The sequence below is a fragment of the Manis javanica genome, chromosome 6 (assembly GCF_040802235.1).
Source record: "Manis javanica isolate MJ-LG chromosome 6, MJ_LKY, whole genome shotgun sequence".
NCBI lineage: Eukaryota > Metazoa > Chordata > Mammalia > Pholidota > Manidae > Manis > Manis javanica.
The window spans coordinates 10,623,294-10,767,472 of NC_133161.1; the positions used below are offsets into that span (position 1 = coordinate 10,623,294).

The 144,179-nt window shown below is 42.2% G+C and overlaps 2 protein-coding genes across 14 annotated transcripts; both read left to right on the forward strand.

Annotated features, from left to right (window-relative positions):
• The first annotated feature begins 849 nt into the window (after positions 1 to 849).
• On the forward strand, positions 850 to 48,099 carry TCAF1 (TRPM8 channel associated factor 1). 3 transcript variants are annotated; one of them, XM_073238290.1, is made up of 9 exons: positions 850 to 990; positions 27,145 to 27,778; positions 36,793 to 37,787; positions 38,046 to 38,143; positions 39,257 to 39,470; positions 39,768 to 40,007; positions 41,035 to 41,372; positions 42,755 to 43,005; positions 45,612 to 48,099. In XM_073238290.1, the coding sequence occupies exons 2-9, from the start codon at positions 27,159 to 27,161 to the stop codon at positions 45,619 to 45,621; spliced, it is 2,766 nt and encodes a 921-aa protein (XP_073094391.1). In that variant the 5' UTR covers positions 850 to 990; positions 27,145 to 27,158; the 3' UTR covers positions 45,622 to 48,099. The 3 variants fall into 3 exon arrangements, with proteins under 3 accessions (XP_073094391.1, XP_073094392.1, XP_073094390.1); XM_073238291.1 differs by lacking the exon at positions 850 to 990 and adding an exon at positions 21,412 to 21,664 and having other exon boundaries at positions 42,755 to 43,031; XM_073238289.1 differs by lacking the exon at positions 850 to 990 and adding an exon at positions 21,426 to 21,664.
• Positions 48,100 to 62,684: 14,585 nt separating this feature from the next.
• TCAF2 (TRPM8 channel associated factor 2) lies at positions 62,685 to 119,583 on the forward strand. Of its 11 annotated transcripts, XM_036994564.2 has the most exons (10): positions 63,097 to 63,477; positions 65,709 to 66,345; positions 84,050 to 85,041; positions 85,314 to 85,411; positions 86,443 to 86,656; positions 86,955 to 87,194; positions 88,073 to 88,410; positions 90,651 to 90,773; positions 113,311 to 113,364; positions 115,401 to 119,583. In XM_036994564.2, the coding sequence occupies exons 2-9, from the start codon at positions 65,723 to 65,725 to the stop codon at positions 113,329 to 113,331; spliced, it is 2,649 nt and encodes an 882-aa protein (XP_036850459.2). In that variant the 5' UTR covers positions 63,097 to 63,477; positions 65,709 to 65,722; the 3' UTR covers positions 113,332 to 113,364; positions 115,401 to 119,583. The 11 variants fall into 11 exon arrangements, with proteins under 11 accessions (XP_073094397.1, XP_073094394.1, XP_073094398.1 ...); XM_073238296.1 differs by lacking the exons at positions 113,311 to 113,364; positions 115,401 to 119,583 and adding an exon at positions 62,685 to 63,054 and having other exon boundaries at positions 63,398 to 63,477; positions 65,712 to 66,345; positions 90,651 to 92,696; XM_036994565.2 differs by lacking the exon at positions 113,311 to 113,364.
• Positions 119,584 to 144,179: the final 24,596 nt, after the last annotated feature.

A 144,179-nucleotide genomic window follows, 5' to 3' on the forward strand; every position in this document is an offset into this window, starting at 1 on the left:
GACAGAAGAAGAGGTCCAAGTGATGCGCCCGCTGGCCTTGATGATGGAGCAAGGGGCCCCAAGCCAGAGAATCTGGCAGCCTCTAGAAGCTGGGAACCGCAAGGATATAGTGTCTCCCCCAGAACCCCAACGGCAGAACTACACCTTGATGTTATCAGGGAGATGCTCGCTGGCCTTCCACCCTCCAGAACGGTAAAAGAGGAAATGTGTTTTTAAGCCACGAAGTTTGTGGCAATCTGTTACTGCAGCCCTGGGAAATGAATGCTCTCCCCAGCTGGTTAAGTAGAGGATATGGCAGTGTCTTCAGAGCCCAGGCTTTTAACAGCCACACCTTTCCTGCTCTCCCCAGGGCCCCATGTCTGTCACCTATTTACTGGGTAAGGAAAACTTTTAACACCTTCCTGTTTTATTTAACTTGTACAATTACATAGGATATTTTAAACAATTCAGTTGTTAGGAAGATAAGTATCAATAGCCAACTTCACTCTTGGCCCTGCGCCTACATAAGCAATGCTAGATTGTTTTTCTCCTGCGACTGTAATCATACGCTCCACTTTAATGCAATTTGATTCTTTTAATTAAAATGTGTATCTAGGATTCATAGCTTTAACTCGTCCTTGGAAATAGTGTATTATCGTCTGTAAAAATGTATTTTCACGTATGAACCGCTCTCACGGACTTATCTTTCAACGAACTGCCCTGCCGCATCAGTGAGACACAAAGCGAGGCCTCTGCGGTCTGGGGGCTGTCGGCCAGGCTCCGCCCCCCGCGCTGAGGCCGCCAATCAGCTCCCGAGACGGCTCCCTTCTCGCCTCCCTCCTCCTCCCGCCCCCAGTCCCCCCTCTGCCTGCGAATTTCCACGTCCCCGGCCGCGTCATTCCAGGTCCCTTCTCACCCGAGAAGCCCCTTCCTCTTGAAAACGGCCGCCGCGTCCTCCTAGGCAGCGCTCTCTGCCCCCGACCGGCACTGCAGGGCGCATCGGGGCGAACGGTGAGTGGGGGGCAGCGACGGATTCTGTACAGGAGAGGCCTGGCGGTGACAAGGCCTCAGCCCGGACCGCGGTGGCCTGGACAGGGACAGGGGGCGACGTGGGCGGGGTTGGGAGGTGTGAGGACTGGTGTGGGGGGCCTCCGCGAATACCCAGGGAGGGCGGCAGACGTGTTCCAGAGGATTCCTTGCTGTTTACCTCCTGGATCTTTCTTTGGCTTCTCCCTGCAACTGAGTCTCTGCTGCCTTCCTGCCGCAGTTTTTCACCGTTGCTTCTCAGGGGGCAGATGACCCTCTATTACTGTGTGCGTGCGCGCATGCGCACGCGCGCGCTCCACAAGAAAACAGATTTTAGCTAAAAGGAACCGTGGAGACTATGCCATCTCACCTCCTGGTGTCTTGCTCTTGGATTATTTGGGTGTAGCTTGTCTCTGCAGAGAGCCATCCACCCTCAAACCCCACCCCTGCACGATGAAAGTTCTCACCTACCCAAGTGCTCTACGTGCCCAGGGCTCCGAGTATGGCTGTGGTGGGGAGGGAGGTGCGGGGCGCGGAAGGGGTGACAGTGGGTTCAGGGAATCAGGTGGACCATTTAGTCTGGAATGCATTTGGCCTGAAGCAGTATATGCAGGATTATACGGTTCCCAGGTAGACAAGGCCCAAGCTGGCCACTGAGTTGGCTCAACCTTCCATGAAGGGGGAAGGCATTAGGTACAGAAGAAACAGATCTACGAATTGGATAATCATGGAAACTTACTGGAAGAAGTGTAAGTCTAACTAGACATAAAGGACTAAATAAATGGTCTGTCAAGCCGATCACTGATCCATCCATCCATCTGACCATCCATCCTTTCATATGCCACACTGTTCCTCAGTTGACTTTAATACTTTGCTTTGGTTTGACGTTTTTTCTAATTTATTAATGAGGTATATAAAACATCTAAGCATCTAAAGAATAATGAATGCCTGACTGCCTCCTAGGGCAAGAAATAGGACATTGCCAGACTTTAGAAGCTCCCTCTGTATCCCACTCAAGCCTCTCCTTCTGCCTTCCAAGAGGTGACATCTCTCCTGATTTTTGTATTAATCATTTCCTTGCTTTTCTTTATACTTTTGCCATTTATGTGTGTATTCCAAACACACATATGCGTGCTGGTTTTCCCTATTTTTTACTTTCATATGAAGGCATTATAGTGTACATATTCTTAAATTTTCAAGATTCACCCTTGATGAGTCCTTCATTTTCTTTGTTTATGGTATGAATATACTATATTGATCTATTCTACCTTTGGGGTTTTGTTAGTTTGGGATATATATTAGTTATCTATTGCTGTGTAAGAAATTACCCCCAATTTGTTAATGCTTAAAAACACTTAGCAGCCTAAAAAAAAAAACCCCAAAACTTATTATCTCACAGTTTCTGTGGGTCAGGAATCCCTGAGGAGCTTAGCTGGGAGACTCTCACTCAGTCTTTCCCCACCCCCCACACCCCCCACAGACTGTACTGACTGTAGCTACAGCAAGGTATTGGCTGGGGCTACAGTCATCTCAAGGCTTGGGTTTGAGGGACCCCCTTCCAAGCTTATTCACATGACTGTGCACAGGCTTCCTGGCCTCACTGGCTTTGGTTGGACACCTCAGTCTGTTCTGTGCCACATGGGACTCTGTATAGGAGCTAGTCACCACATGGCAGCTGGCTTCCCCCAGAAGAAAGGCTCCTAGACACAAAGAGAAAGACAAAACCCAGACTCTTTTTGTAATCTAGTCTCTAAAGTGACTTCCCATCATTCTTGCCATCTTCTGTTTATTAGAAGTGAGTCACTAGTTCCAGCCCACATGGGAGAGAAGGAGGTTACACAAGACCATGAATATCTGGGGACAGAGATTATTGGGGCCCATTTTAAAGGCTGCCTGCTACAGGGGATATTAATAAATAATTCTGTTTTCTAACATTCTTGTCTATGCCTTCTGGTTCACATGCACAGGTTCCCTGGAGTATCCACCCAGGTGTAAAATTACTGGGTGATAAGATATGTGTTTGTTCAACTTTATTAGATTATTAGGTTATTTCCAAGCTTCTTCCAAAGTGTTGAGCCAGTTTGCCCTTCCTGCAGCAACAGATGAGAATTCTTGTTGTTCCACATACTATCATAACTTGAAATTATTAAATTTCATTTTCGGCCAGTCTGGTGGGCATGAAATAACATTCCATTGTGATTTTAATTAGCATTTCTCTGATAATTCATGAAGTTGACCATCTTTTCAAATATTGATGAGCTCTTGTGCTTTCTCTCTGTGTAATGTGATTCCTTCTTTTTACTTATTTCATATTGAGTTATTTGTCTTTCTTATTTACTCATTGGGAAGCTTTCTTTATATAACCTGGACTCTAACCAACCCTTTCTTAGCTATGGATGTTGCAGAAATCTGCTTTCAGTTTGGTGCTTAGCTTTTCTTTCTCTGTATGACTATCTCCATTAACTATGTTTTGAAATTTAATTTCAAGTTACCAGTATTTTCTTTCATACTTTGTCTTGTTTGAGAAAATTGTTTCCTCAAGGTAATAAATTAATTTTACTATATTTTCTTCCAAAAACTTTCATAGTTCTGCACTTGGCAATTTATCTTAATCCATCTGGAAATTAATTTTAATAGTTTATTCCATGTGGATAACCAATTGTCCCAGACCTAGTGATCTGCATGTATCAAGTTTTTCATGTATGAACTTGTTTTAAGCTCCCTACTATGTTTCATAATCTGTCTAGCTCTGCATCAATACTAAATTGTTTTTAACTAGTGTAGTTTTATAATAAGTCTTGAAATCTGGTAGGAAACATCATCCCACCTCTTTATTCTTCTTCAAGATTGTTTTAGCAATTCTTGGACCTTTCATTTCCATATAAATATTTTTAAATAAATGTCAAATTTTCCAAAATAAGAAACAAACAAGCAAACAAACGACCTCCTGGAATTTTGATTGATACTGCATTAATTATACATGTCAATTTGGGGAGAGATGGCCTCCTTGAGATTTTGAGTCTTTCTATGTATGAACTTGGTATTTATGTAAATAATGTATTGACTTTAAATACTGATATTTATTTAGCTTTTAATATTTTAAATGTTTTATATTTTGTTTTCTTTTTGCTCATTTTTGTTAATTTATTTCTAAGTACACCATATTTTTACTATTATAAGTGTTCATTAAAATTTTATTTTGTAGCTAATTGTTGCTGGTGTATAGAAATCCAGTTGCCTTTTATATGTCATTATATATCAAATTTAATAAACTCCATTAATAATTCTATATTTACATATACAGTATTTCACATTTGCTACACAGCCATATCATCTGGAACTAAACAGTTTTTTCTTACTTTCCAATACTTATACTTTTAATTTATTTTTTCCTGTCTAACTGCATTGGCTAGGACCTCCAATATAATATTGAATAAAAGTAGGGAAGGGCATCTCGTTTTATCCTTAAGATAATAAAGAGAAAGATTTCACTATAACAACATTAAATACTGCACTCATGATGGTTTTTCTTTAAATGCGTTGTCCCAAAATAAGGAAGTTATATTCTTTTGGTAAATACTTTTATTATGAGTAGATGTTTTATTGAGTGCTTCTTCTGTGGCTATTGATTCTCTTATATAATTTTTTTTCCTATAAATATATTAATATAGTGAAGTATAGTGTTCAATCTATCACATTAAATCAACTTTACATCCCTGGAATAAACCCTCTATGATAAATATGCAGTAACTTTTATATACAGATATAATAATAAGCATCAGATATTTGCATCAATATATGTGAATTGCGATGGGACTATAATTATCCATTTTGATACTGATCTTACCTGTTGATATCATCTCATTAAATAAGATGGGTAGTATTCCTCCTACTGCTATCTCCTACAATTTGTGCAAGAACAGAATTGTCTGGCCCTTGAATATTTCCTCATATCATCAGTAAAACCCTCAGGGTTTAGAATTTACTTTGTCAGAAGATAATTAACTTGTTAAGTCAATTATTTTAAGTATGATAGGACTATTAGGTTTTCTTATGGAGTCAATTTTCATAAATGGAATTTTCCAATTTTAACCATTTCATATATATATTTAAAATCAAATAAAATGATCCATAATATCCTCCCATTATCTGTTTAAATATTTCTATTGTTTCTATGACTCCCTTTCATTACTAATGTGTGTGTATTTTCTTTCTGTTTTAATTTTGCCAGAACTACGACTACTTTATTAGCTCTTTCACATAAACATACACACACAAACCTTTGTTTTTTTCATTGTCACTTATTTTATTACTTCTTCCTGCTTTATTTGATTTTTTCTGTTACTTATTTTCTAAGCTCTTAAGGTATATGCTTAGCTCATTAATTATGACCTTTACTTCTTATGTAAGCTCTTAAGCCTATAAATTTGTATCACTCCTTTTTAGATATATCTCAAGTTTTGACATGAATATTTTGCTGTTGTGTACATGTATTTATAATTTCCATTATGGTTTCTTGTTTGAACCATGAAATTTTTTTTTTAATTCTGTATAGGGGGACTCAATGCACAATCATTAATCAACCCCAAGCCTAATTCTCAACAGTCTCCAATCTTCTGAAGCATAACAAACAAGTTTTTACATGGTGAACAAGTTCCTACATAGTGAATAAGTTCTTACATGGTGAACAGTGCAAGGGCAGTCATCACAGAAACTTTTGGTTTTGATCACGCACCATGAACTATAAACAATCAGGTCAATTATGATTATTCATTTGATTTTTATACTTGATTTATATGTGAATCCCACATTTCTCTCTTATTATTATTTTTTATTTTTAATAAAATGCTGAAGTGGTAGGTAGATGCGAGATAAAGGTAGAAAACATAGTTTAGTGCTGTAAGAGGGCAAATGTAGATGATCAGGTGTGTGCCTGTAGACTAAGTATTAATCCAAGCTAGACAAGGGCAACAAAACATCCACAGATGCAGAAGATTTCTCTCAAAACAGGGGGGGTGAGGTTCTAAGCCTCCCCTCTGTTGATCCCCAATTTCTCACCTGATGGCCCCCCTGCAATTGTGCCTGTCTTAGGTTGTTCCTCCCTTGAGGAATCTTACCCATCTCTGGCTAACCAGTCATCTTCCGGGGCCATACAGGGAAATGTAAAGTTGGTAAGTGAGAGAGAAGCAATATTCTTTGAAAAGGCTAGCTTTTTACTTCTTTGCAGATTTATGCCCTGTGGCTTCTATGTCCAGCATTTGTCTTGAGGTATCTTTACCACTTGGAAGAATTAAGATACTTGGTAATTTTCGATATGAGGCACGAATTCTACTAAAGGGTTGTAATTAGGAAGGAAGAAGAAAAGCTGTAGAAGTAACAGACGGAAGAAAACATGGGAAGATTGACTATTTCTTTGACATATATTCTTGTAGAGTAACATAAGCATGTATAGGTTTTAACAAACTACTAATTAAATTGCATACACACATTAACATACTAGGAATATAGCTACATAACAAAAGCAGATCTACAATTACCAGCCATCTCCAGTGAAACCAAGAAAAACCAGTTAGGCACCCTAGGCATTTGAGAAAACTTATCAATGATATGATGGATATTATCTAACTGAATTTGAATATTTTGAGAAAAATCAGACAAAACAACACATTCCTGGGAACTGTTCACATCCCATATATTCCTTCAACAGTAGATAGTCTATAGTCGCAAGATTTTGGAGCGCTGCAACTTGCACTTCTCCTAATTTTTGGTTGAGTTCCAACAGTATAGGTCTAGTCAAATTACTTGTTTTACTGCATGCACAGGCCAGCTTAGATATCTTCTTCTTCATTCCAATGGCAAGTCCAGGAACCGGTGGGATGAATGCAGCTACAACTGCAACAGCACCAGGATCTTTGTTGAAGTTTTTTGATGATCATCTTCTGGAATGACTCTTCCAGAGTATGTAGAGTTGGAAGTTCTTCTTCATATTGTATCTTAATTCATTTTCTGGGTAGCCAAATTAGGCGTTGATTCTCTGTATAAACACAAACAAACCCTTTGCCCACACTTTGATATGCCCTTTATACCATTGTGAAGAACTTACTGGAGATCACCACATAGGAACTGCTTTTTTTTTTTTATAAGAGAAAGGAATATTATCAGAAAAATGTACTTCCATAGCTGATCATCTGACACTCTTTAAATGATCAAAATTAAGGATATTTAAAGCATGCATTAATCAGTGATTTGCAGTTAGTTTTATCCTATCAGGGAGTAATCTCCCTTTTTTTTTTTTGTTATCATTAATCTACAATTACAGGAAGAACATGATGTTTACTAGGCTCTCCCCTATACCAGGTCCCCCCGACAAACCCCCTTACAGTCACTGTCCATCAGCATAGCAAAATGTTGTAGAATCACTACTTGTCTTCTCTGTGTTGTACAGCCCTCCCCTTTCTCCCACCTCCCTCCATTATGCATGCTAATCATAATACCCCCTTTCTTCTTCCCCCTCCTTACCCCTCGTACCCACCCATCCTCCCCAGTCCCTTTACCTTTGGTACCTGTTAGTCCATTCTTGGGTTCTGTGATTCTGCTGCTGTTTTGTTCCTTCAGTTATTCCTTTGTTCTTATACTCCACAGATGAGTGAAATCATTTGGTATTTCTCTTTCTCCGCTTGGCTTATTTCACTGAGCATAATACCCTCTAGCTCCATCCATGTTGTTGCAAATGGTAGGATTTGTTTTCTTCTTATGGCTGAATAATATTCCATTGCGTATATGTACCACATCTTCTTTATACATTCATCTACTGAATAGACACTTAGGTTGCTTCCAATTCTTGGCTATTATACATAGTGCTGAGATAAACATAGGGGTGCATCTGTCTTTTACAAACTTGAGTGCTGCATTCTTAGAGTAAATTCCTAGGAGTGGAATTCCTGGGTCAAATGGTAACTCTATTTTGAGCATTTTGAGGAGCCTCCATACTACTTTCCACAATGGTTGAACTAATTTACATTCCCACCAGCAATGTAGGAGGGTTCCCATTTCTCCAACAACATTTGTTGTTGTTTGTCTTTTGGATGGCAGCCATCCTTACTGGTGTGAGGTGATACCTCATTGTGGTTTTAATTTGCATTTCTCTGATAATCAGCAATGTGGAGCATCTTTTCATGTGTCTGTTGGCCATCTGTATTTCTTTTTGGAGAACTGTCTGTTCAGTTCCTCTGCCCATGTTTTAATTGGATTATTTGTTTTTTGTTTGTTGATGTGGGTGAGCTGTTTATATATTTTGGGCATCAAGCCTCTATCAGATCTGTCATTTACAAATATATTCTCCCATAATGAAGGGTACCTTTTGTTCTACTGATGGAGTCTTTTGCTGTACAGAAGCTTTTCAGCTTAATATAGTCCCACTTGTTCATTTTTGCTGTTGTTTTCCTTGCCCGGGGAGATATGTTCAAGAAGAGGTCCCTCATGCTTATGTCTAAAAGGTTTTTGCCTATGTTTTTTTCTAAGAGTTTTATGGTTTCATGACTTACATTCAGGTCTTTGATGCATTTTAAATTTACTTTTGTGTATGGAGTTAGACAATGGTCCAGTTTCATTGTCCTACATGTAGCTGTCCAGTTTTGCCAGCACCATCTGTTGAAGAGACTGTCATTTCACCATTGTATGTCCATGGCTCCTTTGTTGAATATTAATTGACCATATATGTTTGGGTTAATGTCTGCAGTCTCTAATCTGTTCCACTGGTCTGTGGTTCTGTTCTTGTGCCAGTACCAAATTGTCTTGATTACTATGGCTTTGCAGTAGAGCTTGAAGTTGGGGAGTGAGATCCCCCTACTTTATTCTTCTTTTTCAGGATTGCTTTGGCTATTTGGGGTCTTTGGTGTTTCCATATGAATTTTTGAATTATTTGCTCCAGTTTATTGAAGAATGTTGCTGGTAATTTGATAGGGATTGCATCAAATGTGCATATTGCTTTGGGCAGGATGGCCATTTTGACGATATTAATTCTTCCTAGCCATGAGCATGGGATGAGTTTCCACTTGTTAGTGTCCCCTTTAATTTCTCTTAAGAGTGACTTGTAGTTTTCAGGGTATAGGTCTTTCACTTCCTTGGTTAGGTTTATTCCTAGATATTTGATTCTTTTTGATGCAGTTGTGAATGGAATTGTTTTCCTGATTTCTCTTTCTATTGGTTCATTGTTAGTGTATAGGAAAGCCACAGATTTCTGTGTGTTAATTTTGTATCCTGCAACTTTGCTGTATTCTGATATCAGTTCCAGTAGTTTTGGAGTGGAGTCTTTAGGGTTTTTTATGTACAGTATCATGTCATCTGCAAATATTGACAGTTTAACTTCTTCTTTACCAATCTGGATTCCTTGTATTTCTTTGTTTTCTCTGATTGCCGTGGCTAGGACCTCCAGTACTATGTTAAATAACAGTGGGGAGAGTGGGCATCCCTGTCTTGTTCCCAATCTCAGAGGAAAAGCTTTCAGCTCCTCACTGTTCAGTATAATGTTGGCTGTGGGTTTATCATATATGGCCTTTATTATGTTGTGGTACTTGCCCTCTATACACATTTTGTTGAGAGTTTTTATCATGAATGGATGTTGAAATTTGTCAAATGCTTTTTCAACATCTATGGAGATGATCATGTGGTTTTTGTCTTTCCTTTTGTTGATGTGGTGGATGATGTTGATGAATTTTCGAATGTTGTATCATCCTTGCATCCCTGGGATGAATCCCACTTGGTGATGGTATATGATCCTTTTGATATACTTTTGAATTCTGTTTGCTAATATTTTATTGAGTATTTTTGCATCTGCATTCATCAGGGATATTGGTCTGTAATTTTCTTTTTTGGTGGGGTCTTTGTCTGGTTTTGGTATTAGGGTGATGTTGGCTTCATAGAATGAGTTTGGGAGTATTCCCTCCTCTTCTATTTTTTGGAACACTTTAAGGAGAATGGGTATGTCTGATAAGATTCTGAGGTAAATCCATCCAGTCCGGGGGTTTTGTTCTTGGGTAGTTTTTTTATTACCATTTCAATTTCTTTGCTCATAATTGGTTTGTTTAACTTTTGTGTTTCTTCCTTGGTCAGTCTTGGGAAGTTGTATTTTTCTAGGAAGTTGTCCATTTCTTCTAGGATTTCCAGCTTGTTGGCATATAGGTTTTCATAGTAGTCTTTAATAATTCTTTGTATTTCTGTGGAGTCTGTTGTGATTTTTCCATTCTCATTTCTGATTCTGTTGATTTGTGTTGATTCTCTTTTTCTCTTAAAAAGTTTGGCTTATCTATTTTGTTTATTTTCTCAAAGAACCAGCTCTTGGTTTCGTTGATTTTTGCTATTGTTTTATTCTTCTCAATTTTGTTTATTTCTTCTCTGATCTTTATTATGTCCCTCCTTCTGCTGACTTTAGGCCTCATTTGTTCTTCTTTTTCCAGTTTCGATAATTGTGATGTTAGACTATTCATTTGAGATTGTTCTTCCTTCTTCAAGTGTGCCTGGATCGCTATATACTTTCCTCTTAAGACTGCTTTTGCTGTGTCCTACAGAATTTGGGGCTTTGTGTTGTTGTTGTCATTTGTTTCCATATATTCCTTGATCTCTATTTTAATTTGTTCATTGATCCATTGATTATTTAGGAGCATGTTGTTAAGCCTCCATGTGTTTGTGAGCCTTTTTGTTTTCTTTGTAGAATTTCTTTCTAGTTTTATACCTTTGTGGTCTGAAAAATTGGTTGGTAGAATTTCAATATATTGGAATTTACTGAGGCTCTTTTTGTGAGCTAGTATGTGGTCTATTCTGGAGAATGTTCCATGTGCACTTGAGAAGAATGTATATCCTGTTGCTTTTGGATGTAGAGTTCTATAGATGTCTATTAGGTCTATCTGTTCTAGTGTGTTGTTCAGTGCCTGTGTGTCCTTACTTATTTTCTGCCCGGTGGATCTATCCTTTGGGGTGAATGGTGTGTTGAAGTCTCCTAAAATGAATGCATTGCAGTCTATTTCCCTCTTTAGTTCTGTTAGTATTTGCTTCACATATGCTGGTGCTCCTGTATTGGGTGCATATATATTTAGAATGGTTATATCCTCTTGTTGGACTGAGCCCTTTATCATTATGTAGTATCCTTCTTTATCTCTTGTTACTTTCTTTGTTTTGACGTCTATTTTGTCTGATATTAGTACTGCAACCCCTGCTTTCTTCTCTCTGTTGTTTGCCTGAAATATCTTTTTCCATCCCTTGACTTTTAGTCTGTGCATGTCTTTGGTTTTGAGGTGAGTTTCTTGTAAGCAGCATATAGATGGGTCTTGCTTTTTTATCAGTTCTATTACTCTGTGTCTTTTGATTGGTGCATTCAGTCCATTTACATTTAGGGTGGCTATTGAAAGATATGTATTTACTGCCATTGCCAGCTTTAGATTCGTCTTTACCAAAGGTTCAAGGTTAGCCTCTTTAGTATCTCACTGCCTAACTTAGCTTGCTTATTGAGCTGTTATATACACTGTCTGGAGATTATTTTCTTCTCTCCCTTCTTATTCCTCCTCCTCCATTCTTTATATGTTGGTTGTTTTATTCTGTGCTCTTTCGTGTTTCCTTTAACTGCTTTTAGTGGGTAGTTGATTTTAATTTTTTGCCTTTAGTTAGTATTTGGTTGGTCTGCTTTCTTTGCTGTGATTTTATTTTCTCTGGTGACATCTGTTTAGTTTTAGGAGTGCTCCTGTCTAGAACAGTCCCTCTAAAATACCCTGTAGAGGTGGTTTGTGGGAGGCAAATTCCCTCAACTTCTGCTTGTCTGGGAATTGTTTAATCCCTTCTTCATATTTAAATGATAATCATGCTGGATACAGTATCCTTGGTTCAAGGCCCTTCTGTTTCATTGCATTAAATATATCATGCCATTCTCTTCTGGCCTGTAAGGTTTCTGTCGAGAAGTCTGATGATAGCCTGATGGGTTTTCCCTTATAGGTGACCTTTTTCTCTCTAGCTGTCTTTAAAACTGTTTCCTTGTCCTTGATCTTTGCCATTTTAATTATTATGTGTCTTGGTGTTGTCCTCCTTGGATCCTTTCTGTTGGGAGTTCTGTGTATTTCCGTGGTCTTTTCGATTATTTCCTCCCCCGTTTGAGGAAGTTTTCAGCAATTGTTTCTTCAAAGACACTTTCTATCCCTTTTCCTCTCTCTTCTTCTTGTGGTACCCCTATAATATGGATATTGTTCCTTTTGGATTGGTCACACAGTTCTCTTAATATTGTTTCATTCCTGGAGATCCTTTTATCTCTCTCTATGTCAGCTTCTTTGCATTCCTGTTCTCTGGTTTCTTTTCCATCAATGGCCTCTTGCATCTTATCCATTCAGCTCATAAATCCTTCCAGAGTTTGTTTCATTTCTGAAATCTGTTTCCGGGTATCTATAATCTCCCTCCAGACTTCATCCCTTAGCTCTTGTATATCTCTCTGCATCTCTGTCAGCATGTTTATGATTTTTATTTTGAATTCTTTTTCAGGAAGACTGGTTAGGTCTGTCTCCTTCTCTGGTGTTGTCTCTGTGATCTTTGTCTGCCTGTAATTTTGCCTTTTCATGGTGATAGAGATAGTTTGCAGAGCTGGCACGAGTGACGGCTGGAAGAAATTCCCTTCTTGTGGTTTTGTGGCCTTCCTTTCCTGGGAGAACAGTGACCTCTAGTGGCTTGTGCTGGGCAGCTGCGTGCAGAAAGGACTTCTGATTCTTGCCTGGATGCTATGGAGCTTATCTCTGCTATTGCTGTGGGTATGGCCTGCCTCGGTCTGCTGCTCTGATATAGTGGAGCCATGTTGGAGGGGGAATGGCTGGGAGGCTATTTATCTTCGTGAGGGGCCTCCGTGCTCCCTGATGCCCAGGGGGTTAGAGTGCCCAGAGATCCCCAGATTCCCTGCTGCTGTACTAAGTGTCCTGGGACGTTTCCGTCCAGTTTGGGGGGTCCCTGTCCCTTTAAGTAGTCCAAAAAGCATTTGCAAAATAAATAAATAAATAAATAATTTTTTTTCAAAAGCCGCTCACTTTTCTTTGTCCCCAGGCCCCGGCCTCAGGGACCCGCTCACAGGTCTTACTGTCCTGTTTCCCTAGTATCCAGGACCCCACGCATGCACTATGTCTGCACTCTGGTCCGGATGGCTGGTCCTGGGCTCCCTCTGCCTCCCCACTCTGACTCCTCTCCTCCCGCCAGGAGCTGGCGGGAGGGTCACTCGGCACCTGCTGGGCCGGGGTTTGTATCTTACCCCCTTTGCGAGGAGCTGGGATCTCGCAGGTGTGGATGTGGTCTGGATGTTTTCCTGTGTCCTCTGGTCTCTATTCTAGGAAGAGTTGTCTTTGTTATATTTTCATAAATATATGTGGTTTTGGAAGGAGATTTCTGCTGCTCTACTCACACTGCCATCTTGGCTCCACCCTCTGAACCATGAAATTTTTAGAAGTATATACTTTACAGCACTTACATAGAGATTCTTTTATTATCTTGTAGTAAATGTTGCCTAATTTATAATGTAGTCAGAGAATGCATGATGTCAATACCTTTGGATTTCTTGAAGCTAGCCCTATAACCTAATTCAGTTTTCTTTGTGTGCTCAAAAGTAATGTGAAGTATCTAATTATAAGATGTTCTATATAAAGCATGTGTGATAATTGTGCAATGAGGATTGGCCATATCCTCACAAATTTTTTATCTGCTCTAATAATCAATTACAAAAAAAAGGTGTGGTAAAATCTCTATGATGGTGGATTTTGAAGTTTGCCATTGCAGATCTATATATTTTCACTTTATATATTTTTAGGCTATATTATTAGTGAATTGAGGTAACCTGACATTTTTATCATAATGCAGGAATATAATATTATAGCTACCTATTAATGTTTTTTGTTTTAAATTCTTAATTTGTTCAGATATCAAATTGAGGTTTCCTTGATTGCATTTGGCAATTGGTCTTAATCTATCTGGAAATTGATTGTATTACTGTTTATTCCATATGGGCATTCAATTGTCCCAGCACTAGTGATATGCATGAATCAAGTTTTTCATATATGCATGAACTTGTTTACCTTATTTTTCTTTTATTCTTTGACTTTTAATTATTTCTGTGTTTTAAGTATATATGTCATAAACTTACCTATATTTTTTAATTCTGATTTTTAATTATTGTTTGACAATTTATAACTTGTCATTGAATAATTTAGTTGATATATTTATTGTGATTAGTAATATAATTTACCTCTGCCATCTTATTATTTGCTTTTTATCTGCTTTATTGATCACTTTCATTCCTCTCCCCTCTTTTACTTTTTTTTTTTTTTTTGAGAGGGCATCTCTCATATTTATTGATCGAATGGTTGTTAACAACAATAAAATTCTGTATAGGGGATTCAATGCTCAATGCACAATCATTAATCCATCTCAAGCCTAATTCTCATCAGTCTCCAATCTTCTGAAGCATAACGAACAAGTTCTTACATGGTGAACAAGTTCTTACATAGTGAATAAGTTCTTACATGGTGAACAGTACAAGGGCAGTCATCACAGAAACTTTCGGTTTTGATCACGCATTATGAACTATAAACAATCAGGTCAAATATGAATATTTGTTTGATTTTTATACTTGATTTATATGTGGATCTCACATTTCTCCCTTTATTATTATTATTTTTTTTATTTTTAATAAAATGCTGAAGTGGTAGGTAGATGCAAGATAAAGGCAGAAAACATAGTTTAGTGTTGTAAGAGAGCAATTGTAGATGATCATGTGTGTGCCTGTAGACTATGTGTTAATCCAAGCTGGACAAGGGCATTAAAACATCCACGGATGCAGAAGATTTCTCTCAAAACAGGGGGGGTGAGGTTCTAAGCCTGACCACTGTTGATTCCCAATTTCTCACCTGATGGCCCGCCTGCGACTGTGCCTGTCTTAGGTTGTTCCTTCCTTGAGGAATCTTACCAGTCTCTGGCTAACCAGTCATCTTCAGGGGCCATACAGGGAGATGTAAAGTTGGTAAGTGAGAGAGAAGCCATATTGTTTGAAAAGGTTAGCTTTTTTACTTCTTTGCAGATTTATGCCCTGTGGCTTCTATGCCCAGCATTTGTCTTGAGTCTTTTACTTTTTTGTGTCCCCATTTTACTCCTCTTATTTGGAAGTTGCTTTTTTTAAGGTTTATGTCAAATGTTTTATTTTCTTGTATAATATCCTTGTCTGGCTTTGGTATCAGGGCAAGGGTAAGGCTCAAACAATGCCATAACTTTAAAATAGTTTATCTTCATTTCCATCCTGCAGCTGTGCTACTGTTATTGTACATTTTATTTTTTGTATGTTTTTATATCCTCAAGAAATTATATTTAGTTAATCAGTCAATATTAACTTACATTTGCCCATGTATTTGTCTTTCCAGTATTCTCTATTCTTTCCTGTAGTTATACTCCTATTTGGGACAGTTTTCTTTAATTCCAAAGAACTCCTTTCTGTAGTTCTTATACTTTATTGCCAACAAATTCTCTCAGCTTTTGTTGATCTAAAATTGTTTTTATTTTGCCTTCATTTTTGAAGGATATTTTTGCTGTGCATAGAGGTTTAAGCCGGCAGATTTTATCTTTCTTTTTTTTCTTTTATTTGAGCAATTCTATTGTGCTTTGGTTTCCATCGTTTCTTTTGGAAAGCCAGCTGTACTATTGTTCTCTGAGTAGAAACTACCTTTTATCTCTTGCTGATTTTGAGATTTCCTCTCTGAATCTAGTTTTTAGCAATTTGACTATGATGTGCTTAGCTGTTTTATTTTACTATTCTGCATAAGGAATTTAGAGTTTTTTAAACCTGAGTTTTGATGTTTTCCATGTCTTTGTGGGAATTTTCAGTCATTAGTTAACATGCTGCTTCTTTTTCATTCCCTTTTTCCTCTTCTCCTGGGACTCTAATTACACATATACCATAACTTTTTACAATGTTTTATGCTTTCTATTTCCTTTATAGGATCTCTTTATATCATTTCTTTATAGATCTCTTTATATCATTTGTTCCTTCTTTGTGTTATGTTATTTTTCGATACTTTCCACTGACCTTCCTTACAGGTCAAATGTTTTATTTTCTTGTGTAATGTCCTTGTCTAGCTTTGGTATCAGGTAAGGGTAAGGCTCAAACAATGCCATAACCAATTCTCGGGTCATTTTTATCTCATATGCTATTAAACCCAAGTATTGAATTACTGAATTCACTGTTCTTTTTTTCTGAAATTCACATTTTACCCTTTTATGAATTTTAATACTATCCTGAAATTCTCCAGCTTTGTTTCTGTTATCTTTCAACATGTTAAAGTCAGCCCAAAGAACTCAATTGTCTGAACCACCTGTGAGTCTGTTTCTATTATTGATTGTTTCTCCTGAGTTCTTGGCAATTCTAGCCTCCCTCTAAGTTTTTTATTGGATGCAGGACATCATGAATGAAAAATTATAAAGTTCTGACTGGTGTTATTGTTTCCCAAAGAGGATTTTTATGGAGGGGTCGGGGATAGATAAAGTACCAGCAGGTCACTTTCATACTATCAAAGGTTAGTTTTAAGCTTTCTTAGACCTGGTCCATTTCAGGCTTTTCCTTTATCCAAGAGCATGACTTACTCCTAAGGCATCATTCTCATTCACATGCCATAGATTTTCTCATATCTCAACTGAAAGCAGAGTGCTTTGATAAGAATCACTTACTTTAGTAGGATTTGACCTCTCCTGCCTTATTCCCGAAACTGCGCAGCTACTGAAATGACTGCTCAATTGTTTAGCATTTTAGCAACTATTTTCTGCAAGTTTTTTTTTTTTTGGTGGGGGGAAGCTCTCTCTCCTGTGCATGTATAGCTTAGGAGGCAACCAATGACTGCAGGGGAATTTGTACACAGATTTTTAGATTCACTTCTCTGAGATTTCTTCATGTCTGAAATTTTGCCCTTTGAGCTCCAGTTGGTTTGATTATTTTGAACTAGTAAGGTTAACACTTTCGACTTGGCCTCAGTTGCCCTGCATTGTGAAACTGGAAAATGCCCTAAAGGAAAAAGCCACATGAATGTGGAGCTCATGTACTGTGTTTTTCTTCCCTTAGGATTATAGCTTTTCAAGTCCTGCTTGTGTTGTTTGCTCTTCAAAGTGTTCTATTGTTTCCTATATTTTGTCCAACTTTATTGTTGTAAATTTTCAGTGGGAAGGTTGTCCCAAACAAGGTTTTCTCTCAATGCCAGAACTGGAAATTTCTCATCATTTTGTTTTATATCTCCGACTATTTATCTAAGATTTTATTTCTTCTTGAGATACATCCTTTAGGATTTCCTTTAAAGCAGATCTTTTGGTAATAGATTTTCAGTTTTTGTTGGTATGAAAATAACACTTTAAAGACTCTTATCTAGAGGATAGAGCCAGGGCATGACTCGGAATGAGAAAGGAGGGAGGGCAGCATTTGAACAGCTTCCAGTTTTAGACTATTATGAATAGTGCTGCTTCGCACATTCTACGTGTCCTTTGATGACATGTGTATGCATTTCTATTGGGTATATACCTAAGTGTGCTATTACTGAAGAGTCCTTTTTTTATTTCAAAATGATTTCTATAACATTACAAAATACAAAGTGTCTAAAGAAAAGAATTATTGGGATTCACCCTCACCACTTCCTGAGGTTGCCAAATATCTCCTTAGTTTTGCCTTTTAGATAAACATAAGCATACAAAAGTGGGATCGCCAATTTTCCTCTGAAAATATTCATTGTGAGCAGTCTTCAAAGTATGACTTAAGCTCATCCTTTTAAGAACTATTATATTATGCACTATGAATTTTTAATAAATTGTTCATTCCTGAGTTGCTGAGTATTTATAGAACTCAGTATCTCAAAAGTTATTTCAGTGTTCTCATGGCAGTCTCTATTCCTCAAAGCAGAAGGTGGAAGGAAAAATAGAAACTCTAGGGGTAGTAGAAATAAGGAAAGATACAGGATTTAAAATTTAGCTAGTTATGTGGAGTCTAAAACAGAGAAAGAAAGGATAGAACCAGTTGAAATTTGGGGAAATAGAGAAAAAAAAAGGCTTAAGAGGACAATGTAAAAGAAAAGAGCATGAAGAAGAAAAAACAACAGGAAATGTATAATTTAACTGGTTTTCGACATCAAGCTGCTACTTATTTTGTTGAGGAATGATCCTAGGATTGCCTTCCTTACCTTATATTCATCGATCTTGTCCGTCCATTCATCACGTGGACATTATGAAGCTCCTGTTTATGGCCACATTAAGTAGAGAATCTAAAGAAGAATAAATAAAACAGTTCTTGACTTATGCTCACTGTAGTTTGGTGAGTTGTAATGAAACCCTGAAGTTATACAGGTGTGGTAGTCCATACCCTTTACCACTGAATTCACACTCCCATGGAAGGTCCAGCCTGGACACTGTTTTGTGGTAGGGGAGAAAGCTTTTTAATGGTCTCCTCCTAAGGATAGTTTGGTCTGGGGGCACCTTCTCCCTAGGTACCCAGAGAATAGGGGTCAGGGTGGTGATGGGTGAGGGTAAGAAAACAGGAGAATGTAGAATCCACATCTCTCAGGCCTTGGGAACCAACCATAAAAAGGAAATTTTTTCTCCAGGTTCTAAAGTTGAGCTCACGAAGCTAGATGAGTAGTCACAGGTTAAAGGCAGGATCTCAAAGCCAGGTCAGGCATAAAGCCAGGTCCTTGCTTAGAAGTCAAGTGCTGGAGCCCACTCTTACATGACTAAGTGAGTCAGAACTAGAAATAAAGTTCAAGAAACCCCCCCAAATAAGGAGAAAACATATTTACAAAGAGCCATTACCAGCTGTATGAGCAATGATAGTTTATCCATTTTTTAGTTGATTAAATGTATCACAAAAAATACATGTGACTATTGAAACATTGAGGTACCTGAATAAAAAATATTTAAAAGTAATCTACTCTTTCCTGAAGTAACTGATTCTAAGAGTTTGATGTTTGTTTTCCATATAATTTTTGTGTTACATAAGTATACTAAAATATTTTTAAAGTTTCTATACAAAAACGAGAATTCCAGATTCTGCTACCATGTTAAATGTTTGTTAAAAATACGAATATAAATACAGCCTAACTCCTGGCAAATATATAGATTTAGCTCATCCTTGTAAATGTTTGTGGTTTTTTTTTTTGTATAAAGATCTATCCTTTTTTATCAACCCACCCCCTTGTTGGTAAATAATCTAACGGATTTATTTTTTAACCAATTGCCCTGCCGCAGGCCCATTGCTGGTACCGGGGTCTCCATCCCGGGTCTGGGGCCGCATCTTCGCTCAGAAACGGACACAGAGCAGGGCCTCTGAGGTCCGGGGTCCGCCGGCCAGGCCCCGCCCGCCGCGCCGCGGCCGCCCACCACCTCCCGGGACTGCGCCCTCCTCCGCCCGCTCTGCGGAACAGCCCACCTCCCTACTGCCCCCACCCATCTTTAAATCACCGAGCAGTCTGTCACAGCCCCCCCGCCCCCCGCCCTTGTCCCGTCTCTGCAGAGGAGCCCCGTCCCCCTCCGAAGTAGCCTGGTGCGAAAATTGCTGGACAACGAGTCAATCTTGTCCAAAGACGGTTTCTGGAACCGGAGCGGCCCGGCGCGCCGACCAAGTTCGCGGCAGCCTGGAGGGAGAGGGCGGGACCGGGCCGGGGCTCCGGGAGAGGGCGCGGAACCAGGCACCTCCCGAGCTGCCCAAGTGATCTGTTTGGGGTCTGAGACCGGTAGGCCTAGGGAGGAAAATGTCTTTGAGAAAGGACTGCCTGCGGTTTCTCCAAGTCTGTTTCTGATTCTGCATTTTTCCACCATCCTGGCTCGTGCAGCAATTTTTTTTTTCCTCCAGGAATTCTTGCCCTTTTAAAACATATTTTTTCATAATAAAATATTTCAAGGCTACAGATATATACAGAGAGTAATATAACAGGCTTATATGGTGACATTTTATCACCTTTGCTTACTGCTCTTTCACCGTTTCTCTCGCCCCCTTTCCAAGAAAACCTGACAGTTAAAACCTTTTCCCCCACCAGCCTCATGTCAGAACCCGGAGAGGAGGGGCAATGCGGCAGGAGTGGCGTTCTTGGGTTGTATCCTTCCCGTGTATATTTCTATCATTTCACTATTTATATGTAAGCAATACCTGTGCTTTTGTTTTGAATGTTAAAATTTTTCATGAAACTCAGTATTTGGGGGCTTTACTTTGCAATGTTATTAGTCTTGGCATTTCAGATGGGAAAGGAACTTTGCAAGCAAGTCACCAGCCCTCTTTGTTCACCTGAGAACCCTGAACCCTGGAGAATATTAAAGACCTGCTCACTGTCACTCGGGTGGTCCTTGACTGAATTCAGATTCTCTTGATTTCTGTTCCTAGTGTTTCCTCTATGTAAATCCAGCCACTGAACTCACCTACCTGTACCCCCTATTAATGATTGTTTATATTATTCGATTTGGACCAAAACGCTAGTCAAGATTAAAAGGTCTGCCATTTTCCTAAAACATGAAGTACTGAATCATAAAACAACCTGAATATTTCATTTAACAAGTACTCATAGTCTTACTGTGCAGCAGACATTGATCAAACAACTTTGCAAATATTCACTCATCTAATTTATGCCTTACCATAAATCTGTAATACAGGTACTAATTTTATCATCCCCATTTTACAGGTAATAAATCTGAAGTGCAGAGAAATTAAGTTGCCCGTAGCCACTCAGCCAATAAAGTGTATCACTGAGATCTGCATCCAGGACACCTAGTAACACTCTGGGTTCCCTACCACGATACCACCCTCCATTTCACATGCTAGCACTGGCACCTGAGCGGGTGAAGTCACCCCAGAGTAGAATACCAGCAATTCATAGAAGAGAGGAGCAGCTGCACATGGCTATCAGAAAGGACTTCAGTAAAGAAAGAGGATTTGAAATGAGCACAAAAGAATTAATTTTAGCTACCGAATGTTTGTTTGAAATATAATACGTTTTATTTATTTACAAAAGTAACACACGTAACAATGCAAACAATGGCTGACGATATGAAAGTTGCTCTCCACTATTCTTCAGTTAAACAGTATTAACAGGTGGAGAAGCATTCTTCTCCCTGCCCACCACATAGGGCTGGTTTTTATTATAAAAACGAACGGGTATTAAACAATTTCGACAGTTTTTATTTTCCCCTTGTTAGTATGTCTAGAACATCCCCCCCCCCCCCCCCCCCAGCTAAATGGAGATCTAAGCTCTTCCTAAGAATTGAATGACATTCTGTAGAATGTGTCCTATAGTTTGTTCAACCTTTTCCTTTCAAACGAATAGTCAGGGAAGTTTATGTGTCTCATAAAACGGCAGTCCACACTGCCAGGACGGGGGCCGCCGCAATGCCGAGCCGACAGCGCCGGCGACACAAAGAAGCGCTGTCCCCGGCCAAGCGCCGCCCCTCTGGCTGGCGCTGGGCCCGGAAGGAAGTGGGGCGGAGACTCCTCGCGGAGCCCTCGTCTCCCCCGCGCGTTCCCCCCGCCGCCCGCTCGGTCGCTGCGGCGCTGCGTGCAAGGAAGCCCCTTCCCCGCCGGCCCGGCGTGCCCTCTCCAGCCCGCCCTGTCCCCTCCAGCTACCCCGGCGCAGCTGCAGGCGACCTGGTGAGTGGCCCTCTCGGGAGGCCCGCCGCCGCCGAAGGGGTCGTCCGCGATGGGACCGGCCTGGGTCTGCGGGCGGTGCGGGAGGCGGAGGGAGCTCCGGGGACGCAGGGCGGCGCGCCACGGGGCCGGGGTGCGCAATCTGGGCAGAATCCCTGGCAGTCTGTGTCCGTGTCCCTGGGGGTGACTGTTATCTGCTCCGGCTGTGCGCCACTCCTGCCGCATTGCCCCTCCCCACCGGGTTCTGACATTTGATGTTTGTTTGCGGGGTGTCATCGAGTCACGCACAGGCCTGACAAGGAGAAACATCATCTAATCCGCAGCTTTGTCGGATGAGAATGCCGTAGTCCAGGGAGGAGGCAGGACTTGCTCAGGGTCACTCAGGTAGCTGGTGACAAGAGCATCGCTTCTGGCCTACTGCCCTTTGATCTTTGCAAACACTGTCCCTGGGTCTGAGCTCCCTTGCCCCTCTCACTGGCGCCCTGGAGGTTGGGTGTGTGTGTGTGATTTGCCTGTGTGTGCGTAATGTAAGTGCAAGATGGGCCAGTGGGCTGAGTACCTCCACTCCACCCGGCCCTCCTTGCCAGCAGGCCTGGAGAATTCCCTGCCCACCGAGTTTTTCCTCTCCGCTCGCTTCCTCCCCCTCATAGACTTCCCCCACCCCAGTCCCCCTCTCCATTCCTCCTCTGACGTCACCCACTTGCTCTTTGTGGACTGGCCCTGGGCCTGGGGAGGCAAGGAGGGCCAAGTAGGGGGGAGGGAGGTGGAGGGAGGGGGACCCCACACCAGAGCTTAGTGCTGACAGCCACTCGAGTTAAGGACGTCCTGTCTTCCATATTGTCCATATGATAGGATCACCCTGAGGTAGGCTGATCAACAGCTAGTAAGAGGCATAACCTGGATTTTTATTTTTTTAACCCAGTTTCCAGTCCCGGTCAAGGCCCCTCCATTACACTGTTCTCCTTGGAGTTATGTTGTGAGAGAAGTTAGCAAATATGAGGAAGAGAAAGAGGGCCCCAGAGGACGCAGGAATCTAGAAAGGAATGTAGTATGATCAGAAGAGGGAAATGGAAAAAGCAAAGTTTAAAATCCTGCTCATTTTTAGGATTGGGAAGGGCCACAAGAGGACCTTCAAAGATATTGGGAGTGGTCTACTTTTTAAGCTGGGTGGCAGGTATATGGGAGTTGAATTTTTAAAATTGTTTTATTTTATTTTTTTGTCTGTATCCTTCCACATGTATTACATACTCTTTTAATGTATGAATTAAACCATTTTTAAGTGAAAATCAAATAAATAAGATTGAGCCAGAAATATGTAGGACAGAATGCAAAAGATGATGAACCTGCCCTAATTCTAGCTTAGAAGTCAAGGGACATTGGGAAAGATGTTGGATGTATAAGGAAAAAGAAGCTAGGAGTCTGTGGAAGGGAACAGCATGAAGAAGAAAGCCTGTCAAGTGGATGTCTGTGATGAGTCGTTTGCCAAGGCCGGGGTAGCTGTTTGCTGGAGAAGTGATCGTGGGTTGCCCTTACCCCCACACCTATCACTTGCTCAGCCATCCGTGGAGTACCTATTTATTCTCTGGAGAGTCCAGAGACTAAAACATATCCCCTGACCTCACACACTTACCTACTTGGGGGATTTGAAATCAAATCATAATTCAGGGCATGGTGCCATAGCCAAGACAGGCCCACTACACTCCTTCCCTTCCAAATGCGCCTCTTAAAGGGACACCCCAGGTAGGTGGCATGAGCCACTGTGGTAGGGGTAGGGTATATGTGCTTGGGGTGCCTTCTGCTTTAGAGGTGCGACAAGCTGAAAGAGGCCCCGAGGAGAGAGAGCAGGAGCCACGGAAGGAGAGGCAAGGATGAAGAACTTTAGGAGAGAAGTAAAGGGCATTCCCCCAGCTGTGTCCGTCTGAGCTCACCCTGCTAGGAGAACAAACAGATTCAGGCGTAAAGGGGAAGAGTTGGGTTCAGAAGGCCAGAGCTGGAGTCACTGATAGCTGGTGAAGGTAGAAACAGAGCCAGCTGCAAAGTTCAAGGAGCCCCGAAGAGGTGGAACCCCAATTTAATGGTGGGTAAATGTACAACCTCCTGGGAGATGAAGGAAGACAGTTTAGGATAGGGGAGATAGGACCAGCTGAGCAATCTGGTCTTTCGTGTGTTTACTTTATTTGTGTTACCTGAGTTACTTGTCACTGTAGTAGTACATACAACAATTCAAAGGATGCAGACTTTAAAGAGAAAGAATACTGTTCACCTCTTCCATTCCTAATGCGATCAGTGTTAATAAGGTGAAATGTGGCCTCCATAGAGTTTTAATGTATAAAAATTCTGGTATTTCACAGGCTTATATAGTTCCAGCTCTTGGGAGTGTGGGCTCTGGGTTTGAGTCCTGGATCCACCACTTATCACCTGTGTGACTTTAACAAGCAACAAATTCTCTGACTTTTTTTGCCCATCTACAAAATGGGGATAGTGATAGTACATACCTCATAGGATTACTATCAGGATTTAATCATGTAAAAGCACTTATAATAATGCTTGCAACCTGGTAGGCACTGTATTGTCTACTACTAAAATTACTAGTACTATCACTAATATTATTACTATGATCTTGTTCACACAAAAATAGGTTTGTGTCCTACATACACAAATTTGACTTGACATTTTTACTTAAAATACATCTAGGCCATTTTTCTATGTAGATGCACAATAGATTTAACTCATCATTTATAATAGCTATGAGCAACATACATTATATTTCCAGTTGTCTGACTACTGAGATTGAGCATACTCTCATAGACTGATCGGCCATTTAAATTTCCTCTTCTGTGGGTATCTTCTCCTAGGTTAGGATTTCCATAGATTAAAAAGATATGGGAGAGAGGTCAGGATGGAAAGTGAATCAAAAGAGAATCTGAAATGAAAGCAGGGCCTGTCTAGGCATGCCAAGTGTTTGGAAGCTGCAAAGAGGTTAGGTGGCAGGAGATATGGCTAGAAAAGGTAAGCAGCAACCAGCCCTGGAGGCCTTACACCCCAGGGTGGAGGCGGCAGATTTACCCCTGCGGACAAAGGCAAAGGTTGGGATGGGACTTCTCTCTGGAAAATAACACCTTCAGTGGCTTTAGAAGAATAAAGGTGATATGATACTGGTGACTTAGAAACTGGATCAGTTTAGTTGAGGAATGAGTTATTAAGGACCTGAACTAGGTTAATGGCAGTGTGACAGGACACAGAATGAGGGCACTGACAGGACATGACCAGCTGGGAGGGGAGGGAGAAGGGGCACAAGTGTGACTGTGTGCAGTTTCATGTTCTGGTTATCTGTGGACATCTGGAAGAGCAGGGAAGAGACGAGCTCTTATTAATGATTGTTTGCTGATCGATACCTCCTCCATAGTTCTCTGAGGTAGACCTAGTCTCTTACAGCTAGGGACATCGAGCTGACAGAATTTACGTAATAGGAGCTAGAAAGGAGGGAAAGAATGTAAGACTTCTTTAGTTTTAGAAACTGTTACAAGTGGTAGAGTGCTTGTTGAGTAGGAGTCTTGACTTGATCCGTGGCATCAGGACCAGGGCCTTTCCATCCCTGCCTGGGGAAGGCACGAGGCCCATGCCGAGGACTTGTTTGAAGGGCCCATAGAAATACTTGAAAACTAAACATAATAATGAATGTTAGTATTTGTACTGGCTCTGAAATACAGAAACTGCAATATCAGGATCTTTAAATGCTCAATCCAATAATTTTAAAATCTAACTTAGGTTAGGTTTTTGTTCACTTTATAAGAATTCTCTATTGTGCACATATTTAGTGCATTTAACCAAATATGCATTTATATGTGCATCTACGTGTGTATATATTTATATAAATAATTGAAAGGCATTTAATCTATGTACTTCCTTTAATCCTCAGGACAACCATATGGTAGATAACTGTCATCCATTCTTAATGGTTAAGGAAACTAAGTCAGATGAGTTGCCTCATCTCACAGTTAGTAACAAGCAGCAGAGCTGAGATTCAGACCCCGACAGCCCAACTCCAGACCTGAGCCTGTAACGGCCTTGCCCTATTTCCTTGAGAATGAGCATATTCTCTGACAAGGAAAACAAAGAAAAGAGGTAAAGTCCAAAGATAAAGATGTAAGGAATATATGCATTTTCAGAGGGGAAGGGAAGGGAAGGGAAGGGAAGGATAGAAAGTAGGTGGGTCAAGAGGTTGTAGATGGGGAGGCTGGGGGAGGCCATAACATTATTGGTGTGAGATCCTTGGGGATGAAGACAGCAGCGTTGTCCAGTGAGGCCGAATAGTCAGTGAGGATGACAAGCCCTGGCCATCCTGATTATGGAAACACGTCTGCCCTTGGAGGCACTGCTTCAGTAAAGTGCCTGTGGTGGGGGTGAGGCTAAAGAGCACCCTTAAGCTGGGAGTTCAGGTGGAAAGACAGAGGATTTTTCTAAGTATATATCCACAGGCATACGCACATTTTCCCTCTGTGTCCAGACCCAAGTAAGAATCTGCCCTCATTTCATAATGTGTACTTTCTGCTTCTGCTTGTGTGGGACCTGGATTCAAGTCACACAAGACTTCTGCTTTCCTCTTACCCAGCTGTGACTGTGACTAAAGAACCTTCACTGAGGACTGAGGCTTTCAGACTGAAATTCAGGGTTCTCAGAGAGCTGCGATTAGTGAGGTCAATGTTGGAGCCGAGTCGGGGTGGAGTCAGGGTCGGACTGCACCACTGTATTCATTTGCATTGGCTGCTGTTACAAATTACCACAAACTGCGTGGCTTAAAACAACAGCAGTTTATTATCTCACAGCTCCAGGGAGGTTTAGAAGTTTGAAATCCAGGTGTTGGCAACGCTGGTTCTTTCTGGAAGTTGTGAAAGAGAATCTGTTCCATGCCTCTCTCTTAGCTTCTGGTGTTTGCCAGCAATCTTTGACATACCTTGATTTGTGAACTCGTCATTCCAATCTCTGCATCCATCTTCTCATAACATTCCCCGCTCTGTATCTGTATCTGTGTCCAAGTGTCCTTGTCTAAAAAGGACACCGGTCATTGGATTAGGGTCCACTCAAATCCAGTGTGACCTCACCTTGACTTGATCACGTCTACAAAGACCCTGTTTCCAAATAAGGTCACACTCACAGGTGCTGGGGGTTAGGACCTCAACATACCTCTCTGGACACAATTCCTCCCTCATTCCCTTCTGTTTGTTTCCTTCTGTGATAGAAAAGTGTCGAGCTCTCTTACTTTGACCATGAGCTAAACGTTTAAGAGGACAGGACAGGGTACAATGGGGTCTCCTAAGCCGAAGACACTGGCACCCTGTGAATGCTTGGGTCATTCTGGTGTCAGTCCCATCTTCAGAATCGGAAGAATTGCCTCGGCTCCTGGAGGAATGAACTGCTTGGCTTGTCTGTGGATTTGTTTGTCCATTCTTCACCAAACTGAGTCTTTGCTTTCCTCCTTGCAGAAGTCAATCCAGCCATGGCGACTCCCTCTGCTGCCTTTGAGGCCCTTATGAATGGAGTGACAAGCTGGGATGTCCCTGAAGATGCCATCCCATGTGAACTGCTTCTTATTGGAGAGGCCTCCTTCCCGGTGATGGTGAACGACATGGGCCAGGTCCTCATTGCTGCCTCCTCCTACGGCCGAGGCCGCCTGGTGGTGGTGTCCCATGAGGACTACTTGGTGGAAGCCCAGCTCGGTCCCTTTCTCCTCAACGCAGTGGGCTGGCTTTGTTCTTCCCCTGGGGCTCCCATTGGTGTACACCCGTCTCTGGCACCCCTAGTCAAGATCCTTGAGGGCTCTGGCATGGAGGTGAAGATTGAGCCAGAAGTGAAAGACTCCCTGGGGGTTTACTGTATTGACGCCTACAATGAAACCATGAGTGAAAAGTTGGTCAAGTTTATGAAACGTGGAGGGGGCTTGCTCATCGGAGGCCAGGCCTGGGACTGGGCCAACCAGGGCGATGAGGAGAGGGTTCTGTTCACTTTCCCAGGCAACCTCGTGACCAGTGTGGCCGGAGTGTACTTCACCGACAACAAAGGGGACACAAGTTTCTTTAAAGTCTCTAAGAAGATGCCCAAGATCCCAGTCTTAGTTAGGTGAGTGCACTGACCCCGTGGGGATTTGGTCCTAGGTTAAAGAGCAGACAGGATTCTTGTCTCTAGGCTGCCCCCAGGCTAATAAAAAAGATCTTGGTATTCAGGCATGGATTCTCCATCAACCAGATTTTTTAAATACCCTGAGGCACAGGAGGTGCAAGGCGCCTGCTGCTGTGGCCTCCTCAGACCAGTCCACTTAGCTTTCTGAGGGGAGAGACTTCTTAGTGACCATTATATCCCCTAGCATCTAGCTTAGCGACATATATTGCCAAATCCCAGAGTTGGTATTGCTGATCCAGGAAGGTTCATCCAGAAGTTTGCTTTCAACTGAAATGTGAGGAAAAGGAAAATGGACACAGGGGACCCCATAAGACAAAGTCTAGAGAGCTGTGGGAAAAATTCTGATGTCCAGCCAGGGATTAGGATAGAAGTATGAACTAGAGGATTCAGAAGAAGAGATAGAAGATGCCACAAGTTGTGTGTACTAAATCCAGGTGTTGGGAGAGGATTTTATCTCTGGGGGCCAAACACCTGATGTTGGAGAATGAAGGAGGCAGGTGATGGGTGCAGAGACAAGCTACAGAAAGTAAAGGTCCTTGAGAGTACCGCCCAGCCTGTTCTGGTCACGTTGTGCTCCTTCCCCTCATACACTGCTAGACATACAGCAGGTTAGGAGGCACTCAGTAATCATTTGTTGGACGGTGACTGATTGGACGGAGGAAGGAGGGAGACTGGAAGCTGGAGTAGTCCCAGGAGTACAAAAGGTGCACCAGGGCACACCCTATATTGTATACTGAAACTCAGCATCCTTGGAGCAAAGTGCACTGGTATTTCTCACCAGTGAGAACAAAGTAATGTAGGATTGGGTGGGGCAGGCACACCAGGGTTAGTTTAGGGACACAGGGAATGAGCTGGGGCCTCTTGCTGGCAGGGGTTCCCTGGAGCAACCCACAGCTGCATTCTCACATGTGCAATGACAAAAGACAGTTACTCAGACACACAGTGATTGATCAGATTGATCAAACATCAGCTTACCAATGACCACCTGCCTAAGGAACAGGAAGGTAAGCCTTAGACATAATTCCGTTTAACAGCCTAATCCCCTTAGTTGTCTCCAAAGATGTTTTTCTCTACCAAAACAATACTGCTTTATTCTTCAGCTATACCTAACTCCTCTCTCATCGTCAATGATTCTGAATTTTGGGCCAGTTGGATTATGTGTGTGTATATATGATGCATACGTGTGTGTGCACACATGAAACAACTAGAAGGCTAATGCTTAAAGGAAATTTTGACTAAATAAGAGAAGTATATGGAATCTTTTGTGGAGATTATGGTTTATTAGTATTGGTTATTTACTAGGTAAGACTGCATCACATCTCCTAACTCTTTGCTTAAACAGATAGATGTATCAGCAATACGCATGTATTAGGTGGGTCATTTTTTGACCTATGGGTGGATTGACAATGGCAATAGTGATTTTCCTGAGCTAACTGACTGAGATGTAGTAAAGAGAGGAAAGTGAAAGGTGTAAAAGGGTATGTGTGATATATGAAATACTGATTAAATGAATATGTTAAGATTAGTAGGGAAAAAGAGAAAACAACCCTCTCCTCACCCTACAGTTTTTTTAATATTAGCTCTTATTTATTTAATCATTTTCCTACTGTTAAGCATTTAGATCTTTCTCCGTTCTTGTTGTAATAGGTAATATTATATAGAATATATTTCAAAGCATTTTAGAAATATTAGACAATACAAGACACCAAAATGTTTGTATTAGAATCCAAGAAGGAAGATCACCTGCACCGTAGGCTGAGGGGGGTTCAGAGTGAGAACCCCTTTGGATTTAGTTCCTCTGTCAAAATGTCTTGTTATTTACTTTTAAACCCTCATTTGAACATGAGAATGTGAATTAAGATAGCTTTAATCTCATTACTTGCACATTTCTTACTAAATTAAATACTAAATAAATCTTAGGAGTCTCTTGACTTTCTAAAAGAGTAAACTGCCTGCAGGTCTTATCAAGATCAATCAGATTTTTATCAGAAGAGGTCCACTTTTATGATCAGGAAAATCAAACCCTAAGTAATAAAACCAGATGATCTACTTTTCGAATCTCCCATATATCTGGACATGAGCCTCATAGTCACTGACTTCACTTCCCACCTCGAAAGCATCATGATCTGCATTTAGAACATCAACCTCTACATGGTCTGTATGAGCCAACTGCCTGTAGTCACTTCGCTGAGCAATTGCTGGCCCCCCTCAGCTTTATTCTTAGGGGCTCTACTGTACCTCCAGCTGTCAGGGCAGTGGCTATTGCCCTTTGTGTGCAAAACTAGTCACACCTTCTTTCTACTAAGTATTTCACTTGAACAAACCCTGGGTCCATTTTCATGAACTCCTTGCATCCTTGGTGCAGGACTCGGGGTTCTAGTAAGAGATTTCCTAAAACCTGGGAAAAGCACAGACTTCCGAAAAGGCAGATGTGAGTGAGTTCCCAGGCTGTCTGCTGCTTCCTCTGTGACCTTGTGCAGCAGGTAACTTCTCTAAGCCTCATCTCTAAAGCGGGGCTAATGATGACAACCTTTCAGAGTAGCTGTAAGGATTCAGTGAATTAAGAAACCTGCCCAAAATACCTAAAATACTTTATTTTGACATCCAGCCTCCACAAAACGGTATGTAAGTGTATGATATCATGAGTATCATTCCCAACCATTGAAAATTCACACCCATCACTATGCTGCCTTGCCCCAAATTGCATATGTTGTTTCAGTTGTATAAGGTATTGACATCTTAACTCATATTTTTTCCTACCTCCTCTACCAAACTGACATGATACCATCATGATTGATTTTACCTTCTTTATACATTTAACAAAACAGGTACTAGCGACTGAACTGGATTTACCAATAAAGGATTTGATGCAGATTAAACATATCATTAGATAACCAATTTGAGGTAGGTTTCAGGAGAATCAACCAGAAGTGTGTCTACTCTGTCTTTTGGATAAGAGGGCCCTTGTCTCCTTTTCACTCAAATCTCAGGTTTCTATTGAAGAGTTCTAACCGTTTTGGTCATTCATCCATTCATTCAGTCAGCATTTACTATATTCCATATCCCAGGCATTATTTTTTATTTCGTAAAAATGACTTCCAAAGATCTGAGAATTAGAAGTACAGAAACGTCTTCAATAACCAGACCCAGAAGAAATAGCAAAACCCAAGTAACTGTTGTAGGAAGGGGGCTGCCACACTGTGGTTCAGTAGAACCTTGAAATCCAGAATCTCCTGCCAGTAACTGTAGTGTGACCTTACCATGTCCTTGGAAGTCTTTTTTTCCCTGTATAAAGAAAGTGTTGGAATAGAAGGTCCTTCTCCCCAATTAGCTGTCACTCCATTGAGACTGTGGATTTCAGTCTACAGCGATCCTCACAACATCATCAGAGATGCGTAGAAAGAATGTTGCACAAACGGACATGCTCTTTAAAACGTCCACATGCTCCAAATTCCTTGGCTTGAAAACACCCCTTTGAAACCTGAATTGACAAACATTACAAGTTGATTTCATATGTCCCCTTTAATTTGAAAGATAGTGCAGGGATATTATATACAAATATTCTTGTGAATTCAAGATTATTACAAAATATTAACAGATAAATTTAATAAAATATGTTAGAAGACCTGTGTGCTAAAAACTACAAAACATCACTGGGAGAAATTAAATAAAAGAAATGGAGAAATACACCATGTTGACTGATCATAACACTGAATATTTTTATTATGTGAGGAATAGAGAATCTTTTCAACATATGGTCCTGAACAACATTGTACCCTTATAGGAAAAAAGTGCATCTTGACATTTATCTAACTCCAAACAAAACAAATAATTAAAAATAGATCTGCAAAAAAAAAGCTAAAACTCAATAACTTCTTAAAGAGTACATAAGAGAAAACATCTGTGATCTTGCAATAGGCAAAGATTCCCTGAAGAGGACACAAAAAGTACATGAAACATAAGAGGAAAAGATTGATAAACAGAGCTTCATAAAAAAAAAAAGTTTAAGTAATTTATACAGTTCAACAGACAGCATTAAGAAAACAAAAAGGCAAGCCACAGCTTGGGAAAAGTATTTGCCATACTTATATCTGACAATGGACATGCTTTCAGAATACAGAGAGGACTCTTAAAATCCCAAGAAAAAGACATCTCAGTAAAAAAAAAAACAGATAAAAGGGTAAAATATTTTAACACACTTCATAGAAGATGACATAAGAAAGGTCAATCAGCCCATGAAAAGATTTTCAACATTAGTAGTCATCAGAGAAATTAAAATTAAAATCACAATTAGACACCCCAACTCGAATGGCTAAAATTAAAAAGACTCACAAACCAAGTGTTGGCAAGAATGTGAAGCAACTGGAACTCTCATACATTGCTCTTGGGAATGTAAAATTGCATAAACCATTTTGGAAAACAGTTTGGCTATTTCTTGTAATGCCATTTGCACTTACATACCACTCAGCCACTTCATCTCTAAGTGTCTAAAAGAAATGAAAACATCCACACAAAAACCTGTAGATGAATGTTCATTGCAGCAAACTCCAAAATGGAAGCTACTGAAATACCCATCAGCAGATGAATGTATAAACAAAATGCTGGTATACCCACCCAGGAGCATACCACTCAGCAATAAAAGGGATGAATGGGCTCAACAATATGAGTGACTCGAAAAAAAAAACTATTCTAAGTGAAAGAAGCCAAACACACAAGTACATACATTACAAGCACATTTATCTGAAACTTTAGAAAAGGAAAATCTAATCTGTACTGAAATCAAGCACATCCATGGTTCCCTGAGAGCTGGATTGACTGGAATGGGGGAAAAGGCGGCTTTCTGTGGTGACAGAAATGTTGTGTTTTTTATTGTGATTGCACAAGGATTTAATATAGCAAAAACTCATCAAGATGTATGCTTAAATGGCTGAATTTTATCATGTCAATGAATTTGATCTTTTGAAATTGGCATGTTCGACACAATATTGTAGGAGAGCACAACTAACTGGAAGACTGACACTACCCAGCTTCAAGACTTACTGTACAACCACAGCAATCACAGGGGTAGAACTGGTGAAAGACAAACAGACCAACTGAGCAGAATGGAGACCAGAAACAGGCCCATTTAAATACAGTCAACCAATCTTTGACAAAGGAGCAAAAGGCAATACAATAGAGCAAAAAGTCTTTTCAAAAATGGCGCTAGAACTGCACATCCACATACAAGGAAATGAATCTAAGCACAGACCTCAGCCTTCACAAAAACCAACTCAACATGGATCACAGACTTAAATGTAAAACACAAAACTATAAAGCTCCTAGAAAAGAACAGGAGAAAACCTAGATGACCTTGAACATAGCTATGACTTTTTAGATAAAACACCAAGGTTCCATGAATGAAATAACCAATAGGCTGGACTTCACGGAAATTAAAAACTGCTCTGCAAAAGACAGGATCAAGAGAATGAGAAGGCAGGCCACAGGCTAGGAGAAAATATTTGCAAAACACATCCAATAGAGGGTTATTACCCATTCAAAAATGTTAGCATAGCTGACTTCATTAATCTTTTCTATTTTTGTATCTGATTTTGAGTCATAGTTAGAAAGCCTTTCCTCACATCCCGATCATGAAATATTTCACTCTTGGTTTCTTTTAGTATTTGTGTGGTTTCGTTTTTTAAATGTATATCTCTGATGCATTTGGAATCTCTTTTGTATGCATTGTGTGAGGTAGAGGACCAGTTTATCTCTTCCCAAATGACTATCCAGTTATGCCAACAGCATTTATGAAAATATCTTTTCCCAGTAATATAAGATGCCTCCTTTATTATATACTAATAACCATGTTCATCATTACCTTTATTTTTCAATTAACTGATATTTTTATGTTTGAGTTGAGAATTAATAGTTTTCGTAATCTACCTCTACATTCAAAGCAAGAACTCCATTTATCTCATTCTCATGCTGTCCATGCTCACCCCATACCACCCATGTTTTGTTGAAATCATATGATATTTTGGTTCCAATTTGGTTTTGCCTGAGTTTTATTTTTTTCCTTACTTTCTCTTTAACTCCATGGCTCTACTAGTTTGGAAATACTTCTTATCAATTGCATTACGTGTCTCAGGGCCTTTATCAGGTCTTCAGCATCAGTTATAAATCATACTGGCCCACTACTGTTTAATGTAATCAATTTGTTCCCCTATTGTGTTTATTTTTGCTCCTGTAGATATACAGCATAACCTCAAGTAACTTTTTTGGGAAAATTTTCATGAGTGGTAAATTTTATAAGCCCTTTTGACACTGTTTCAGAATTCCCATGTCCCAGTGATAAGTCTTACGCAGCTGTGTATCATAGACAGTATTTTCACTACTGTAAAATACTACTTTTAGGGTACTTGTTTCACTTATTTCTTCAGAAGTAATTTGTCTGTTTTTTTTCTTCTTGTCAGCCTTTAAGGATTTTTCTTCTCTTTCATTTCTTTTTTGAAGGTCATTACCAGTCATCGACTAGATACTGTACTTCATTTCATTTACGCCGCTTTGCATTCAGATAACCATTTCATTCTAAGAAAACTCAAATCTGGTTTTTCTGTACAAGTAAATTGTCATATAATTTTATGTGTCTTTCTACTTTGTTCTCTGCTTTTGGAACACCTGCTTGCTAGATGTTAAATCTTCTGATCTTTTCTTCATTATTTCTTAACTTATTTCTGCTAATGTTTATCTTTTTTTCCTTCACCACTGCTCTGGGAGAATCACTTGACTCCATTTTCTTGTTGACTTATTGACAGTCTCCATCTTCATCAAGACTTATGTTTTGCTCATGTATTTAAAATTGAGATTATATGTGTGGTGATTATATTCTCATTTTAATTAGTAACTTTTGGTAGCAACCTGTCCCATTTTGCTTTTGAGAGAGAATATATCATCTTAAAACTCTCAAATGATGTACAGTATTTATTTAGGACTTTCTTCTCCATTATCACTGTTATTTCCTTGGGAGTTGGTTTTCTCATTGTTTGGTGCTTCTCTTTCATGCTGTTAATTTACATCAAATATTTGGTGATTCTTGTTTATTTAAATGTTAAATGGCACTGAAATTATATAGATTGATCATTACTGATTCCTGGTATTTCTCAGAGAAGTCATTTTCTCAAGGCAGATGGTAATGCCTGTTACTTTTGTTTTCTTGGTCTTCTCCACATATATGCAGTTACAGATTCTTCTGTTTTCATGGAGTTTCTGATCAATCTGATTCCATCTGATTTATATTTCCTATGAATACCTCACTGTCCCAGTTTGTTGACTGCACCCTTCTCAAAATCCAGTGCTATCATGGATTTATTCTTATTTTAATGACTTGTTTCCTTTAAAGAGAATAAGAAACAGAAGTAAAAAACCCAATTCAGATTTTTTCAAGTTATGAAACAATTATTTGCATGTAAGCCATGATTATTGGAAACAGCAGGCATATGTCTCTGAGGATGCCCCCCTGGGTCAGCGTGAGCCGGGCCTCCCCCAGGCTCATCGTCCAGGTGAAGTTCTGGTGATTCAGTGTCTGCGTCTCAACTTTGCACATTCAGTATTGCTCATCCTGTCACAATAGGCTAGTGTGTAAACTTTAATGCTGGTGTATTAATTTAAAACACAGAAATTCACCTCTTCACTGACTTCATTTTCAAAACAATTAATTGCATAAAATTTAGAAACTCCTTAAAGGAATTTAAACACATTTTCCATTTAATTTTATACATAAAGAACTAAAAATTTTCAAAATGAAAGTTTTAGCTTTAGAATCACCAAATTAAAGATAGATTTGTCCAAGATGTTGCCTGAGAAAGTATAAATGTCACAAAACTAGAATATTCTGATTGGCTTGGCCAATGACTTCTTTCCTTAGGCAGATGATCATGGAAACAAGATTATAATCACAAGGTAGTTTGGCAAACTTGGAATCTGAGCAAGAAGAGCTAGCTGAATGACCTTAATGGTCAGTGCTTCAGGGAGCAGAGAGTCATCTAGTAGGGTGGTGCTGTTATCTTCAGGAGAGGACTGCACCTGCTCAGAGGACTACAGTTTCCTCTTTGGTTAATTAGCGTTCTCCCAACCACAGAGAATGCAACACAAATGCTGCAAATATGCTTTCTACCTGACCCCTGGCTTCCAGCGCTTCTGTGCCGTTACCTTCTGACCATACAATTGCCACAGCTGTATAACAAAAGTGGCATAACAAGCTCTGGGAATCTCAAGGTAGAGGTCCCTCCAACTCTTACTCCCTAATGGTCCCACTAGGTATCCAGGGCTACATCTCTCACTTGGGGGTTATGGATGTCTGAGATCTTACAGGGGTTGTTACCCATAGACAGGAACAGATGGTGCATAAAAAAACCCTATAGCATGAATATGCATCACTCCTGTGGGTGGAAGCTGGGTGTAGATAGTCCTGCTGGGTTCAAGTAACCTCAACTCAAAGTCGAGGCCACTCAGCTCCAGTGCCCCACTTTTTTTTTTACTGGCACCACAAGCTCAACTCTCCCTTGACTTTATTTGCAGAAAATGAGATGCATGAACTTTATAAACAAGACTCCCTCCTCATACGTATGAAAGCATGACTTCCCATTCAGCTATTTATATAATGTTTAAAAGGCTGAAATAAACACTTAAATCCAGAATATTTAAGATACATTATTAGGTAAGCACAGCAGAGCTTCCTTCGAGGCTTCCTTTGGAGAATCTGTGCTCTGAGAATAAGCAGAGAGAATTAATGTCCCTGCATCTTCCCTCAAACAGACTCGACACCAGTGAGGTCAGATCTGCCCAGTTTGTTCTCCAAGTTCTCCTGTAAGGCTGAAAGTGATCACAGTAGTAAAGCTGACGTTGCTATTTGGGGGGTACTGTTGGAAGAGCATTATGCAGGCCCCGTCCTGTTATAGGAAACATGTCTTTTGCAGTTGTGAAGATGATCTCTCCGAGGACAGAGAGGAGCTCCTGCATGGCGTATCAGAGCTGGACATCAGCAACTCGGATTGTTTCCCATCCCAGCTGCTGGTGCACGGGGCTTTGGCCTTTCCCCTGGGGTTAGATTCCTACCACGGCTGTGTTATAGCGGCTGCCCGCTATGGCAAGGGCCGCGTGGTTGTGACTGGCCACAAGGTACTATTCACTGTTGGTAAACTGGGCCCCTTTCTGCTCAATGCCGTTCGCTGGCTGGATGGGGGCCGCAGGGGCAAGATCGTGGTGCAGACAGAACTGAGGACGCTGAGCGGCCTGCTTGCAGTAGGGGGCATAGACGCCAGCATTGAGCCCAATCTGACCAGTGATGCAAGTGTCTACTGCTTTGAACCTGTGAGTGATGTGGGGGTCAAAGAGCTGCAGGAGTTTGTAGCAGAGGGTGGGGGTCTGTTTGTGGGAGCCCAAGCCTGGTGGTGGGCCTTCAAGAACCCCGGAGTGTCCCCTTTGGCTCGGTTCCCAGGGAACCTCCTCCTCAACCCCTTTGGCATCAGCATCACAAGCCAAAGCCTCAATCCAGGGCCCTTTCGTACTCCCAAAGCAGGGATAAGGACCTATCACTTCCGCTCCACCCTGGCTGAGTTCCAGGTCATCATGGGCAGGAAGAGAGGCAACGTGGAGAAGGGCTGGCTGGCCAAGCTGGGGCCGGATGGCGCGGCCTTCCTGCAGATACCCGCAGAAGAGATCCCTGCGTACATGTCTGTGCACCGGCTCCTGAGGAAGCTGCTAAGTCGCTACCGGCTCCCCGTAGCCACCCGGGAGAACCCAGTGATCAACGACTGCTGCAGGGGTGCTATGCTCTCCCTGGCCACTGGTCTGGCCCACTCTGGAAGTGACCTGTCTCTGCTAGTCCCAGAAATTGATGACATGTACAGCAGCCCCTACCTGCGCCCCTCGGAATCTCCTATCACTGTTGAGGTCAACTGCAACAATCCAGGTATGGAATGAGGGGTAAGAGCCTGGCATAGGACCTGGGGAATGGGGCCTGAGGGCTTTGGCAGCTCGTTGCAGGGATCTGGCACCTGCAGAAGGCCAGCTCCGTCCTTTGCTATGTGTGCTTTCAGGGAGCTAGGGGTTGGGGCTTAGGTAATGTTTGCAAGAGTTGAGTCAGGGCAGCATGCTGGGGCTGTGGGGATGCTGGGTGGAGATTGGGCCATGGAAGAAGGGTACAGTCTGCCCTCTGTGCTTATGGCAGGCACCAGATACTGCTGGATGAGCACTGGGCTCTACATACCTGGAAGGCAAATTATAGAGGTGTCACTGCCTGAAGCTGCAGCCTCTGCTGACCTGAAGGTATGGTCATACCCCATCTCACTGCGGACCCTGGAGCCCAGGTGTTCCTGCTTCATGACTGACATTTTACTGATCCTCTTAAAACCCTGCTGGCAATATGGGGCATGTACTTTTACCCATCTTCAGGATGAGGCAACTGAAATGCAGAACAGCTAACTGGTTGATTTAAATGTATAAATCTGATACATTTCAGAGCCAAGGACTAAAACCTAGGCAGCTTCCGGCTCTTAACTTTTGTGCTTTTAACCTATGTCATAGGAAAGGAATCAGCAAGGTTCCACATGGAGGAATCCACAGTAGGATTCAGGAAATCTCAGTTCACCTTCCATCCCCATGGGTGTCTCCCAGGGTAGCACAAGGGCCAGTTCTAGGCTCTGCCTTCTTCCCTGAAACACCAGAGTCTGTCTTGCTGCCCCAGACCACCTTCGGCTCTGGCACGCCACATGCACACACTGCTTTCACAAATGAGGTCACCATCTTGCTCCATGAGGCAGTGTGCTGGGTAGGGTCTATTCTGTGCCTGTGTCTCTCCTGGAACTTGTTCAGCAAAAGCCCAGTAAGCAATCCCAGGGCTCCACTGAGGGCAAGGTCCCTCTATCAGCCCAAGAAGGGGGCTGCGGGGGAAAGACAGGAAGAACAGAATCAACCCTCTACCATGTGAGCCAGTCACACTGCTCCCAGTGGGCCTCGTCAGTCAGCAAAATCCTGCCCCCCCCAGTTCCCATTACAGAATCACCACTGTGAAATAGGCAGCCTAGGATTCTGTCAGACAGAGGCCCCCAGGGTCCCTCAGTGGGAGTCAGCCCTCCCCAGAATCAGCCTGTGGGTTACACTGGGTGCCCTTCACATCAGCATCTCAGCACCACCCTTCGTGGAGCTGTTTGCCTCCCCTGGGAGGGTGTTTACACACATTCGGTGCACATAGCACAATTTCATACAGTTTTCCTGATATAATTTCATGGACTTAGCACACACTGTTCATTAACAGTGGGAAGGTGGGACTTGCACGGCATCCTGGCCCAGCGACCCTTCCTTCCCAACACCTCCTGGGTGCTCTCCCCTGCCACCCGCACACACCCAGAGGTGACTCTGTGGGGGCATCTCTCTGCTCAGGTACAGATTGGCTGCCACACTGATGACCTGACCAGGGCCAGCAAGCTATTCCGAGGCCCACTCGTGATTAACCGGTGCTGCTTGGACAAGCCCACAAAATCCATCACCTGCCTGTGGGGCGGCCTCCTCTACATCATTGTGCCTCAGAGCAGCAAACTGGGTTCCGTGCCTGTCACTGTGAAAGGGGCCGTGCACGCTCCATACTACAAGCTGGGTGAGTGGGGACCCTGGAGGGAGCCCCGAGGGGACAGGGCTGGGGGTGAGGAGCCCTGCGGGGTAGGGAGAGAGAAATTAATTAGGTCTGGTGGAGGGGAAGATGGTAAGCGGCCTTAGGTTCAGCTCTGGGGCCAAGGAGATAAAGTCCGAACCACGTCCACGGGGACCTCATAGAAGAACAGAGGGGGTGTGTGGCTGTTCGTGACCTTGAAGTTCTCCTCCTGGGGCTCAGGTGGTATGACTTACCAGGAGGGACTTGGGAAAGTGAGTATGAAGCCCACGGCCTGTCTTCCAGGAGAGACATCCCAGGAGGAGTGGAAGAGGCGGGTCCAGGAGAATCCGGGTCCCTGGGGAGAGCTGGCCACAGACAACATCATCCTGACGGTGCCAACTGCAAACCTGCGGGCCCTGGAGGAGCCCGAGCCGCTGCTCCGCCTCTGGGACGACGTGATGCGGGCTGTGGCCCGGCTGGGGGCCGAGCCCTTCCCCCTGCGCCTGCCTCAGAGGATCGTCGCCGACGTGCAGATCTCAGTGGGTGGGTACGCGGTGCACACGTGCTGTCCCCAAGGGCCTGCCTGCCTGCCTCTGCACAGCCATGCACTGGGCAGCCAACTGAGTGAAGTGTTTTTCCAGCAAGACGTAAGAGATATAATTCTTGCTATTTAAATAAAACAAGAAAAAAATTTAAGGAAAATAGACTGAGCCATCTTCCCCCAAAAAACTGAAATCTGCCTAAATGTCTCAACCATTATGGGATGGTTAAGTAACATTGTTTGTATCTTCTATAAATATGGAGGAGACAGAAGTGACAGCTTGATGATAGGAAGTAGGACAAGATTATGTGGCACAAAAAAGGCTGTGGAGCTCTTTGAACACAGTATGTTAGAATATGTAACAATTCAAGTCAAAACGTCAAGAGATGCCGTCACACGGGGGGGATAGTGCGAAGTGGTGAGCTTTCACGGATGTCTGCCGGGGGCTCCACAGAGCGGGTAAAAATGGTGGAGGGCCTCCACGAGGTCACAGTCGTTGGGAGCAGAATTTAACAACTTTAAGACACTGCGTAAAGAGGTCTTTGCCAGTGTGTCAAGAAACCTGAAAAATCAGGGTGTATAGAAATTAAAGGACAATGGAAGTTTCTTTAGACCGAGTGTTTTGGGCTCACATAGATGATCATGATAAAGTGGCGTTGATGTGGGCAACTCCAGGTCTAAATGATGAAAGGGGAGCCACCCGCAAAGAGTCTTTAATTTTGAAAAAAGGATGTAATGACACAAGTTCACACAGACAGGGCAATCTCAAAAAAATAGAAAAATCGAATAGTAACACAAATGGCTGTTTGCAACCTGCTCCTCTCCCGCCCTCCGGAAGCCACACTCACTCAGGTCAGAGGGAAGATGCAGATGTTATTTAGGAGGAGAGCCCAGAAGGGTTGGTTTGGATTGCCCTTCTGGGTGTTTGGAGGTTTTGGAACTCATCGGGGGTACTTGGGAGATGAGAAGAGGATTTTGTAAGGTGGGTGGGAGCACTCTAATCCTGTTTCTCCCTCCGGTGTTTTCCAGGCTGGATGCATGCAGGGTATCCTATCATGTGCCATCTGGAATCTGTGCAGGAGCTCATCAATGAGAAACTCATCAGAACCAAGGGGCTGTGGGGCCCTGTCCATGAGCTTGGCCGCAACCAGCAGAGGCAGGAGTGGGAATTCCCACCGCACACCACCGAGGCCACCTGCAACCTGTGGTGTGTTTACGTGCATGAAACCGTCCTGGGCATTCCTCGAGGCCGTGCCAATATTGCTCTGTGGCCCCCGGTTCGGGAGAAAAGAGTCAGAATCTACCTGGGCAAGGGTCCCAACGTGAAAAACTGGAATGCGTGGACTGCACTGGAAACGTATTTACAGGTACTGTGCGGGCCCCCGAGCAGCACTGTTGGGCCTAAAATACTCAAGTGCCCTGGGAGACTGCCTGCCACACATATGCCTCATGCTAGGCCTTGGGAGACCCTCACCAAGCCCACCTGTGACAGACCCAGTGTATGTGCCCATCAGTGCACCACTTTGCAGGACCTTGAAGTAGACTTAACTGCCTCAGCCCTACCCATGATTTTGAAGAGATTCACAAGAGTAGATAAAAAGCACTGAGAAAGGTGGACACCCAGCAGAGGCACATGTAGAATGATAAATATAGTTCCTACAGCTGGCTTTGACCGACATGCCTGAGAGTGAAGCCAACCTATACTATTTAATAGCTATCCAAAATCAAACACCCCTCCCCACCCACGCACACCCAATATATGGGATATTGTTTTCCTTAGATGAACACCATCTTCTCAGTATGACTTGGCCATGCCTCAGTTTCTGCCTTATGAGCAACCCAGGAATGCTCACTGGCCTGGGCCTGGAGGTGGCCTTTGAATTACCACTCAGCTCCCCAGTCCTCTCCCCCAGCCCCTGGGCCAGCTCCCAGCTCACTGCGGAGACCTTCATCACTTTGGATTCTGGGGCTCCACCTCAGGCCAGGCACCCTCTATTCTGGTTCTCCCACCTGCTCAGATCCCTCTCTTTGTTCCCACTGCCCCGAGAATGATCGCAAAACCGTCAAGTGACTCCACTTTGTCTCTGGGACCACTTCAGCCCAGGGACAGAAGTTCCCCGAGGTTGTTCTGGGGAACTGGTTAAATGCCTCTTATCCCCCAGCCCCTGTAACCCTGCAGGATGGCTGCCCTTTTCTGAAATTATGCCTCACTGGTAATTCTGGCTACCTGGACTACACGTACTCTTCTGCTTCTACCAGACTCTTTTTTTCCTAAAGTCCATTTTAGTACCCTTGCAAATTGACATAGACCTCTAATTAATGAGAAGTTTGTCAGGATAGGGAGGAGGAGTTCCTCTATTATTGGGGTTTAACTTTGCAACTATGAAAGGAGGATTTTTTTCACTTCAGCCCATTTTAAATCCTTGCGTAGTATCTATCGCCCCTTCCATGATCTAGTGAGATACATGAATGACCGGTGGTAAACACTGGTAATCACCACCACAGCCGTCAGTTACTGAGGGCTACGTTATGCTGGACGCTGTGCTCACTCAGAGGCCCCTCCTAAGGGTGGTATGCTGCGAGCAACACTGTTCCCAACATAACGCAGGCCAAACAGGAGAGAGGGGCTGTGACAGATGTGGAACTAGCATTGTAAGGGGCTTGAATACATTGAGTTGATCTATTATAGTGTTTGTCGGGGCTTTTCATAGACTGGATGTCTCATCCTGCCGCTGCTTTCTCTTTCCAGCTACAAGAGGCTTTTGGTTGGGAGCCGTTCATCCGTCTCTTCACTGAGTACAGGAACCAGACCAACCTGCCCACAGACAATGTTGACAAAATGAATCTGTGGGTGAAGATGTTCTCCCACCAAGTACAGAAGAATCTGGCTCCTTTCTTTGAGGCCTGGGCCTGGCCTGTCCAGAAGGAAGTGGCTACCAGCCTGGCCTATCTGCCTGAATGGAAGGAAAATATTATGAAATTATACCTCCTCACACAGATGTAAGGAGTGCCCAGCGAGGTGGCAGGTAGAGAGGTTTGGGGAGGTAGGCAGAGATGGGGATTCACTCCTCGACCTCTGCCTCTTAGGGTTCTAGCCTTGCCTTCTTGGCTTACTGCCCCTGTACCTTACTACCGACTTCTGCCTTTAGAAAGTGGGTTAAGCACACAGCAGGAAGGAGGGTCAGGACTGCTCAGGAGCAGCCCTTCTATTTATGAGTCTTGTTCCTCTGGTCTCAGCTATCAGATTCCCTCCTGAGCCTATGTTAGCACAGTTCTGAGAGCTTTGGCATCTGCTTCTAGGCCAGAAGTTCAGCAGCAGCAGCCATTGCCCATAGAGAGTAGTTCTCATGCTGACACTCTGAGAACTCTCTAGGCTTTTAATTTTGATAAGTTTTTCCAAAAATCTGACCATAGAACCCAACTGAAATACAAATTTACCAGGAGAGCCAGACAGCTCCTTGATGACTCCTGTATTTTGGGTCTTAGGTAGTTTTTAAAAAGCTTGCAAAGCAATCTGGTGCACCAGAAAGAGCCTGTAGCTAGGGTTAGCTCTTTGGAAAGTCATTTTATCTCTGTACTCCCATTTCTTTACGCATGAGATGAGAATAAAAATCCCCGGCTCACAGGGCTGTCATGAACCTCAGACTGATCATACTGAAGAGGTCTGGGAATGCCGCGGTGCACAGCGCGCACCTAAGGGACACGCATTTCGTGCTGGTCCACAGCGCAGTGAGCTTACTACTTCCCATTCCCTTCCCAGAGCCTAGAGGCTACTAGCATCATCTCTCTCAGGAGAACTCCTGGGTCAAAGCCTGGTTCTTTCCCCTTCAGTTGTATAACTCCAGGCAAATTCCTGAACTTCCCTCTGTCTCAATTTCCTCTTCTATAAAATAAGATCTATTTCATGGGATTATTGTGAGGATTAAATTTTAGTACTTCTAAATGTATTTAGAACAGAACTTGGCAGTTAGGTGTTGACAAAATGGCAGCGGCCATTACTATTATCTCACTAACTCGGTATCATTCTAGAGCTGGCCCTCACTTTCAGATGGCATTGACAGATGCAGTGTGATGTACCCCCTCCCATCCTACACTGTATACACCAGCCTCTGAAAGCACTCTGGCACTTTGCTTTAAATTCGCAATAGAGTTTTAAAAGCAACTTGGGGTTTGATCTCTTTATTCAATTCCACCTTTCGGGTGAGACTCCTTCTTTAATTAAATCAAGAGTGGGCATTACTTGAAAAACCAGAACAATGCCACAAGGGTGTTTGTCCTTAGTAGACAGTGAGCATCAGGCTTGGGGGTGGTGTTTACATTTCCACAGCGACAGATTCCTATCACTGTCAAGAGTTACTTACCAGTTTGGCAGATAAACTACACACACACACATAGAAATCTTTACTTTGGAACAAGATACCTGGCTATAACTGACCCAAATTTCATTTAATTGCAACACATTCAAAGTTGTTCTTAAATTTTTTCTAATCTTATTCAGAACCTCCCATTTCTTTGTAGTTTTGACTAGAGTTGGGGCTCTAAGAGACATCCAGCCAGTTCTCTGTTAGGTTACTGCTTTTCATGTAGTTTTAATACACTATTTTATTTGCTTTGTTGGGAAGTGAGTGGATACACAGACAATGAGATTTGACCTAGATAATGTTTTTCTTTGGATTCTTTTATCATGTCATTTCTCAGTCCTAGAATTATTTCCCTTCATTTATGAGTATCTGTCATCTAGGTGCTTTAAATAAACATGTTGAATATTCATTCAACATTTAAAATAATTGCTATCAAGTAGTGGGTTGTTGAATGTGCTAAGTATTGTACTGGTTCCTTTATATAGATTATTCCATTTAATCTTCACAATAATCTTATGAGATGGAGATTCATTGCTCCCATTTTAGGAATGAGTGAACTGAATTTTATGTAGCTCAAGTAAGTTGACTAAGGCTACATTACTAGTAAGTGGTAGAGGTGGGATTCGAACCCAGGTGTTCTGATCACAGAATGGGTGTTAGTAACTAAAGTGCTTCAAATAAGCAAATATATGAGTAAATGAAGATACCACCCAGCCAACAGAAGGATCTTTATGTCCCTGCTTGCCAGTACCTTGGCTGCTTGTACTTAATCTTCATCTAATTTTATCAGAAACAAAAAGTCCCTTTGTTTATTCCAAATGCCAGCTGCAGGGAAGAATTTGAGGTAGGCTCCTGAAGTGCTTCTTAAAAGACAGTGGTGCCTTTAGTGCGATCCAAGTCTTTTAGGTTCCAGGTTATTCCAGTTTCGGTCATTCTCTCTAGGGCCCCAAGAAAGCGTTCTACTAGCTTACTGGATTTTGAGTGACAGGTTATTTTGGTCAAGTGCCTGACTCCCAGAAGTCCCAGACATTGCATGTTCTCACAACGGACACTAGAACCTCAGGTGTTCAGAACAATATTTGCATGCATTCTGGCCCTCTTTAATCTACTTTAGCAGTATAGCCCTGGGGACCTTTTAAAAACATAAAGCTATCCGTGTCACCCCCCTGTCTAAAAGCTTGCAGTGGGACTTTGAATTTAAGATGATGAACTGAACATATAAGTTTACTTCCCCTCCCTTCCCAGGCCCCACTGAAACTGAAGTCAAGAAATACAAAAGAGAATTGACACATCTGAGCAAAGACAACTGAATGGATTTGGCTATAACCGAAGATCTCAGCACATTTCTGGAGGAGAGAAACTGGATGAAGCATGATAGTGGATGGAACAGTGAAGGTGTCTTTCAGGCAGAATATAAGCTGATCCAAACAGCACAACCCCAAAGAGACTTGGGCATATGAAAAGTCTATCTACATAGAGAATTATTCTAGCTATAAAATTAACCCCATCGCATTCTACCCCAATCCTTGTGCACAGAACATAGGCAGTCTACTATTGGTACCAGTTTAAAATCTGTTGTCATTGTTGCTGTTTGTATAAAGGAGTTAAGTAAACTGCCCGTGGAGAGGTAGGAGTTGGTGCTTCAGAACAGCATTTCTCTTTTTGTGGAAATAAGTGACTCCCCACCCCCAGCCTATCAGCTAATTCTCCGACAGTTGAAACCCCTCCTCCAAGTACTCATGTGCTTCCAGCCACAGAAGAGGCTTATTAGAGAAAAAGACTGAACCCTACAATGGCAGAAGAAACCCACACCAACTCCTATAAAAGTCAACAGTTATATATTGATTCTTAAAAGCAAATGGTCAGCTAGGAATCCCCTAGACACTGGGCATCAGGGTGAGGAGGGAGAGAACCAGGGAAGAAGCATGTAAGGAAAGTAACCAGTTAGAATTAGGAGATTTGAAAACATACAAAAACTCCAGAGGAAAACAAAGTTAACATGGAAAAAATCTTACTATATCTTCAGAGAGATTTGCAGTATATTTGTAAGATGAACACAAAGAAGGGGAAAACTCTGAGAATAAAAAGCCCACTGAAAGTGAAATAAGACTGCCAAAAATATTCAGTAGACAGGCTAGGAAATAAAGGCGAGAGAAACCCCCCAGATACAAAGCAAGGAGAAACAGTAGAAAATACGAAGAAAGAGACGAAGACGATCAACATCTACCCATTAGGAGCTTCTGAGAGAGAACATATGAAATATAGGTAAAGAACTAAAAGAAAAAGGATTGAAGACCAGAAAGAACTAATTCTTGAGATTGGGGGCCCCTGATGTAACCTGTATCTAGACACAATCTTGTGAAATTTTGGAGTATTTAAGGATAGAGGGAAGACATTAAAAGTGCCCAGAGAGAAAATAAAATGAGGTCATCATAAAGGGCTCAACTAAAAAGGGTGAGAAATTGACTTCAAGCAGATTTTTCATCAATGACACTGAATACTAGGAGCCTATGGGGCCATGTCTTCATGTATGGCAAATGCTTGTACCCAGGATTCCATAGCAAGCTAAACTGTCAAGAGCAAAGTCAAAATGAAGACCTTCTCTGACAAGCAAGATCCCAGAAAGTCTACCTCCTTTGCACCCTTACTGAGGAAGTACCTTGAGGTTCTCCAGCGAAATGGCAAGAAAATCAGAAAGAGGAAGAAATGCAATCCAGCAAACAATGGCGCTCACCCAGGATGTCTCACTCTAGAGTGACAGTTACCTGGCAACCCCTTTCCCCCCTCCCAGAGTGCAGTCCCGGGCTCTCTGGGAAGAATATGCATTCTGTGCCATAGGTAGTATCATGGAGAAGCTGGAACATATGAGGACATGGAGGACATATGTTCTTTAGTCAACAGAAAGGAAAAGAAAACAAAAATATGTCAAGAAATTCAGGTCCAATTACAAAACAACAAAAATTACTTGCGGGATGTAAGAAGAGACCCAATTTGACATTGGTGGTGGGTATAGTTTCCTTCAAGCAGCACAGGCATCATGACATTGGATATGCATGAAAGGAAATATCCTAACTTCTATTTGGCTCTCAGTAATATTTACATAGCCAAAATAATATAAAAGCTATTTATCGGCATTCGATGTTCTGATGAGCCTACAGACAAAACATGAAAGGCTTAATTTTTTATTCAGAACTGCAATGGAAAGTAATCAATCCTGACAAATTAAGGAAAAGGAGAGCAGAAAGAAGCTGGAGATTAGTTGAAGGAAAGAAGAATAGGGCTATTTACATAGTGAAAATGGGGATGAAAAGTTATATAAAGTCTACAGGTAATGAAGAAACTAGAGGATGTGTATCCTGTTCAAAGCTGTAAATTAAACCCGTAAGAGTGTGAAAAATGACATACCTATCAAAAAATTGGGGAGAGGATAGGCAAAGGAAAGGTGGGGACAGTGTAAGTTAAATCCTTATCTTTTGTAATGGGGAATTATTAAAGATGTCTAAAGTTGATAAGTCAAGAAATTATTGCTTAAACATATTATTTAATGTTAGGAAGTTAGTTAAGAGAAGATCTAAAAATAGAAATTGTTAAATGCATCGCCACTAGGGAATGGGACCGGGGCTTAAAAGGGTGTGGTGGGAAATCGTGTTTCATTTTGAGTCCTGTGCTATTTAATTTTTTACCTTGTGCATGTATTACTTTGAAAAATTTTTAATAAACTCAAATAAAAATCCTTCAATGGCTTCATACTAAGATACGGTCTCAGGAAAACTCCTTGAAATGGCTTATAAGGCCCTCATGCATGTGGGTCCACTTGAGGTGTGCAGGCTCAGCACTCTAGTTCTAGCCACACTGAATATCTTCCAGCTGTTCAAACACACTTCCCCTTCCCTTGTTTCTATAGGTGTTCCTCAAAAGGCAAAGGCTGCCTCTCATCTCACCATATGTCTGCAGAAGCTTACTGTCCAGCAGGTTTTCAATATTTGTTGAGCAAATGAACACCAACAGGGCACTGCATGAAGATCGCCAACTAGTGTTCCTTCCCAAGAAGGTCTATATTCGTCCCTATTCTGGAAAACATTTCAAGACCATAACGGGGATGTAAGCTTTCCTGCACGCCTATTCATCTGATAATTTTAGTAAGTTTTAGTCTTAGACCAGGTGGTGTCAGGAGTTCTGTCAGTCTCCATGGCATGTTCTTTGCCACATTACCTAAACATCATTTATAATCTGGTTTCAGCTATTTTTCCCCTATATATTGGAGAAAGAGTCAACTATTTAGTGGAAATCTCCATGCTCCCAGGTTTCTTGTGTCCTGCTATTCCTAGTCTCTCAGGGACTCTTCCTTCTCATTAGTTTACTTTCTTTTGTTGTCCAACTCTAAGGCCAACCAGAGCTCCCTAATGGTATTGGCTTCACAGCGAATCTTCAACAGCTGCATTTATTGGAAATCCTTCCTACCTCCTCTAAATAAAATCAATCTCTGATATACTTAGTCCCTAAACCAGTGTCCCTACCTGATACCACAACCTCCCCTAATATATGTGTTTAGCATCTATCTTAGGTGATACATCCTTAGAAGTTACCTATTTGTGCTGACAAAAGTAACACAGCCTAGCATTGTTTCCAAGACGACTTTCCTCCTATGTTCTTTATTCTTTTAAGGCCTTTGGACCCCGGTTGAAAAGGACTTCTTTCTTTGACCCACATCATTGGAGTCAATCTTCCTAGTGTATTAGGGAAGGGGTGTGGGGCAGGGCAGTCCTCACCACACAGACACAAACTGCACGTCTAATAAAAAGAAAGCTAAAGAAATGCTACTTACGCATTTAGATTCTCATACAGTTGCATGTTATAAAGAAGCGGCACTTCTTTGATAGGAAAGCTTGGGTAATTTAAATCATGTCAATGTTCTATCCTCATGTTGGGTGTTTGGTTTCATAGATTTGTTTTCTTAGAGAGAAACAGAATAAAGGAGTGGGTAAATTAAAAACAAGCCATATATTGACCAGTAATCACAGTATCAGAGGCCAACGATTGTGTCAATACAGACAAGTGTCCCTGTGGCCATTAAAACGTTACTTGTGTTCATCTGAACTATAAAGGAGCTCAAATATAATTATTAATGAAATATGTACATGTAGGTATTATATTTTCTTTCCATAGGCTGCCTAAATTTTGACATAAAATTCACTTTCAGAATGCCGAAATTATTTAGCCTAATTTAAGATCTGGGGTAGTGCCAAGAGGGTGGAAGGGGGAGGGCAGAATGATCGGGTACAATAGAAAGCAAGCAAGCAATCCAGAAGTGGTCCCTCGGGCAGAGAGAAGACTCCCTCGACCTTACCGCAGCCTACAGTCCAGGGCCCAAGACCTACGCTTAGTCCCATTATCGTGAAGGGACTGTGTCTTAAACCAGGGCCAAGAATCCGAAAAAGGCCATAAATTCTTCCCTCACCCCTGTTATCAGTGAAGGGTTTGTGCTTTAAACAAGTGCCAGTCATCTGAAACGAGGTCATAAATTCTTCCCTCACCCTCCATCAAGGTAAACACAGGTGGGAGAGGCATTTTTTTTTTAAAAACAATTTCTCCTAACCTTGCCTACAGTGCAGTGTTGGAGCCAAACTGTTACAAAGGAAACAGTGTGCTTTAATTAAGGCTTTTAAGATATTTAATCACAAGACAACTGGCACTATGAACTTGTGTACTGGCAACAGGAGCAAACTGGATCTCAGGTCCTCATAGGAAACATAAAGCGTAAAAGTCCACCCGCTGTGTCAGTAGTGTTGGAGCGACCCTTAGATAAAGCCCAGAGGCTCTCCGGTACTGCGTAAGGAAGGGCTTTAATGGGACGGGGAAGAGGACGTCCTCAGGGATAATAAATGATATGACTAATGCCCTGCAGTCAAAAATCACCAGGAACACACATATAGTTGGTCAAGCTGGATTTATTTACTCACTACGGCTAGGAAAAAACACACACCACAGGGAACTGCGGGCATCTCTGCAAAAAGGTGTTAGAAAACCTTTTATAGGAGATGGGCTTTGGGTGGATAATTTGGGGAGGGTCTGGGGAAGAAAGGCTTTGTTCTGGGTTAGATGCTGTCAAGAAGCAGGGGGCAATTCTACGATGATCTCAGTAAATCTCATCTGTAAGGCAGGCTGACTAAAGCAATCATAAAGCTGTAATTTTTTAAATAAACAGCATTTAAGACAAGAAAGATAGATTGTAGATGAGAGAGACGGCTGTTTGGTATTTTATGGCTGCCCAGAGATTCTGTCATTGTCTCACTTTATCATTTTCTCAGACTGACTCTGTCTGATGTTTATGCTCTGAGAAACTGTTTACATGTAACAGGAGAACAACACGGCCTAGTGGTGAGTGTCAGACAAGTCCCTGGGTCACGGGCTGCTGCTTTTTCCCTTTCTCAATGCAAAAGAACAGAGGGAGAGCATTTTCTCATCTTAGAGAAGATTCAAATCTGGATTTCTCTTGACTAAGCATAGGGGACAAATTAGGAAAAAAAATTAATGCTATAAAGTACACAGGAGGTACTCTGGAAACAGATGGTCCCCTAATGATCCCATCTGCTTGGTGGAGATCTTGGCTGTAACTCAAAATGAAGTTGGGACCATAAGTCAATACATATGGGTCACTTACTTACTGTTCTGAAACACGCCCACTCCTCAAACGTACAGATTCCCTGAGCTACTCCTGGGAGAAACAGGAATAGTCAGTAGAATAGCAGTTTGCTTTTTCCTAGGAGGAATAACAATACACCTCTACAATCTGTGCAAATGACTTTCTGTATATAATTGGGCTGTACAGAAGGAAGTGAAATTTAAAACAGAAGGATGCCCTGCCATTAGATACATAATGCTTTGATGAAAGAAGTCCAGAAATCATTTTCTCCAGCGCTCACACTTGCCCCACGGAATGCATGGTTTCTGTGAGATAGGAGATTAAGGTAGTCAGGGTCTGTGGCTTCATCCAGATTAAAATTTTTCTTTTATCACAAAACTATATGAAGCCACTAAAGAAATACTTTCCCAAGTTAAATTAAAATCCTTCTTGTTTTCTCTGCCATCCTTTAAGAAATGTTCATAGAAATGTTTCTTAAACATTGATGACATCATTATGATATGTTGGCTTCTGTAAGAGGTACACCCACATTTGGACATCCTCTTTCAATCTAGCCATCATTTGAACACCTTTTACAATGCTAGGTACTGTGACAGGGTCTGAAAATACACAAAAAGCAATGAAGCACCTGTCCTCAGTGCTTATGTTCCAGTTTGAACATAAAAATGAACAAATAAACATATATTAGGTCTGACACATACTATGAAGGAAATATGAAACAAAGTAAGAATGGAGAAGAGAGTGCTCTGGGGAAGGAACTGGACAATGGGTAAGTTTGCTATTATATAATAAGGTCCTGGAGAGTCTCCCTGATAAGGTGATATTTGAGTAGATTCTTGAAGGAAATGATGGAGCAAACCACGCAGATAATTGAAGGCAGAGGTAAAATTACACATGGCATCCTGAGAGGAGTGAGACAGACTTGAGTTTCATCCCTGTCAGTCAACAGCTACTTTCTCAAATGTTAAGTCTTGACCACAGATTCTGACCTGTGGAAGCAACCTAATGGAAACTTAGCCATGGATCTAATGGAAACTCACAAGTTTGGAATATCTCTCCTCAAACTTCGAAGGCACATTTCACAGTGAATCTGGCAGCTTCCCCGCTTCGAAGTGTCTCTATGACCATGGAGTAGGGGACATCCCAGTCGTTGTATGGCCTCCAACAAAGTTACTGAATGGAGACATGACTCTGTACTTTCATATCCTAGCTTCTGACACCCTGTCTGTGGCCTAAAAGATCCTGTAACAGATGGAATTTGAAACCAAGTTCATATGGAGAAAATTGATTTAGAAACAGTTGGCTAAATTTGCACAGTGATAGTTTTGGTCTTATATATATTGACATCCATCAGGACAGATGTATAGAGAGCAGTGGGAAACTTAGACTATTACTCTTGGATTCTGACTCTATGTCCCTTCTTCCCCCCACTAAGCTGCATGATTGCCATTCAACCTCACTAAAAATTGAAAAGAACACTTTGGATCCAAGTCTGGATATAAAACGGAAAGCCTTGCGAAGGAAGACCTTGATGGCACAGTAACTCTGGAATAAATCAATTTGAAAAGAATTCTTTTTGCATTTACAGGAAAAAAATATTGTTGCTGGTCTCACTGAACCAGAAACTTCGACACTGTAGGGATTTCGCCTTCCATGACTCCCATTGCCCATACACTAGCCTCTTTTGATACTGCAACTCTTATGGATTTGTGCATGAAGATATAAAAACCATACTGGTGTGGGGGCAATGATAGGAAATTTGATCTGTTGTGTGCCTACTCAATGGGTCTGATATTTCAGAGCCAGAGGAAAAACATCTCAGCCTTGGGCTAAATCAGCCCCACTAGACAACTGACATCTTCAGTATAAAACCAAACTTTATGTCTGACCTGGAGAGAGGGGCAATTTAGAAATATAAGAAGACTCTCTCTTATTCCTCACTGGAGGAAAAATGTTTCAGCATGAATATCTCTGAAGTGGTAGTGGTATGTTCCAAGAAATCTCTGTAATTGGAGTATTACTGGCTCCTACCACATATGTTCCACACAGTTATGATCCAAAAAGAAAATACAGGCCCAGGTTAATTGCACAAACATGGCAAAGGAGGATACAAAAGCTTTTCTGAATCTGAATTAGGACTGGTTACCTTTCAAGAGAAACAGCAAATCTAGCTTCATTGCCTTAAATAAATAGGCATGCAGAAACCTGCCCTTAGAAACAGACCTTTCTATAATTTGAATAAAGGTTATCATAAATGTACTAAAGAATGAAAAATGCAGTGGATGAGGCTTTCATAAATACTCTTAAGTTAATGGCTTGGCTCTTCACTCCCACAAAAACAGTTTGAATAAATACACTTGAATGTCTAATGTTATAAGATACAACTGTAACAGAACTTATGTTAGCCTAGGTCCTCCAAGAGGCAGAAGCCAAAATGGGATCAGATGTGCAAGTGATTTATTAAGATAACACCTGGGAAAGAAAATGGAGAGGAACCCAAAGAAGGCTGGAGGGGCCTCAGGCGGCAAGGTAGGCTTAACCCTTGTGAAGGAGGGAACGAAAGAAGGAAAGGCTTATACTGCAGGGCATTCTCAGAAAGTTCTGTCAAGGTCACTGGGGAGCCCTTGAGCCAAAGCCATCCACAGAAGAGTGCCTGTCTCCCAGGACCGGGCCTGACTCAGTAGCTGTGCTGTACTTAACCAGTGGCCAGGAGAGGCCCCCAGGCAGCACGGCCTTGGCACCAAGAACGCCAGAGCATACCAGCTGAGGCTGGCTGCCAGTTACATACCTGCTCCCTGCCACTGGAGATCTGAGCAGAGCATTTTCATGGCCACCACAGTACTTATTCCTAAAACAGCTGTAGGCACCTGTTCTGGATCATCTTAAATAGTGACTTAGTAAATGTCCTCAGTGATTCATACCACTAAATGCACATAGGTGGATTCATCTGTCTCTATTCTTAGAGTGTGGCTAATCCTTTCCAGATTGTTGAGACCCTTCAGGGAAAGAATATATGGGACCCCGTTTTTAACTCATAACTAAAAATAACTGAAGAAGGAAGCCAGTGACTATTAATGCTAGCCCATAATTGAAAAGTGCATGTATGACCCCTGCATTTGACTTAATGAGAAACCGGAATTACTGTAGACATTTTCCTCTATGTGACAAAAATGGAGTTATGTACCACTGGTGACAACATTTCTGCTTTGTGTATGCCTCTTGCATATGCTGGAAAATTAATTATGATATTGTTTATGTGTATTTGTCACATATAGCCCAGAAAGAGTCAGCTATTGCAGTGCAAAGGGTATACAGATCAGCATGCTTGGCTTAAGCTAACTGTATCTACCTTTGGAACTGGAAATGGCTTCATTTTCCCCTGAATCTCGTGAGACATGGATTCTTTTAATAAAATTGGGATCTGGTTACAAAAGGCAGTAGAGATGGGGTAGGGAATAAATATTGAGGGGTTAGTATCAGTGTTTACTACATGGCATTTTTTATTAAACCTTTCTTCCAGACCACATAGTACAACCCAAACTCTTCGGGTGGCAGCCATATTCCCTCAAAACCTGGCCTAAACATGTATTTAGAGCTAGCACTATGCATGTCCTCCTAACGAGTTTCAGTTACTATGAACATCTTGTCTTTCCCAAATCAAGCTTTTCACTTTCACATCTCCATGCTGTGGACTGTCATAGAGCTTCCCATTGCAGAGCCCTCCATGCTTCTTTGCCCACAAAGATCATATATATTTTTCCAAAAGCTAAATTTTAGCATTATCTCTATAAGTTCATCTCTGATACCTTGATTGGAAATAATTGCTCCTTCTTTCTGTTCTCTTGCACTTAATTTGCAGCCAACTTTGACACCTATATAAATCCAACTTGATGCTATAGTTGAGTCTCGCACTGGGCTTCCACCCTGAGGTATCTTGAAATTCCAATGGGTCTTATCCAAATTGTCTTCCCTAAGTAGGTTCCTCATGCTCTTTCTCTCTGAAACCTGGCAGCAATTGGTCCTCAGCCAAACAGGTTTCCACTAGTACTCCAAAGACTCAATTGATACTCATTAGTTCAACAGATATTTCTTAAACATTCACTATATATTTATTCATTTTTTCAACATAGTTTTTAATGTATTTTAAAGAAATGAAAGAGAAGGATTAAAGATGGTGGTGTGAGAGGTGAGAAAGATGCTGCCTCCTAAAACCACATATAATACAAAAATATCATTAATACAACTAATCCTGAAAGAGCAACAGGAAAAAGGGCTGCACCAGACTGTATACACCTGGAGAAAAGAGCAGACCTCATAGAACAGGGTAATGTACCAAAGCTGTGGCCCAGCGGGACCCAAGCCCTTCCCCAAACCCAGCTCACCAGCAGGAGGTAGAGAAATGGAGTGGGTTAGGAGTGGAGGCCTAGGACTCCTGAATACCTAACTCTGGAGATCTGCTCTGGGAGCACAAACCTACATTTCATCGTGCTTTCATGACACTCTCATGATTAGGGGATTGGAAAGCTAACACAGGCAGAATTCCTGGAGAGACTGAGATTCCAGCCACTTGTGGAAAGCAGGGATATCTGGATGGTCTGAGACAAAAGAAAGGCAGGCAGTCTGAGAGACTTCCTAACAAGGAAACCCTTAGCAAGAGGTCTACTAAAGATGCAAGGATTGCACAGAGCTTACTGCTCAGGAAAAAGGACAGGTAGACAAAATAGTCAGGTGCACTCTGCCCAGCAGGTTGGGAGCTTTCACAATTTTGAGGTGCTCCAGCTCCCTAGCTGGCTACAGAGGTGCAAGGACCCCCTCCATGACAGGCAGCCTACTGCGCCTTTCTCCTGCGCAAAACCTACCCTGACATTAGGCCAGCCAGAGGGAAGATCTGTCTACAGCAACTACAAATGTAAAGCATAGAGGCTTATATCTGTGTGCCCGGCCCACTGGTTCAGGCAGTGGAAACAGGCATAGCAGCCAGGAAGCAGGAAACAGCTGTTTCCTCCTCCCAGACACCAATATGACTCCCCTGCGACCCCCAACATTGCTTCAGGGACTGAGCAGCTCCAGAGAGTAGAGCTTTTGGACAATAGAGGGCGCCATATACAAATATGAAACAACAAAGGTGAAAGTCACCAAAAGATCATCCATCATGATCAAGTAGGATTTATTCCAGGGATGCAAAGACAGTTCAGAGTAAAATTAATATAACTCCTGAGAAAGATGACGTGGACCTCATGAATCTTCTGGAAAGGGAGTTCAAAATAAAAATCATTAACATGCTCATGGAGGTACAGAAAGATATTCAAGAACTCAGGAATGAATTCCGGTTGGGGATCCAATCGTTGAAGAGCATAATGGAGGGTATTAAAAGCACATTAGATATGGTGGAGGAGACAATAAATGAAATAGAAACTAGAGAAGAGGAATACAAAGAAGCTGAGGCACAGACAGAAAAAAGGATCTCTAAGAATGAAAGAATATTGAGAAAACTGTGTGACCAATCCAAATGGAACAATATTCACATTATAGGGGTGCCAGAAGAAGAAGAGAGAGAAAAAGGGATACAAAGTGTCTTTGAGGGCATAATTGCTGAAAACTTCTCCAATCTGGGGAAGGAGATAGTCTCTCAGGCCATGGAGATCCATAGATCTCCCAACACAAGGGACCCATGGAAGACAACACGAAGACATATAGTGATTAAAATGGCAAAGATCAAGGATAAGGACAGACTACTAAAAAGCAGCCAGAGAGAGAAATAAGATCACATACAATGGAAAGCCCATCAGGCTATCATCAGATTTCTCAGCAGAAACCTTACAGGCCAGAAGGGAGTGGCATGATGTATTTAATGCCATGAAGCTGAAGGGACTCGAACCAAGATTACTTTATCTGGCAAGATTATCATTTCAATTTGAAGGAGGGATTAAACAATTTCCAGATAAGCAAAAGCTGAGAGAATTTACCTCCCACAAACCATCTCTACAGTGTATTTTTGAGGGACTGCTATAGATGGAAGTGTTCCTAAGGTTTAATAGCTGTCACCAGAGGTAATAAAATCACAGTACAGAAACTAGAACAGCTAATTACTAAGCAAATGCAAAATTAAATAACTATCCCCAAAGTCAATCAAGGGAAAGAGAAAGAGTACAGAATATGATACCTAATATATTAAGAATGGAGGAGGAAGAAAAAGGAGGAGAAAAAGAAAAGAACCTTTAGATTGTGTTTGTAATAGAATATTAAGTGAGTTAAGTTAGACTCTTAGATAGTAAGGAAGGTAACCCTGAACCTTTGGTAACCATGAATCTAATACCTGCAATGTCAATAAGTACATACATATCAATAATCACCCTAAATGTAAAAGGACTGAATGCACCAATCAAAAGACATAGAGTCACTGAATGGATAAAAAAAACAAGATACATCTATATGCTGCCTAGAAGAGACTCACTTTAAACCCAAAGATATACACAGACTAAAAGTGAAGGGATGGAAAAAGATATTTCATGCAACAATAGAAAAAAGCAGGAGTTGCCGTACTTGTATCAGACAAAATAGACTTTAAAACAAAGAAAGTCACAAGAGACAAAGAAGGACATTAAATGATGATAAAGGGGTCAATCCAACAAGAAGATATAACCATTATAAATATCTATATGCCCAACACAGGAGCACCTACATATGTGAAACAAATACTAACAAATTAAAAGGGGAAATAGAAAGCAATGCATTCATTCTAGGAGACTTCAACACTCCACTCACTCTGAATGACAGATCAACCAGACAGAAAATAAGTAAGGACACAGAGGCACTGAACAACACATTCGAACAGATGGACCTAACAGACATCTACAGAACTCTACACCCAAAAGCAGCAGCATATACATTCTTCTCAAGTGCACATGGAACATTTTCAAGAATAGATCATATACTAGGCCACAAAAAGAGTCTCATTAAATTCAAAAAGATTGAAATTGCACCAACCAGCTTCTCAGACCACAAAGGTATGAAACTAGAAATAAATTACACAAAGATAATGAAAAATCCTACAAACACATGCAGGCTTCACAACATGCTCCTAAATAACCAATGGATCAATGACCAAATAAAAAAAGAGGTCAAGCAATATTTGGAGACAAATGACAACAATAATTCAACATCACAAAATCTGTGGGACACAGCCATGGCAGTGTTTAGAGGAAAGTATACTGCAATACAGGCCTACCTCAGGAAACAAGAACAATCCCATATGAGCAGCTAAACTCATAATTGATGAAACTAGAAAAAGAAGAACAAATGAGGCCCAAAATCAGTAGAAGGAGGGACATAATGAAGATTAGAGAAGAAATAAATGAAATTGAGAAGAATAAAACAATAGAACCAATGAAAGCAAGAGATGGTTCTTCAAGAAAATAAACAAAAAAGATAAATGCCTAGCCAGACTTATCAAGAATAAAGGAGAGTCTACACACATAAACAGAATCAGAAATGAGAAAGGAAAAATCACTACAGATACCACAGAAATACAAAGAATTATTAGAAAATACTATGAAAAATTATATGCTAACAAACTGGATAACCTAGAAGAAATGGACAACTTTCTAGAAAAATACAACCTTCCAAGGCTGACCAAGGAAGAAACAGAAAATCTGAAAAGACCAATTTCCAGCAACAAAATTGAAATGGTAATCAAAAAACTACCTAAGAATAAAATTCCTGTACCAGATGGCTTCACCACTGAATTTTATCAAACATTTAGTGAAGAACTAATACCCATCCTCCTCAAAGTTTTCCAAAAAGTAGAAGAAGAGGGAATACTTCCAAACTCATTCTATGAGGCCAGCATCACTCTAATACCAAAACCAGGCAAAGACACCACAAAAAAGAAAATTACAGACCAATATCCCTGATGAACATAGAAGCAAAAATATCCAACAAAAAAATAGTAAACTGAATACAAAAATACATCAAAAAGATCATCCATCATGATCAAGTAGGATTTATTCCAGGGATGCAAAGATAGTACAACAATCAAAAATCCATCAACATCATCCACCACATCAACAAAAAGGACAAAAACCGTATGAGCATCTCCATAGATGCTGAAAAATCATTTGACAAAATTCAACATCCATTCATGGTAAAAACTCTCAACAAAATGGGTACAGTGGGCAATTATCTCAACATAATAAAGGCCATATATGAAAAATCCACAGCCAACATTATACTTAACAGCAAGAAGCTGAAAGCTTTTCCTTTAAGATCGGAAACAAGAGAAGGATGCCCACTCTCCCCACTTCTATTCAACATAGTACTGGAGGTCCTAGCCACAGCAATCAGACAACACAAAGAAATAAAAGGCATCCAGATTGGCAAGGAAGAAGTCAAACTGTCCCTGTTTGCAGATGACATGATATTGTACATAAAAAACCCTAAACAGTTCACTCCAAAACTACTAGATATAATATCTGAATTCAGCAAATTTGCAGGATACAAAATTGATACACAGAAATCTGTGGCATTCCTATACACTAACAATGAACTAGCAGAGAGAGAAATCAGGAAAACAATTCCATTCACAGTTGCAACAAAAAGAATTAAATACCTAGGAATAAACCTAACCAAGGAAGTGAAAGACCTATACTCTGAACACTGCAAGACACTCATGAGAGAAATTAAGGAAGATACAAATAAATGGAAACACATCCTGTACTCATGGATAAGAAGAATTAATATTGTCAAAATGGCCATCCTGCCTAAAGCAATCTACAGATTCAATGCAATTCCTATCAAAATACCAAGAGCATTCTTCAACCAACTAGAGAAAATAATTCTAAAATTCATATGGAACCACAAAAGACCTCAAATAGCCAAAGCAATTCTAAGAAGGAAAAATGAAGCTGGGGGAATTATGCTCGCCAACTTCAAGCTCTATGACAAAGCCTCAGTAATCAAGACAATTTGGTACTGGCACAAGAACAGACCCATAGACCAATGAACAGACTAGAGAGCCCTGATATAAACCCAACCACATATGGTCAATTAATATATGATAAAGGAGCCATGGACATACAATGGGGAAATGACAGCCTCTTCAACAGCTGGTGTTGGCAAAACTGGACAGCTACATGCAAGAGAATGAAACTGGATTATTGTTTAACCCCATACACAAAAGTAAGCTCAAAATGAATCAAAGACTTGAATGTAAGTCATGAAACCGTAAAACTCTTAGAAGACAACATAGGCAAAAATCTCCTGAATATAAGCATGAGCAACTTCTTCCTGAACGCATCTCAAGTAAGGGAAACAAAAGCAAAAATGAACTCATGGGACTACATAAAACTAAAAAGTTTCTGTATGGCAAAGGACACCATCAACAGAACAAAAAGGCATCCTACAGTATGGGAGAATATATTTGGAAATGACATATCCAACAAGGGGTTAACATCTAAAATGTGTAAAGAACTCACATGCCTCAACAAACAGAAAGCAAATAACCCGATTAACAAATGGACAAAGGATATGAAGAGACAGTTAAAATTCAGATGGCCAACAGACACATGAAAAGATGCTCCACATCACTAATCATCAGGGAAATGCAAATTAAAACCACAATGAGATACCACCTCACACCAGTAAGGATGGCCAGCATCGAAAAGACTAAGAACTACAAATGCTGGCAAGGATGCGGAGAAAGGGGAACCCTCCTACACTAATGGTGGGAATGTAAGCTAGTTCAACCATTGTGGAAAGCAATATGGAGGTTCCTCAAAAAACTCAAAATAGAAATACCATTTTACCCAGGAATCCCACTCCTTGGAATTTACCCAAAGAATACAATCTCAGATTCAAAAAGACATATGCACCCATATGTTTATTGCAGCATTTTTCACAATAGCCAAAATATGGAAGCAACCTAAGTGTCCATCAGTAGGTGAATGGATAAAGAAGATGTGGTACATATACACAATGGAATACTATTCAGCCATAAGAAAGCAACAATTCCTACCATTTGCAACAACATGGATGGAGCTGGAGGACATTATGCTCAGTGAAGTAAGCAAGGTGGAGAAAGACAAATGCCAAATGATTTTCCTCATTTGTGGAGTATAACAATGAAACAAACTTGAAGGAACAAAATAGCAGCAGACCCAGAGACTCCAATAATAAACTAGTGGTTACCAAAAGGGAGGGGTGTGGGAAGGCCGGTGGGGAGGGAGGGAGAAGGGGATTGAGGGGTATTATGTTTAGTACACATGGTGTGGGGGATCACAGGGAAAACAGTGTATCACCGAGAAGGGACATAGTGGATCTCTGCCATTTTGCTGCACTGATGGACAGTGACTGCAATGGGGTATGGGTGGGGACTTGATAATATGGGTAAATGTAGTAACCACATTGTTTTTTCATGTGAAACCTTCATAAGAGTGTATATCAATCATAACTTAATAAAAAATTTAAAAAAAAAGAAATTAAAGTCTACTACATATGAGGAATGAAACTAGGTCAATAAGAACCCAATGGTGGGCAAAAAGGAAACAGACTCTATACTCAGAGCGTGAGACCCTATGAGGGAATCCCATGTTAATCAAAGGATCATACAAATAAGTGTAAAATTACAACCTGGGTAAGAACTAAGAAGCAGAGGTGCTTGGTGTAGTCAGGAGGAGTATCTGGTACAGTCTGGAGGTTAGAAATGCCTTTTCTAGGAAAGTGATGACTAAAAGTCATTTTAAGTCATTTTCTAGAAGAGGGAAACTTTACTTTGGTAGGAGGGATTGTTGCACTTTGACCAAACTTAAAGAAAATCCAAGAAGCCAGAGTATTGGGAGAAAAGAAGAACCACCGTGTTAAAGAAGCTAGAGAGCCCAGCAGGGCCATACCACACGGAGGCTGTATCGCTAGACATTATGTACCAACACTTCATTCCTAGCTGCCCCCATTCTCAAAGAAAAAAAAGCTAACTTAAAATGCTGAAAGTATATTTTGGTAAAGCTCCAAAGAGAATTACAATAATAATATAGCATTATGTTAATTCAGAAGAGTGAAAATGAAAGATCAGTCTAATGCCTAGTAAGCACGGAAGGCCAGCAGGTAAGGATGGAGTCTGAAGTTGAGGAGGAAACCACAGTGACCTTGGGAAGGAAAGGAAATGGCAGAAGCAGGAGCTGGATTGCCGAGGTTTGAACCTCATTCTTGGCAAAGGACCAGGTAAACTGCACGGAAGAAATGGCATGTTTCATACAGAGAGTCGAGAAAGGGAGTTTAACCAACGTATATTTTCAGTCCAGGAAAGAAATCAGGAGGAGATAAAAAATGAAAATACGAGGAGAGGGATCTGGACAGCAAGGTCCAGGAGAGACCTCTTTATAAAGAGAATGGCCTTGACCATCCCCTCCCCGAGACAGAAGAGAGAATGACTGAAGAGTGTTCCAAATTTAAAATTAAATCAGACTATGAGAATAACTGCTGCTTTGAAATAATGCTTATAAAGAGATGGTCAAAAACCTTTTCTTTTTTTAAGGGACACATCTGATAATTTTATAACAGTGCGATGATTTACATGCATAGCCAGTGGTAGCCCCCTTCTCCGTAATCACCCCAAGTCATGACACTCACCGCCCCACCCCTTCCTGTATTCACTCTCCCCCCGAAAACAAAATTCCATCGAGGTGAACCCAGCGCATCCGCGGGGCGAGGCTCTGCAATCTCGGGCACATCTCCCAGCACTCTTCCACCACGGTTTACACCTTTCCACCCTGAGGTAGAAATGCAAGCAGCAGCCGCGCTGAAACAGGCTCGTTTCCGTCCCAGCAGGCGTTTCCCTGGTCTGACTCCTATACCCTCCCCCAAACCGGTTTTAGCGACTGGGTCCCCAGGACCAGCGCCAGTCTCCCCGGGCCCGGGGTGCACCGCCGCGGCTGGCCACCGGGAGGAAGCCCCGCAGCGCAGCAGCCGCTGGACGGCGACCACTCGGCAGCCACGTTTCTCGGGCGCTTCATTCCACGGCCCGAGCGGAGGGGTCGCCGCGGACCCTCTGCTGTGAGTAACGTTGTTGCCGAGGGATTGCTGCCCCGAACCTGGTTTACTGGAGACGGCGTTTGCACTCCTCTCCAAGCGTTAACAGCTGATTTGCAGAGAAGCCTCCCGCACCCAAGAACCCCCGGGGGGCCTGGGCGAGCAGATTTCCGCCCTAACCCCCGCAGGTCGGTGAACCGCGGGGGCACGGGCCGCGCACCCCGCAAACGCCCCCGGCCCCGCCCCAATGCGGCAGTCCCAGGACGGGTAGAGGAGGGGTGCATCCAAGATCCCCTAGCCCCGCCCCACTCAATACCCCGCGGCGCCACGCCCATGAGCCACGCCCGTCTTCCCCTCCCCACTGAAGCCCCGCCCCGGGCCGCCCGCCGCACCTCCGCCGGAGCCCCAGCGCCCAGAGCCGGCGCCGCAGACCCCCGCGAGCACAGCGTGAGTTTGCCCGCCAGAGCGCGTCGCGGGGTGGAGACGGGAGCCGGGCGCCGCAGCGTGACCGAGAACGTGCCCTCGGTCGGGTCTCTTTCTCAGGTCCAGGCTTTTGTTTCGTTTTACCAGTCTGGTGCTATTTGCTAAATGTCTAAATTTGCGTGAGGTCCCAAAACACGTTTCTCTGGGCTCTTTGAACTGGTGAATCAAGCATTTGACAAAAATGTGTGCGTGCCTGCTCGCGTAGACGCACTTAAGAATTAGGGTCAGCCTTCTAATAACCTACTACTTGTCCCCGGGGTTTTTTGCTTTTCCTGTAAAACCAGGAAGGCCCGGATGAGTGAAAGACTTCCCTTGTCTCCTCAGAGGTAAGTAAGCATGATCTTGACCCCAGGCTTCCTGACCTCTCGCTGCCTTTCCCCACTCCTAAACCTGAAAGCTGAGACTGCTCACCCACATTCTCCTGGGTATTGGTTCTCCTGTGAATTCTCTTCCCTAGGCGCATTACTGAGAGAGGTAGCAGGTGCGAAGGGAAGTTAAAATAAAGTAAGGTAAAATAAATAGGAGCCGGAATTGTACAGGAAATACAGGGCTTGCTCAGGACGAGCCTAGCAGAGATTTAGTGGAGAATGTAGCCCGAAAAAAGTCTAGAAAACAGTGGAAAGCCCAGACCCTGGAGGCCTTAAAATCCAGGGGAGCACTCAGCTTTTACCTGATGGGGAGCGGACACAATTGGCAGGGTTTTAATAAGAAGACATGGGAGTTGGATGGCTTGAGAAAGACTGTAGATGAGAATGCATCCTGGGGACTAAAACCAGATTGGATTAGTCTAGATCCGGATGTAAACTAAACGGCCTGGTGTTTGAGAGAGACAGTAACGATGAAAAGGAGGTGGGTTGGCTGCCTGCATAAGGAAACAGGAGACAGGAAGGAAGGAGGCAAACGTGGCACAGGCTGTGGCATCTTAGTTGAGTCTTCCCAAAGCAAAGCCTGGTGGGACGACTTAAGCGAAGGTAGTTTCGCTGGGAAGTGAGCCCGGAACATCAGCCTGAGGAAGTGGGGCCCAAGACAAGGAAGGAGGGAAAGGCAGTGAAGGGCCTGTCACTGGGCCATCACACTGTGGGCAACACGAGCTCAGTTCCCCAGGGGCCCTCTAGGAACTCGGCCACATCTCGGGCCATCCTGATGCCCTCCACGGGCAAAGAGCCCTGGGTGTCAGCTCACTGCCGCTTCGGAGCTGCCCTGTGCACCTGCGGAGATGAGACTTCCCAGTGCCCAGGAAGTCCCTCGGGGGCGGCTGGTGAGTCGGAGGTGGGCCAAGGGCACGCAGAGCTCTGCTACACAGCCCTTGTCACCAGAGAAGCTGGAAAGGGCAGCAGAGGGACAGACACTTGCGTTTTCTCAGTGCTCACTGTGCACCCGGCCCAGGAGAAGAAGTTTTTATATATGCATCCTCTTAATCTTCAAAAACAGTCTTCAGGGGATATAGTATTCTCTTTTTATAAGTGGGGAAATTGAGGCCTGATTTATCCAAGAGGCGCTGCTTTGAAGGGAATGATGCACCTGGTTTTAGGCTCACCGAATTTTAAAAGACCTCTGGAAACCACAGAATGCTACCCACGTAGAGGTGGGAAACTCTCCATTTAGGTATACTTGATAAATTAGGAGCTATTTCCAACTTATTTAGTCAAAGCTGTCTGAACAAATGCAGTCTGAAAGGTCATCTGACCTTTTTATCCAAAGAAATAGAAAGTACTAAGTCAACGTGTGCATTTCATCTCTGACCTTGATCTGCCAGGTCCTGCCAGATCTAGCTGCCCCCCATCCACTCGGGTCCTGCCTGCCCCTGGCCCAGCTCTCTCCGTCCTCCCTGGTGCACCTCTATATTGGTATACACAGCACTGCAGGTTTCAGTGTCAATGTCACATTCTCATATAGGCCTTTCCTGTTTCTCAATCTAAAGTTTTCCAGTCACTTGCTATCCTATCACTATGTTTTATTTTATCGTAACTAATTGCTGCATTTTATTTATTTACCTTATTTATAGTTCTTCCTCTTCTAAAATACTAGATTCATTAAAGTGGGGACCTTGTTTGTGTGTTCCTTGCTGTATCCCCAGTGCTCAGCACACAAGTGGGGAACCCAATAAATGGTTTTTGTGTGAAAGCATTTAGTCATTTTTTTCACTCATTCTCTCATCTGTTCTGACCCAGCTGTGTCTTTGCTTTCTTCTGCAGCAGCTGACTGAACCATGGCGACAACTCCTGCTGCTGCTTTTGAGGCCCTCATGGATGGGGTGACAAGCTGGAATGTCCCCAGAGGCCCCATCCCCAGTGAACTCCTTCTTACTGGAGAGGCTTCCTTCCCGGTGATGGTGAATGACAAGGGCCAGGTCCTCATTGCTGCCTCCTCCTACGGCCGAGGCCGCCTGGTGGTGGTGTCCCACGAGGGCTACCTGCTGGATGCCAAGTTGGCCCCGTTTCTTCTCAATGCAGTGCACTGGCTCTGTCCCTCGCCTGGGGCTCCTGTGGGAGTGCACCCATCCCTGACACCACTTGTAAACATCCTGCAGGGCTCTGGGGTTGAGGCTCAAACTCAGCCAGAACCCGGAGATTCCCTGGGGGTTTACTGCATCAATGCCTACAATGACACCCTGACTGCAGAGCTGATCCAGTTTGTGAAACGAGGAGGGGGCTTGCTCATTGGGGGCCAGGCCTGGTATTGGGCCAGTCAGCATGGTTGTGACAAAGTGCTGTCCAACTTCCCCGGGAACCAGGTGACCAGTGTGGCTGGAGTGTACTTCACCGACACCTATGGGGACAGAGGCCAGTTCAAGGTCTCCAAGAAGGTCCCCATGATCCCTCTCCTTGTCAGGTGAGTGGTTTCCCACAGCAGGTCTGATGCATGTTAGCAACAGATTTGATCCCTCTCTTTGATGAGCTTCCATTTAATATACGTAACTTTCCACTATTATGGAACTACCACAAACCAAAACCAGGAAAATTAAAATGCACCAAAGCCCGAGGGGCTGGGTTCTCACTGCTACCCTATGCAAATGGCCAGAGCAACAATCAGCCGAATAGCAAAGCTTGTCTTACCCACCACTCTGTTCTGTGTCTAGTGCCTGGGACATGGAGAGTACGTGTCAGTATCCCAAGCTAATGAAAGAACGTTGCTTATTTGTGTGAGCATGTACCTGTGCCGGCCCCATCCGGCAGACAAAGCCCTGCTGCTTGTCACATATCTTCCAATAGAGAATTAGACAATCAAAGAAACAGATATAAACTCCAGCAGATGCTGATAAGAGTTACAGGGAAAGCAAAGTGGATGGAGTGACAGGGATGGGAGTGGAAAAGATTTATTTAGGGTTATTATGGGAGGCTTTTCTATGAGGCCTATTGAGGACGAGTTGCTGTTTCAAACAGAAGGAATTTAATATGGGGAACTGACTAAGCAGGTGATTCAAGCTGCAAACCCACACGGAACAGCACAGTGCCCAAGGGATAGGTGGCAGCATGACTGAAAGGGAGGCAGTGGTGTCCCCGGAGCCCAGGGGCTGCAGCCCCCCGCTGAAGCTGGCACCATGTTAGGCCTGTCCAGCAGGAGCCAGCACCCCAACTGGAGGGGCTGCCTAGTGGGGCCTGGACTCTCAGAGAAGACACAGTGTTTGCCAGAGACACAGCCTGAAGGGAGACACTTACTTTGGCCTCTTCTTCCTACCTGCTCAGTCTTCTAACACTGCCTCCTGTGAGCTGAGCCCACCAGAAGCCAGCGGGCAGGGAACCTGGGAAACAGAGTTCCCTGAAACACAGAACATGAGAGAGCAGGGTGGGGAACAGATGTGAGTGCACATAAGCCATTGCCTGCCTGGAAGGCTTCTCTGGTCAGGTGCCCTTTAAGGGACCTGATGGAATTTAGGGAATGAGCCACATGGGAACCTGGGAAAAGAGGACTCCAGGCAGGGCGAGGAGCAAGAGTTAAAGTCTGGAGCAGAAGCCTGCTTGGAATGTTCCAGGAACATCAAAGCAGCTGGTGTGAGTGGAGCTGAGTGAATGAGGGCTAGTGGGGCAGGAGGTGAGGGGGTCCACGGTAGGGCTGTAGCTCTTATTCCCAGTGAGAGGAGAGGGCATTTTTGATTCTGTACAGAGCATACGAGGTACTTACATTTCAAAGGAGCCCCTTGACTGATGGCGGAGAACAGACTGTAGGAAGCAGGGCTGAAGGAGGAGAGGCCATGGAAACAGACCACAGGAGAGCGAGCGGCCCCTCAGGCGGGACAGCAGTGGAGCTGCAGGCTGCACCCTGGCCTGGCAGGCGTGGCTGCCCCACTGAACAGGCAGCAGGGAAGGCAAAGGAGCGAGGAGTTCTGGTCTGACGGCCATACAGATGGTGCTGCCCTCTGTGGGGCTGAGCAAGACGAGGGGAAGGTGGTCTGACGGCCGTACAGACAGTGCTGCCCTCTGTGGGGCTGAGAGAGATGAGGGGAAGATGGTCTGACGGCCATACAGACGGTGCTGCCCTCTGGGGCTGAGAGAGACGAGGGGAAGATGGTCTGACGGCCATACAGACGGTGCTGCCCTCTGTGGGGCTGAGAGAGATGAGGAGAAGATGGTCTGACGGCCGTACAGACGGTGCTGCCCTCTGTGGGGCTGAGAGAGACGAGGGGAAGATGGTCTGACGGCCGTACAGACGGTGCTGCCCTCTGTGGGGCTGAGAGAGACGAGGGGAAGATGGTCTGACGGCCGTACAGACGGTGCTGCCCTCTGTGGGGCTGAGAGAGACGAGGGGAAGATGGTCTGACGGCCGTACAGACGGTGCTGCCCTCTGTGGGGCTGAGAGAGATGAGGGGAAGATGGCAGGGTCAGTAGTTTCATTCTGGATGTCTGGGTTTGGAGATGACCTGTGAAATGAGTGACTGATCGTGACTGGCCACACATAACAGAAGGCCTCTTGCCGTGGGCTGACCATGTAGGAGTGTATTTTTCTCATGTAACAGGAAGTCCAGGTAGATAGGCCTGTGGCAGGACATTCCACGATGTCCCAATTCACTCCTGTCTCTGTCTCTCTGCCCCTCACCCCGCCACTCCCATCATGGCATGTCCCTTTTGTCTTTGAGGTGATGGGATTGTCACTACTATTTCAGGCACTGTAATTACACCTAGGCAAGAATAAGCTAGAATGGATATACCGGCTGAATATGCTCCTTTTCATTCAGAAAATAATTTAACATCCAGAAGCCCTGACTGTTTGACCTACTGTTACATTTCAGCAGCCTAAACTAGCTCACTGGGCCACCTCTAGCTGCCCAGAGGGGCAAAGGGGTTGAATATCTTTAAGTGGGCACTGGCATCTCGGAAGGAACTGGGCTTCTGCTACTAGGAAGGGCGTGCGCACCGAGCAAGTAGTGCTCTGGGCCCTCGGCCCCAAGCCCTGGCGCTTTGGACTTCCTTCCCTCTAAGAGGGTGGGGTGACCATGGGTTACTCAGGATGCTAGGGTGCATCTGATTCACTCCAGCCTGTCTGAGCCTAAGGGACAAACAGGTTAAATCCCACCAGCCTAATTCTCTTAATTATTCCAAAGGATCCTGTCCAGCAAGCTAAATGGGTTTTTTTCATCTACACTTACATTTTTCATCTCTGCTACTGAATCTGAAGATTATTTTGTGTTTGTTTTAGCTTTTAATTATGGAAAACTTCAAAAAGATGCAATGGAGAGAGAACAGTACAATGACCCCCCCGCAGCTTTACCCCACCTCAGTAGCCAACTCACAGTCAATTTCATCTACAGCCCCACCCCCATCCCAGATTATTCTGAAGCAAATGGCAGACATCGTATCATTCCACCTGTAAGAATTTCAATGTGTATCTCTAAAGATACAAACTCTTTTGCAAATGTAACCACAAGGCACCAATATCACACCTAAAGGAATTAATAATTCCTTAATGTCATCATTAATTCCCATGATTGATGTATTTTATGGGGTATATAAATTCAAATTACCATCCTTTTAAAGTCACTTAGAAAAGTTCTTCCCTTTGTGGTTACAGCACTAATTACACACACGTAGATTCATTTATTTATTTTAGTTCTGCCTTTCGGAGTTGCTTTTGTAAAATAATCTTATTTTATAATTATGTAAAATAGGTATGTGGATCCAAAGTAAAATTTTAAGATGCCTATTATACTCTATCCCTGTCCCATCCCCTTCATACAGTTTCCTTCCTCTCTTTTTAAAAAAAATGTTTTTACTCCATTGTTTGTTTATACACACACACACACACACACACACACATGTATGTCCTTCCCCATCTTGGAAAAGGCAATAGTAAACTATTAATATTTTTTTCCACCTTAATTTTTCTGCTTAACATCATTTCATGGATATGGCTCCATAACAGTATATAGATATGCACTTTAGGTTCTATTATACTACAGTGTATTGATGCAGTATAATTCTTCAGTTAGTTCTTTACTGACAGACATTTGAGTTTCTAGCACTTTTTTCCAGTATTCTTACTATTACATATATATTGCAGTGAATACCTTTGTGTATGTCTTCATATTCTTGCCATATTACTGGAAATGAGATTGCTGAGTCAAAGGATAAATGCAAATAGAATTTTGCTAAAAATTGCCAAATTCCCCAGAATTAGGTTCCCCAGGCAGGAAGCTAACTCTGAGACAGAGATTAGTATGCAGGAAGTTCATTAGGAAGTGTCTCCAGACCAATCCTATGGGGAAGGGAAAGAAGAGGATTGGACATAAGGAGGCATTGGGCTGTGAGGGAGATACTTAGATTTTTTTTTATTAAAGTATTAATGATGATCTTATGTTTCAAATGTACATTATAGTGGTTCAACAATCCCTGTGATCAACTTAGATTGTGATTGCTAATTATTGTGCCCATTTATCCCACTCCCTGCCACAACCATCCCAACCTCGCCCCCTTGGTAACCACTAGTTATTTCTCAGTGTCCATGAGTCTACTGCTATTTTGTTCCTTCTGTTTTGCTTTGTTTTTATATTCCACAAATAAGTGAAATCATATGGTATTTGTCTTTCTCTGCCTGGCTTGTTTCACTGAGCAATACCCTCTAGATCCATCCATGTTGTTGCAAATGGGAGGATTTCTTTTTTTATGGCTAAATAATATTCCATCGTGCATATATACCACATCTTTTTTATGCATTCACCTATTGGTGGACACTTAGGTTGCGTCCACATCTTGGCTACTGCAAATAGTGCAGCAATAAACACAGGGGTGACTATATCTGTTCGAATCAGGAATCTTGGTTTACTTTGGGTAAATTCCTAGGAGTGGAATTTGGATCAAATGGTTTTTCTACTTTTAGTTTTTTGAAAAACCTCCATACTGCTTTCCACAGTGGTTGCACCAATTTACATTCCCACCAACAGTGTAGGAGGGTTCCTATTTCTCCACGCCCTCACCAGCATTTGTTGTTCTTGTCTTTTGGACAGTGGCCATTCTAGCTGTTATGAGGTGATATCTCATTGTGGTTTTAATTTGCATTTGTCTAATGATTAGTGATGTGGATCATCTTTTTATGTGCCCGTTGGCCATCTGTATTTCTTATTATCAGATTATTTTTAATAGTCTTTTCACTATTAACTAAAACACTGGGAGAACTCTTAAGTATTTATAAATGGAACATTGCTTAAATTATTGTGGTATATACTACATTTATAGAGTCAACGATTATGCAGCCATTAAAAATCATGTGTTCAAAGACTACTTAAAGGAATAAGAATATATTTGTGAGATAATAGAATATATAAAAATATTTAAATGATGCCAAATTTGTTAAAACATGTATAGTTACAATATAAAACACCAGAAGAAAATAAAACAAAATATTAATAGTGTATCTTTAGTGATAGGCTGCTGGTGATTATTATTTTCATCTTTCAACATATCTGTAATCCCCAAATTGTAATTATAACCTGAAAACAATTTTTCATATAACTTTCCTACCTTTTTATAAACCTTTAAACAAACAGAAAAATCCTCCTAATGTCACATTAAAATGTCTTTCTTCAACCTCACATCATTTACATTGTTTTATTAATTCAGCAACAAAATGGAAAAAGAAAGGAATTTCCTTAACATACCAGTTTTCTTTCTCTCTTTTTAGTACTTGTCTATATATCCATTCTTTCATTCACTTACAATTTATTGAGTGCCTGTTAAATTCTAGATACTGTTTTGGGAACTGGGATTACAGTAGTGTTTAAGTCTAATCTTGTTTGGCTAAAGTGTGAATGCTCAAGTAATGTATGAAAGTAATTTTTCCATATTACCAGTTTTCCTTATTTGTAAAGCTTTTACTGAAATAACAATATGACATTAAGGTATTTGAATATTTTTGATTTCTCATAATGTCCCCAACAAAATCTTTACCTTTATATATCATCATCATACAAAATTTTTGCTTGTTGTGATTACATACTGCTATTTTCTATTTCTTAAAATAATCTTTTTAATGAGTACTTCTAATGACAATACATGTTCCATCATTTGTTTAACTTTTTCCTTTTGTTGAGGACTTAGGTATTTCCTAGTTTTAGTATTTTGAGGAGCTATAACTGATACATCAGCCACAGTATCTTTAAAGTATTTTAGAAATCTCCCTTGATGTGAAGGCCACAAGGTGTAACATTAGGTAGAATATCAAGATACTGGGAAATCTGGTTACTCAAAAAAATAACACTGGCAGTTCAATGATTAAGTTAGGTTTAAGACTTGGTTTTCAAATTTCTCTTCCTATTCTGGATCTTTGCTGAGCTCTTGAAAAGCCAGTTTATTCTCCTTAACCAGTTTCAGCTCAAACACCCTCCTCAGAGGAATCCTCCCCTATGACCCTACTGAAATAAGACTGACCTTCCAGTTTTATGTGTTCCCATTCCTTACCTCAACATCAGTGATCACAGCCTGTGGCCACCCCACCTGGGGACTTGCTGGTGCCTGTCTAGCCAACCAGAACGTAAAGCTGCGTGAATGCATTGGTCTTGCCTGCTGTGGCTGCTGCTCTGTTCTCAGTACTAGGTGTGTGAAACATAGCAGAGATGGGTTTCTCTATTACCTAAATTAATGACCAAATGTATGAATGAATATACACCAGACAGCCTAGTGGGCCAGTGTTGACCGCAGTCAACTTCATGGTGTGGAATGTGCTGCCAGGGGGCTGAGCCCCAGAGGCTTCCTGCCTCAGCTAGAAAGGGAGCTAGGACTGACCCACCCTGTAAAGAAGGCCCTTGTACTGAGCCCTGGCCCTCAGCTCAGAGTCCTGCCTCCCTCACAGTGTCATCTTTGAGATTTTCAGTTAATTTTTCTACTAACAAAACTTGATCAAAGGCTCCCAGACTGACCTAGCAGGTTTGCTGACTTCAAACCCCTGCTGAAGGCTCTGGGGCTCCCATGGGAACTGCTCCTCTGCCAAGGGGAGGGGCAGTCTCTAAAAATCAACAGGAGATCCTTACATGTCCTGGCGCCAAGGGCAAGAGTTGTCTGCATACCTGTGTTTACAAACCTGAGGCGGGCATTACTGTGCACAATCATACCCAAAGGCACTCGCTGCTTTTACACTAAGACTGCAGAGTCTGGGGAACAGGTTAGTCTCAGATCAACAGCTCATTACATTTACACACGGTGTGACCTACAAGGTCTAGAACATGTTAGGAACCACTTCTATGAAAGTAAATACATACTGGTAGCTTATGCATCTCTTGAAGTTACATAGTACCTCATTGGATCCTCACCATGGTCCCGCTGACTGCAAGACCTCCTCAGCACTCCCTGCTTGTTTTTCCTTTTCAATATTTAAGATCCATAAATGTAAAGAGTTTTCAGGTAAAGATACTGTGAAATGAGACCAGAATCCAGAATTACCTCTCCATCAGTGTGACCAAATGAATGAGAAAAAAAAGGGAACAGCTGAACGTGGATTTGATGCTGATGCCCTGTACGGCTGAGCACTGGCTGGTGGCTGATGTGTGATGTGGTGCATGCACTTCCTGAGACCATGCCCACCCCAGATGCACAACGGGAAGAAAAAAGTTGAAACCACAAATCCGGGAACTACCATTAATGCCTTCTCATGTTGTAAAAGAATGAACAAATTGGGTGAGTAGACACTTAAGAAAAAAAAACCTCAAGTATAAAAGCAACAAAGCAACTTCAGGGTTTGGTGGAAGAAAGAAACGGATGCCAAGTTCCCCAATCTTCCATGCACAGTGGTGGGCTGAACCCCTCAAATGTGTCCATGTCTAGTTGAGTCAGCCTAGATCCCCAAAGAGAGTAACCAGCCCCCAGCCAGGACAGCAGTAGCCCCAGCTGATCTTTGCCCTTCAGTTAGTGCTATGAACCTCAGGTGTTAAGAAAGTGGAAAGAAGCAATATACAGCTCTCAGTATAATCTGAGAAGGTGGATGGATGTGGTGTGTGGGCAAACTGGTCCTGCATTAACTCAGAGTGTCAGGGAGAATTCACCCACACTATTTCAGTGCATACAAAGGATCTATCAACGTTAACCATGACCAAAATCCATTTAATATATAAAAATGCTATTATAGGCAGGCGGAGCCAAGATGGCAGCATGAGTAGAGCAGCAGAAATCTCCTCCCAAAAACACATACATCTATGAAAATATAACAAAGACAACTCTTCCTAAAATAGAGACCAGAGGACACAGGACAACATCCAGACCACATCCACACCTGCGAGAACCCAGAGCCTCATGAAGTGGGTAAGATACAAACCCCGGCCCGGCGGGACCCGAGCGCCCCTCCCTGCAGCTCCCGGCGGGAGGAGAGAGGTCTGAGCGGGAGGGAGAAGGAGCCCAGGACTGCTGAACACCCAGCCCCAGCCATCCGGACCAGAGCGCAGACACAGTGCATGCGTGGGGGCCTGGATACTAGGGAAACAGGGCAGCAAGAATGGTGAGTGGGTGCCTGAGGCCGACACCGGAGAACAAAGAAACGGGAGCGGACATTTTTTTTTCTTTCTTCGTTTTTTTTTTTTGACAAGTGCTTTTAGGAAGTCTTAAAGGGACAGGGACCTCAATACTAGGGAAACAGGGAAGCAAGACAGGTGAGGGGGTGCCTGAGACTGGCGCCTGAGGACAAAGAAAATCGTGTGTTTTTCCTTTTTTTTGTTTTGTTTTTATTTATTTAATTTTTTTTTCTTTTCTTCTTGCTGTTGTTGTTTTGGTTTGGAGAGTGCTTTTTGGAAGTCTTAAAAGGGGCAGGGCAGAACACTTAGTCCAGAGGCAGGGAATCAGGGGATCTCTGGGCACTCTAACCCCCTGGGCAGCAGGGAGCACAGAGGCCCCTTACGGAGATAAATAGCCTCCCAGCCGCTCACCCTCCAAAGGGGCTCCACCATTTTAGAGCAGCAGCCCAAGCCAGGTCACGCCCACAGCAACAGTGGAGATAAACTCCATAGCAGCCGGGCAGGAAGCAGAAGCCCTGTCTACACACAGCTGCCCAGCACAAGCCACTAGAGTTCGCTACTCTCCAAGGAGAGGAAGGCCACAAACCAACAAGAAGGAAAGCTCTTCCAGCTGTCACTCGTACCAGCTCTGCAAACTATCTCTATCACCATGAAAAGACAAAACTACAGGCAAACAAAGATCACAGAGTCAACACCTGAGGAGACAGACCTAACCAGTCTTCCTGAAAAAGAATTCAAAATAAAAATCATAAACATGCTGACAGAGATGCAGAGAAATATGCAAGAGCTAAGGGATGAAGTCCGGAGGGAGATCACAGATGCCAGGAAGGAGATTACAGAAGGGAAACAAACTCTGGAAGGATATATAAGCAGAATGGATAAGATGCAAGAGGCCATTGATGGAATAGAAACCAGACCACAGGGACGTATAGAAGCTGACATAGAGAGAGATAAAAGGATCTCCAGGAATGAAACAATACTAAGAGAACTGTGTGACCAAGCCAAAAGGAACAACATCCGTATTATAGGGGTACCAGAAGAAGAAGAGAGAGGAAAAGGGATAGAAAGTCTCTTTGAAGAAATAATTGCTGAAAACTTCCCTAAACTGGGGGAGGAAATAATCGAAAAGACCATGGAAATACACAGAACCCCCAACAGAAAGGATCCAAGGAGGACAACACCAAGACACATAATAATTAAAATGGCAAGGATCAAGGACAAGGAAAGAGTTTTAAAGTTAGCTAGAGAGAAAAAGGTCACCTATAAAGGAAAACCCATCAGGCTAACAACAGACTTCTCAACAGAAACCCTACAGGCCAGAAGAGAATGGCATGATATATTTAATGCAATGAAACAGAAGGGCCTTGAACCAAGGATACTGTATCCAGCACGACTATCATTTAAATATGATGGCGGGATTAAACAATTCCCAGACAAACAAAAGCTGAGGGAATTTGCTTCCCACAAACCACCTCTGCAGGGCATCTTACAGGGACTGCTCTAGATGGGAGCACTCCTAAAAAGAGCACAGAACAAAACACACAACATATAAGAATGGAGGAGGAGGAATAAGAAGGGAGAGAAGAAAAGAATCTCCAGACAGTGTATATAACAGCTCAATAAGTGAGCCAAGTTAGGCAGTAAGATACTAAAGAAGCTAACCGTGAACCTTTGGTAACCACAAATTTAAAGCCTGCAATGGCAATAAGTACATATCTTTCGATACTCACCCTAAATGTAAATGGACTTAATGCACCAATCAAAAGACACAGAGTAACAGAATGGATAAAAAACCAAGACCCATCTATATGCTGCTTACAAGAAACTCACCTCAAACCCAAAGACATGCATAGACTAAAAGTCAAGGGATGAAAACACATATTTCAGGGAAACAACAGAGAGAAGAAAGCAGGGGTTGTAGTACTAATATCAGACAAAATAGACTTCAAAACAAAGAAAGTAACAAGAGATAAAGAAGGATACTACATAATGATAAAGGGCTCAGTCCAACAAGAGGATATAACCATTCTAAATATATATGCACCCAATACAGGAGCACCAGCATATGTGAAGCAAATACTAACAGAACTAAAGAGGGAAATAGACTGCAATGCATTCATTGTAGGAGACGTCAACACACCACTCACCCCGAAGGATAGATCTACCGGGCAGAAAATAAGTAAGGACACAGAGGCACTGAACAACACCCTAGAACAGATGGACCTAATAGACATCTATAGAACTCTACATCCAAAAGCAACAGGATATACTTTCTTCTCAAGTGCACATGGAACATTCTCCAGAATAGACCACATACTAGCTCACAAAAAGAGCCTCAGTAAACTCCAAAATATTAAAATTCTACCAACCAATTTTTCAGACCACAAAGGTATAAAAGAGAAATAAATTCTACAAAGAAAACAAAAAGGCTCACAAACACATGGAGGCTTAACAACATGCTACTAAATAATCAATGGATCAGTGAACAAATCAAAATAGAGATCAAGGAATATATAGAAACAAATGACAACAACAACACTAAGCCCCAACTTCTGTGGGATGCAGCGAAAGCAGTCTTAAGAGGAAAGTATATAGCAATCCAGGCACACTTGAAGAAGGAAGAACAATCCCAAATGAATAGTCTAACATCACAATTATTAAAACTGGAAAAAGAAGAACAAATGAGGCCTAAAGTCAGCAGAAGGAGGGACATAATAAAGATCAGAGAAGAAATAAACAAAATTGAGAAGAATAAAACAATAGCAAAAATCAATGAAATCAAGAGCTGGTTCTTTGAGAAAATAAACAAAATAGATAAGCCTCTAGCCAAACTTATTAAGAGAAAAAGAGAATCAACACAATTCAACAGAATCAGACATGAGAACGGAAAAATCACGACAGACTCCACAGAAATACAAAGAATTATTAAAGACTACGATGAAAACCTATATGCCAACAAGCTGGAAATCCTAGAAGAAATGGACAACTTCCTAGAAAAATACAACCTTCCAAGACTGACCAAGGAAGAAACACAAAAGTTAAACAAATGAATTACGAGCAAAGAAATCGAAATGGTAATCAAAAAACTACCCAAGAACAAAACCCCGGGGCCGGACGGATTTACCTCGGAATTTTATCAGACACACAGAGAAGACATAATACCCATTCTCCTTAAAGTGGTCCAAAAAATAGAAGAGGAGGGAATACTCCCAAACTCATTCTATGAAGCCAACATCACCCTAATACCAAAACCAGGCAAAGACCCCACCAAAAAAGAAAATTACAGACCAATATCCCTGATGAATGTAGATGCAAAAATACTCAATAAAATATTAGCAAACAGAATTCAACAGCATATCAAAAGGATCATACACCATGACCAAGTGGGATTCATCCCAGGGATGCAAGGATGGTACAATATTTGAAAATCCATCAACATCATCCACCACATCAACAAAAAGAAAGACAAAAACCACATGATCATCTCCATAGATGCTGAAAAAGCATTTGACAAAATTCAACATTCATTCATGATAAAAACTCTCAGCAAAATGGGAATACAGGGCAAGTACGTCAACATAATAAAGACCATATATGATAAACCCACAGCCAACATTATACGGAACAGCAAGAAGCTGAAAGCATTTCCTCTGAGATCAGGAACCAGACAGGGATGCCCACTCTCCCCACTGTTATTTAACATAGTACTGGAGGTCCTAGCCACGGCAATCAGACAAAACAAAGAAATACAAGGAATCCACATTGGTAAAGAAGAAGTTAAACTGTCACTATTTGCAGATGATATGATACTGTACATAAAAAACCCTAAAGACTCCACTCCAAAACTACTAGAACTAATATCAAAACACAGCAAAGTTGCAGGATACAAAATTAACACACAGAAATCTGTGACTTTCCTATACACTAACAATAAACCAATAGAAAGAGAAATAAGGAAAACAATTCCATTCACAACTGCATCAAAAAGAATCAAATATCTAGGAATAAACCTAACCAAAGAAGTGAAAGACCTATACCCTGAAAACTACAAGTCACTCTTAAGAGAAATTAAAGGGGACACTAACAAGTGGAAACTCATCCCATGCTCATGGCTAGGAAGAATTAATATCGTCAAAATGGCCATCCTGCCCAAACCAATATACAGATTTGATGCAATCCCTATCAAATTACCAGCAACATTCTTCAATAAACTGGAGCAAATAATTCAAAAATTCATATGGAAACACCAAAGACCCCAAATAGCCAAAGCAATCCTGAAAAAGAATGAATAAAGTAGGGGGATCTCACTCCCCAACTTCAAGCTCTACTACAAAGCCATAGTAATCAAGACAATTTGGTACTGGCACAAGAACAGAGCCACAGACCAGTTGAACAGGTTAGAGACTCCAGACATTAATCCAAACATATATGGTAAATTAATATTTGATAAAGGAGCCATGGACATACAATGGAGAAATGACAGTCTCTTCAACAGATGGTGCTGGCAAAACTGGACAGCGACTTGCAGGAGAATGAAACTGGACCATTGTCTAACCCCATACACAAAAGTCAATTCAAAATGGATCAAAGACCTGAATGTAAGTCATGAAACCATAAAACTCTTAGAAAAAAACATAGGCAAAAACCTTTTAGACATAAACATGAGTGACCTCTTCTTGAACATATCTCCCTGGGCAAGGAAAACAACAGCAAAAATGAACAAGTGGGACTGTATTAAGCTGAAAATCTTCTGTACAGCAAAAGACACCGTCAATAGAACAAAAAGGAACCCTACAGTATGGGAGAATATATTTGTAAATGACAGATCCGATAAAGGCTTGACGTCCAAAATATATAAAGAGCTCACACGCCTCAACAAACAAAAAACAAATAATCCAATTAAAAAATGGGCAGAGGAACTGAACAGACAGTTCTCCAAAAGGAAATACAGATGGCCAACAGACACATGAAAAGATGCTCCACATCGCTAATTATCAGAGAAATGCAAATTAAAACTACAATGAGATATCACCTCACACCAGTAAGGATGGCTGCCATCCAAAAGACAAACAACAACAAATGTTGGCGAGGCTGTGGAGAAAGAGGAACCCTCCTACACTGCTGGTGGGAATGTAAATTAGTTCAACCATTGTGGAAAGCAGTATGGAGGTTCATCAAAATGCTCAAAACAGACCTACCATTTGACCCAGGAATTCCACTCCTCTAGGAATTTACCCTAAGAATGCAGCAATCAAGTTTGAGAAAGACAGATGCACCCCTATGTTTATCGCAGCACTATTTACAATAGCCAAGAATTGGAAGCAACCTAAATGTCAATTGGTAGATGAATGGATAAAGAAGATGTGGTACATATACACAATGGAATACTACTCAGCCATAAGAAGAGGGAAAATCCTGCCATTTGTAGCAACATGGATGGAGCTGGAGGGTATTATGCTCAGTGAAATAAGCCAAGGAGAAAGAGAAATACCAAATGATTTCACTCATCTGTGGAGTATAAGAACAAAGGAAAAACTGAAGGAACAAAACAGCAGCAGAATTACAGAACCCAAAAATGGACTAACAGGTACCAAAGGGAAAGGGACTGGGGAGGATGGGTGGGTAGGGAGGGGTAAGGGGGGGCAATAAGAAAGGGGGTATTAAGATTAGCGTGCATGGGGGGAGGGAGAAAGGGGAGGGCTGTACAACACAGAGAAGACAAGTAGTGATTCTACAACATTTTGCTAAGCTGATGGACAGTGACTGTAAAGTGGTTTATAGGGGGTTTACTAGGGAGAGTCTAGTAAACATAATATTCTTCATGTAAGTGTAGATTAAAGATTAAAAAAAAAGAAAGGAAGAAAAGGGGGATTGCTCCTTGATAGGATAAAACTAACTGTAAATCAACATTAATGCATGCTTTAAATATCCTTAATTTTGATCACTTAAAGGGTGTCAGATGATTGGCTATGGAGGTACACTTTTCTGATAATATTCCTTTTTCTTAAAAAAAAAAGCAGTTCCTGTGTGGTGACCTCCAATGAGTTCTACACAATGGTATAAAGGGCATATCAAAGTGTGGGCAAAGGGTCTGTTTGTGTTTATACAGAGGATCACAGCCTAATTTAGCTACCCAGAAAATGAACTAAGATACAATATGAAGAAGAACTTCCAACATCAGCACTCTCTGGAAGACTCATACCAGAAGATGATCATCAAAAAACCTCAACAAAGATCCAGGCGATGCTGCAGTTGTAGCTGCATCCATCCCACCAGTTCCTGGACTTGCCATTGGAATGAAGAAGGAGATATCTAAGCTGGTCTGTGCATACAGTAAAACAACAAATTTGACTGGATCTATACTGTTGGAACTCAACCAAGAATTAGGAGAAGTGCAAGTTGTAGTGCTCCAAAATCTTACAACTACAGACTATCTACTGTTAAAAGAACATATGGGATGTGAACAGTTCCCAGGAATGGGTTGTTTTAATTTGTCTGACTTCTCTCAGACTGTTCAGGTACAGTTGGACAATATCCATCATATCATAGATAAATTTTCACAAATGCCTAGGGTGCCTAAATGGTTTTCTTGGCTTCACTGGAGATGGCTGGTAATTACAGATCTGCTTTGGTTATGTAACTGTATTTCTATTATGTTAATGTGTGTGCGCAGTTTAGTTAGTAGTTTAAAACCTATACATGCTTAAGTTACTCTACAAGAAGATATGTCAAAGAAATAATCAATCCTCCCATGTTTTCTTCCATCTACTACCTCTATGGCTTTTCTTCTTCCTTTCTAATTACAACCCTTAAATAGAATTCGTGCCTCATATCGAATTTACCGAGTATCATAATTCCTCCAAGTGGTAAAGATACCTCAAGACAAATGCTGGGCATAGAAGCCACAGGGCATAAATCTGCAAAGAAGTAAAAAGCTAACCTTTTCAAACAATATGGCTTCTCTCTCACTTACCAACTTTACATTTCCCTGTATGGCCCCAGAAGATGACTGGTTAGCCAGAGACGGGTAAGATTCCTCAAGGGAGGAACAACCTAAGACAGGCACAGTCGCAGAGGGGCCATCAGGTGAGAAATTGGGGATCAACAGAGGTCAGGCTTAGAACCTCACCGCCTCCCCCCTGTTTTGAGAGAAATCTTCTGCATCGTGGATGTTTTATTGCCCTTGTCTAGCTTGGATTAACACATAGTCCACAGGCACACACCTGATCATCTACAATTGCTCTCTTACAACACTAAACTATGTTTTCTACCTTTATCTTGCATCTACCTACCACTTCAGCATTTTATTAAAAATAAAAATAATAATAATAATAAAGGGAGAAATGTGGGATCCACATATAAATCAAGTATAAAAATCAAACAAATATTCATATTTGACCTGATTGTTTATAGTTCATAATACGTGATCAAAACCAAAAGTTTCTGTAATGACTGCCCTTGTACTGTTCACCATGTAAGAACTTATTCACTATGTAAGAATTTGTTCACCAGGTAAGAACTTGTTCATTATGCTTCAGAAGACTGGAAACTGACAAGAATTAGGCTTGAGATGGATTAATGATTGTGCATTGAGCACTGACTCCCCTATACAGAATTTTATTGTTGTTAACAACCATTTGATCAATAAATATGAGAGATGCCCTCTCAAAAAAAAATTGCTATTATAAACTGAAAATGGAAATATGAGAGAAATTTAGTATGGAAAGAATCAGTCACACCTGGAAGAAAAATGTGACGAATGAACAGAAGCAGATTCCCTGAGGATGCTTCAAGCAATAAAAGAAATTCCTGGGAATATATGTTCAATAAAATGGGAGAGAGAGGGGCCTAAAAAAGGAGATTTCAGAGTGAATAAAACAAATGGGGATCCCAGCTCCTCAGGTGAGATAAGCCAGTTACCCACCGTGAATATAACAGACAGCAGCTCACTTCCCACTGACCTCTCCCATCACTGCTGTCCTCACGCTGCTGTATAAACCGCTCAGAAAGCGATGGCGTCATATGTGCGCTCAGCTGCAGTTGGATGTAAACCCCCCACACTCCCCCTCTTCCTCCCTTGGTGCCTTCTCCTCAGCTCTCAGTTCAGGTTGAGATCCCCACATAGTGTAGCAGATTCTCCAGAGTGAGATGTAGTTAGAGAGACAGATTCACCATAAGCATCCTCAGAGCAGGAAAATATATAATCCACAATGCCAGTGCATTAATTTATAAACCTATATATATAAATGGAACAGAGGTCAACACATTCTTGTTGGACTAACTGAAAATTCCAGAGGAGACCAGGTCCCTCATAATGTGAGCTGCCCCTGCCTCCCAGACTCTGTCTTCTGTGCTGGCCTCATCCCCTGGCATCTCCATGCACTGTAAGGTGGCCCTTAGCCCTAGGCTCACAGGGTCCTTACGTGTCATGACCTCAGAGTGATAAAGCCTCTTTCCCAGTAACAGGAGTCCCAGTTCCAGGCTTTACCACTAGCCCACCCCCACATGCCCACTCTCGAGTCACTCTGGCCAGGGGCTGGGGTCAAATTATAGACAGTGGCTGGGGCGCTGGGGTAGGTCCCCAAGGGCAAATGTATGTGAATGATACCAGATGAATCAGTACGTTTTTCTGTAGATTGAGGACTCATACTCCTAGACAATGTGGCCAAACGCTGTGAATGTCTTCATTTCCTTGCTTACGGTCGGCTTAAACATCATCTGGCCTCCCCATCACTCCTCTGGCCTCTGATTCCACTCTGCTGCAACCACACAGGCCTCCTTTCTGTTCTGCAGACATTACCAGGCACACTTCTACCCAAAAGCCTTTGCATTGGCTGTTTCCTTGGCCTGGACTGGGCCTTTCTTGGGTTTCTGATGGCTGATTAACTCATCTTCTGCGACTCTCAGCTCAAATGTCACTTCAGGGGTCATCTATCCTGATGACCTTGTTTAAAATTTCAACCCTGCTGAACCCCTGCATTCCTGAGCCCCTTTAAACTGATTCAGTTTATTGCCCATTTCCACTCACACATACCTATACACACACCCATACTAAAACATAAACTCCACAAGCAGACATTTTAACTACTGGCTTCACAAGTATATCCAAGCTTCTAAAACTACCTGACACATAATAGATTCTCAGTAAAATCATTCATTTGTGCTGCATAAATCTCTAGAATGGCAAATGGGGCCAAACTTTTACTCAGATCTTTTGATTATCATTCTGGTATACCTGAAATTCCTTGGGTGCCTATTGACTGATTAAATGGAAATCTTAAAGGTAAGATGTACACATAAGGCCACTCACTCCCTTACTCTTCAGTATTTCATCAAATCCATGACAACACCGATTAAAGAAGCACCATTATTTTATGTTATTAAGTATGAGCAAACGCTGCCAATTAAATGACAATATACCACAGTATATTAGAAGGTGAAAAAATGCCTTAGTCTTGATAAAACAATGGTATTATGTGTTAAAATTCTAAATGGTACATAGAGTGAGGAGATTGGCAGGAACTATATAATCTTAGATTTCTTTACTTAAGCTCACTTTGGTGGTTCATTAACTGACTGTAGCCACTTTGTCCCCGTGTCACTTTCCAGGTGTGGACAGGATCTCGGGCAGGACCAGCAGCAGCTCCTGGAAGGGATCTCTGAGCTGGACGTCAAGACGGGGGGAATCCCCTCGCAGCTGCTGGTGCACGGGGCCCTGGCCTTCCCGCTGGGGTTAGATGCCTCGCTTGGCTGCTTCCTGGCAGCTGCCCGCTATGGCCGGGGCCGGGTCGTCTTGGCTGCCCATGAGGGCATGCTCTGTGCTCCCAAGATGGCGCCCTTTTTGCTCAACGCTGTCCACTGGCTGGCCAGAGGCCAGACAGGCAAAGTTGGGGTAAACACAAGTCTAAAAAACCTGTGTGGCCTGCTGTCAGAGCACGGGCTGGGGTGCAGCCTGGAGCCTTGTCTGACAGGTGACTTGCGTGTCTACTGCTGTGTGGCTTACAGTGACAAGGAGGCTAAGCAACTGCAGGAGTTTGTGGCTGAGGGTGGGGGCTTACTGATCGGGGGCCAGGCCTGGTGGTGGGCCTCCCAGAACCCAGGCCGCTCCACCTTGTCTGGTTTCCCTGGCAATGTCATCCTCAACTGCTTCGGCCTCAGCATCCTAGCTTCAACTCTTGACCCAGGCTGTTTCCCTGTCCCTACCCCCGAGATGCGGAGCTACCACTTCCGCAAGGCGCTGTCTGAATTCCAAGCTGTCCTGAACCACAGGGATAGGAACTTGGAAAAGAGCTGGCTGGCAAAGCTGGGTGTAGATGGTGCAGCCTTCCTACAGATTCCTGCAGAAGGGGTCCCTGCCTACCTATCCTTGCACCAACTCCTGAGGAAGATGCTGCGTCGGTCGGGCGTCCCAACCGTGAGCTGGGAAAAGCCAGTGGCCAGGGATTCCTGCGAGGCTGCCGTGCTCTGCCTGGCCACAGAGCTGGCACGCTCTGGGACTGACTGCTCCCAGCTGGCTCAGGGATTGGTGACTGGGACCTGCAACTCCAGCCTGAACCCCTCGGAACAGCCCATCACCGTAGAGATCAGTGGAAGCAGTGCAGGTATGGAGGAAGGAGTATGCCCAGAGCGCTGGGACCCGGGGAAGGTGGATATGGCAGGGACTGAAGCTCAGGCAGGCCAGCTGCATTCTCCACCAGGAACTTTCAAGAAGGGGGGTTGGGTTTCTGCTTAGGGTTTAGGTGGGCTGAGCACCGGGAGCCTGGGTGAGCTGCGGGGTACAGGGCAGTGGCTGTACCTCTGGGCGGGCTGCGAGGCTCCAGGTGGACGGCAGGCACCTGGGAAAGAACTCAGGCTTCCCTGTGGCTTTTGCCAGGCCATGGTGATTCCTGGGTGAGTACTGGACTCTACCTCCTAAACGGACAAAATGCCGAAGTCTCACTGCCTGAAGCTGCGGTGTCTGCTGGCCTGAAGGTAAGGCCAGAACACCACGGCCGACACCCCAAAGCGCAGAGCGGCTGCGTCCTCCTCCAGCTCGGGGCAATGGCGGTACCACCAGGAGTCCAGGCAGTGGTGGTTCTGCCCATATTACAGGTGTCACAGACGAAGCAGCTCAATTTCAGGAAAGCTGAGGGGGGCACTGAAGATGCCAGGGCTCCTGCAGCAGATCCAGCACTCAAAGCCTTGCTTCAGGTTTCCCCATGTGGCTTTTACCTGCCCGCAGGGATGCACGAGGCAGTGGCCACTGCATATTCAGACCCTCACCCACTTCTGTGGGGCACAAGCCCTTGCTGAGTTTTACCTCTTTACCTTGACACCTGAAGGGTATACTTATTCCAATTCAAAATAGGCCTTACATGCAGAATTTAAAGTTTTTGCTCAATTCCGAGGCTCGCTGCCTACCAAGTTAGGGTCTCTTGCATCAGCATCCTTCCAGGAGCTCATTTACATTAAACCCAAGGAAAGCAACCTGAGGACTCAGACAGACAGCACCCAGACCATCTGACCAGGAAGGGGGGCCCTGGGCAAAGGGGGAAGGAAGAATCACTCCTCCTCCTCTCAGGCCGGACCCCTCCTCCTGGGCGGGTGGGCGTCTTGTGTGTGCCCAGAGGGAGAGCAGGATCCCCTCTGACTCATTCCCAGGATCAGAATCACTACCCTGGTTTCAGCCCTGGCAGGAGAGCCTAGGACTCTGCCTGGCACAGAGGCACCCAGGGGCACCAGTCAGTATCAGCCTCAGGGTTATACCTGGTCTGACAATGATCCATTGTGGAGCTGTTAAATCCCTGGAAAAACCATTCTACGTCATTCTACATGATTCTACGTCTAGCCTTCAGTCCATATGACTTTTGAAATGCTAACATTTGATGCTTCCGTGCATAGTTCACAGATAGGGGAAGATGGAGCTTTCCTAATACCTGCCATCCACACAGCATCGCACACAACTCCCCCGCACACGCCACACAACCTGGTTCCTCTGATGTGTGGTGGAATCACCTCCCCAGGTCCAGATTGGCTGCCACACCGATGACTTAACCAAGGCCAGCAAGCTGTCTCGAGCTCCGGTGGTGACTCACCAGTGCTTAATGGACAGGACCAAAAGGTCGGTCTCCTGCCTCTGGGGTGGCCTTCTCTATGTCATTGTGCCCAAGGGCAGTAAGCTGGGCCCTGTGTCTGTCACCGTCAAAAGGGCCGTGCCTGCCCCGTACTACAAGCTGGGTAAGTGGCCTGAACGTCGAGGAGGACTAGGGATGCACAGTGGTTGTGGGCTGGTTGCTCAGCAGGGGTCAGGGCGGGAGACGGGAGGAGGAAGATGTGTTCGCCATGGCAGTGGAGGCAGGAAATACAGAACACCCCGTGTCCTGCAGACTCCGGGTGGAATAAGGCCTGTCCCCAGTTCGGAGTGTGCAGAACCACATGATGACTGTTCACTGTTGCAGTGTCGTCCTCTGGGAGCTCAGGTGGCATTTTTCAGCTCAAGGGAAGTGGGTGACAGGTCCATGACCTTGATTCCCAGGTAAGACATCAGTGGAGGAGTGGAGGAGCTGTGTGGGGGAGAGCCCAGCTCCCTGGGGAGAGCTGGCCACAGACAACGTCATCCTGACGCTGCCAACTGCAGACCTGCGGGCCCTGGCCGATCCCGAGCCACTGCTCTGCCTCTGGGACGACATGATGCGGGCGATCGCCAGGCTGGCGGCCCGGCCTTTCCCCTTCTGCCGTCCCGAGAGAATCGTTGCTGACGTGCAGCTCTCAGCCGGTGGGTGTTCGAGGGCATGCTCCCAGGCAGTGGACACTATTGATTTACTATTTTACCTGTTTTTAAGTGCAGTATGTGTAAGGCATAATTTCACCAGGAAAGGAAAAAAGACATAAAAGACATGGATCTTGACGGGGGGGGGGGGGGGGGGGGGATGCAAAGATGGTTACAGGTGAAGTGAATCAGTTACGTCTACAAGGTGAGATTTCACAGGACAGTAGAACTAGTTCACAGAGAGCAATGGGCCATCTCTGTTGTTTCAAGAAGAGGGTAAAACAGAAATATTTCCCTTAGACTTAGATCAGAGTCGGCAATGAAAGGGAGTAAGGAGGTTTGCACTGAGCATTGAGTGGTGTGAGGGAAGAAGTGCATCTCAGGAAAAATAAGGAAATTGCTTCTGACATGGAGAATATTCTTCTGGATCTCAAGTTTTCTCATCTTTAAAAAAGAGCAAGCTTATCTCTGCTAAAGAGTGTATATCTGGACAGCAGTAGTCTATGTGGCAGAAGGAATGGCTCTGTCCTGGCCTCAGGGATCTCAAATCCAGACATAGGACATAACAGCACAGACTTGCTCGAAGGAAACCCGCACAAAACGAAGCACCGAGTTACAGCGAGGATGCCCGTGCAGAGCGGCCAGGGTGGTGGCCAGGGTGGAGAGGAGGGCCTGCCTGCTGTGAGAGGCTGGGAAGGCTGCCAGTGACCTCGCAGTTCCTGACCGAGTTAAAGGAAACCATGTTCTCTCCACTCAGCACCGAGATTCTGGAATTATTAGGGGCTCCCAGGAGAGTGAGGAAGTCACACCGGGGGTAGGAGTGAGGGGAGATAGGTTTGGGTGTCCCCCCACCACAAGCCTCACCTCTTCCTTTGTGCCCCCAGGCTGGATGCACGCAGGCTACCCCATCATGTGCCACCTGCAGTCGGTGCAGGACCTCCTTAGTGAGACGGGCATAAGAAGCAGAGGTCTGTGGGGGCCCATCCACGAGCTGGGCCACAACCAGCAGCAGCATGGGTGGGAGTTCCCCCCCAATACCACGGAGGCCACTTGCAACCTCTGGTCCGTGTATGTGCACGAGACGGTCCTGGACATCCCCAGGGCCCAGGCCCACCCCGCTCTGAGCTGTGCAGAACGAGAGAAGAGGATCAAAGTGCACCTGGGCAAGGGAGCCCCCCTGCATGACTGGAATGTGTGGACAGCCCTGGAAACGTACCTACAGGTACTGAGCAGGAGTTCGGGGGTGGGGGGGGCGCCTCCCAGATCCCGGAGCTCTCCAGCTCCTTCACCACCCCACCAGCCTGACCCACTGCCTGCCCTGGACAAGGGACTGGGCTGCACAGTGGTGCTTCTCAGGCTATACATCTCTACATGGAGATAATGGCCTGTCCCACTCGCCTCTTTGATTTTGTGATGAGAAGTAAGAGGAAAGGAAAGGTATTAGGAAAAAAAAACAAGTAGAGAGAAGTAGAGCCTGTAGGATGTTGAGCAAGAGCACAAGCTCTGAGTCAGACACCCCTGAGACTGGGTCACAGCCCTGCCGCCCACCGCTTTGGCCTCGGGTCCCGGGCCAGGGCTCCCCAAGCCACTTCGCCTTTTTCCTGTCCTCAGCTCCTGCGTCAAGCACATGCCGCATCCCCCTGTGACAACAGTGGGGTGTCCGTGGGAAAAGCCCATGACGAGATGGCGTCATAGGAGATAAATATGTTAGCCAGATTCTCAGACTTGAACCGAAGTATTTTTAGGATGAACAAATAAATATCCAGCCAACCCAGTGGGAGAGCAGAACACCTCAGTCCTCAAGCAGCTCAGCCTCCCGTGACATAAGCACATATCCTTGCCCTGCCCGGTCCTGCTCTGATTTTTAGTGTTTTCAGCTGTCAGAGTTGTACCCCCCATCAGATCCCCTCTGCTGCTGCCACAGCCCCATGGAGAGGAGCGGTGTGGCCCACGCTTCACAGAGGCACACACTGAGATAAAGGGTTTAAGCTGCCTGTTATCATACAGTTATATCACGGACCCAGAACCTAAAATCAAGTCGGTGACAAGTCTCAGGCTTCTGCCCTTCCATACCTTCTCTGCTTTTTCCCCTCACTCATTTTCCAAAGAGTGGACAGAGACAGTTCCCATCAGTGAGGTGAGTTTGCACCGTGCCAATCTGTATTCTCAGCCAGCCAGTCTAAGGGTTACAGGGACACACTGGAGGTGGTAGGTTGCCACTAAAGTGTAAGTTCAAGCCCTAAATCTGCCCTGCCCACCTACCCACTCACCATGGGTATCATTTTGCAACAACTACGGAGACACCGTCATCTAAGAGTCAGGTTCCGCCTCAGGACAGGAAGACGCCCTCAGACCCGTATCCGTGATACTTGTTTAATCCGTGATACTTGATGCATTAAGTAATGGTTGGGAGCAGGATGCTCCGAAGCCACGGCAGTGAGAGCAGATAAGCAGAGAGGGCACCGGTGAGGTGCGAGGGAGGCTCGGCCTGAAGGCAGTGCCTGTCCCCGGGCTTTTACACCCCAGGGTCAGAGAAGTCTTCTCTGTCAAGGGGATGGTCTGGGAAACCCCATATCCCGGCTAATTCTAGATCTATAATCACAGCTGAGTATGTGGGCCACCCCGCTCTGCAGGATGCATCTCTCTCATTCTCAGCCCCTTGTGACACACCTGCTGCTTTCTGGTTCTGCCCCAAAGGCGTCATAGTAGCAGCATTGAAAATAGTCTCAGGTCTGAGCTGACTATAAAAAAACAAGGATTGGAAGTTCCCAGATTTTTTTTTTTTTTTTTTACCTACTCACATATCTGTCTGCTCCATTGTGAAGGGCAGGGACTGTCTACTTATATCTTTGTAGCTTCAGCACCCAGAACATAGTACTTCCTCAATAAGCCACTTTCCAGGAAATCAATCTAGCCCCACGGGGACAGACACCTTTGAATCCCAACCGTGCTATGGGGCTTTATAACTCCACACACATGCATCTCTCAGCAACTCTCTACCATCCACTTGGGAAATCCATTTGTTCATTTTTTATACTCATACTTTTCACACCTAAGGCCCAAGGAACCCAATGAGCCAAATACTTAAGATGTAAATAAAAGTTTCTCATCTCAGTTCAGCTCAAACCTGTCTGATGCCTAGGAAAATACTTAGGATGTGGGGTACCACTTTTAAAAGTTACAGATGATAATAATAACTGGCATTTATTGAGTACTTAATTCTTTTCAGACATGAGATTCCCATGAAGCCCCTGCTAGATTCGGGGGCTCAGAGGTAGACTGAGCCAGTGGGGGTGCATTTATGTGCAGGGGCAGGATGGGGCATTGGGGGCAGATAATGGAGTGAAGCTAATGGAGGACTATGGGGAAGAAATCACTATGAAGGAAATGTGCTTATGAATATGTCTGCTGCAGGTATTTCACAAACGTGATACGTTTTCTGCCCCTTCTCTCCCGCCCCAGCTCCAGGAGGCCTTCGGGTGGGAGCCGTTCACCCAGCTCTTCGCTGAGTACCAGACCCTATCTGGAGTCCCCAGTGACAATGCTGGCAAGATGAATCTCTGGGTGAAGAAATTCTCAGAAAAGGTGCAAAAAAATCTGGTTCCTTTCTTTGAGGCCTGGGGCTGGCCTGTCAAGAAGGAAGTGGCTGATAGCCTGGCCTGTCTGCCTCCATGGCAGGAAAACCCCATGCAGTTGTACATTCAGACTGAGGTGTAAAAGATGTGCAGCAAGCAGGAGGTGGGGAGGAATGATGGCTCGACCAGCCATGCTACGGGGCCGAGGACCTTGGGCCTGAATCCTGCTTCCTGCCCTGTCTTCAGGAAGGCGGCTAAGGTCATAAGACAGAATGGAATGAGCTTCTGTAGGAAAATACTCCTGTGCTGCTTCTGCTGCCTCTCTGCTCAAGCTGCTGCTCTCGCCAGGAGACCTGCCTCACCAGCCTCATCCTCCAGCAGAGGACTTTTCTTCTTGGCCTCTTGAGGTCCTGCAGGCCCTTGGCTTTTATTTTTGACCGGTAGTTCCAAAGACCATAGGTTACCATAGTGATCTGATATCATTCTCTCACCCCTGCTGGCCCTGAACAGGCTCTTGATTTCTTATGCTTTGAGAAGTTTTCTAATAGCAAGATAAACAGGCTGGTATAGAGGAGAGAGCCCTGAACCAGTTCAGTTTTATGAAAAATCACTTACACTCTCTGTGCTTCTGTATTCTTACCCATAACATGGGGATAAAATCTATTGTTTGCTAATGGTAACATGTTTGTGCACCCCCCACGTGCATACACATGTGGGCATTCTGTAGCTTTCACCAGGTCCCATAGTGGCCTGTTGGCCCAGTTTAGTGTGGACAACCTGAAAACTGAATCTCCCTTCAGAGCTGCCCACCTTGGAACTTGGCATTGAGTCCTGTGCAAGAGTATTTAATGATACCAGGGTTGTTCCCAGACACGGAATCAGTGACAGCTGTTGAGATCCTAGCCCATCCTCTATCCTTGCACTTGCCTGCAGAAGGATTCTCGGGTACAACCTAACCCAAAGAACTACGTAAACTCAAAAGAGGTGGTGTGAACTCAGACTGAATGTCACAAAGCCACTGGGATTTGGTCTTCTTGGTTAGTTCCATCTTCTTGTACTTTTGTTTCAACCAAAGGGAAAAGTCACTTTAGCAACCCCTACAAAGTCCATAAGCCTGTTCTTAGCAGAAAACATGCAACTGACTCTTCTGGTTGCCATGGAATCCAGGCATTGCCAGTTGCCAATGGCAGCTGTGCTGGAGGTCCATGCTCATGACATACTTCACTCTGGAGCAGGATTACTGGGTGCAGCCAACCAATAACCCACAGTCACCTCATTAACCCACAACCCAGCCTCCCCTCAGCTTCCTCATGATCTCACTCCAGCCCATCCCAAACTCTTTAGGTAGGGGGAGTTCCGCTTGGAGACCTGCTTCCAGGAAGAATGGGGTGTATACCTAGCCATTTTTCTCTAGCTTGCTTTTAGATCAGACTTTTGTTGTTTCGCATATCATTCCATGGGCTTTGTTGTAAGTAGGGTGGCTCCTCAGGAGGACTGATCTAGGGAATGTCTATCTGAATCCCATCAGGAATCATCCTCCCAATTTGGGGATAGTTCCCTTTTAGTTCACTAGTGTCCTTTGCCAGGAGCTTTTCACATGAAAGGTGCTCAAAAACTGTTTGTGAATTGGAAGAAGAGTAGTGACACCTAACAGAGAGTGAGCGGTCGGTATGTTCCAGGCAGTGGGTGACCTATTTTCTATTAGTTTCTCGTGGAATCTTCTCAACAGACCTCTGTTTGTGGGTACTGCTAGTATCCCCATTTCACAGATGAGAAGACGGACACCTAGGGATATTAAATAACTACTGAAGCTACAGAGTTAACAAGGGGAAGAGTCAGGGCTGGACTGAAGCCCACAGTAATGATAAAGTTGAGCAGCTTACCATCCATGAATGATTTACAATTTAAATAAAAATTCACCTATAAAATGGAAGTTAAAGTTCTCATTAATCCCATGTTTGTTCACTGTTCAATTTTTGTTACATATCAAACTTAATTTCCAAAAAGGTATTGGTACCTGATTTTCCGGTTGTGTCAGCACATGATTAGCCTCCCTTTAGGTAGGGTTTGAAGGTTTTAAACCCAGACGATTGAACTCCAGAACTGGTGTTCTTAACCATGATGTACGGAGGGGCAGATGCCAGATTAAGAGGTTGCCACGGAGACAAAGACAAAACCTAGCTCTTCCCATCCTCTCTCCAGTGGCAGTCACAGCCCTTCTGTCCCCTCCCACAGAGGGCCACAGGCTCTGCTGCTTGGAGTTCACCAGTTAAATCATGACTGCGACCTCAGAGGGATTCTATGTCCCAGGTTCCATTTGCTCCCAAGGATGCCAGTGAAGGCCTAGTGAATCATTAATAAATGCTGTTTGCCAGGAACTATCTTAAGTGCTTTTTACTTCTTTATGCTCACAGCAGAGCAAGTATTGTTACTATCTCCATTTTGCTGAGAAAAAAGCAGAGATACAGAGCTGGCAGGTGGTGAAGCCACATTTCCAACCCTGGAAGTTAGACTCTGGAAGCCCACATTTTTAGCCAAAATAAAATAACTATACACTTACTGGTTTTGCCACAACTTGCAACTCTATTTACATGAAACTGTGTGTGGCTGGCTACTGGAACCCAAAATGACCAGATCCAAACTGCCAAAATCCAAGTCAGTTATTTCAAGCTACTCAAAAAGGAATTTCTTAATAGTAAGGTTCATTCAGGCAAGGCACACATTCTTCATTAACAAGACCTTGTCCTAACTAGTCTGGGCAATTTTAAAGATCGCATGTTTCAAAATAACAACTTGATGGAGTCCTAGAAGAAGCTTGTCTTAAACACAGGACTTGTATCCAAGTGTTCTTTGCTCACTCTTAAAGATACACCAACTTCCATCCCTATGTGTTGAGAGCACTAGACAACGGGTTATATACATTCTTATGGGTAATAGATCCAATATCTGCAATACTTGAAATCCTTGCAAATTGTATAAATGTCAAAGGAAGGATACCACCTAGGATACTCTAGGGAAGGTACTTTTATACTTTTATCAAATAGATGATTGTTTAAACAAGTAATGGCTACTTTGAAGTTTTAAAGATTTAAAAGGACCCTACCTGTATCTTCTCCCCTGAGCACAATATAGCCACTGACTTACTAGAAAAATGGGCAATTAATTTCAAAAAAATTAAAGAATTAACGGTTAGTAACACTAAACTAAACCACCAAACCTCCTAATTTTGAAAAATACTGGTAAAATGAAATAACAAGCATTGCTAAAGGGAATTAAAGGCTTATCTTGAATAAGCCTCAGACATTGTAGATTCTGTGGTCACCTATGTTGCTCTTTGTCTCCCCCTTGTGGCCATGTAGAAACCTTACAGCTCCTGCCTAAAATTCTACTCTAACCATAAAATTGTTCCCAAGGTGGCAAATTCAGTTCCTGACCCAGTTTTAATTTAAAAGAGCCGTCCATGTGACTCTTACCATAAAGCAACTAATTGTTCACTATGCTCTTCACTTTTTTTTAATATCCTAAGTGGACTTTTAAGCGAAGAAATATAACTTTAAAGGAGGACAAGTACACAAATTCCCTGAAAGGATAATTTAGTATCCAAATCTTTTTTACGGTCTCAGAGAATTTATCTTAATTACGAAGGCAAGTATCTCACCAAAATACACCATGACTTGTGATCTATAGAGAATAGAGATACACAAAGGAGGCCAAGCTTCACTTTTACATCTGTAAAAAAAAAAATCTCCCAAATCAATTCACTTTTACTGGAATGGAAACAAATTCACCTACTATTTAAATCATAACATTGTTAAAATGACATTCTTGGCATACAACAGAGTTACTGCCTTTATCAATTATACATATGACGTTTTAGTTAACACCTCTTACTAAATGTTTGACTTTTAGAAAATAGATGATTGTTAAAACAAGTCCAAGAGACTTCCCAAAAGAAACCTTTCTGGCCTTACAGATGTCAAGACCACAGAGAAAGTCCTCCCCCAAAGTAAACATTACTTGTCTCTCACTGAAACCCCTTCTTCTAAGAGAGATACAGAGATTAGTAGCCTGGTTAACCACCGGAGGGAGCCTATTCAATATCCGGGCAGGCTTCTCCAACCTAATATGTGGGACATGCATAATTTAGTGACCTCTCACTGGAGAAAAGTAGTAAGATGTCCAAATGCTCCTCAGTGCACAGTACCAGCTGCCTTCCCATTTGGCTCAGACCACACAACAAAGGCAACTTGGCCGCTGGTACCTCCGAGCCCTGGGTAAATAACAAATAAATGAAAACTCTACTCACAGAAAGACATCAAGTGCTACAAACTACTCACCAGAACTGAGTAAGACAGGATCTGGCCACAAGATGGTTAAGGCTAGGAAGATCTCTATGAAAAAAAAAAATGTAAAAAGCATATTAGGAAATAAAATTTTATTTATGTGGGATTTCATCCATACCTGGGTCAATAATCACTTCACCAAATGAGAGCCCTGATAGGGGCAGAGTCAGAATCTCCTGAGGACCAGGGTCTCTGACCTTGTGGGTCTTCACTTCTTATGAATCACTGTTCTCAAACTGCCTATCAAAGACTTTGGTCTACTTTAGGACTAGAAAATGTGGGCCTTCATCTAAGTGGGCAGCACTAAGAACAGCATGCATGTTAGGCCCAAAGATCTTGAAAGACCACTGAATCAAATAGGAACACAGAGAATTCCTGCACCAGCAACAGGGGTCTGGATGGGATTGAGGCCCAGGGCATGGATCATGGAACGCTGGACCCAAACTAATACAGAGCAAATCGATCTGAACACTGGCCAAAGATACAGATCAAGTTAAATTTTAGTCTCATACACACTGATCCAAACCAAGTATGTGTGTGTGGATGTGTGTGCATGTGTGTATACATGTATTTGTGGTATAAATTATTCTAAGCAGAATTATGCAGTGGATACCTAATTAGAGTTGATTTTCTAATGGGATCTCCCACTACGCCTTCAGTGGAAGGTCAATGGTTTGTGAATGTGGATACGTGATTGCCCTTAGAAGGATCCAGCCAATGCAACCCTTTAATAATATACAAATCCTATATTCAGCTGCAGAAGGACAAAGACAAACAGGTGTTAAGGAAGAATCTACCCTGGTTTTCCTTGCCTTTACGTGAAGCAAAATTCCTTGGTGTAGGCAGTTCTGAGTTGAAGGCAGTAAGTGAAATAAATCAACTTGCCTAGGACAGTGAAGTTTAGTATCAATAGCATTTCAACTTCTCAGGAACCCCTACAGAGATAATGAGATCTTTGGGTAAGAGTTGGGGGTTTGGCTTAAGGCTTTTAAAGATCAAATGAAAAGGAAACATGGATTGCAGATGACATGATATTGTACATAGAAGAGCCTAAAGAATCCACCCAAAAACTACTAGAACTAATAACTGAACTCAGCAAAGTTGCAGGATACAAAATTAATACACAGAAATCTGTTGCATTCTAATATATTAATGATGAACTAGCAGAAAGAGAAATCAAGAAAACAATTCCATCACAGTTGCACCAAAAAGAATAAAATACCTTGGAATAAATCTAACCAAGGAAGTGACACACCTATACATTGAAAACTACAAGACACTCATGAGAGAAATTTTAAAAAGATACCAGTAAATGGAAACACATCCCATGCTCATGAATAGGAAGAAATAGTATCATCAAAATGGCCATCCTGCCTAAAGCAATCTACAGATTCAATGCAATCCCTATCAAAATACCAATGGCATTCTTCAATGAACTACAGCAAATAATTTGAAAGTTCATATGGAACCACGAAAGACCCAGAATAGCCAAAGCAATCCTGAGAAGAAAGAATAAAGCTGGGGGTATTACACTCCCCGACTTCAAGTTCTACTACAAAGCCACAGCAATCAAGACAATTTGGTACTGGCACAGAATAGACTCATAGAGCAATGGAACAGACTAGAGAGCCCTGATATAAACCCACACATATATGGCCAATTAATACACAATAAAGGAGCCATAGCTATACAGTGGGGAAATGACAGCCTGTTCAACAACTGGTGCTGGCAAAACTGCACAGCTACATGTAAGAGAATGAAACTGGATTACTGTCTAACCCCATACACAAAGTAAACTCGAAATGGATCAAAGACCTGAATGTAAGTCATGAAACTATAAAACTCTTAGAAGAAAACATAGGCAAAACTCTCTTGAATATAAATAGGAGCAAGTTTTTCATGAACGTCTCTCCCCACACATGGGAAACAAAAGCAAAAATGAACAAGCTGGGGGAGAGAACCAAGATGGCGGTGTGAGTAGAGCATCCAAAATCTCCTCCCAAAACCATATATATTTTTGAAAATATAACAAATACAACTAATCCTAAAAGAGAGACCAGAAGACACAGGACAATAGCCAGACTACATCCACACCTGCGAGAACCCAGCACCTGGTGAATGGGGGAATATACAACCCCCAGCCTGGCGGAACCTGAGCACCCCTCACCCCAGCTCCCAGCAGGAGGAGAGGAGTCAGAGCAGGGAGGGAGAGGGAGCCCAGGACTGCTAATCACCCAGCCCTAGCCATCCGCACCAGAGCGCAGACACACAGTGCGTGCGTGGGGTGCTGGAAACTAGGGAAACAGGACAGTAAGACCTGTGAGTGGGTCCCCGCAGCTGGCACCCAAGGGACAAAGAAAAGCGAATGCTTTTTGAAAGTCTTGAAGGGACAGGGACCCCACAGCTGGATGGAAGCACCCTGGGACACTTAGCCCAGCAGCTGCAAATCCAGGGAAATTCTGGGCACCCAAACCCCTGCAGTGCAGCACAGAGGCCCCTCACCATGATAAACAGCCTCCCACCTGCTCCCCCTCTGACGTGGCTCCGCCATATTGGAGCAGCAACCTGAGGCAGGCCATGCCCACAGCAACTGTGGAGCTAAATAAACTCCGTAACAGCCGGGCAAGATCAGAAGCCCCATCTGCACGCAGCTGCCCAGCACAAGCCGCTAGAGGCTGCTGTTCTCCCAGGAGAGGAAGGCCATAAACTGGCAAGAAGGGACTTTCTCTTACCCAATACATGCACCAGCTCCCCACAAATATATCTATCGCCATGAAAAGGCAGAAGAAATTGATACAGACCAAGATCACAGAGGCAAACCCTGAGAAGGAGATAGACCTAACCAGTCTTCTTGAAAAAGAATTAAAAATAAAGCTCATAAGCGGAGAAGGACAAGTACCAAATGATTTCACTCATATGTGGAGTATAAGAACAAAGGAAAACTGAAGGAACAAAACAGCAGCAGAATCACAGAACCCAAGAATAGACTAATAGTTACCAAAGGGAAAGGGACTGGGGAGGATGGGTGGGAAGGGAGGGATAAGGGCAGGGAAAAAGAAAGAGGGCATTACGATTAGCATGTATAGTGCGTGGGGGGCACGGGGAGGGCTTTGCAACACAGAGAAGACAAGTAGTGATTTTACAGCATCTTACTATGCAGATGGACAGTAACTGTGAAGGGGTATGTGGGGGGGACTTGGTGAAGGGGGGAACCTAGTAAACATAATGTTCTTTCTGTAATTGTAGATTAATTATACCAAAAAAAAAAGTCCATATGGGAAAAAATAAAAAATAAAGCTCATAACCATGCTGATGGAGCTGCAGAGAAATATGCAAGAGCTAAGGGATGAAGTCCAGAGGGAGATTACAGACGTCTGGAGGGAGATTACGGAAATGAAACCATCTCTGGAAGGATTTATAAGCAGAATGGATAAGATGCAAGAGGCCATTGATGGAATAGAAACCAGAGAACAGGAATGCATAGAAGCTGATGCAGAGAGAGAGAAAAGGATCTCCAGGAATGAAACAATATTAAGAGAATTGTGTGACCAATCCAAAAGGAACAATATCTGCATTATAGGGGTACCAGAAGAATAAGAAAGAGAAAAAGGAATAAAAAGAGTATTTGAAGAAATAATTGCTGAAAACTTCCCCAAATTGGGGGAGGAAATAATTGATCAGACCATGGAAGTGTACAGAACTCTCAACAGAAAGGACCCAAGGAGGACAACACCAAGATACATAATAATTAAAATGGCAAAGATCAAGAACAAGGACAGAGTTTTAAAGGCAGCTAGAGAGAGGAAAAAGGTCACCTACAAAGGAAAACCCATCAGGCTATCATCAGACTTCTCAACAGAAACCTTACAGGCCAGAAGAGAATGGCATGGTATATTTAATGCAATGAAAGAGAAGGGCCTTGACCCAAGAATACTGTATCCAGCATGACTATCATTTAAATATGAAGGAGGGATTAAATAATTCCCAGACAAGCAAAAGTTGAGGGAATTTGCCTCCCACAAACTACCTCTACAGGGTATTTTAGAGGGACTATCCTAGACGGGAGCACTCCTAAGACTAAATAGATGTCACCAGAGAAAATAAAATCACAGCAAAGAAAGCAAACCAACCAAATACTAACTAAAGGCAAAAAAATAAAATCAACTACCCACAAAAGCAGTTAAAGGAAGCACAAAGAGCACAGAATAAAACAAGCAACATATAAAGAACAGAGGAGGAGGAATAAAAAGGGAGAAAAGTAAAGAATGACCAAACAGTGTTTAAAATAGCTCAATAAGTGAGTTAAGTTAGACAGTAAGATACTAAAGAAGCTAACTTGGAACCTTTGGCAACCACGAATCTAAAGCCTGCAATGGCAATAAGTACATATCTTTCAATAATCACCCTAAATGTAAATGGACTGAATGCACAGAATAATAGAATGGATAAAAAAGCAAGACCCATCTCTGTACTGCTTACAAGAGACTCACCTCAAACCCAAAGACTATAGGAACAAAAAAAGACTGAAGGAACAAAACAGCAGCAGAATCATAGAACCTAAGAATGGACTAACAGTTACCACAGGGAAAGGGACTGGGGAGAAAGGGAGGGAAGGGAGGGATAAGGGTGGGGAAAAAGAAAGGGGGCATTACGATTAGCATGTATAATGTCGGGGGGGTCATGGGGAGGGCTGTGCAACACGGAGAGGACAAGTAGTGAGTCTACAGCATCTTACTACGCTGATGGACAGTACTGTAATGGGGTTTGTGGGGGGGATTTGGTGAAGGGGAGACCCTAGTAAACATAATATTCTTCAAAAAAAATGAACAAGTGGGACTGTTATCAAATTAAAAAGCTTCTATATAGCAAAGGACACCATCAGTAGAAGAAGGCGGCATCCTACAGTATGGGAGAATATATTCATAAATGACATATCTGATAGGGGTTGACATCCAAAATATATAAAGAGCTCACGCACCCCAACAACCCAAAAGCAAATAACCCAATTAAAAAATGGGCAGAGGATATGAACAGACACTTCTCCAAAGAAGAAATTCAGATGACCAACAGGCACATGAAAAGATGCTCCACATCGCTAATTATCAGGGAAATGCAAATTAAAACCACAATGAGATAACACCTCATACCAGTTAGGATGCTAACATCGAAAAGACTAGGAACAACAAATGCTGGTGAGGATGTGGAGAAAGGGGAACCCTCCTACACTGCTAGTGGGAATTTAAATCGGTTCAACTATTATGGAAAGCAATATGGAGGTTCCTCAAAAAACTAAAAACAGAAATACCATTTGACCTGGGAATTCCACTCCTAGGAATTTACCCAAAGTAAATAAGGTACCAGATTCAAAAAGACATATGCACCCCTATGTTTATTGCAGCACTATTTACAATAGCCAAGATATGGAAGCAACCTAAGTGTCCATCAGTAGATGAATGAAGATGTGGTACATATACAGAATGGAATACTATTCAGCCATGAGAAGAAAACAAATCCTACCATCTGTAACAACATGGATGGAGCTAGAGGGTATTATGCTCAGTGAAATAAGCCAGGCAGAGAAAGACAAGTACTAAATGATTTCCCTCATTTGTGGAGTGTAACAACAAAGCAAAACTGAAGGAACAAAACAGCAGCAGACTCACAGACTCCAAGAAGGGACTAGTGGTTACCAAAGGGGAGGGTTGGGTGGGGAAGGAGGGAGAAGGGGATTGAGGTGTATTATGATTAGTACACATGATGTGGTGGGGGTGTCACAGGGAAGACAATGTAGCACAGAGAAAACAACTAGTGACTCTGTGGCGTCTTACTGCACTGATGGACAGTGACTTCAACGGGCATGGGGGGACTTGATAATATGGGTGAATGTAGTAACCTCAATGTTTTTCATGTGATACTTTCATAAGAGTGTATATCAACGATACTGTAATAAAAATAAATAAATATAAAAATAAAAAACCACAAAAATAAAAAGGAAACATGGAAATTATTTGGATGTGTACTAGAAGAAGCAATAAGATACAACTCAGACGCAGGCAGAACTTTGACCTTTACTTGCCATACTCTATTTGTTATAATACAGACTTTTAAAAAAATGTTTTTAAGTATTCTTAAAGAACATTGGCATGGTTCCTACATAGGTTATAACATGCTCTAATAACTGAAGTTGGGCTTTTTAGAGTCAAAAAACTTAACCCAATGATATTCTTGTTATTATGAGATACAACCTGCTCACAAAAAATGTACATAAATCATATGTACAATTAAATGATAATTGTAATGTGCCGATAATTGAAGCCCCCCATGTGCCCCTCCAGTGTCACAGCCCCTCCTCTCTCACCTCCAGATGGAACCTGACTTCTGTGAACATTCCTTTGCTCTCCTTTATGCACAGTTCTACTACCCTGTGCACACACCATGAACAATGCCGTTTAGTTTTAATTCATGTTGAACTGTGTATAAACACAACACGGTTATATTTAATGTCATCTTTTATGGCCTCCTTCTCCTGTGCAATGTTATGTTTGTGAAGTTCATCTGTGTTGATATGTATAGGTACCCTTCATTTTTATTTCTGCCTAATATTCCACTGCATGAGTATTCTTCTCAATCTATTTTGCTGTTGATAGATATTTGATTAGTTTTACTTGGGGCCTATTTGCTACTAAAAACATTCTTATACATGCCTCCTGATACACATAAAGAAAGTTTCTCTGGTATATCCTAAGAATGGAATTGCTGTGTCACAGAATATGCACAGCTTCAATTTTACTAGATAAAAACAAGTTGTAAACAAAGGCAAGTTAAAATTGCACATTCTGAATAAATGAGTTTTCATTGCTTTAGCTCCTTGTGAAAAAATATTCAATTGCTTTTTTTGGCCAAAGTGATGGATGCATAATAGTATGATTGTGGTTATAATTTGTGTTGTCATGGTGACTCATAAGGTTGAGCAGCTTTGCATATATTAACTAGACGTTCAGTTTTGTTTTTTTCTCGTGCATTTTTCTGTTTGATTTTCTATTAATTTTCTGCTTGTAATGATGTTTTGTCTATATAACTGGTCAGTTCTATGTGCTGCCAGAAGCTTCTTCCTCTCTGGGTTGTACTTTCATTCTTCTGGTATCCTTTGATAAATACTGTAGGTCAAAGTTATTAATCTTTACCCTATGATGAATGTTACTTGTATATTAATTTAAAATTTTTTTATTTACCCCAATTCAATGAAGTTACTTTTTTATATTCTTAAGTTATTTTTAAGAATAACATTGATTTGTGAATAACTGACATATTTTAAAAAATCAATTTTCCAGTCTACGATCTTATTTTACCTCCATATCTATTTAGGTACACTCAGGTGATTATCTCTATACTTCGGGTAATTTTCCCCTTAAAGATGTAGAACATTTTCTAGATAGGTTACTTTATTTTTGAGACATTCATATTCTTTAATGTAAATGGATTTTGACATTATTCCAAATGATAAAATATTCATCTCACAACTAGTATATTCCTAATACATAGGAATGCAATTAATTCTGTATATTAAGTTCAGCAATATAGCTACATATTATTTTTATATTAACACCAGCAGGTGCCTAAACCCTATAGTTCTCATACTTGGAGAATTTTTTCATATTTTTCCATATATGCACTCATATCACATGTGAATACTAAAAATTTTAAATGGTGTATTTCCAGTACTTATAACACTTGTTCATTTTTTCTCTACGTATTCTCACCTTAGTGTTCTATACTGGCTAGGACCTCCAATGTTGAATAAAAATGGTAATAGGGCCCATCCTTATCCTAAACGCAAGGGAAATGTTTGAATATTTTATCACTGAACTGGGACGTTTAACCTAGGTCTTTGTACAGTACGTATTCTTGATCAGTTTAGGAAAGTTTGTTTTCATTCCGTACTTTCTAAGAGATTTTATTGAACACCCTTTGAATTTAATAACAAGCATTTAACTGCTGAAAATTTCTTTTTTCATCAGTCAATATTGGTGATTTATTCATTGATTTCCTAATGTTAAACCAATATTGCATCCTGGTATTAACTAGTCACATGCATTTTAACAGTTTAAGTTATTACTTGTAAGTTTAATATTGTTACTAGGGTTCTTACATCTCTACTTACAAGTTGGACCAACCTGCAACTTTCCTCTTTAAAAAAAAAAAGAAAGAAAGAAAAGGGTCCCTGGCATGTTTTCATATCAAAGTTACTTGCTTCCTCATAAAATAGTTATTAATATTCTTTCTTTTGCTTCCTCTGGAAGGGTTTTGTAAGATTACAATTATTTGTTCCTCGAATATTTGAAAGAACTCACCAGACACTGTGTCTGGAACTTTCTTTATAAGAAGTTTTTACCTACTGATAAAATTCCCCTGATGGTTATAGAATTAAGTTACCTTTCTTCTCAATTCAGTTTTGGAAGTTAATGCTTCTCAAAAATTCATACATTTAACTTTTCCAGTGTGTCGGCTTCAAGGTGCTTGTAACCCCCTTCAGTTACTACTTGGATCATCTGCCATTTTGCTCCCTTTTCATTCCTGGGGGGACTTATTTGTGCCTCACTCCCCTTTGTCCTTTGATCAGTCTCTCCAGAGATCTGTCTTTTCCAGCCTTTAACTTTGGTGATTTCCACTTTCTTCCTACTTAAATAATGTCGTTGCTTAGTTTTATTATTTCCTCTCTATAGCTTCGTGGGGGCCTTGTTTAACCTTCATTTTCTAACTTCTTAAGATGATGCTTAGCTCAATTTATCTTTAGTCATTTTTCTTCTCTTACATTAACTTTAAGGAAATCCATTTTGCAGTGATCACTATTCACTCCACCCTTTCCCAAGCACAGAGGTCATTCTCTCTGTCCCATCTCCCTCCCGCTAGAGCAGCAAGGCTTTGGTGAAATGGACAATTGAAAATTCCTTCAGATGCTGTCACAAACTAAAATAGAGACTAACCAAAACTTAAAGCAGGAGGGAGCCAAGATGGCGGCGTGAGTAGAGCAGTGGAAATCTCCTCCCAAAAACACATAGAGCTATGAAAATATAACAAAGAAAAATCTTCCTAAAATAGAGACCACAGGACACAGGACAACATCCAGACCACATCCACACCTGCAAGAACCCAGCGCCTTGTGAAGGGGGTAAGATACAAGCCCCAGCCCGGCGGGACCCGAGCGCCCCTCCCCCCGGCTCCCGGCGGGTGGAGAGAAACCGGAGCAGTTTTTTTTTTTGGCGAGCGCTTTTTGGAAGCCTTAGAGGGATGGGCCCCCGTTGCTGGGGAGGCAGGGTGGCGGGACCGGTGAGGAGGTGCCTGGGAACGGCGCCGGAGGACAAAGAATATCCCGCATTTCTCCCTGCGAGACCTGGGGGCGGGTGCCTGAGACTGGTGCCTGAGGACGGAGGAGGTCGCGCGTTTTTCCCCTTTTTTTTTTTTTTTCTCTTTTTGGCAAGCGCTTTTTGGAAGCCTTGAAGGGACGGGGACCCCAGTGCTAGGGAGGCACGGTGGCGGGACTGGTGAGCGGGTGGCTGGGACCGGCGCCTGAGGACAAAGAATATCCCCCATTTTTCCCTGCGGGACCGGTGGGCGGGTGCCTGAGACCGGCACTTGAGGACAGAGGAAATCGCGCGTTTTTCCCCTTTTTTTTTTCTCTTTTCTGCGAGTGCTTTTTGGAAGCCTAAAAGGGACAGGGACCCCGGTGCTAGGGAGGCAGGGCGGCGGGACTGGTGAGCGGGTGCCTGGGACCGGCACCTGAGGACAAAGAATATCCCGCATTTTTCCCTGTGGGACCGGTGGGTGGGTGCCTGAGACCAGCACCTGAGGACGGAAGAAATCGCGCGTTTTTCCCCTTTTTTTTTTCTCTCTTTTTGCCAAGTGCTTTTTGGAAGCCTTGAAGGGACAGGGACCCCGGTGCTAGGGAGGCAGGGCGGCGGGACTGGTGAGCGGGTGCGTGGGACCAGTGCCTGAGGACCAAGAATATTGAGCGTTCCTTCCCTGCGGGACCGGTGGGTGGGTGCTTTTTGGAAGCCTTGAAAGGACAGGGACCCTGGTGCTAGGGAGACAGGGCAGCAGGACCAGTGCGCGGGTGCCTGGGACCGGCACCTGAGGAAAAAAAAAAAAAAATCGCGTGTTTTTTCTTTTTTTTTTCCTTTCTGTTCCCTCTCTCATTGTTGCTGTTGTTGTTTTGGTTTGGAGAGTGCTTTTTGGAAATCTTAAAGGGGCAGGACAGGTCACTTAGACCAGAAGCAGGGAATCTGGGGATCTCTGGGCACTCTAACCCCCTGGGCAGCAGGGAGCACAGAGGCCCCTTACGGAGATAAATAGTCTCCTGGCTGCTCCCCCTCTAACGGGGCTCCACCATTTTGGAGGAACAGCCCCAGCCAGGCCAAGCCCACAGCAACAGTGGAGATAAACCCCAAAGCAACTGGGCAGGAAGCAGAAGCCCTGTCTGCGCACAGCTGCCCAGCACAAGCCACTAGAGGTCGCTATTCTCCCAGGAAAAGGCTACAAACCAACAAGAAGGGAAGCTCTTCCAGCGGTCACTTGTACCAGCTCTGCAGACTATCTCTATCACCATGAAAAGGCAAAACTACAGGCAGACAAAGATCACAGAGACAACACCTGAGAAGGAGACAGACCTAACTAGTCCTCCTGAAAAAGAATTCAAAATAAAAATCATGAACATGCTGACAGAGATGCAGAAAAAAATGCAAGAGCAATGGGATGAGATGCAGAGAAAAATGCAAGAGCAGTGGGATGAGATGCAGAGAAAAATGCAAGAGCAGTGGGATGAAGTCCGGAAGGAGATCACAGATGTCAGGAAAGAGATCACAGAAGTGAAACAATCCCTGGAAGGATTTATAAGCAGAATGGATAAGATGCAAGAGGCCATTGAAGGAATAGAAGCCAGAGAACAGGAACGTATAGAAGCTGACATAGAGAGAGATAAAAGGATCTCCAGGAATGAAACAACACTAAGAGAAATATGTGACCAATACAAAAGGAAAAACATTCGTATTATAGGGATACCAGAAGAGGAAGAAAGAGGAAAAGGGATAGAAAGTGTCTTTGAAGAAATAATTGCTGAAAACTTCCCCAAACTGGGGGAGGAAATAATCGAACAGACCATGGAATTATACAGAACCCCCAACAGAAAGGATCCAAGGAGGACAACACCAAGACACATAATAATTAAAATGGCAAGGATCAAGGACAAGGAAAGAGTTTTAAAGGCAGCTAGAGAGAAAAAGGTCACCTATAAAGGAAAACCAATCAGGCTAACATCAGACTTCTCAACAGAAACCCTACAGGCCAGAAGAGAATGGCATGATATACTTAATGCAATGAAACAGAAGGGCCTTGAACCAAGGATACTGTATCCAGCACGACTATCATTTAAATATGATGGTGGGATCAAACAATTCCCAGACAAGCAAAAACTGAGGGAATTTGCTTCCCACAAACCACCTCTACAGGGCATCCTACAGGGACTGCTCTAGATGGGAGCACCCCTAAAAAGAGCACAGAACAAAACACACAACATATGAAGAAGGGAGGAGGAGGAATAAGAAGGGAGAGAAGAAAAGACTCTCCAGACAGTGTATATAACAGCTCAATAAGCGAGCTAAGTTAGGCAGTAAGATACTAAAGAAGCTAACCTTGAACCTTTGGTAACCACGAATCTAAAGCCTGCAATGGCAATAAGTACATATCTTTCAATAGTCACCCTAAATGTAAATGGACTTAATGCACCAATCAAAAGACATAGAGTAATAGAATGGATAAAAAAGCAAGACCCATCTATATGCTGCTTACAAGAAACTCACCTTAAACCCAAAGATAAGCATAGACTAAAAGTCAAGGGATGGAAAAACATATTTCAGGCAAACAACAGTGAGAAGAAAGCAGGGGTTGCAGTACTAATATCAGACAAAATAGACTTCAAAACAAAGAAAGTAACAAGAGATAAAGAAGGCCACTACATAATGATAAAGGGCTTAGTCCAACAAGAGGATATAACCATTCTAAATATATATGCACCCAATACAGGAGCACCAGCATATGTGAAGCAAATACTAACAGAACTAAAGAGGGAAATAGACTGCAATGCATTCATTGTAGGAGACTTCAACACACCACTCACCCCAAAGGATAGATCCACCGGGCAGAAAATAAGTAAAGACACACAGGCACTGAACAACACACTAGAACAGATGGACCTAATAGACATCTATAGAACTTTACATCCAAAAGCAACAGGATATACATTCTTCTCAAGTGCACATGGAACATTCTCCAGAATAGACCACATACTAGCTCACAAAAAGAGCCTCAGTAAATTCCACAATATTGAAATTCTACCAACCAATTTTTCAGACCACAAAGGTATGAAAGTAGAAATAAATTCTACAAAGAAAACAAAAAGGCTCACAAACACATGGAGGCTTAACAACATGCTACTAAATAATCAATGGATCAATGAACAAATCAAAATAGAGATCAAGGAATATATAGAAACAAATGACAACAACAACACTAAGCCCCAACTTCTGTGGGATGCAGCGAAAGCAGTCTTAAGAGGAAAGTATATAGCAATCCAGGCACACTTGAAGAAGGAAGAACAATCCCAAATGAATAGTCTAACATCACAATTATTAAAACTGGAAAAAGAAGAACAAATGAGGCCTAAAGTCAGCAGAAGGAGGGACATAATAAAGATCAGAGAAGAAATAAACAAAATTGAGAAGAATAAAACAATAGCAAAAATCAACGAAACCAAGAGCTGGTTCTTTGAGAAAATAAACAAAATAGATAAGCCTCTAGCCCAACTTATTAAGAGAAAAAGAGAGTCAACACAAATCAACATAATCAGAAATGAGAATGGAAAAATCACGACAGACTCCACAGAAATACAAAGAATTATTAAAGACTACTATGAAAACCTATATGCCAACAAGCTGGAAAACCTAGAAGAAATGGACAACTTCCTAGAAAAATACAACCTCCCAAGACTGACCAAGGAAGAAACACAAAAGTTAAACAAACCAATTACAAGCAAAGAAATTGAAACAGTAATCAAAAAACTACCCAAGAACAAAACCCCGGGGCCGGACGGATTTACCTCGGAATTTTATCAGACACACAGAGAAGACATAATACCCATTCTCCTTAAAGTGTTCCACAAAATAGAAGAAGAGGGAATACTCCCAAACTCATTCTATGAAGCCAACATCACCCTAATACCAAAACCAGGCAAAGACCCCACCAAAAAAGAAAATTACAGACCAATATCCCTGATGAACGTAGATGCAAAAATACTCAATAAAATATTAGCAAACAGAATTCAACAGTATATCAAAAGGATCATACACCATGACCAAGTGGGGTTCATCCCAGGGATGCAAGGATGGTACAACATTCGAAAATCCATCAACATCACCCACCACATCAACAAAAAGAAAGACAAAAACCACATGATCATCTCCATAGATGCTGAAAAAGCATTTGACAAAATTCAACATCCATTCATGATAAAAACTCTCAGCAAAATGGGAATAGAGGGCAAGTACCTCAACATAATAAAGGCCATATATGATAAACCCACAGCCAGCATTATACTGAACAGCGAGAAGCTGAAAGCATTTCCACTGAGATCGGGAACCAGACAGGGATGCCCACTCTCCCCACTGTTATTTAACATAGTACTGGAGGTCCTAGCCACGGCAATCAGACAAAACAAAGAAATACAAGGAATCCAGATTGGTAAAGAAGAAGTTAAACTGTCACTATTTGCAGATGATATGATACTGTACATAAAAAACCCTAAAGACTCCACTCCAAAACTACTAGAACTGATATCGGAATACAGCAAAGTTGCAGGATACAAAATCAACACACAGAAATCTGTAGCTTTCCTATACACTAACAACGAATCAATAGAAAGAGAAATCAGGAAAACAATTCCATTCACCATTGCATCAAAAAGAATAAAATACCTAGGAATAAACCTAACCAAGGAAGTGAAAGACTTATACTCTGAAAACTACAAGTCACTCTTAAGAGAAATTAAAGGGGACACTAATAAATGGAAACTCATCCCATGCTCATGGCTAGGAAGAATTAATATCGTCAAAATGGCCATCCTGCCGAAAGCAATATACAAATTTGATGCAATCCCTCTCAAATTACCAGCAACATTCTTCAATGAATTGGAACAAATAATTCAAAAATTCATATGGAAACACCAAAGACCCCGAATAGCCAAAGCAATCCTGAAAAAGAAGAATAAAGTAGGGGGGATCTCACTCCCCAACTTCAAGCTCTACTACAAAGCCATAGTAATCAAGACAATTTGGTACTGGCACAAGAACAGAGCCACAGACCAGTGGAACAGATTAGAGACCCCAGAAATTAACCCAAACATATATGGTCAATTAATATTTGATAAAGGAGCCATGGACATACAATGGCAAAATGACAGTCTCTTCAACAGATGGTGCTGGCAAAACTGGACAGCTACATGTAGGAGAATGAAACTGGACCATTGTCTAACCCCATATACAAAGGTAAACTCAAAATGGATCAAAGACCTGAATGTAAGTCACGAAACCATTAAACTCTTGGAAAAAAACATAGGCAAAAACCTCTTAGACATAAACATGAGTGATCTCTTCTTGAACATATCTCCCCGGGCAAGGAAAACAACAGCAAAAATGAGCAAGTGGGACTACATTAAGCTGAAAAGCTTCTGTACAGCGAAAGACACCATCAATAGAACAAAAAGGAACCCTACAGTATGGGAGAATATATTTGAAAATGACAGATCTGATAAAGGCTTGACGTCCAGAATATATAAAGAGCTCACACGCCTCAACAAACAAAAAACAAATAACCCAATTAAAAAATGGGCAGAGGAACTGAACAGACAGTTCTCCAAAAAAGAAATACAGATGGCCAAGAGACACATGAAAAGATGCTCCACATCGCTAATTATCAGAGAAATGCAAATTAAAACTACAATGAGGTATCACCTCACACCAGTAAGGATAGCTGCCATCCAAAAGACAAACAACAACAAATGTTGGCGAGGCTGTGGAGAAAGGGGAACCCTCCTACACTGCTGGTGGGAATGTAAATTAGTTCAACCATTGTGGAAAGCAGTATGGAGGTGCATCAAAATGCTCAAAACAGACCTACCATTTGACCCAGGAATTCCACTCCTAGGAATTTACCCTAAGAACGCAGCAATCAAGTTTGAGAAAGACAGATGCACTCCTATGTTTATCGCAGCACTATTTACAATAGCCAAGAATTGGAAGCAACCTAAATGTCCATCTGTAGATGAATGGATAAAGAAGATGTGGTACATATACACAATGGAATACTACTCAGCCATAAGAAGTGGAAAAATCCAACCATTTGCAGCAACATGGATGGAGCTGGAGAGTATTATGCTCAGTGAAATAAGCCAAGCGGAGAAAGAGAAATACCAAATGATTTCACTCATCTGAGGAGTATAGGAACAAAGGAAAAACTGAAGGAACAAAACAGCAGCAGAATTACAGAACCCAAAAATGGACTAACAGGTACCAAAGGGAAAGGAACTGGGGAGGATGGGTGGGCAGGGAGGGATAAGGGGGGGGAAGAAGAAGGGGGGTATTAAGATTAGCATGCATGGGGGGGAGGGAGAAAGGGGAGGGTGGGCTGCACAACACAGAGAGGACAAGTAGTGACTCTACAACATTTTGCTAAGCTGATGGACAGTAACCGTAATGTGGTTGTTAGGGGGGACCTGATATAGGGGAGAGCATAGTAAACATAGTATTCTTCAGGTAAGTGTAGATTAAAAATTTAAAAAAAAAAAAAAAGAAAGAAAGAAAGAAAGAAAAGGGGGATTACTCCTTAACAGGATAAAACTATTGGTAAATCAAAGATCAACGCATGCTTTAAATATCCTTAATGTTGATCACTTAAAGGGTGTCAGATGATCAGCTATGGAGGTACTCTTTTCTGATAATATTCCTTTCTCTTAATTAAAAAAAAAAAAAAAGCAGTTACTGTGTGCTGACCTCCAATGAGTTCTGCACAGTGGTATAGAGGGCATGTCAAAGTGTGGGCAAAGGGTCTGTTTGTTTCTACGCAGAAGATCAAGGCCTAGCTTGGATACCCAGAAAATGAACTAAGATACGATATGAGGAGGAGCTTCCGGCATCAGCACTCTCTGGAGGACTCGTGCCGGGGGATGATCATCAAAAAGCCTCCACAGGGATCCGGACGATGCTGCGGTTGTGGCTGCATCCAGCCCACCGTCTCCTGGACTTGCCATAAGAAGGAGGAGGGAGATGTCTAGGCTGGCATGTGCATACAGTGAGACAACGAATTTGACTGGATCTGTACTGTTGGAACTCAACCAGGAGTTGGGAGGGGTGCAAGTTGTAGCACCCCAAAATCTCATGACTATAGACTATCTATGGTTAAAAGAACATATGGGATGTGAACAGATCCCAGAAATGGGCTGCTTTAATTTGTCTGATGGTTCAAGTACAGTTGGAAAATATCCATCATATCATAGATAAATTTTCACAAATGCCTAGGGTGCCTAAATGGTTTTCTTGGCTTCACTGGAGATGGCTGGTAATTATAGATTTGCTTTGTTTATGTCACCGTATTCCTATTATGTCAATATGTGTGTGCAAATTAGTTAGTAGTTTAAAACCTATACATACTTAAGGTACTATACAAGAAGATATGTCAAAGAAATAATCAATCCTCCCAAGTTTCCTTCATATGCTACATCTATAGCTTTTCTTCTTCCTTCCTAATTACAAACTTTAAATAGAATTCGTGCCTCATATCGAATTTACCGAGTATCATAATTCCTCCAGGTGGTAAAGATACCTCGAGACAAGTGCTGGGCATAGAAGCCACAGGGCATAAATCTGCAAAGAAGTAAAAAGCTAACCTTTGCAAACAATATGGCTTCTCTCTCACTTACCAACTTTACATTTCCCTGTATGGCCCTGGAAGATGACTGGTTAGCCAGAGACGGGTAAGATTCCTCAAGGGAGGAACAACCTAAGACAGGCACAGTCGCAGGGGGGCCATCAGGTGAGAATTTGGGGATCAACAGAGGTGAGGCTCAGAACCTCACCCCCCCTGCTTTGAGAGAAATCTTCTGCATCCGTGGATGTCTTGCTGCCCTTGTCTAGCCTGGATTAATACTTAGTCCATAGGCACACACCTGATCATCTGATCATCTACATTTGCCTTCTTACAGCACTAAACTATGTTTTCTACCTTTATCTTGCATCTACCTACCACTTCAGCATTTTATTAAAAATAAAAATAATAATAATAATAGGAGAAATGTGGGATCAACATATAAATCAAGTACAAAAATCAAATGAATATTCATATTTGACCTGATGGTTTATAGGTCATATTGCATGATCAAAACCGAAAGTTTCTGTGATGACTGCCCTTGTACTGTTCACCATGTAAGAATTTATTCACTCTGTAAGAATTCGTTCACCATGTAAGAACTTGTTCGTTATGCTTCAGAAGATTGGAGACTGACGAGAATTAGGCTTGAGATGGATTAATGATTGTACATTGAGCATTGACCCCCCTATACTGAATTTTATTGTTGTTAACAACCATTTGATCAATAAATATGAGAGATGCCCTCTCAAAAAAAAAAAAAAAAAAAAAAAAAAAAACTTAAAGGAGACAGAGTTCTTCATAACCGATTAAAACATTGAGTACAAAGTGCTACACACTGTACAAATAGCTGACAGGGACGAATAAACTCAGATGAATCATCGCAGGACACCAGGGGAGCTCTCTGTTTCTGGAACGTGAATGCCCCTGCTGTGCAGGTGGAGGGAAAGGGATGTTAGCGAGGTTCCTTCCTTACATACTGGAACTGGAGGTTGTGTGCTTAGGGCTTACGGTAACACTGAGAGGACATGAGCTCCTGGGTTCTTGTTTCGGTGGCAGACGGTAATGTGTGTGTTTGAACTGAAACCTCTAGGTCCAAGGCTTACAAGGTAGGTTTCCCCGCTTTTGGTCTAGTTTCTGATCTTCATACTCTGCTTTTCTTTCTTTTGTTCATGTCATATTCATCCTTCTTAGGTCTTAGCATACAAGAATCTAATTTTGTCTGTTTGGCTGCCATAGGCAGCAGAATATGAAGGCTGAGGGGCTCAGAGACCACGCCATGTTATCCTGCAGGTAGGAACCCCGTGGCAGGAGAGGTCAGAGAACAAGCTCTACATCACCAAAGCTGTGGGATCCGATGGCAGGGGGGCGGGAAGGCAGGGGGAGGGGCATGGCCCCAGCAAAGAAGAGACACCAAAGCAAAACTAAAGTGGTATTTGAAGGATTTTTCATGTTTATTTTGGTGGGGGGAATTTGAAGTGGTCACCATAGGGGGAATCAGAATTTTGTTTGCTTTCCTTTTATTATACAGTTTGGTTTTTAAGTACATATAGAATATGTGAAGGGGGCACCACATTCAGTCAAACAGGGAAATTGGGTTGAGCTCCAAAACGCAAGCACAGAGCCCTATGTTATCCAAAAATAAACTAGAGTGCAGAAAGGCAGACCTTCTAACCAGTGACTTGCATGTCTTTTGCTGTCAATCACTTAGCAACATGGATATCCAGAAGGTGCAGAAATTTATTGCCAAGGGTTGAGGGCTGCTGATTGGTAGCCAGACCTGATGGTGGGCCTACAAACACCCAATTCTAAGTGTTTGTCTCAGTATCCACTGAACAAACTTCTTGCACACGCTGGCCTTGGGATCTCAGATCAGGAAAGCGATATAGGTTCCCATGCCCAGGGTGATAGACTACGAGCCCCTCAGAGCTCTCTGCCGATTCAAGTGCATGCAGTACGAGGGGAGAAGCTTAGACAAGAGATGGCTGGAGAAGCTAAAGATTGACTGTACGTACAGGTTCCAAATTCCTTATAAGGGACTTCCCATCTATGAGCCTGTGCTCAAAGCTGTTGTGAAAATGATCCATCAAAAGGGTTTAACCACTTGTGAATAATGAAAACCCAATCACTCAGGGCCAGCCCTCAGGCCACCCTGATTTCCTCAGCCAGAGAACTGGCCATGTGAGGATCTGATGCTGTCTGTTGCTCTGTTATCAGACTCCCTCTTTGTACACGCCACAGAATCTCCCATCACCATCTCATTTTAGATCAGCACAGGCATAGAATGAGGTGGGGTTAGGACAGCACAGGCATTAGGGAAATAGAGGACTGGCTAGCCTCAGCAGTGCTCCAGTGACCACCCCCCTTGGGAAGGCCACCACCATTCCCCGTGTTACTTTTGGGTTCTAATGACACCACACGGTCAGTCATTTGCTTAAGCACTTGGCTTTCCTTTTAGGCAGTAGAGGAGAGTCTTCTCCTTTATCATCTCTGTGACCCTCCCATGTAGCACAGTGCCTAATACACAGTACATGTTCAATAAATGCTTGATTACAATTAGCATTAGATCTCTCCTAATGGCCCAGGCTGTGACCACAGCTGAGCAATAATAAAAGAATGACACTGGTGTTTGTTGAGACACTCTACTGTGACTTGTCGAGGCTGTGACCCTCCAGGGTCATCAGTTACTCAATGGTGGGACAGGTGTCTGTCCCTTCTAGCTCTAACACTCTACAGTCCAGACAATCCATCTCAGAGTATTCCAGGGCTTGACTCTGAACACCCAGCTCTCCCTGACATTTGAGTCTATCCTAGCTTTACCCTCAAGAAACACATTCTTCTTACACAGCTGCTTGTCTCCATAAGACAATCTGGCAGACTTGTTAAGAGTCAGGTCTTCAACAAAGAATAAAAATTTCATTATGTCTGCGTGGTGGGAGTGTTTTCAAATGGTGGGATTACACTTGTCAGCTACTTCAGATGAGAGGTTATCTGCACCTAAATCAGATTAAAATCTTTATCTACCGCTAAACCTAAGAGTGAGAGAAATAATAATACCAAAACTAAGTGCCATTTATTGAGAACCTATCATGGACCAAGTAATGTGCAAGCACAGTCTCCATCTCTGAGACCAGAGGGAGGCAAAATGAGGTATGATACCAGTTACTGGAGTGAGCACATTAGGGGCTGGAGAAGAGAGCCACTGGTGAGAATGAAATCAATGTTAAAGGGTGGCTTGAAACTAAGCACGCTGCGTGATGTTACGTGTGTGTGCAGGGGAGTGCCTTTTGCTGACTTGATACCTTATTCTGCTCCTTCTCTCTCCCCAGTTTCAGGAGGCCTTTGGGTAGGAGACATTCACCCAGCTGCTGATTGCCAGACCCTCTCTGTCAAGACAATGCTGGCAAGAGGAATCTATGGGTAAAGAAATCCTGTGGAAAGGTGCAGAGAATCTGGTTCCTCTCTTTGAGGCCGGGGCTGGCCTATCCAGAAAGAAGAGGCTGACAGCCTGGCCTGTCTGCCTGCGCAGCAAGAAAATCTCATGAAATTATATGCACCTTACAGGAAGGAGTGAAGAAGTATAGAAATGTTCACTTTGAAACAAACTACTGGTTACAGTAGATCTAATCCTCATTTAATCAACCCAAATTTCAACTTCATTTTTTTCTCACTTATTCAAAATATCCTAATTCTTTTGCAAGGTAGATATTAAGTTAGTGATTTTCCAAATGTATAACTCAACCAGGTTTCCTGTAGTTTTATTTTTTAGACCTAAGGAATTTATTTCTTAATTGTTTAGCATTTTACATTTGCTTTATTGGGTGACTGGACTTACTCGGACCCAGAGACTTAACCCCAGAAATGTCTCCCTTCGGATCTCTATGGAGTACCTTTCTCCTAATCCCAAAGTTATTTCATGTATTACATAAATATCTTCTGTCCAGGTGGTTTGAACACATGAAGTGCTCAACAGACACTTGTTGAAATGAGTAATAACAACTACATGAGAGAACCATCTCCAGTGTGCGCCAGCCAGGGTGGTCAGCACTTACCTGGACTGCCATTATTCCCAAATGCTGCGGTCCTATGAGTTAGGAACCACTATAGGCCTGTTCCAAATGGGGTGATGTGTTCCTGGAAGTTAAAGCTCTAAGGTAGTAATAGGTTAAACTTCATGGAGATATAGTCCATATGCATGGTGGGTGGTGCAAAGGGTAACTGATTCATCTATTTCCTTCACAAGATTCTTTAGAATTACTCCCATAGCATACAGGACCCCATGTATCCATCTCACCTTTACAGATGGGAGCTGCCACACAGCCCACCAAACACCCCATGTTGTTCCTTTAGGAACCAATCAAACAACTTGCTGACAATTGCAAATCTGTTATTCCAGAAAATGGACATTAGTGTCATAAAGATAGAGCAAGGCAAGCAAACAAAAGAAATTTTGGCTTGTTCCATGCAAACCGAGGAAAGCTTTGCGAGGCACATGACTGATTTTTGATCAGCATCACCTGTCCTAGAGGTTCAGTGTCGTTGCAAACCTACACTGAACAGAGAACTAAGCCATGGATGCATATATAATCTCTTCTGGCACACAAGGAAACCTGAATATCAAAGTGACAAACTAAAAGAGCAAGAATTTGAAACAGATCATTAGACTCAAATCCTGTGTCCTTAACTGAAAGAAAATGTATGATCATAGCTATTATTCCTCTAATTACAAGAACTTTATATATGCTCAAAGAATAAAAAAATACATAAATGTGCCTATCTTCAGTGACTTTTTTACTTTTTTTTCTGTTCCATGAACCTTCCTCTTGAGCCTCTGCCTTCTCCCTGAGCAGAACACGGCTGCCCACCGAGAGACGACGGCATTCCCGTCGTGTCACGGGCAGGCACCGACCACAGACAGCCAGATCACTCCATCATCGGGACCTAGGCATTAGACCGGGCATGCTCACCAGATTTAAGCAGAACCAAGCAGTGTCTTTTTCTGATGAATGATAAAGTCGTTGATGGAAGAAAACAGATTTTTCCTGATATCATGGTTTCGATGAAACATTTATGCCAGGAGCTGCCTTGCAATACGGCCATCTTCACACACAGAGAGCCTGATGGACAATGAAACCCACACAAAGGAAACGATGACAAGTCAAAGACAAAAACCTACATCCCTCAGTTTTCTGCTCAAGAATCTAGGCCCAGTAGTGCTTCAAGCTCCATGTCAACCACTGGACTTTCTTGTTTCTGAATGAATAAATTGCTCCCTTTTGCTTCACCAGTTTGAGCTGAGTCTCTATCACCTGTTACCAGAAAAGTCCCACTAACATAGCTTCCCCTTCCTCAAGTCCTCTCCAGCTGCCCGTCACAGCAGGGCGCCTCCTGTCCTTTCTCGCAGAGGATTCGCCTTGGTTCAGCACTTCCTTGCTCCACACCTTTCCTCTGCTCACAGTGATGAGCTCCCTCCCGCACAAGGTGAATCCGGACAGTGATAACATGAGCCAATTTTTCCCCAGATGGTGAAGATGAGCAGTGGTCACAAAGGCCTCCACCTCCACAACCCCATGATTCTGAAACCACACACTTCTGTTTTTAAAGGTACTTTTGGATAGAGGGGATAGAGAAAAAATTTGGGGCTTTTTTTTCCAGCTTTGGAAAGACAGGAGTCTGATTGGAAGAGCTGACCAATGGTTGTCTCCTCTTTTAGGTCTCAATCTAAAGATCATTTCTTAGTTTAACTGCAGTCACACAACCCGTACTGCATTGAATATTTCTCAGCAATTTGCAGTTAATGTTCTCTTCTCTCTCTAAACTGCACATTTCATGAAGGCAGAGCTGATGTCTGTGATATGCCCAATATACAGCTCAGTGCCTGGCACATTCAAAGTCATCGATGGATAGGTATTTGTGGACTGAATAAAGGCACACAAGACTGATGAAGGGTTCCCACCTCCTGTCCCCACTGAGTATGCTATAGAGGCCTATGATATTTACTGAAACTGAAATACATTCTCCCAAGACTTAAAACAGGATCAAGGGAAGTGAGAATTCAGAGGGAAAAAGGAAGAGTCCCTCTAAAATCAATGTTGGCTGAAGTTCAAGTGAGGACAGAAAGGAAGAGGGTGAGAGGCGAGCTGCAACGTGACATCAGTCCTCCCTCCATTTTTTCTACCGCATATGTAGCTACATAAATTCTGGTCATGCTGATGGTCAGAGTGGATGAGATGGAACCTCCCACCGGTCTCCTCCCCACCTCTTTTATATATTTAAGATTCAACTCTTATGAGACTGTTTGCAGCAAAGTTTTTGTGGGAGATGATGATGAAAACTTGCAAGGAAAATAATCAACTGAATTAAATTCCTTTGGCCTTGACATTTTATGGTCTCTGTCTTCATGTCTCCCCACACCTGTTCCTTTTCTGTCCTCGAATTTCAGCCAACATTAATTTGGGAGAGGCTCTTCTTTTCCCTGAATTAACACTTCCCGCAGTCCTGCTGGATGTCATGAGATCCAGGATCAAGGGCCTGTTCAAAACGAGGATGATCTCCAGATCTCTTCACATCACCCACCAAATAACTCTGCCCCTTTCCCGTGTGTCCTCAAGATGGCACACTAAGCACAGAACCCAGCCTCTTCAACCACTGGCACTAAATTACTAGAAAGACAATGTCTTTTCTTTCCCAGCTTTGGAAAACCAGGAGGCAGGCTCCCCCTTCAAGATCCAGGGGATGGTATCACAGGAGAGAAAAAACAAGAAAGCAAGAGAACCAAGAACCTGCCAGTGCAAAATGCTTCACAGAGCAGGAGTGGCCACGGGAGTTCCCCAAGCCTGGAGGAAGCAGACGGGGGAAACAGACAAATCTCAAGAATGCAAGGATCATGAAATCCAAGTGTGCTTAATACATTCACTGAATTCACAGATTATAAGAGAAAACCTTTATGACCATGCCAAAAAGTAATTTGAAAAATCCAAGACCCAGTCGTGATTCAATATTTGCAGCACGATAGACACTTCCTAAAACAAACAGGACATCTACCAGAAACCTTCAACAAGTACTATACTCAGTAGTAGTAAAAAGTAGAAGCATTCACATTAAACTCATTGTGGGTAAAATTGTAATATTTCCAGAATATCTCACCTGACTTAGTGCATCTGCATATCAACAGGTGTTCCTCAGGGGTGGAGAAGTAGTTCGTCTCCATATCAGTGGGTAATTACCTGGGCCACCGAGGGCTTATCTGAACCTAAGAGGTGAGGGTGAGGGTGAGGGCTGGTTTTGCTTCTGCTGGAGCAGGAAAGAGAAACAGCCCTGGACTGCAGGTTGTAAGCAATAAACAGGTTTTAAACTTTATTTCTCCCTTGACTGATTTTGGTTTTAGAGGTATTTTGCCCTGGGATTTCCTTTCCCGAGTTACACTCATTAACAAGAGAAGAATATTCACTCCTAATGCTACCTTCAGCATGTGCTTGGAGGTCCTTATTAATGCATTAAGACAAGAAAAATAGACGAACTGGAAAGGAAGAAACAAAATAGTCATTATATTCATAGAATATGACCGTCTATATTTGGGGGGCAGAACTAATAGACATAGCTGATGAACTTGGATGTGATAGGGACAGGTAAAGGGTTCAAGGATGACACCAGGACTCATAGCTTAAGCCCTCAGTGTGCTTCAAACCTTTAACTGAGATAATGGGACATGGAACTATGGGATTAGAGAAAATTTCAAGCCATTTGATATATGAGTCTAGGTTTTAGAGATTTGGCATACAGAATTAAGAGGAGATATTAGATAAAGAGTTTGATAGATGAGTCTAGACTTCAGAGCGGAGGTCATGTCTGAAAATATAAATTTAGAACTCATCAGAATATAGATGATATTCAAAGCTTTAGCCCACATTGAATTCCTTAAGAAGAGCCAACGTTTTGAGATAAGCAAATGAGATTGGGAATGACTCGCCTGGTGAGATAAGAAAGCCCAAAGTTGTCACAGTATCACAGAACTGTGGGAAAGAAAATATTCTGGTTTAAGCAGAGGAGCAGGGAGATGCCCACAGTCATATGTTCTTGAATGCTCATAAAAAGTCATGTAAAATGAGAGTAGACATATAACTCTGGGATCAGTCCTTGTTAAGTGATCTTGTCAATGAAGGTGGTGGCTGAGTCAGAAACCCAAGCGGTGTAGGATGGGGAGAAGAGGAGGTGAGGAATTCAAGACAGACCAACATTCACAATGTTTCTAATACATTTTTCTTCATAAGGAAGCAAAGAAGTAGGGTGATAATGGGAGGGAGAAAGAGACTAAAGGGAATGTACATGTGAATAATCCAGTATGGAGGGAGAAATTTTGATTTGTATGTTTGAGAGAAGTAAATTAGATTTAGTTTTATATGAAATTATAAAGTAATTTTCAAGTAGAAGGAAGGAGATTAGATAGAACATGATTGATAGGAAATCAGTTGGTCTGGCTGACCTATCAACTTGACTGGATTTAAAAATTTTTATATGTTTGGCATTTAAAAGACTTAAGCATAAAAGATATTTTGTTCTCTTAAAGTACATAATTAGTTCACAGATTATTTTCATAATAGTAAAATATCTGTGGGTGTTTCCCCTAAAAAATGGCACACTACTTCTCAATATGTCTGGCTATGTAGGATGAACCCATATTGACAAATGGCTTATTAATTCATATATGAAAACCTTCTACAGATTAAAGAGTGGAAATATGACTGGATTCAGATAGACTGCCTATCTTCCCTCAACTCAATTCTATTTAATTTTAAACAGACAACAGGGACTTTTGTGGGCTTTTTTTCCTCTTTTTCGACTGTTCAGCATTTAGATTCTGATTCTGCTGGGGTCCTCCTCAAACAGTGTGAGTCTGCCTGGAAGAGAAGGTCCTTCTTCACTGCACACTAGCTGCTGGTGCCAAATATGTACATTTCTTCCGCTCAACCCTGTAGCTAGAGAGTAGTCAGTCACATCCACTGGCAAGTGATCAGCTCTCTTGGTGGCACCCGGTGGCCAGTGCCACCGCAGCGGCATCCTAACCAAACTCTCCTTGTGGCCTAACTTTTGCTGCACTTCTGAGCATCTAGGTCCTGGTTCTCAGTGTATTCAGACCCATGCTCCAGACACACCATCAGTTATAAGGACTAGTCAAGTCACTTCCAACGAATTCCTTTCCTGCAGAAGTTAGCCAAGGCGCTCTTTTCTGTTGCTTCACAACTGTAACACCCGCAGACCAACCCAACAGCCTCTTCCTCCAAGAATCCCACACAGTTCTTGGAATCTCTGGAAACCCAAATAGTACCTAGATTTTTTTCTTTGCCTGAGGTCTGATTTTGCTCATGATGGTCTAAATCTTGGCTACCTAAAGTTGGTTTTCAACTCAGGCAGAGGTGAGAGAGAGGAAGAGTATGAGAATACTTCCATCCAGAGTATGCCTCACTAGAAAATAGAGCTCATTCCCATATCACCTCTGTATGCCACTTTCCCCAGTGGCTAACCAGCACATTACATATAGATTATCAGTATTTGTCAAATCAATAAATCCAGAAAAAAATTAGAAAATAGTACAGAATGTGGAGACAGACAAAATAATGGGCAAGAAATATAGCATTCTCTTCCTTTCTCTGCTGTCTTGGGGAACTCTCTGGGCATCATTTTCTTTATTTGTAACATGAAAGGGCAAAATAGTCTGAATACCTTTCAGCTGAGAAATTATTTGATTTGGGAATAAATATAGTATTGGGTACTAGGATTCAGAACTCCATTGTGCAAATTTTTTTTAAATGAAATTAATATCATTTATTTTCTCCAAGACTCAGCAGAATAAAGGTAGGTTTCTTTAATCAGTAAAACAGTAAATGCAGTGTGTTCACATGTGCACACAGGCAGGAGTTCCCACAGGAAGGCAGCGAGTACCTGCCATGACTCTTCAGCAGCGTCTACTGAAATGCCACCTCTGAGGGGCCAAGCAAGCCCATATTCCAAGCCCATATTCCCACAGCAATTTCTAAGGCTACCCTCTTCTTCTCTAAACTCATGGATGCAAATTGCCCAGCTGGGTTTTAATTAAAGCCCTGTTTCCACTTTCCCTTGGGTGTTTCTACCATATACACTTCTCCTTTTTTGTCCCTCAGTCACTTTCCTCCCTTAACACCCTCTATCCACGGGCCCATGGTGAAGAAAGCCGACATAATGAGGCCCCAGAAACTGGTTCAAAGCCTGCTGTAAAACTTTTTAAATTAAGCCCTTGAGATTTTAAGAGTTGTAATTAGAATGCTCGATTTGAAACTAACACTACCCTGCCATCTGGCTGGCATAATCCTGTGCCCATGGGTCTGCCAGGCTCTGGCCGAGAGGGCAGTTTACCACCACTGACCATCCTGCCCTGAACGTGGGCAGTCTTCCTTGAGCCATTTGGGAGATGTCCCCAGTTCTCTTCTTGTTGAACCATTAGAATGTGTTCAATTTTCCACTATTAGGGTCAGTTGCTCTGACAAATACCTATGGGGATAAGTCTTTGCATTTCCTCAAAATAGATTCCTAGAAGTAGAATTAGACATGAAAGGGCAGAAATACATTAAGGACTCCATGTTAGGTTTCAAATTCCTATCATTTCACTTATACATACAATCAAATATTTATTGAGCAGCTATATGTGCCACGCACGCTTCTAAGGTGCTGGAATATGGCTATGAACAAGGCAGATGTAGTCTCTGACCTCATGGGTGCCTCATCTAGCGACTAAGAAGATAATAAACAAGACGGACAAAATACACAACTTTAAATGGTAACAAGTGTTATAAAAATACATAAAATGGGATCACAGAGAGTGGGGGTTGGCTTCTTGCCTGCTTTTGTACAATTTACCATCAGATTTGGTGAGCTTTACCTTCTGAGATGTACACAGAATCCAATCACTTCTCACCACCCTTGCCGTATCTCCCTAATCCAAGTCACCACCACTACCTTCCTTTGCCCTCACCTTACCTCCCTGTGTTCTACACTCCCACAGCAGCCTGAGTAATTCTTTTAAGTGTAAGGGCAGATCATATAACTCAGCTGCAAAACCACCTCAAACAGCATCCCCTTTCTCTCAGAGTGAACTCCTGTCACTGCCATGGCTGCAGAGTGGTCAGAGGCCTGAACACTATTCTGCTCTCAGCCCCCATCTCCACCACTCCCTTCCCCCTACAGGCTCCTCTCAGGCTCCTCTCCCGTTCTCAGCAGGATCTTGCCTCAGGGCTTTTGCACTGCTCTTCCCTCTGTTTGGAATACTCTTTCCCAGTTATTTCTCATTACTTCAGCTCTTTGCACAGACATCACCTTTTAAGAGAAACAGTCACTGATGAATAAGATGGCACGACATCGCCATGCATTTCTACTTTATCTGGTTCTACTTTTTGCCATTGCACTTACCATAATTTGACATACTTATTTGTCTATTTTACAGACTGTTTTTACTCACTAAGATAGAAATATCATAGATAAAGGACTCTGTTTTATTCAGTGCCATATCCACGTGCCTACTTTGATACCTGGGTTCATTATTTGTCAAAAGAATGCATAAACTACCACATGCAAAGTATGTTCAATGATTGCCCATTTCGACCTGGCAAGAGAATTCTAGGGATACGATGCAGGACTGGATAATGTGCCCTATCTTGTTTTCATTTTTATCAATGACATGGATCAAAAATGGTATAGGGCTTCACAAAGTGGTGTCCATGTGACCTGTTAATACAGAATCATCTTCAGCAAAGTTTCTCAAACTGCAGATCACTAACTATTAATGGGCAGGGGATATAGTTAGCAGGTTGTGAACAGCTTTTTCTTAGCAAAAGAGAATACAGCCAGGCTGGAACAAAATGGAATTGAATTGGGGGGAAAATGACATTTATCACAGGTAATACAAGAAAGATTGTTTTAATTATATGCATGAGGGTTCTTTGTTACCCATATGGAGATGTGACATAATGAATATTTATTGTAATTCACAGTTTTTTTTTTTAGTTTAAAACACAAAGACCTAGAGTGTTGGTTCCTGCAAAGCAATCCAGGAAATAATCAAAATAACAAAAAACAAGAAATGGGAAAATCTTAAAAGACAGAGGAAGAACCAAAGAATTGGTTCTTTGAAAAAAATTATTAACTGACTCGCTATACTGGCCACAATAAAAAAGAGAGGAGATATAAATTACCAATTTTAGAAAGAAAGGAGAGACATCACTGTAGATCCTACAGATAATTATGACCATTAAGATGAAGCACACATGAGAAAGAAACATATCTTGAATAATCTAATACATACTTAGAAATAAAATTTGTGGCTAAAAACCTTCCAGGAAAAACAAACTTTAGGCCCAGATGGCTGCAGCAGCAAGTTTTCTCAAACATTTGACATTTGTACACAAATTTTTCCAGAAAATGAAAGAGAAGGGAATGCCTCCCAACTCACCTCCAAAGGCCAGCATTACCTGATATTAGAAACAGACATTACAAGAAAACTAGAGACCAAATATCCCTCAGTAGCACAGATTCAAAGATCTTCAATAAAATACCAGCAACTGAAATCCAACATTATGTTAAAAAGATAATACAACACGACAAAGTGAGGTTTACCTCAGCATGCAAGGGAGGTTAAAAATTCGAAAGTCAATCAATTTTAATTCACCATATCAGTAGATAAAATACATATGCTCATCCCAAGAGATGCAGAAAATGATTTGACAAAATTCAGCATTCATGCCTAATAAAAACCCTCAGAGTTAATAATAGAAGGGAACTTTCTCAAACTGAGGAAGAGTATCTATAAAATGGCCTGGTAACACCACAGTTAATTGTGAAAGAGTAAATCAAGAATAGTATCAGAAACAAGGCTGGGAAACCCACTTTCACCACTGTTATGTGACTTCATACTGAAAGTTCTACTTATTGCAATAAGAGAAGAAATAGAAATAAAAGATATAAAGGCATACAGATTGGAACGGAAGAAATAAAAATAATTCTCTTCACAGATGACATGATTGTATATTACAAAATGCTGAAGAATCCATGAGAAAGTCACAAGGACTAATTAGTAAGCTTAGCAAGGTCAATGGATAGAAGGCCAATATAAGTTCAATTTACAAAATCAATTGCATTTCTATATATAGTTTATATATTACCAAAGAAAGTTGAGAATTTTCAAATAGTGCCATTATAACATCAAATAATATAAAATACTGTGGTGTATTTTAATGCCAAAATTTAGCAAACTCTGTGTATGATCTCCAAAACATTGATTAAAGAAATCAAAGACCTAAACAAATTGGAGATACACCCTGTTCATGAGTTGAAAGTCTCAATGTTGCTATGACGTCAATTTTCCCTCAATGCAATTTTAATATCATAGTAGGATTTTTTGTAGGAATTGAGAAGCTAATTCTAAAATGCATAAGGAAAAATCAAAGGAACTGCAAGAGCTGAAACAATTCTGAAAAAGGCAAAGTTGGAGGATTTAAACTATCTCATTTCAAGACTTACTATAAAGCTACATTAACCAAGACAGTATAGTATTGGTGAAAGAATAGACACATAAACCAATGTAAAAGAGCAGAGTCTAGATATAGCCTCACACATAAATCACCAGTTTATTTTTTAACAAAGATGTAAAGGAATTTCAATGGAGAAAAAATAATCTTGTCCTGTGACATGGAGATTTATGGTTGGTTGTTACATAGCAAATTGCTGACTGGTACATAAACTGATACACAGATGTGGGGTACTTCCAAAACTGTAGCCTGAAATATGTAGCTTTGGTTGTGGGCTGCAAGGAGACTGTTAGTGGAAGCAGGAAAAATGCTGCCATGTATTATACAGAGGCAAAATATTTGGCATAAATGTTGCCTGTGAAACTTATAAGACAGACACTATAGCTAATGAAATTATAACATTAGGCAAAAATATTTTGAAGAATATTGACAGATGAGCTAAAATAATTACTTGCTAAATTATTAAGGAAATAACTAAAGAGCTGAAATGAGTTTATGAGTTCAAAGTCTCAATGATGTTGCTATGATGTCAAATTTTCCTTAATTGTTCTACAGTTAACTAAGAATGCGCAGGGTTGGATAATGAAGAAGTTCTCACCATATCAAAGGTATGGCAATTATTACACAGCCTCATGTTGTTGATGTTATTGAAACATTATCAGAAGCTAACAATTAACTGGAAGCCTACAGGTTCCCATTTGAAACTAATAAAAATAACAATAGTTGCTGCAGTCTACAAGGCAAGGAAACCAGAACTGCCTAATAGATAAGGAAATCAAGGAAGAAATTAGGAAGCCATGGAAGGGAAGGATGAATGCCAAATATCTTCAGAGTTATTTTACATCTTCTGAAGATTTGAATTCCAAGGTTCAAGAATCAAACTGGCTCAGCAAGGGTCATATCCCCATCCCCTAAGTAGGAGAGAACAGGACCAGTGGTTATAGTTCCATCTAACTATGAAAAAGTTAAATCCTAAAACCAAATCTGGCTATCGTTAGGAAAGAAAATATATGAAAAGAAGAAAAAACTATCTTTCATACTTGGTAACTACACACACCCTGCAGAAGGTGGTGAAGAAATACCTCTCAAGAAACTCCCATTTATGCATGAATTTTACTATGAGTTTTACCACTTCTGCTTTCTCTCAAACCTCACTAAAATGAGACAATTAAGGGTAATTACAAATGTATAAATCTTCAAGAATCAAAAAAGTTGCAATGGAGATGACAGTAACAAAATTTTAGACTTTGCAAAATGGATGGGTAATCAACATAGCACACCAAGGAAACAGAAGTTTAAGCTGGTAATACAGTAGCCCTGAAGTGCAGATTTATACAGCAGATTAATAGAAGTCTCTAGAATTGGGGAGGAGTGGGGGTTTGAATGGTGAAGAACATGAGGGCTGGTTTAAAAGTCTGCACTGAAGTAGTTAGATCCCTATGGTCAATGAGGTGCCCCTACTCTAGCCCACGTGAAGATGGGAGGGGTTAACCTGGGAGAACTCTGTACTCAGGGACACTACACTGATCCAAGAAAAAGAGCAGTGTGCTGAAATCAGGGCCACTAAGTGACACTTCTTTTCCGTCTCACCCACAGATCCCTTTCCCTGTAAGATGACCTGGATGTTGGCAGCCAGACTTACATCCTACAGGCTGGAGATTAGTGAATTTCTCTCTGGGTATACTGGCAAGTTATTAGAAGAGACTTCCAGATCTTGACATTTCGAGGTCCCCCACTCAAGCGGCTGAGACATTACTCAGTTGTGAAGGCCACCAATCAACCAGCTTTGTGCATACTATGCTTCTAAATAATTTTTATTGATTCATCATAAATATGAAGAGCTATGAATCACCAGTCATTTTAAAAACCTCTAATATTAGAGAAAACATACATCCAAGAAGAAAATCTCCAGGGAAAGAACGATATTAGATAAAATATATAATACATCTCCTTAGAGAAATCAGCAAAGGTACTGCATCTATCAATTAAAACCAAATAGAACATCACATCACACAAGAAAAAGAACCCCAAAGAATAAAATGCCCCTTAAAGTCAGAAATTTGACAGTATAAATGATAAACTCAATGAAGATGGTCAAGAAAATCTCCTATAAATAAAACAAGAGAGAAAACTAGAGAAAATGTATACTTAAAAAAAACGGAGAGCAGTCCAGAAGGTTCAATACCTGAATAGAAGTTCCAGAAAGAAAGAATACAGAAAACAGAAGGAACAATTATTATCAATAGCATAATAAATGAATATTTCCCAGAATGAAGGCCTTGAGTTTTAAGTTTAAATGGACCCACCAAAGCACTCATGATTCATTTTAAAAATGACCCACACCAAAGCACAACACCCTGGTATTCAGGTTATTCTGGAGAAAGAGAAGACACAAATGCCTTCAGAGAGGAAAAGAAAAATAGGTTATATGAAAAGGAATAAGAATCGGAATGTCATCACACATCTCAAAAGCAACACTGGCAGCTAGTAACAATGGAATGATCCTCAATTCCAATCCTCAATGATCCTCAGAAAAATCCATCAATTCTGAGGAATAATGATTTTCAGCACAAAATTTCACACTGACCCAAAGTATCAATCCATTGTGTAGACATATAAAAACATTAACAGACATTAAAAGCCTAAACAACTTTTACCCCCCACATTCCCTTCTTTAAGACTACAGTGTGTTCAGGAACTGTGAATGAAGACCAAATATACCTGGGAAATAAATATTTGGTCATTTGAATGACCAAGTATGTATTTCTTATGCATCTCTGTACCTCACTGCCTTTTAGGGCACCCCTCTCCCTTCTAACACTGGCAGCTCTGGTACAGGGAAGGAGGCGACACTGAAGCCGGGGGCACTGCATGCAAATCCTGCCCCTGCCCCCCACTAGCTGTCTGAACTTGCGTGAGTCACTCCACTTTTCTAGGCTGCAGTTTCCTCATCTGCAAAATGCTAACAAGGATGGAGTTGTCTTAAGGATTAAGTGACTCAATCTGTATAACTGAGGAGCTGTAACGGTGCATGGCACACAGTAAGTGCTGGAGCACTGCTTACTGCATTGTATTTGTGTGATGGAAGGACATCCCTGAGTGTACTCTGCTCCCGGCTCTGAGACTAGCCCTTGCTATTAGTTACCTGCTTGGCATTGCCAGGCTTGCTTTTGTTTCTGCTTGCTCATTCCAACCTGCAGGAATTGGTGTCCTTATCTTCCATTCCAGGCCTGCTGACTTGGATGTCTTAGCTCATGTGAGCACCCTTGGACTTGCTCCCTCAAGCTCCAGATTCCCAATGACTAGATCTCTAATAACTGCTATCAGAACTTTTTGTTATAAACTGACTGCCCACCTTACCCTATCTTACCTCCCCCATACTAGTTCAATTCCACAGATCCTGACATTTGTGGAGACATGGACTCTAAAGTCTTTACTCACTGCCCACTTACTCTGGATCTGTGCATCTGGGGTTTATATATTAGGTTCCTACCTGCACAGACCTATAACTCATAATATATATATTCAGGTAAGATAAGTAACTTGTCCAAAGTTGTAAGGAATTAGTCACAGAAAAAGAACTAAAAACAGGTTTTCTGACTCCAGACACTATATTCTTTCCCGCATGCCACAATACCTATAAAGTCTGAACAGACTCTTCAAACCAGCCTTCTACCATTCAAAACTCAGTTATAAAAATTTCCAAGCCTCATTCAAAGGTTTGATGTTATAGAACAAGATCAAAGCAAACAGCATAGTGATTTTGGAAGTTAATAACAACGAGGATTGTCTTGCCAGTGGGCTTCAGCCCCGGGCAAGTTCACTATGGATTCAATGAGACCAAAGAATGGCAACGGAACGTTTTTGGGGTGAAAGCATTTATTACCTGGCTTGTTCTCCCAGCGATAGGTGGAGCGCTGGAACACTAGACTTATGTCTGCATCCAACAGTCTGCAAGTCTGTAATCCTTCTTTGTCTCTGCCTCGGCCCAGAGCACTGGGCAGAGCTCTTTATATAGTGACTCAGTCAATAAAAGCTTATTGCCTACGGGTGCGGAAGCAGCAGCCTAGCAGCAGGCCAGTTACATCATCAAGTGGGATCCTGGCCATAGGAACCTTCACTTTATCCACAGGATCGATCAACTGCTAAAAACCACACTCCCTAAAAAACATAACATCAATTTCCAAGCCTCCCCATCCAGCCCTGCCCCCTCTCCAAAACAGCCCTGCCCCCTCTCCTAAACGTTCACACCTGCACCAACAGCTGCTGGGGGCCACGTGCTGCTCAGTGGGCTCACTCAGTTCACTGGCTATAGTATGGCTCCATTTCTGTCAATGGCCTCAGATTTTCACCACAATCAAAACCTCAGAGTAACATCTGACTTGTCCCTTGCCCCCACCTGTCCCATTCAGGTATCTCTTGAAATCAGACATTGTCCCCTCTGCATTATCTGCCCCATGCGAACTGCCCCCCTCACTCTTACACCCACTGCTGGGATCCAGGCTGTCACGACCTCACCTGTCAGCTATTACTCTAGTCTTTGCCTTGCTTTCGTATTCTCCCTTTTTGTTCCGTCCTGAAACCACACCAGGTTAAGCTTGGTACCTTATGTAGTTTGTCTCCTGCAGAAAAGCTTTCTGTGGCTCTCCACACCCTTTAAGATAATATCAATTCCTGAACATGTGCTTCCTAAACTGTGCTGAGAAAAACCACTGTTATTTGGATATTAAAAGATGCTTCATTTAAAAAAAGGAAGCTACCATCACTTCTCCATTTACATGCGCTTTTGGTGCGTGCCTAAATATGTGACAGAGACCTGAAACTCTTTTTTTAAACCAGCACTTTAAAATGGTTCTGACCACACAACACATTTTTTTCAATGAAAACATAAGAACATCTGGTTAGCACTAACATTCCACAAAACACAGTTCAGAACATTCAGCACCTTACCTCCACACCTCTTTCTGGACTTACCTCCCACTACTCCCCTACACAAATCCCTCTCGGCCTATAAACTGGCTCCTGACCAAAATGGAAGGAGTATTACCTTTGAGTGGAACACTGTCCTTTTCTGACCACCCAAAGCCTACTGAATGTTCCAGACTCAGCTCACTGCATTTGGAACCACGTGTTCCCTACATGGGATTTCCTGCATGGTCCCAGCTTCGTATGATTTATCCTGCTTAATAAAAATGATTCAAACATAGTATTGAATGCAGTTTTTTTTTTTACTTTGAGGAATTCTTATTGTAAGTAAATTCACATGTTAGAAAAAAAATCCTTTATTAAATTACATACCCTGATTTACAATTTATACAGTTGGTTCACTGTATAGTATTGAGCATGCCTATTTTTTGTACCATTTATTGGAAGCACAGTATGCATTTATTATGTTTTAAATCCTTTCAGATCTCTCCTACTAGGCTGGTCCATTTATCCCCAGTACTTAGTGATCTCCCAAAGTTAGATGCTCAATAACATATGTTGATTATAATCACTCTAAGGTTGCTATCAGACTAGCTCAGAAATTTTCAAACGGCAAAATCCTTTTTACCCAAAAATACAGACTTCAGCTGTAAAGCCCAAGCTAACTGCCTAAGAAAAGAACACCCTGTTTTAAGAAGTAAGGTCTAGTCTGTAGTGGGGCATTTTCAAGCCATGAAGTTTAAGGGAAACAAAAGACACTCATATGAGAGTCCTTATTGCACCTATTTGAAGAACCTGCTGGGCTTTTAGGTCACTGCTCCTTTTTAAGATTCACCTGGTGCTCAATGATCAGAATTGAAAAACTACTTGGATAATTAGACAAAAGCAGAACATGGGCCAGTGTATTTAGGTGCTTACAAAACAAATGAATGCACTAAATTACTTGTGGGTGAAATAATAGGATCTTCTGGATTTGTTTCAAAACACTTCAGCAAAAACAAATATCCAAAGAACATAGGTCAAAGAAAGATTAAATAAAACTGGCAAAATGTTGATAACTGTTGAATTGGAGAACGAATACTTAAGGGCTCAATATACAACTCTATTTTTATGTGTGTGTGAAAATTTCTACAGTAAAAAGCTATAAAATGTGTGGATGACTGATATGTGTTGAAGGGAAAGGAAGATGAGGGTCCAAGTGCCTTACTTATCGTATCTGTACCTCTACTGGGTTCTAATCATTCCACTGCCAAGAGTCAGACCAAGCCAGGTTCTCACCCACTCTCACAATCACCCTGCTTGCCACTCCAGGCTATCATCACCCAAGGCTCTGAGCAAGGCCAACCCAGGTCTAACTTCTGCCAGGAGAGGTAAGGAAGTGGAGCCGGGGCTCCTTCTCTTTTCCTTTTGTTTCTGGTGTCCGTCGGTTCTTCCGCCCACCAGCTAACCTACTTCCTGTCATCCCACCCAACTGCCGCCTGCACAGCTGCCTTTCCAGACTTCTCACAATATTCACCTACAACTGCAGCTGTCTCTCCTGTTGATGCCAAGAATATGAACCGTATGCCTCTCACTGCCTTTCTGCGGGCTCTTGACTGCCCTCTGACAATGCGGATGCTGCCCCAACCCTGACCTCCTACGCATGCTCTGATTCCCAGGTCCCTCAGATAGGCCTTCACATAATGCTCACCATCTGGCCTTAAAAGAGGCAGGGAAAGGCAGAAGATGTCTGCTGAAAGGTGTAAGAGAATCAAGAACATATCCTACCATAAAAAAACAGAGAAGAATGAGTTTCAAGGATACAGTGGTCAAAGGGGCAAAATGCACTAGAAAAATCTATGGAGAGTAAGTAGCTAGAAGGTTTTGGTAACTAGGAAATCATTACCAACTGAGATAAGTTTGGAAAATGATAGAAGTGAGTTCTGAAGCATAAAATTCAGGCAGATACACTGAAAATTTAGAAAAGAGGGTATACAATGATAGGAAGGAGAAAAATATGACAGAATCTTATACAGAAAAAAGTTCAAACCTGGGGGTTTTCCAGATGAGGTAAGCAGATCTGGGTATGTTTGAAAGCAGAGGACCCAGTGAAAAGAGACACTGAAGAACTCAGGGAGTCAGAAACCAAGAAAATAGTCTTGGGAGCAATAGAAAGGAATGAGGATAAAAAAAATACATATGGAAAGTGTTGGCCATAAGAGGAAGAGCTCACCTTTCTGACATTAGAAGGATAAATGGAGGGCTCAGATTTTAAGGAGCTCAATTTTGAAAAAGCTAAAGATTTTCCCTGAACAGTTTTGATGTTCTCAGTAAAAATGTATTAAATTAAAGGCGATAACATATGTAAAATATTTGGCACAAGGTTTAACACATAATAGTTGTTTGACATACAGTGTCCCAGGAGACTTAATATTAGCGGTTAGGGGTAGTAGCAGCACAGAAGCAAACACTTACTGTTTATTGTGTACCTGAAACCTTTCTAAGCTATTGTAGCAGTACTAATGGATGTAGAAGGAGCAAGAACAGCAATAATCAATGCAGACTGTTAAAGAATAAAGTGAGCAGAAGTAAGCTTGAGAAACACAGAAGGTCGGTTGAGAGATACTATGGAGATTTCATCAGCAAATGAACAAACTGTTCTTAAGCATCTGTAGGAACTCACTTGAAATTTTGTCCAGGCATTGGTACTGGGAAAGGTTGGTAGGAGTCCAGTAAGAAAGGAAGCTAGTGGAATAGGTGAAACTGGAATAAGCAGTGAGTCATACTACACAAACAAGAGGACAACTACTTAAAAAGTTTAGCAGATCATATCTTAGAGGAGGATTGGTGATGCTCAGCCATGAAGCTTAAGCATCTCCTGCGTCCCTTGAAACTTTGGTGAAATTTACCTTACTACTAGTTAAGAGAAGGGGTGGAAACAGTCAAGGATGGGAGGTATGGTTAGTATATTATAACTTAAGTGCTAAAGTCATGAAAATGCAGCAGATGATGAATGGACAAGAAAACTGGGAACGAGGTCCTGTAGTCTTGCTTCATTTAAGGACCTTATGTGACTGCAAGGAGGTTAAAAGTATTACCTTCAGCCCATATTGCTGCCTTAATTACAAGACATCATCAAAGCTGGCAGAAAGGTAGTCTCTTAGAAATTTGTTAACAGTGTTGACAAGAATTTCTGTATGAACTGGTGAGACCATAGACCTCAGTGAAAAAACTAGATAATGAAGGATCAATCACTATTTGATATTAATAGATATAACCAACCACAGTCTTTCCCATTCCCACTGATTTCAGGGGAGAAAGGGAAAAACTAAGTCTCAGGGAGTGAAGCAAAAACTAACTGGACTGTCATCACTTATCAGTCATGCATGGTTCCATAATATATTAATAATATATTCATATTATATTCAGGTACTCTTATGTGTTTAATTAACATACTGGCATTATGCTACATTTCTTTTCCTTTCTTTTTTTTTTTTTTACTCATAATTATATTTTTAAATGGATTAAGGTAGTCACACTTAAATTCAGATCATTTACTTCTAACCCCTGCTTTGTATTCCATTATTTGCATATATCATATTTTTTCTATCCATTTCTCTACTACCAGTCATTCAAGTTATTTCCAACTGTTTGCTAGTTCAAACTAGGCAGCAGCAAATTTCTGAGAACTCGCATTTCTTTTATCTACAGAAGAGTCTCTGTGAGGTATAAGCTTAGGAATGAGACTGCAAAGACATAGAATACAAACATGCTGCAATTTCACTAAAACTCACGCTGTTCTCCACAATGACTACACTAATTTATACCCTCCCTCACCGTACAAGGCTGTTCCTTTCTCTCCACATCCTCACCAGTACTTTATATTATCTGGCAATTTAATTTTTGCTAAACTGATGGTTAATAAATGGGCTTCTCATTTGTTCTTGGTTTTTTGTTTTGTTTTTGGTTAGGTGTCTCATTTAATAGTTTGTTTAGCATCTTGTAAGTGATGCCCAATGTGTTAAGTCATCTGTCTGAGGATGGGAGTCTAGCCTCAGGGTCACATTTGGTAAGTACACTGCTCCACAAACTAAGGTAGAGCAATAGTTCTAAAAGTGTTACATCTATTTATTATTGAATTTCAGAAAATGCAGGGGAAATTTTCAGTGGGTTATGTTTTCCAACACACTGCACTTAGCTCCTGTGTAAGGTACTGGCTCAGAGGGGCACGGTAAGGAACATGGAATCGATGCAAGATAAACATGTGGGCCAACACGTGCTATCTTCATGTAAGCCCAGTTTTGTTCTCCCAAAGAGCAAAGTTGTCTTTTCTTAGAGATGTGATCTAATTAATGATTTTTACTTAAATCCCTTGAGAAATAGGACAATTTTTCTTTTACTTCTTGGCAAAAGATACTGTGATCCTGAAAGGCTAGTGTGAAGACATGGTTAAATGAAAGCCAAGTATCCATGTCATAGCAGCGGTTGATGCAAATAGAAACAAGAGACATTGCATGGTTGTTTAAACATTATTAGCTCTGATTAAAGACAGTGTTGAGGATCTCTGCAATGACTTGTTAGCCATTCAAATTCCTCTTTTTAAACAGCTTAATCACATCCTTTGTCCATTTTTCTTTTTTTTTTAATTAATAGTGGTACTTCCTTATAGAATTCTAGATTTTTTTATATATATTAATAATTCAAGTATCATTTCCTGGACTATTATTTCTACTGTTGTCCTTTGTTAACCAAAATATTTATTTTTAATGTAGTCAAATCCATCAACTTTTCTCTTAAAAGATTGTGTATTTTACCTTATTGGTATGTCTGGAGCACCTAATTGATTTTCTCCCATATAATGAACCTATTTTCATGAAACATTTATCTTAAAATTAAAGCATTTTCAGATTAAAGATGGCAGTGTGAGAGGTGAGACAGAGAATCCCTCCCAAAACCACATATAATATAAAAATATAGTTAATACAACTAATCTTAAAAGAGCCACAGGAAAGAAGGCTGCACCGGACTGCATACACCTGGAGAACAGAGCAGACCTCACGAAACAGGGGTGTGTATCAGTGATACCTTAATAAAAAAATTTTTTTAATTAAAGCATTTTCCCCTGATTTATGATGCCATTATCATCATTTAGCAAGTTCACATAAAGACACATATCTGTTTCTGGGCTGTCAGTCCTGGACTTTATGTCTATTCTTATACATTTACCAATGTATTTTACTACTTACTGCTTTGCAGTGTATTTCAGTATCTAGGAGGGTCACTCATTCTTTCTCTTCTCCATCTAAGTTCAAAATTTTAAACTTTTATTAGCTATTTTAGGGCCTTTATTTTTCTATATATATTTTTAAATCCACATGCCAACTTGCCTCATGATTCCTACTGTAATTATTATTAAAAATGCATGTAATATATTCCAAACTTGGAAACACTAGCATTTTTACATGGTAAAGTTTTCCTACTTATGAGCATGGTATATTTCTACATTTACTTGGATTTTCTTTCCTATCCTTTACTAGAGTTCTACAATTTTCTTTATAAAGCTCTTGTGTACCTTGTTAAATTAATTTACTTATTTTATAGCTTGTGTTGCCATTACAAATATATGTGACACCTTTTCAACTACTGTTATACCTTAGTTTGCAAAGCAATGTGACCTTGAGGCTAGACACCGGCCTCAGCCAGATGGTTTAACACATTGAACATCAATCACAGCTGGCACTTACAAGACTCTAATTCTTTTATATTTTAAATTGATTATTGTTGGTATAAGGAAGTCTTATTTACTTTTACATGCTGATCTTATATTGGGAAATCTTGCTAAAGTTTCTTATTGGTGTGACTAATTTGTCCATTAATTCTCTTGGATTTTGAATCTAAGTTATCGTATCATCAGTAAATAGTTACAATATATTCTCCGTATTTTCTTTCCTTTCCTTTTGGCTAGAATAGTTAGTAACCTAGTAAGTACCATTTATACAAAGTATATGTCTTGCTCTTGACTTTAGAAGTGACTTATATTTATCCACTTAATATTGTTAGGCAGAAAAATAGATATGAGCAGGTAGAGGGGGAATAGGGCCAGTAAAGCCCATTGAATGAGAGTCAAAAGAATGAACCACATAAAACCAGAGAGCCAGAAAGGACTCACAGAGTTAATGCCCTTTGCAATGTGAGTTCATTCCACAAGCTCTGAATCTGGGCTGACCTTGAGACTTGCTCTAGTTAATGCAGGTGAGGTGGGGCAGAGACATGGAGAAGCATCATGATTAATTTTTCTAAAAATGCCGAGATATGAATAGCATAGTAAGAACAGAAGGGACTTATCTTAAGGCTAAGAATCCACTTTAAAAGCAGAGAGTTGGGAAGTTGGATTCCTAACATATTCTTGGGTAATCAGCCAGCGGACTATCTTAAGGCAAGGCAAGCAGTCTTAGCAGGTATGTTCCCAGTGCGTGGAGGTAGCCGTTATCTTGGAGATGCCCAGGAAGTATATCCTACAGAATTATCTGGAGCACTGACTGTGGATAATAACATACTGTCTCTCACTGGAGATAGGCATCATGAGACTGCATGACAAGCCTATACCCATGACCCTTTATCTTTATCCCATTCTTGAAAATCCTTAAGAGACAGAAATCCCAGCTTTTAAGCCCACCTCCTCTCTGAGATTGCCCAGACTACCCTTTATTGGAGTGTGTATTTTTAAAAGACTTTTTGCTGCTCAACTTACTACATTTTGTCTCTGTGCTTTTCCAAGAGTGTCTTTGTCCCTTTGCTATTTCATTCTGTTTTCCAGATTTTAAGCACAAGTCTTCGCTCTGTCCTACTTCAGATAAGTAGGGAGGAGGTACTTAGAGCTGGGATTTGAGCCTGCAAGTTCCCGTCAGTGAGCTTCCCCTTCCTCTCTGTTTATTCAAGCAAACCTGCCTTTGTCCGCCTTGCCTCTGGCCCGTTCCTCCCCTGGAGGGCATTCAAACAAAACTTTTGCTCCCCTTCACTACTGTGTTTCTACCCTTCCATTTTTTGCTGTGGTGGGGACGAGAACGGAGAACTCGACGCCCTGACAATATGACATCTGTTGAAGGATATTTGTATATGGGGCTTTATTTGGTCATCAAGTTCCTATTTCTAGTTTCCTAAGAATTGTCGTCACTTTTTCCCAAGCGTATTGAACTAACTCTGTTTTCCTTTAGTCAACGATTGTGATATGAATTCATAAAGTTTCTAAAGCTGAATCATCTTTGTGTTCCCAGGAAAGCTGTCCCCTGGTAACAATAGTGTTTTTTTATAAATCCTCAATTTCCTTGGATAATATTAAAAAATGTTTCCACCAAAAAAATCAGTGCATCTTTTTCATATATTTATGGGAATAATTTTAATCTAAGTTATGCAAAACTCATAAAATGAGTTGGGCAATTTTTCTTTCTTTTTCATTTTCTGGAAAAACATGGGGATTGTGTGTTCCTTGAAACTTTGGTAAAATCCACTGCCTGTAAAATTATTTTTCATGGGACTGGTGAGAAGAACAAAGATGTTATCTTTTTAATGTAATTCAATGTCATTAATGATTATAATTCTACCAAGTTTTCTATTTCTTCTTGGACTAACCATGCTTTTATTTTCAGATATTGTCTATTGTACCCATTAATACTTTTTAACAATGTTGTTTCATTGGCTTTACTCTCTACCATATCTAAAATTCCTATCTTTTCATTTTTTAAATTCATTTGAATCATTTCTCATTTTTCCTTAGTGAGAAGTCCAGTTTCTCCACCCTCTTGGAATTTTTAGAGACTCAAGATTTTGGTTATACTGTCTTGTTTCTTTCCTATGCCATTGATTTCCTTATATATCATTATAATTTCATTTATTTTTGATAATTTAGGTTTTACTCTCTTGCTCTTTTCCTACCACCTAAATTTCTATGAATTTACACTAAAAATTATGCAAAGCCCCAGAAGTATTTAACTTTTTCTCCTTGGGTCTTTCTCCATAGATATCACCAAACCCAGGAACTTTGCCAACCTCTTCTCCACTGAAGTCAAAAAAGAGCAATATCTTTTTTTCCCCAGAAGCAGGCATCCCACTAGTCCATCTGCAATCTGGTGACAAAGGGTTGAGGAATGTGGAGATGATGTAATTATTCTCAGTCTCTGTTCAAATACAGATCCCACATGATTCCAAGACTGAGAAAACTCACAGCAACCTTCCAGGAAGGGACAAGGGCACCACCAATCTGGGGAATCCCTAGGCCCAAGTAGAGAATTCCCTATGTTGACACAAGTCTTCAAATAAAGCCAGACTCCAGCCAAAGAAAACATTATGTATAAAACCCCAAACTCTTTGTCACTGGTAAACTTTGCTTTAGGTCGGGGCTTATACATCCTGAAAATTACGTCCAAGATCCTCCTGGCTCTGTTTGTAAAATTTAGAACCATGTCTACACTGTTGTTTGTGAATGATATCATAACATCGTGAGTCCTGCTCACTAGCTCACTAAGGAGGCCTGTCCGAACGGAGTCCCTTCCCCACTGCTTCTCACCTTACAGGAAACCACATGCATTAAAAAAAAAAAAAAAAATGAGAGGTCACTCTTCGTTCTAAAGGTTCCATGCCAGGGAAAAGTAGAAAGGTGGGATACACTGATCATGGCTCTTCAATGTAATAATAATTATGTGACATCTATGTAGCACTCTAGAATTTACAAACTTTTCATATGTGGGAGCTCATTTAAAATTTTGACAGCTTTTTCAATAGCTCAATAAAGTAGTTTTTAAAAAATAGAGAGAATAAGAAGTGATGGAGTATAGACAGAAGTACCGACATTTCTCTTGAGGAGTTTTCCAATTGCTTAAAAACAGGACCTAGATGAAAAGATGGGATCGAGAAAGATTTTAAGAGGGGATAAGAATATCATTTTGTTTAATTCTTCTTATATGAGGAATCTAAAGTAGTCAAACTCCTAGAAAAGAATATAATAGTGGTTGCCACGGGCTGGATGGTGGGGGAATTGAGGCATTATTATTTCAGTTGTGCTTCAAGAATAAACTCTAGAGATCTGCTGTACAACACTGTATCTATCTATAGTTAACAGTACTATATTGTGCACTTCCAAATTTGTTAAGAGAGTAGATCTCATGTTAAGTGTTCTTGCCACAAAAAGAAACACAGGGAAACTCTGGTAAGTGTTGGATATGTCTAGTCCCTTAATTATGGTGATGGTATCATGGGTGTTTGCATATGTTCACACTCACCGAACTGTACATGTTAAATATGTGTAGCTTTGTATATTTCAAGTCTACCAAGTTAAAAGCAAAATAAAATCTCAAAACAAACTGCTAATGAGACACAGGTTGCGTTTTTATTCTTATATATCAATCATGTGAGCTAAGGCTTGAACAAGGAAAATTACTTCCTAAAAAAAAGGCAAATTTGGAATAAGAACCTAGAATTTTGTTTCCAACTCTTTGTTACTGAGGTAGGGCAGGAATACAGAACAAGCATCATGATTAAATTTTTCTGCCTATGATGAAAAATGCCAAGATATAAACAGTAGAGTAAGAATAGGAGGGACGCCATCTTCCGGCTAAGATTCCATTTTAAAAGCCAGGGAGTTAGTAAGTAAAATTCCTAACATGTTTTATGGTAATCAGACAATACCTGATACTATCTTAAGGCTGGGCAAGAAGTCCTGAATAATATGTCCCCAGTGCTTGAGGGTAACCACTAACTTGGAGAAGAACAGGACCAATAAATTCCTTGTGTTATCTTACAGAATACCTAGAGGACTGACTGTGGATGGTGACAAAATGTCTTTCACCAGAGAGACATCATAGGACCACATGTCAAGCCTACGCAGACGCCACCCCCCAGCCTTCTGCCCCACTCAGAATCCTCAGCCCTTAAGGGCACCTCCTCTCTGAGGTTGCCTGCACTCCTCCTTCTTTGAGTGTGTATTTGTGCCTTAAATAAAGCCTTCTCACTGCTTAACTTACTGAGTTTTGTCTCTGTGCTCTTTCAGTGGTTAACTGTTTTGTTACTTTGCTATTTCATCCGATTTTCTAGACTTAAGCACAAGTCCTCACTCTGTCTCTGTTCTACTTCAGACAGGTAGTGAAGGGCTGCTGAGATCTCTGATTTGTGCTTACAAGTTTCATTCCCTGGGTGACCTGGACAGGACTGCAGCTGTACGATCATGTTCTTTAACAGCCTGCCCAGAAAATCTCCTTTCTTTGCCTTTGGAAAGTTCTTAGAACATAATCTCACTCCATCCAGTGCTCTGTGGCTTCCCTAAATCCTGGGGTGGTAGGGACTTAGTTCCCACATCATGCAGACACTGGTCACCAGGGGACCCTGGCTTTAGGAGTTGGCAAGGGATTTGCCCTCTGCCAAGCAGAAGTTCAGTGAGCTTCCCTTTCCTCCCTGTGCTCTTCCTTGCCCTCTGCTGCCTGCACGCCTGCTGACATTCCCAGCTACTCTCACTTTAACGAACTCCTTCCTTACCTATACTCGTCTGACCTGTTTGAGAATTATTTCTCAATCGGTCAAGAGCCCTCCCCCATCCAGGTTGGGGTTTCACCTAGTGCACAGGAAGAGACCTCCCCAGACCTTTTGCCTGGCAACACTACTCCATGGTATTTGGATTCCACCCTCACCTCCAGCCCCTGGTATAGACACTTACACTTTATGGAGAAGGGAAATAGGAACAGTAAGACCCTCTGCTTCTCACAGGACTATGCAACATTGCACAGTAGCTTCAACATAAGAAGTATGGAGGGATTGAAATAGTTGTTTACCATCAATAGGGGAAGTCACTCTACACTCTCATGGGATTGCTTTCCATGTAAATATTCTGTGATGATGGAGATTGCAATCTGGAAGATGTGTAGAATAGAAGGGTATGGTTAGCTGAGAAATGGAGATGGTAGATTCCCCCACCCCCATCTCCCTTTCTGGTTTCTTCTCATCTTCCTAAACACACATAGGGAGTACCCCAGGGCTCAGTTTGGGGACCCTTTCTTTCTCTAAGTATACTTATTCCCATAATAATGTCACCCAATTTCATGACTGTAAATACTACCTATAATTGATGACTTCAAATGTATACATCTACCTTGGACCTGTCCCATGAGCTCCCTGGGGTTTGCAGATCACATGGCCACCAAGCCAATGAGACAGGTGCAAGTGGATATCTGATAGACAGCTAAACTGACTGTGCACCACACAGAACCTCTGGTCACTCTTTCATCCCAGACATGTGCCCCTGAGGCTTTCCTCATCTCAGGAAATGACACCTCTACCCCTCTTAATGCTCAGGCAGAAAAAAATAAAGTCATTCTGACCCCTCTCTTTCTTTCACACCCTATATCCAGCCTATCAGGAAATTCTGCTGGCTCTACATTCAAAATATATTCAGATTCCAACCACATCTCACCATTTCTGCTGTTAATCTGATCTAAGTCATATCTTTCCTCATCTAGATGATTGTAATGCTGATCTATCTGCTTCCACCCTGTTGCCTACGAACCATTCTCAGAGCCATTCCAGTGACTTCCCATCTCACACACATAAACGCCAAGCTCTCACAATCCTATAAAAGGCATAGCCTGCTGACTTCCCAGTACTTCTGACATCCTCTGCTGCTATTCTGTCCTCACTCACCCCACTCAAGCCACACTGGCCTCAGTGTGCTTCAAACAGGACCTTTAGTCAGGACCTCTGCCTGGCTAAACCTCTGCCTGGAATGTTCTTTCCTCAGAGAGCTGCATGCTTCACTTCTTTACCTCCTTCAAGTTTTGCATCAAACATCACCTTCCCATGAAAACCTTCTTCCTTAAGCATCCTACTGAAATTGTATTCACCCCCTCACATTTCCTATCCTCCTTTATTTTTCTCCATTGGACTTATCATTTTCAAATAGCTATATATTTACTTAATTTGGGTAGTATCTGTCTCTTTTCCTTAGAATGTAAGCTCCGTCAGGACAGGAATTTTTGTCTGTTCTGCTCCCTGAGCTATATACCCCAGTACCTAGATCAAAGCCTGGAACATAGTAGATACTCAACTAACATGTGTTGAATAATTCAATTAGTGAAAAAAATAAATGAGTAAACAAATTAGAACAAAGAACCTCTACAGTCCTATGATGGTGATGCACATACACACATGCACACACAGGATGTACTGGGACCTGTCACAGTCACCTAGGGGTAGAAGCACCCATTGCTGGGGGCTACCTAGTACAGTTTCCTGAGTCCTTCACATGCGTGAGAGTTAAGAAAGGAGATCATTTGTGCATCTCAATAACCAGTCCCTGCCCTAGCAGGGCCTCTGACACTCCACTGCAGGTCCTGGAGCTGCCACCTGGTCCGGCATGCAGAGATGGGAATCGCCATGACGAGAGAGGAACAGGAGCCCTCTAGGGGAAGAAGCTGGCACCAGCGGGACAGGACTCGGGGCGGGGGACCCTCTGGGATAGAAAGAGCTGGTTCTCTTGGACAACCGGGACATCATCGCATGTGTGCCGAGCCCCCTTATCTCCCACCTTGGGGAGGGATTCCGTGGTGAGTTGATCACAGGACGATTCTGCCCTCGCCCTCCCTCTGGAAGGGGCTAGAGGACTCCTCTCCTCCCCGCTCCTCACCCTTCCAGGGGCAGAGAGCCAGCTAAGGTTACAGGATCAGTCAGACGCCGCTCTCCCCTCTCACAGGTCTGCATCTCCCTTTCTCCCCCTTTCAAGGGCATCTCTACAGCTGCCCACTGCAACTCCCCATCCTCCTGGTTCTCATTGGCCTGTGGCCTCTCTACCCAGTCACCATGTGAGTCCGCTGTCCATCCACTTCCAAGTCAGCCCTCTTTCTGAGCCCAGGTAAGAAGCCTGGTGGGTTGCGGGTGGGCGGACAGAGGAAGAGAAAGGAACACCCAGAGCACAGCATGGAAATAAGGAAATGAAAGCACTTCCCAGCCTGGTTTGCCTGGAGGAGACGATGCCTGTGAGAGAAGCATTTCTCCCCACGCCACCACCCTCTGGAGGGCAGAGTCGGCGCCCCACACCAGCACATCACGGAGCACATGGGGTTCAAGTGTTCTGCTCTGACTTGGGGGACCTTCGATCCTGAGTGCAGGTTAGGGCTCAGCACGGGAAACACAAGGCAGCTGCAGACCAGGACCTCTGGGTTCTACTTTCACTAAATGACTTTGCCCAGATGCATCTCTTTTGCCTGAGCTTTCCCTTCTAAAACAGGAGAGTCCTGTCTTCTCAAGTGAATGTGGGTTCTCATGGCAAGAAGTATTCAAAGATACATTGTTTCTATAGAATAATATGGAAGAATAGAGAAAAAAATATTTCCTCAATTCTTAGAGGCAGAATGGAGTATCCAAGAAGATGGATACCCATGATTACTATTTAGTTCCACAGGGCACAGAAATTTGACATGAAAACTTCCTGTCATGGTCCTGTCAGTGGTTCCATTTATTCCTGCCTTCCTGGCCAAAGAATTAAATACCCAGGACCCAGACGACACCAACCACAGGCCCTCTCCCTTCATAGAACACCCGGGCCCCCATCAGAACCCACCCTCAGGCTGGCCGAACCATGTACTGTCCATTTCGTTCCATCTAGTCATTTGC

What these genes read in the sequence shown, in the direction of transcription:
- TCAF2 (XM_073238296.1), top strand. Translation starts at nt 65,723, where the DNA reads ATGGCGACAACTCCTGCTGCTGCTTTTGAGGCCCTCATGGATGGGGTG. An exon ending in ATGATCCCTCTCCTTGTCAG is followed by an intron (nt 66,346 to 84,049) that starts GTGAGTGGTTTC and finishes GTCACTTTCCAG; the next exon opens with GTGTGGACAGGATCTCGGGC. An exon ending in CGGTGTCTGCTGGCCTGAAG is followed by an intron (nt 85,412 to 86,442) that starts GTAAGGCCAGAA and finishes TCACCTCCCCAG; the next exon opens with GTCCAGATTGGCTGCCACAC.
- TCAF1 (XM_073238290.1), top strand. Translation starts at nt 27,159, where the DNA reads ATGGCGACTCCCTCTGCTGCCTTTGAGGCCCTTATGAATGGAGTGACA. An exon ending in CAGCCTCTGCTGACCTGAAG is followed by an intron (nt 38,144 to 39,256) that starts GTATGGTCATAC and finishes CTCTCTGCTCAG; the next exon opens with GTACAGATTGGCTGCCACAC. An exon ending in CACTGGAAACGTATTTACAG is followed by an intron (nt 41,373 to 42,754) that starts GTACTGTGCGGG and finishes TTCTCTTTCCAG; the next exon opens with CTACAAGAGGCTTTTGGTTG.